This window comes from Homo sapiens, chromosome 1 (genome assembly GCF_000001405.40).
Source record: "Homo sapiens chromosome 1, GRCh38.p14 Primary Assembly".
Lineage (NCBI taxonomy): Eukaryota > Metazoa > Chordata > Mammalia > Primates > Hominidae > Homo > Homo sapiens.
In genome coordinates this window covers 17,370,089-17,476,299 of record NC_000001.11, presented here as the reverse complement: position 1 = coordinate 17,476,299, position 106,211 = coordinate 17,370,089, and the positions used below count along the sequence as shown (strand labels likewise).

Below are 106,211 nucleotides of genomic sequence, written 5' to 3'. Positions count from 1 at the left end.
ACAAGCCTATGACCCCCGAGTGGAGGGAAACTCACAAGGTGAGACTTCACCCTCTGCCCCTCTCCCTACCCTCTTCCTGGGGACAGTTTTGTAATCACTGCACGGTGAGCTGGAGTCCAGGCAGAACTTAGTGTCCTGCTGAGCTGAGAAGGTGGAGTTAGCATTTGGGGCAGTGGAAATGGCTAGAAATGGTGGGACATGGTGCCAGAGAGGAGGAGTCTGTGCAGAAGGAGGCCCCGAGGTCTGGCAGGGGAGAGGAGGAATGTCCACTAAAAGTCCTTGACTAAGGGCTGGCTGAACATGCATGGGGGAAGATGACGCCAGGCCTCCAGATAGCATCTTCTGCAGGGTATAAGTGAAACAGGCTGGGCATAGTGACTCACACCTGTAATCGCAGATTCTCTCTTGCTCTGTCACTCAAGCTAGAGTGCTGCAATTACACAATCACAGGCCTCTGCTGCCTCAACATCCTAGGCTCCAGTAGCCCTCCCACCTCAGCCTCCTGAGTAGTTGGGACTGCAGGCATGTGCCACCATGTCCAGCTACTGTATTAATTTTTTTGTGTGTTTGTAGAGATGGGGCCCCACTATGTTGGACAGCCTGGTTTTGAACTGTTTCTTTTATTTTTTTGGAGACAGATCTTTGCTCTTTTTGCCCAGGCTGGAGTGCAATGGTGCGATCTCGGCTCACTGCAACCTCCGCCTCCCAGGTTCAAGCGATTCTTCTGCCTCAGCCTCCCAAGTAGCTGGGATTACAGGCACATGCCACCATGCCCAGCTAATTTTTTCTATTTTTAGTAGAGACGGGTTTCACCATGTTGGCCAGGCTGGTCTTGAACTCCTGACCTCAGGTGATCCGCTTGCCTCGGCCTCCCAAAGTATTGGGATTACAGGCAAGAGCCACCACGCCCAGCCCTGAACTCTTAAACTCAAGTAATCCTCTCACCGCAGGCTCCCAAAGTGCTGGAATTAGAGGCATGAGCCGCCCCACCCAGCCTGGAAAATGTATAGCTTTCAATGGTTATAATAGCAAAGAATGGTTACATTGGAGATGGTTATATTAAGAATCTAAGAGAACAATAGAAAATTAAACCCAAAGTAAGTAGAAGAAAATATATAGCTTGCAATGGTTATAATAGCAAAGAATGGTTATATTGGAGATGGTTATATAAAGAACCTAAGAGAACAACAGAAAATTAAACCCAAAGTAAGTAGAAGAAAAGAAACAATAAGGCTGGGCGCGGTGGCTCATGCCTGTAATCCTAGCTCTTTGGGAGGCCGAGGTGGGCGGAGTTCAAGACCAGCCCGGCCAATATGGTGAAACTCCCTCTCTACTAAAAAATACAAAAATTAGCGGGGCTCCGTGATGCGCACCTGTAGTCCCAGCTACTCGGGAGGCTGAGGCGGGAGAATCGCTGGAACCCGGGAGGTGGAGGTTGCAGTGAGCCGAGATCACGCCACTACACTCCAGCCTGGGCAACAGAGCGACACTCCATCTCAAAAAAAAAAAAAGAAAGAAAGAAAGAATAAAGATCAGAAATCAATGAATTAGAAAAAAGAAGAAAATAGAAAAAAATTATCAAAAACAAAAGTTGGGCCAGGTGAGGTGGCTCATGCTTGTAATCCCAGCTACTTGGGAGGCTGAGGCAGGAGAACCACTTGAACCTAAGAGGCAGAGGTTGCAGTGAGCTGAGGTCCTGCCACTACATTCCAGCCTGGGTGACAGAGTGAGACTCTGTCTCAAAACAAACAAACCAACCAACCCACAAAAGTTGGTTATTTGAAAAGATTCACAAAATTGATAAACCTCAAGCAAGACTAATCAAGAATACAAAAGTGAATTAGCCAGGCGTGGTGACACATGCCTATAATTCCAGCTACTCAGAGACTGACGCTAGTGAATCGCTTGAACCTGGGAGGTGGAGGTTGCAGTGGGGCAAAATTGCACCATTGCACTACAGCCTGGGTGACAGAGCAACACTCTGTCTCAAAAAACAAAAATAAAAAAAATTAAAAGTAGGCCCGGCATGGTGGCACACGCCTGTAATCCCAGCACTTTAGGAGGCTGAGGCGGGTGGATCACAAGTCAGGAGTTCGAGACCAGCCTGGCCAATATGGTGAAATCCCGTCTGTACTGAAAATACAAAAATTAGCTGGGCATGGCGGCATGCACATGTAGTCCCAGCTGCTTGGGAAACTGAGGCAGGAGAATGGCTTGAACCCAGGAGGCGGGGGTTGCAGTGAGCCGAGATTGCGCCATTGCACTCCAGCCTGGGGGACAAGAGCGAGACTTCGCCTCAAAAATAAATAAATAAATAAATATAAAAAAATTAAAAAGTAAAAACACAAATTCCTAATATCAGGAATGAAGGGATATTGTTATAGATCCTAACATATAATAAAATTTGTGCCAGCAGACATGGTGGCTCACATCTGTAATCGCAACACTTCAGGTGGCCATGACAGCAGGAGGATCAGTTGAGGCCAGGAGTTCAAGACTGGCCTGGGCAACATCGCCAGACCCCATCTCTACAAAAAAAAAAAAAAAAATTAACAGGGCGTGTTGGTGTGTCCTACAATCCCAGAGACTGTAGTGACCACAGGCACACATGACCAGAGTTGGCTAATTTAAAAAAAATTTTTTTTTTTTTTAAGACGCAGTCTCGCTCTGTCGCCCAGGCTGGAGTGCGGTGGCATGATCTCGGCTCACTGCAAGCTCTGCCTCCCAGGTTCACGCCATTCTCCTGCCTCAGCCTCCTGAGTAGCTGGGATTACAGGCGCCCGCCACCATGCCTGGCTAATTTTTGTATATTTAGTAGAGATGAGGTTTCACCATGTTCACCAGGCTGGTCTTGAACTTCTGACCTCAGGTGATCCACCTGCCTCAGCCTCCCAAAGTGCTAGGATTACAGGCATGAGCCACCACGCCCGGCCTCAGAATAATATTTGACCAAAGTTCTTGTTACCAGAAAGGGGTCCTGATGCAGACCCCAAGTTCCTGGATCTCTCCCAAGAAAGAATTCAGGGCGAGTCCGTACAGTAAAATGAAAGCAAATTTATTAGAAAAGTAAAGGAACAAAGAATAGGTACTCCACAGGCAAAGCAGCCCTGAGGGTTGCTGGTTGCCCATTTTGATGGTTATTTATTAATTATGTGCTAAACAAGAGGTGGATTATTCATGTTTCTCCTTTTTAGACTTTATACAGTAACTGCCTGTCGTTGCCATGGCATTTGTAAACTGTCAGGTCACTGGTGGGAGTGTAGCAGTGAGGACGACCAGAGGTCATTCTTATCGCCATCTTGGTTTTGGTGGGTTTTAGCTGGCTTCTTTACTGCAAACCTGTTTTATCAGTAAGGTCTTTATGACCTGTATCTTGTGCCAATCTCCTATCTCATGCTGTGACTTAGAATGCCTTAAACGGGCCAAGTGCTGTGGCTCAGGCCTGTAATCCCAGCACTTCGGGAGGCCAAGGCCAGTGGATCCCTTGAGGTCAGGAGTTCAAGATCAGCCTGGCCAACCCCGTGAAACCCCCGTCTCTAGTGAAAATACAAAAATTAGCCAGGTGTAGTGATGTATGCCTGTAGTCCCAGCTACATGGGGGTGCTGAGGCAAAAGAATTGCTTGATCCCGGGACGTGGAGATCATGCCACTGCACTCCAGCCTGGGCAACAGAGAGAGACTCTGTCTCAAAGAAAAAAAAAATGCCTTGGCCGGGCGCGGTGGCTCACGCCTGTAATCCCAGCACTTTGAGAGGCCGAGGCAGGTGAATCACCTGAGGTCAGGAGTTCAACACCAGCTTGGCCATTGTGGGGAAACCCTGTCTCTACAAAAGATATAAAAATTAGCCAGGCGTGGTGGCAAGCGCCTGTAGTCCCAGCTACTCGGGAGGCTGAGGCAGGAGAATGGTGTGAACCCGGGAGGCGGAGCTTGCAGTGAGCTGAGATTGTGCCACTGCACTCCAGCCTGGGCGACAGAGCTAGACTCCGTCTCAAAATAATAATAATAATAATAATAATAATAAAGTAAAATAATTAACCTGGACTCTTATTTCACACCTTACACAAAAACAGAATTTTTTTTTTTTTTTTTGAGACGGAGTTTCCCTCTGTTGCCCAGGCTGGAGTGCAGTGGCACGATGTCGGCTCACTGCAACCTCTGCCTCTTGGGTTCCAGCAGTTCTTCTGCCTCAGCCTCCCAAGTAGCTGGAACTACAGGCATGCGCCACCATGCCTGGCTAGTTTTTGTATTTTTAGTAGAGACAGGGTTTCACCATCATGGTCAGGCTGGTCTGGGCTTGAACTCCTGACCTTGTGATCTGCCCATCTCGGCCTCCCAAAGTGCTGGGATTACAGGTGTGAGCCACCATGCCTGGCCGAATTCTCTTTTTAAAAAAATAGTGTCTCCACCAGGCACAGTGGCTCACACGTATAATCCCAGCACTTTGGGAAGGTGAGGATTGCTTGAGCCCAGGAGTTTGAGACCAGTGTGGGCAACATGCCAAAGTCACATCTTTATAAAAAATACAAAAATTAGCTGGGTGTGGTGGCACATGCCTGAAATCCCAGCTTCTAGGGAGGCTGTGGTGGGAGGTTTGCTTGAGCCCAGGAGGTCAAGGCCACAGTGAGCTATGATCATGTGACAGAGTGAGACTCCATGTCCGAAAAAAAGAAAAAAAGAAATGAGGGTCTTGCTCTGTTGCCCAGGCTAGACTACAGTGGTGCAATCATAGGTCACTGCAGCCTTGAGTTCCTGGGCTAAAACAATCCTATGAACTCAGCCTCTTGAGTAGCTGAGACTACAGACGACCACCACCATGCCTGGCTAATTTTTAAATGTTTTGCAGAGACTAGGTCTCACTATGTTGCCTAGGCTGGTCTGGAACTCCTGGTCTCAAGTGATCCTCCCTTCTTGGCATCCCAAAGTGCTGGGATTATAGGCATGAGCCACCACACCCAGCCCCATTTTTTTAAATGGGCAATACACTTGAACAGACATTTCACAAAACAAAGTAGATGAGTATGCCATAAGTACACGAAAAGATGTTCTATATCATTAGTTATCAAGGAAATGCAAATTAAATCACAATGATCAAATTAAAATCAAAATCACTTCTACTAGAATGGTTATAATTTAAAACATTTTGCCAAAACACCATGACTCACACCTGTAACCTCAGCCCTTTGGCAGGCCAAGGCCGGAGGATTGCTTGAGCCCAGGAGTTCAAGACCAGCCTAGGCAACACAGTGAGACTCTGTCTCTACAAAAAATTTAAAAATTAAAAAAAAACAAAATTAGCCAAGCATAGTGGTGCACACCTGTAGTCCCAGCTGCTCTGGAGGCTGTGGTGGGAGGATCACTTGAGCCCTGAAGGTTGAAGCTGCAGTGAGCCAAGACTGTGCCACTGTACTCCAGCCTAGGTGACAGTGGGAGATTCTGACTGAAAAACAAAAAACAAAAAACAGATTTACAGTATCAAGTGTTGTAGAGGATTAGGAGCAAATAGAACATTCATAATTTGCTGGTGAGTATGCAATATAGTACAACCTCTTTGGAAATAGTTTGTCAATTTCCAATACACACACTTACCGTAAGACTCACCAATCTCACTCCTAGATATTTATATGAGAATTGATACCATGTGGCTACACAGGACTTTTACCTGAATATTCATCACTGCTGTGTGCATAAGAGCCCCAAACTGGAAAGAATCCGGATGTCCATCAACAGGAGAATGGATAAACAAATCGTGGTTTATCTGTACAGCGTGGAAAACTTGCGGGAGGCCAGAAATACGCCACCCCAAAATAAGACTGCGGGAGACCAGAATATGCCACCCCAAAATATGCCTCATTGGCATAAGGATTATTTAGAGCTGATTATTTTGAGAAACTGCAGACACAAGAGGAGCTCTAAAAACAGAGTAGGAGTTACTCTTTTGTAAGGAAAATTTGCATCTCTAAAGGAAACCTCCATTTGAAAGAGTATCTCCCTCTCCATATCAGGAAGAGAAGAATGACTCTAAATTACTAGAAACTCTTATCAATGGAGAAAGCATCAGTTGCAATCTGCATAACAAACCCTTGTTTGCTGAGCTTTTTCTGGTCATCGCTCCATAGCTGCCCTCCACTTCCACACACCTTTCTTTCTTTTTTTTCTTTCTTTTTTTTTTTTTTTTTGAGAAGGAATCCTGCTCTGTCTCCCAAGCTAGAGTGCAGTGGCGTGATCTCGACTCACTGCAACCTCCGCCCCACCTCCCAGGTTCAAGCAATTCTCCTGCCTCAGCCTTCCGAGTAGCTGGGATTATAGGCGCCCACCACCACACCCGGCTAATTTTTGTATTTTTAGTAGAGACAGAGTTTCGCCATGTTGGCCAGGCTCCTGACCTCAGGTGATCCACCCGCCTCGGCCTCCCAAAGTGCTAGGATTACAGGCGTGAGCCACTGCGCCATGCCTCTTTTTTTTTTTTTTTTTTTTTTTTTGAGGAGTCCGTCTCTGTCGCCAGGCTGGAGTGCAGTGGCTTGATCTCGGCTCACTGTCTCTGCCTCCTGGGTTCAAGCAATTCTCCTGCCTCAGCCTCCCAAGTAACTGGGATTACAGGTGCCCGCCACCATGCCTGGCTAATTTTTGTATTTTTAGTAGTGACGGAGTTTCACCATGTTGGCCAAGCTGGTCTTGAACCCCTGACATCAGGTGATCTGCTCGCCTCCATCTCCCAAAGTGCAGGGACTAGGGGCCTGAGCCACCGCGCCCGGCCCCCCCCACCCCCACCCCCACCCCCTTCTTCATGTTAGTTGAAGATAGTATTTAAGCCAACAAAGCAAAGCCACTTCTTGGAGATTTCCCCTTTTCTCTGGGCTTCCCCCACGTATACATAAGGTAAACATCTTAATCAACTTGTGTTGTTTTTCCCTATTTAACCTGCCTCTTGTTACAGGAGAGGGCTCCAGCTTCCTTCCCTGTCCTGTACACTGTGAAAAACTTCTCATCAATAAAAAGGAGTGGATTCAGCCTAGTGCGGTGGCTCACGTCTGTAATCCCAGCACTTTGAGAGACCAAGGCGGGCGGATCACCTGAGGTCAGGAGTCCGAGACCAGGCTGGCCAACAGGGAGAAACCCCGTATCTACTAAAAATACAAAAATTAGCTGGGCGTGGTGGCACATGCCTGTAATCCCAACTATCCTGGAGGCTGAGGCATGAGAACGGCTTGAACCCGGGAGGCAGAGGTTGCAGTAAGTCGAGGTCATGCCACTGCACTCCAGCCTGGGCAGATAGTGAGACAGTGAGATCCTATCTCAAAAAAATAAATAAGGGCAGGCACAGTGGCTCATGCCTGTAATCCCAGCATTTTGAGAGGCCAAGGTGGGTGGGTCACTTGAGCTCAGGAGTTAGAGACCAGCATGGCCAACATGGTGAAACCCGGTCTCTACCAAAAGATACAAAAAATAGCTAGGCATTGTGACGCGTACCTGTAATCCCAGCTGCTCAGGAGGCTGAGGCAGGAGAATTGCTTGAACCTGGGAGGCGGAGGTTGCAGTGAGCTGAGATAGTGCCACTGCACTCCAGCCTAGGTGACAGAGTGAGACTCTGCCTCAAAATAAATAAATAAATAAATAAAGTTTTAGGACAGGCAAAACTGAGCCATAGTGATAGAAATCAGAACAGAGGTTGCCCAGGGGAAGAGGGTGGGAGAAGAGAGATAGCAAAGGAGCTGGAGGAAACACCCTTGGGTCCTGGACATGCTCCACATATGACAGTTAGATGAATGCTCATATTTCTCAAGAGTCATGGCAGAGCGTGGTGGCTTATGCCTGAGATCCCAGCACTGTGGGAGGCTGAGGCGGGCAGGTCATTTGCGGTCAGGAGTTCGAGACCAGAGTGGCCAACATGGTGAAACCCCATCTCTATTAAAAATACAGAAATTAGCTGAGCATGGTGGGGGCATGCCTGTAGTTCCAGCTACTGGGGAGGCTGAGGCAGAAGAATCGCTTGAACCTGGGAGGTGAAGGCTGTGGTGAGCGGAGATCACGCCACTGCACTCCAGCCTGGGCAGCAGAGAGAGACCCTGTGTCAAAAAAAAAAAAAAATGAATCATGAACTGTACACTTAAAATGTGTGCACGCATTTTATGAGTAAATCATGCCTCAACATTTAAAAGAATGAAGAAACAAGGCCGGGCATGGTGGCTCATGCCTGTAATCCCAGCCCTTGGGAGGCTGAGGCGGGTGGATCACCTGAAGTCAGGAGTTCGAGACCAGGATGGACAACCTGGTGAGACCCTGTCTCTACTAAAAATACAAAAAATTAGCCGGGCGTGGTGATGCACGCCTGTAATACCAGCTACTCGAGAGGCTGAGGCAGGAGAATCACTTGAACCTAGGAGGCAGAGATTGTAGTGAGCGGAGATTGTACCACTGCACTCCAGCCTGGGCAACAGAGTGTGAGTCCCTCTGTCTCAAAAAAAAAAAAAAAGAAGAAGAAGAAATGTCATATCAGTATGTAACATAGCAGAGGCATTCTGTTTTTGTTTTTTTACAATAAAGTGTGCTCACAAGATGCCAGGAAAACCCAACATATCTGCTTTGAGAGTACGGTTGGCAAGTTTTCTCACAGGTTGGAGGAGCTGGTTATGGAATTTACAAAGGGACACATGAATGGGTTCTTGTGTGCCAGGCAGGCTGCCTGAGAAGTGCATTACAGATATTACTTAATACTTAAAGCCAGGCATGGTGGCTGATGCCTGTAGTCTCATCAGTTTGGGAGGCTGAGGCGGGTGGATTGCTTGAGCTCAGGAGTTCGAGACTAGCCTGGGCAACATGAAGAAACCCCGTCTCTATTCTTGAAAAATTATTATTATTATTTACTATTATTATTATTATTATTATTTGAGATGGAGTCTCACTCTATTGCCCAGGCTGGAGTGCAGTGGCGGGATCTCAGCTCAGTGCAACCTCCACCTCCCGGGTTCAAGCAATTATCCTGCCTCAGCCTCCCAAGTAGCTGGGATTACAGGTGTGCACCACCACACCCAGCTAATTTTTGTATTTTTAGTAGAGACGGGATTTCACCATGTTGGCCAGGCTGATCTCGATCTTGCGTCTTCAGGTGATCCACCTGCCTCTGCCTCCCAAAGTGTTAGGATTACAGGCGTGAGCCACTGCACCTGGCAAAAATTTAAAAATAAAAAAAAAAATTATTTAATACTTAGAAGAAGACTGAGGTCAAGAATTTGTTATTCCCATTTTACAGAAGGGGAAAATAAGGCACAGAAGTTCAGTAGCTCAATGTAGCTCAGAAATGGGAGCCAGGGCCAGGTGCAGTGGCCCATGCCTATAATCCCAGCACTTTGGGAGGCCAAGGCAGGCAGATCATCTAAGGTCAGAAGTTCGAGACCAGCCTGGCCAACATGGCGAAACTCCATCTCTACTTAAAAATACAACAATTAGCTGGGCGTGGTGGTGCACACCTGTAGTCCCAGCTGCTTGGGAGGCTGAGGCATGAGAATTGCCTGAACCTTGGAGGCAGAGGTTGCAGTAAGTGGAGATCATGACACTGCACTCCAGGCTAAGTGACAGAGCAAGACTCTGTCCCAAAGAAAAAAAAAAAAAAGACTGGACTGGGCCCCTGAGTCAGGAACAGTGTGGGGAAGATTCCAGCAAGGCAGGGGATGACATCTTGAAGACGGGACAGCGCTCCCTACCCCTGTACCTGAGCAAATCCACTTTCCCTCCCGAATCCCACCCACCTGTTCTGGGCCCCGCCTCTCAGATTCCTCTGAAGGTTGACAGATACAATAGCCCAAAACATGCCACTTTGCAATGAGGATCCTGTTGAGCTGAAAGCAACTGAGAAGAAGCAGATAGAAGAAAAGCTCTCTCTGCCAGGGTCGGTGGCTCCCACCTGTAATCCCAGCACTTTGGGAGACCAAGGCGGGTGGATCACCTGAGGTCAGGAGTTTGAGACCAGCCTGACCAACATGGAGTAATCCCGTCTCTACTAAAAATACAAAATTAGCCGGGCGTGGTGGCACGTGCCTGTAATCCCAGCTACTCGAGAGGCTGAGGTAGGAGAATCGCTTGAACCCTGGAGGAGAAGGTTGCAGTGAGCCGAGATAGCACCATTGCACTCCAGCGTGGGCAACAAGAGCAAAACTCATCTCAAAAAAAAAAAAAAAAAGAAAGAAAGAAAGAAAAAGAAAGAAAAGCAGGCCAGGCGCAGTGGCTCATGATGTATGAGAGGCTTGGCCAGGGACAGTATAAGAACAGGCACAGGCCAGGTGTGGTGGCTCACGCCTGTAATCCCAGCACTTTGGGAGGCCGAGGCGGGTGGATCAGGAAGTCAGGAGTTAGAGACCCGCCTGGCCAACATGGTGAAAACCCATCTCTACTAAAAATACAAATATGTGCCGGGCGTGGTGGCACAGGTCTGTAATCCCAGCTACTCGGGAGGCTGAGGCAGGCGAACTGCTTGAACCCGAGAGGTGGAGGTTGCAGTGAGCTGAGATTGCACCATTGCACTCCAGCCTGGGCAACAAGAGCAAGATTCCGTCTCAAAAAAAAAAAAAAAAAAAAGAAGAAGAAAAGCTCTCTGCCCTTCCCGTAGCTGCCAAAAAGCAAGACATAAATTTATAAATGTGCCCACCCCGCAAAAAAAACCACCAGGAAGGACAAAAGTTGATCCCAGAGACACCTCCAGACCCTAAACTTCCTGGGGCCCAGAGGAGTAGACTTAACCGACTCCACTCCTAGCTCCCATCTTCCATTCATCCCCCATATATTGACCCTCTCACGATTTGCTGCCCTAGTGCTTTCCCTTCGTCTTTTCACTTCACTAAAATGTATTCTTCTTTTGTTAAGTTGCTACATAAACCCCAGTTCTAACCACCCTCTTGAGTCACTTACCTCTGAGTACTCCCATGTACAAGTGTCATAATCAACTTCTGTTTATTTTTCTCTTGCCAATCTGTCTTTTGTTAGTCTAATGAATAGGGTCCCAGCCAAAGAATCTAAGATGGGTACACGCCCTACCCACCTTCCTTCTCTCTTCCTCAAGATTCCGAGCGCTCACTGCTATTTAATCATCTCTACCTGTGCCTGTTCTCTTTTTTTTTTTTTTTTGAGATGGAGTTTTCTCTTGTTGCCCATTTTTGAGTGCAGTGTTGTGATCTCAGCTCACTGCAACCTCCACCTCCCAGGTTCAAGCGATTCTCCTGCCTCAGCCTCCCAAGTAGCTGGGATTACAGGTGCACACCACCATCCCCAGCTAATTTTTGTATTTTTAGTAGAGACAGGGTTTCACCATGTTGGCCAAGCTGGTCTTGAACTCCTGACCTCGGGTGATCCACCCACCTTGGCTTCCCAAAGTGCTGGGATGACAGGCGTGAGCCACCGCACCTGGCCTGTGCCTGTTCTTATACTGTCCCTGGCCAAGCCTCTCATACTCCACCATAGTTTCCTCATCTGTGAAACGGGGATTTCAGGAGTACCCACTTCCTGGGCACATATGTGAGGCATGAGGACTAAACTCTGATTTTTTGTTTTTGTTTTTTTTGAGACGTTGTCTGGCTCTGTCGCCCAGGCTGGAGTGCAGTGGCACAATCTCAGCTCACTGCAAGCTCCACCTCCTGGGTTCACACCATTCTCCTGCTTCAGCCTCCCGAGTAGCTGGGATTACAGGTGCCCGCCACCACGCCCGGCTAATTTTTTGTATTTTTAGTAGAGACGGGGTTTCACCATGTTAGCCAGGATGGTCTCGATCTCCTGACCTCGTGATCTGCTTGCCTCGGCCTCCCAAAGTGCTGGGATTACAGGCGTGAGCCACCGCGCCCGGCCTAAACTCTGATTTTTATCTTGCCCAAATTCCTATCTAAGGGGTCTGGGGAGCCATGCCCTACAAATCATAAATTCTCTTCAGATGGGTTTTATTTAACCCTAGGTATTGTGACTGACTTTCCAACCTGACTGACTCTGGCATAACATTATGAGACAAGGAAGAACATCAAAATATTTTACCCCAAAACATGTTTCTTTGTCATATTTTGAAATGTCCCTACAAAGCTGTTCCTTGCTAGGGAAAATTTGCATCTGTAAAGAATCTCTATTAACATAGCTAGATCTTTTTCTTCCAGAACCTCACAATCCTATAGAGATTAACTAAGATCTGAATAGGAAACATTTGCCATTTATTGTCTCTAAAAGCAGCCACTATAAGACTTCAAAAGAACTTTGGTGTCCACAATATTTATCTTTTTTTTTTTTTTTCCTGAGATGGAGGTTTGCTCTTGCTGCCCAGGCTGGAGTGCAATGGCATCATCTCGGCTCACCGCAACCTCCACCTCCCGAGTTCAAGCGATTCTCCTGCCTCAGCCTCCCGAGTAGCTGGGATTACAGGCATGTAACACCACACCCGGCTAATTTTGTATTTTTATAGAGACAGGGTTTCTCCATGTTGGCCAGGCTGGTCTCAAACTCCTGACCTCAGGTGATCTGCCTGCCTTGGCCTCCCAAAGTGCTGGGATTGGGCCACTGTGCCTGGGCTCACAGTATTTATCTTATCCTGAACATTCCCTTTCTATGAATCCCAGGTCTTTGGACAAATTCAACCAATTGTCAACCAGAAAGTGTTTAAATTCACCTATAGCCTGGAAGCAACCCCGCCCTGCTTCGAGTTGTCCTAACTTTCTAGACCAAGCCAATGTAGTTCTTAAGTGTATTTAATTGGTGTCTCATGTCTCTCAAAAATGTATAAAAACAACTTGCACTCCAGCCACCTTGGGCACACATCTCAGGACCTCCTGAGGGCTTTTGTCACGGGCCATGGTCACTCATATTTGGCTCAGAATAAATCTCTTCAAATATTTTACAGGGTCTGACTCTTTGTTGGCATGCATATATAAAGAAGTTTGTCGGGCGCTGTGGCTCACGCCTGTAATCCCAGCACTTTGAAAGGCCGAGGTGGGTAGATCACCTGAGGTCAGGAGTTTGAGACCAGCCTGGCCAACATGGTGAAACCCTATCTCTACTAAGAATACAAAAATTAGCCAGGTGTGGTGCCACGTACCCGTAATCCCAGCTACTCGGAGGCTGAGAGAGGAGACTGGCTTGAACCCAGGAGGCAGAGGTTGCCAGTGAGCCTAGATCACACCACTGTACTCCAGCCTGGGTGACAGAATGAAACTCCATCTCAAAACAAACAAACAAACAAAGTTAAAGTTAAGATATGCAAAAGGGGGCCTGGCATGGGGCTGACATCTGTATTCCTAGCACTTTGGGAAGCCAAGGTGCGAGAATTGCTTGAGCCCAGGAGTTCAAGACCAACCTGGGCAACAAGGTGAAACCTCGTCTCTACAAAAATGTGTAAAAATTAGGTGTGGTGGCGTGTGCCTGTGATTCCAACTACTGAGCCAGGAGGCCAGGAGGTCAAGGCTGCAGTAAGCCATGATTGCAACACTGTACTCCAGCCTGGGTGACAGAAGGAGACGCTGTCTCAAAAGAAAAATCACAACAAACCCTTCTTCCTTTCATGCGTTCAATAAAGATATGCTGAGTGTACTTATCTACAGGGTGGTTTGTGTTAGAAATTTTATTTATTTATTTATTTATTTAGAGCCTCACTCTGTAGCCCAGGCTGGAGTGCAGTGGTGCAATCTCGGCTCATTGCAACCTCTGCCTTCTGGGTTCAAGTGATTCTCCCACCTTAGCCTCCTGGGTAGTTGGAGTTGTAGGCGCCCGCTACCACGCCTGGCTAATTTTTTTTTTTTTTTTGAGACAGAGTGTCGCTCTGTTGCCCAGGCTAGAGTGCAGTGGCGCGATCTTGGCTCACTGCAACCTCCGCCTCCCGGGTTCACGCCATTCTCCTGCCTCAGCCTCCCGAGTAGCTGGGACTACAGGCACCCGCCACCACACCCAGCTAATTTTTGGTATTTTTAGTAGAGTCAGGGTTTCACCGTGTTAGCCAGGATGGTCTCGATCTCCTGACCTCGTGATCCGCCCACCTCGGCCTCCCAAAGTGCTGTGATTACAGGCGTGAGCCACTGCCCCCGGCCCACGCCTGGCTAATTTTTGTATTTTTAGTAGAGATGGGCTCTCACCATGTTGGCCAGACTGCTCTCGAACTCGTGACCTCAAGTGATCTGCTGCCTCGGCCTCCCAAAGTGCTGGAATTAAAAGCATGAACCACCGCACCTGGACAGGTGTTAGGAATTTTAAATGCAACACTGATGTCAGGACCTGAGAGGGTCCTGCTGTGCACTGCTTTAGACAGGTAGGAAGCACCACCTGCTCTTTGGGTGTGCAATTTGCATCAAGAGTCTTAAAAATAGTCATGTCCGTGGCCGAGCGTAGTGGCTCACACCTGTAATCCCACCACTTTGGGAGGCCGAGGTGGGCTGATCACGAGGTCAGGAGTTCGAGACCAGCCTGGCCAATATGGTGAAACCCCATCTCTACCAAAGATACAAAAAATTAGCCGAGCGTGGTGGTGTGCGCCTGTAATCCCAGCTACTCCGGAGGCTGAGGCAGGAGAATCGCTTGAACTTGGGAGGTGGAGGTTGCAGTGAGCCGAGATGGTGCCACTGAACTCCAGGCTGGGCGACAGGGCAAGACGCCATCTTAAAATAAATAAATAAATAAAATTTAAAAAGTCACGCCCTTTACCCCAGAAATTCTACTTTGGGGAATCTAGCCTGAAAAAAAAAATACTAACTACTGAAAAGTCCTGTGATTTGTTTAGTCATCGATTCAGACTTTTCTTTCTTTCATTTTTTTTTTTTTTTTGAGATGGAGTCTCACTCTGTCGCCCAGGCTGGAGTGCAGTGGCACGATCTTGGCTTGCTGCAAGCTCCATCTCCCAGGCTCACGCCATTCTCCTGCCTCAGCCTCCGGGGTAGCTGGGACTACAGGCGCCCGCCACCATGCCTGGAGAATTTTTTGTATTTTTAGTGGAGACGGGGTTTCACCGTGTTAGCCAGGATGGTCTCAATCTCCCGACCTCGTGATCCACCCGCCTCAGCCTCCCAAAGTGCTCGGATTACAGGCATGAGCCACTGCGCCTGGCCTTCTTTCTCTTTCTTTCTTTCTTTTTTTTTTTTTTTTTTTTGAGATGGAGTCTCACTCTGTTGTCACCCAGGCTGGAGTGCAGTGGCGCGATCTCGGCTCACTGCAATCTCCACCTCCAGGGTTCAAGCGACTCTCCTGCCTCAGCTTCCTGAGTAGCTGGGATTATAGGCACCTGCCACCACGCCCAGCTAATTTTTGTATTTTTAGTAGAGACGGGGTTTCACCATGCTGACCAGGCTGGTCTGGAACTCCCGACCTCAGGCGATCCGGCGTGAGCCACCGCGCCCCGCCCAGAAATGGTTTTTAACACACACATGAAATGGTTTGGAAAGGAGCCTTTCTCTAATGCAAGGTGTGGCAAGGATTCACGGCCAGGTTGAATGAGGTCTGTATTTCAGGTTGAGGTTTCTGCTTTGAGGCACTCCCGAGGACTTGAAGGTTTTTCTTTTTTCTCCGAACAGAGTTGCTTGGCTGAAGAGCTCCGATGTCCCCTCCCTAGCGTACATGCCTGTCACCTGCCACCCTGGAGGAGCCCTGGGAAGCCAGCATCTTGCATGTGGGGATTTTGCCTGAAGCATCCTCCTTGGCCCCTGGCATGGCCAGGCTGGCATCTGGAGAGTCCGGGCTGCCTAGCTGAGGGTCATGCCAGGAAAAGCAGGTTTGAACTTGGTGGATGATCAGAGGCTCCTCCTCCCACTCACTATCACGCCACTGCCTGCACATCCTTCAGATGCCAGGCGCCGGAGCACCCTGCACTGAGCTGGGCAGGAGGAAGGCGGTGGCTCTGAGGAATCCAATTGGGATGCAGAGAAGGAGGCAACTCCGGAACCCACCCTCTGGATGGCGGAGGACTCCAGGGAGTGAATCACACCCAGAGAACTTGGGTTTCACTGGGTCCTTAGAGGAAGATGTGACACAGCGAAGGGAAGGGCATAGGCTCTGGGATTCCACAAGCCTGGGTTGAATCCAGCTCTGCCGCTTTCCCGTGTGTCACTTCTGGGAACTTAGGTCATCTCTCTGAGCACGTATAAAATAGCAATGGTAAAAACAGGCCGGGCAGAGTGGCTCACACCTATCAGCCCAGCACTTTGGGAGGCCGAGGCGGGTGGATCACCTGAGGTCAGGAGTTCAAGACCAGCCTGGTCAACATGGTGAAACCCCATCTCTACTAAAAATACAAAAAGTAGCTGGGCGTGGTGGCGCACACCTGTGGTCCCAGCTACTGGGGAGGCTGAGGCAGGAGAATCTCTTGAACCTGGGAGGTGGAGGTTGCAGTGAGCTGAGATCGCACCATTGCACTCCAGCCTGGGCGACAGAGCGAGACTGTCTCGGAAAAATAAAAATTAGCCAGGCATGGTGACCCACGCCTGTAATCCCAGCAACTTGGGAGGCTGAGGCAGGAGAATAGTGTGAACCCGGGAGGCAGAGGTTGCCGTGAGCCGAGATTACGCCATTGCACTCCAGCCTCCAGCCTGGGAGACAAGAGTGAAACTCCACCTCAAAAAAAAAAAAAAAAGCTATGATAACAATAATAATACCTGCCCCAAGGTATTATACCCATTACCCAGACTTGGCTGTTATGAAGATTTCATGACATTGTAATTTATGAAGCATGTGATAGGGAATCAAAACTTTTTTTTTTCTTTCTGAGATGGAGTCTTGCTCAGTTGCCCAGGCTAGAGTGCAGCGGCGTGATCTCAGCTCACTGCAATCTCTTCCTCTCGGATTCAAGTGATTCTCCTACCTCAGCCTCCCGAATAGCTGGGAATACAGGCACAAGCCACCACTCCAGGCTAATTGTTGTATTTTTAGCAGGGACCGCGTTTCACCATGTTGTCCAGGCTGCTCTCGAACTCCTGACCTCAGTTGACCTGCCAGCCCCAGCCTCCCAAAGCGCTGGGATTACAGACATGAGCCACTGTGCCCGGCCAGATTCAAAACTTGGAACACAGATGTGTGAAAATATTCTTCTGTTATGGAAGCAGTAGTGTGTGTGGTTGAGATCGCTGACTCTGATATCAGGAGGACCTGCATTCAAACCCTACATTACCTCTGTTCTTAAAAAAAAAAAAAAAAAAAGTAGTTCAACCTTGGACTAGATACTTTACCTCTCTGGGCCTCAGTTTTCCATTCTGTGAACTGAGGTTTGTAACAATAATCCCTGCTCTATATCATCATCCCTATCCTCATTATTGGTAAGTCAGGGAAGGCTTCTGGGAAGCCTTGGAAAGGGCTTTGAAGGGTGAATAGGAGTCTGACAGATGGTGAGCATAGGTTCTAGACATGAAGCCTTGCCGTGGGATGGCATTCTTTCTGGGGTGTATGTTTGGTTGGTGTGGGGAAAGTTAACATTCAGGAGTGCCTGGATCCTAAGGTGGATGGCTGGGTGGTAGGAACATGGTGAAAGGTCTTGTGGAGGGTCTGAAGTAATAGACACTGCCCACTGGAATGAAAGCCCCTTAAGGGCAGAGGGCAGATTCTTTTTTTTTTTTTTAAGATGAAGTCTCTTGGGGAGAAGGGGGAGGGATAGCATTAGGAGATATACCTAATGCTAAATGATGAGTTAATGGGTGCAGCACACCATCATGGCACATGTATACATATGTAACAAACCTGCACGTTGTGCACATGTACCCTAAAACTTAAAGTAAAAAAAAAAAAACAAACAAAAAAAACAGACGAAGTCTCGGCCGGGCGCGGTAGCTCACGCTTGTAATCCCAGCACTTTGGGAGGCCAAGGGGGGTGGATCACCTGAGGTCAGGAGTTCGAGACGAGCCTGACCAACATGGTGGAACCCCATCTCTACTACATACAAAAAATTAGCCAGGCATGGTGGTGCATGCCTGTAGTCCCAGCTACTTGGGAGGCTGAGGCAGGAGAATCGCTTGAACCCGGGAGGCGGAGGTTGCAGTGAGCCGAGATTGCGCCATTGCACTCCAGCCTGGGCAACAAGAGCAAAAACTCTGTCTAAAAAAAAAAAAAAAAAAAGACGAAGTCTTGCTCTTGTCCCCCAGGCTGGAATGCAATGGCACAATCTCGGCTCACTGCAACCTCCGCCTCCCGGGTTCAAGCGATTCTCCTGCCTCAGCCTCCCAAGTAGCTGGGATTACAGGCACCTGCCACCATGCCCAGCTAATTTTTGTATTTTTAGTAGAGACGGGGTTTCACCATGTTGGCCAGGCTGGTCTTGAACTCCTGACCTCAGGTGATCCGCCGACCTCAGCCTCCCAAAGTGCTGGGATTACAGGTATGAGCCACCGCGCCCAGCCAGCAGAAGGCAGATTCTCTTTTTTTTTTTTAAATGTATTTTTGCTCTTGTTGCCCAGGCTGGAGTGCAATGGCGCCATCTCAGTTCACAGCAACCTCCGCCTCCCAGGTTCAAGTGATTCTCCTGCCTCAGCTTCCCGAGTAGCTGAGATTACAGGTATGCACCACCACACCCGGCTAATTTTGTATTTTTAGTAGAGACGGGGTTTCTCCATGTTGGTCAGGCTGGTCTTGAACTCCCGATCTCAGGTGATCTGCCTGCCTCAGCCTCCCAAAGTGCCGGGAATACAGGCATGAGCCACCGCACCCAGCCTCTTTTTTTTTTTTTTTTTTTTTTTTTTTAGATAGAGTCTCACTCTGTCGCCCAGCCTGGAGTGTAGCGGTGTGATCTCAGCTCATTGCAACGTCCGCCTCCTGGGTTCAAGGGATTCTCCCACCTCAGCCTCCTGAGTAGCTGCAATTACAGGCATGCACCACCATGCCTGGCTAATTTTTGTATTTTCAGTAGAGATGGGGTTTTGCCATGTTGCCCAGGCTGGTCTCGAACTCTTGGCTTCAAGCAATCCACCCACCTAAGCCTCCCAAAATGCTAGGATTACAGGCACACACCACTGAACCTGGCCTGTGTTAAACTTTTCACTGAGGTATAATATATGGATGGATGGATAGATAGGTAGGTAGATAGATAGATAGATAGATAGATAGATAGATAGATAGATAAAGCCCACATATCATACGTGTACAGCAGAATAAATTTTCACAAATTTAATACCCCATGTAACCAGCGCCCAGATCAAGAAACAAAACACAGACTGGGCAATACAGTGAGATCCTGTCTCTATAAAAAAATTTAAAAATTAGCTGGGCAGCCAGGCTTAGTGGCTCATGCCTGTAATCCCAGCACTTCGGGAGGCCAAAGCAGGCAGATCACTTGAGGTCAGGAGTTTGAGACCAGTCTGGTCAACATGCAAAACCCTGTCTCTACTAAAAATACAAAAATTTGCTGGGCATGGTGGCGCGTGCCTGTAATCCCAGCTATTCCTGAGGCAGGAGAATCCCTCGAACCCGGGAGGCAGAGGTTGCAGTGAGCTGAGATCGCGGCACTGCACTCTAGCCTGGGCGATAGAGTGAGACTCCATCTCTTAAATAAATAAATAAAAATTTGTGGGGCATGGTGGTGCATGCCTGTGGTCTCAGCTACCCAGGAGGCTGTGGCACGAGGATCTCTTGAGCACAGGATTTCAAGACTGCCGTGAGCCCTGATCACGCCACTGCACTACAGGCTGGGTGACAGAGTGAGACCCTACCTTAAAAAAAAAAAAAAAAAAAAAAAAAGAGTGGCTTGGCAGGCTTTTTCTGTAAAGGCCTAGAAAGGAAATATTTTAGCCTTTGTGAGCCAAGAGTCAAGCCCAAGGACATGGCTGTATGTGGGTACTCATATAATGAGAGAAAACAAATTTTTCACAAGTGCTTTATTGTTTTTTGCTTTTTCTAATTTTTTCTTTTTTTTTTGAGATGGAGTCTCGCTCAGTCGCCCAGGCTGGAGTGCAGTGGTGCGATCTCAGCTCACTGCAACCTCCGCCTCCCGGGTTCACGACATTCTTCTGCCTCAGCCTCCCAAGTAGCTGGGACTACAGGCGCCCGCCACCACACCCGGCTAATTTTTTCATATTTTTAGTAGAGACGGGGTTTCACTGTGTTAGCCAGGATGGTCTCGATCTCCTGACCTTGTGATCCACCCGTCTCGGCCTCCCAAAGTGCTGGGATTACAGGCGTGAGCCACCACGCCTGGCATTTTTTCGTATTTTTTTAGAGATGGGGTTTTGCCATGCTGCCCAGGCTGGAGTGCAATTGTGCGATCTCTGCTCATTGGAACCTCCGCTTCTTGGGTTCAAGTGTGATCTTCCCACCTTAGCCTCCCAAGTAACTGGGACTATAGGTGCGCACAACCACCTGGCCAATTTTTGTATTTCTAGTAAAGACAGGGTTTCACCACGTTGGCCAGGCTGGTCTTGAACTCCTGGGCTCAAGTGATCCACCCTCCTCGGCCTCCCAAAGTGTTGGGGTTATAAACATGAGCCACCACACCTGGCACAAATGCTTTATTGTTTTATAACGAATTCTAAAATAATAGTAGTAATTGAGTAGGATTTTTGTATCATCTGTCCACTGATGAGCAGAATGAAATTTGAATGGTTGGGAGATAACATTTTGCTTAACTGAGGTTCAAATGTAAAAACCATTCTTAACTCGAAGGTTGAATTTGGCCTCTCCTTTTCCTGAAGTTCTCAGAGCATTTATCACAAATTCCCTCCTATCATTTGTTGGTATTTGCTAGATCTTGTTCCAAGAAAAGAAGTGCCAGGGATGTTCACCCAAACTGTGCTACAGGTTAGTTTTATCATCTTGGGGATCACTGTAGCCATAACGGGTCCTTCGTCCAGTGCGTGGCAAGTTAAAACACTGAGACACCAGGTTGCAGCAGACAAAGAGGTTCAATCATAGGGCTGCTGAAGGAGGAGATGGGAGGAAATCTCAAATCCATCTCCTTGAGGAGTTTGGAGCTAGGGTTTTTTTTTTTTTTTTTTTTTTTTTTTTTGAGACAGAGTCTCGCTCTGTCACCCAGGCTGGAGTGCAGGGCCTGATCTTGGCTCACTGCAACCTCCGCCTTCTGGGTTCAAGCGATTCTCCTGCCTCAGCCTCCCGAGTAGCTGGGATTACAGGCATCCGCCACCGTGCCAGGCTAATTTTTGTATTTTTAGGAGAGACGGGGTTTCAGCATTTGGCCAGGCTGGTCTCGAACTCCTGACCTTGTGATCCACCCGCCTCAGTCTCTCAAAGTGCTGGGATTACAGGCGTGAGCCACCTCGCCCGACCTTTCGTTTTTGAGATGGAGTTTCGATCTTGTTGCCCAGGCTGGAGTACAATGGTGCAATCTCGGCTCGACGCAATCTCGGCTCACCGTGTTCTCGGCTCATCGCAGCCTCCGCCTCCCGAGTTTAAGCAATTCTCCTGCCTCAGCCTCCCGAGTAGCTGGGATTACAGGCATGCGCCACCACGCCAGGGTAATTTTGTATTTTTAATAGAGACGCGGTTTCTCCATGTTGGTCAGGCTGGTCGCTCACTCCCGACCTCAGGTGATCCACCTGCCTCGGCCTCCCAAAATGCTGGCAAGCCACTGTGCCTGGCCTATTTATTTTTGAGACGAAGCCTTCTGTCACCCAGGCTGGAGTGCAGTGGCGCAATCTCAGCTCACTGAAACCCCCGCCTCCCGGGTTCAAGTGATTCTCCTGCCTCAGCCTTCCAAGTAGCTGGGACTACAGGCACCCGCCACCACGCCCGGCTAATTTTTTTTTTGAGAGCGAGTCTTGCTCTGTTGCCCAGGCTGGAGTGCAGTGCAGTGGTAAAATCTCTGCTCACTGCAACTTCTGCCTCCTCGATTCAAGTGAATTTCCTGCCTCTGCCTCCCGAGTAGCTGGGACTGTAGGCGCCCGCCACCACGCCCAGCTAATTTTTTGTGTTTTTCGTAGAGACAGGGTTTCACTGTGTTAGCCAGGATAGTCTCGATCTCCTGACCTCGATCGACCCGCCTCACCCTCCTAAAGTGCTAGGATTACAGGCATGAGCCACCGAGCCCAGCCTTTTCTCTTTTTTTTTTTTTTTTTTTTGAGACAGAGTCTTGCTCTGTCGTCCAGGCTGGAGTGCAGTGGCACTATCTTGGCTCATTGCAACCTCCACCTCCCGGGGTCAAGTGATTCTCCTGCCTCAGCCTCCTGAGTAGCTGGAATTACAGGTGCCCATGACCACCCCCGGCTAATTGTTGTATTTTTAGTAGAGACAGGGATTCAGCATGTTGGTCAGTCTGGTCTCGAACTCCTGACCTTGTGATCCGCCCACCTTGGCCTCCCAAAGTGCTGGGATTACAGGCATGAGCCACAGCGCCCGGCCTATTTATTTATTTATTTATTTAGAGACGAAGTCTCTGTCGCCCAGGCTGGAGTGCAGTGGTGTGATCTTGGCTTACTGCAAGCTCCGCCTCCCAGGTTGACGCCATTCTCCTGCCTCAGCCTCCCGAGTAGCTGGGACTACAGGCACCTGCCACCACGCCTGGCTAATTTTTTTTTTGTATTTTTAGTAGAGACGGGGTTTCACCATGTTAGCCAGGATGGTCTCGATCTCCTGACCTTCATGATCCGCCTGCCTCGGCCTCCCAAAGTGCTGGGATTACAGGTGTGACCCACCGCGCCTGACCTCATTTTGTATTTTTAAATTTTGTGTACAGACAGGGTCTCGCTGTGTTGCCTAGGGTGGTCTCAAACTCCCGTTTTCAAGAGATGCTCCTGCCTTGGCCTTCCCAGGTTTTGGGATTACAAGAATGACCCACTGTGTCCCCCTGGCTGTAAACAATATTTAAACAAAATCCTTATGATTCTAATGTCAGAAATGCTATCTATAGAGGTCAGGTGTGGTGGCCCATGCCTCTAATCCCAGCACTTTGGGATGCCGAGGTGGGCGGATCACCTGAGGTCAGAAGTTCGACACCAGCCTGAGCAACATGGCAAAACTCCCATCTCTACTGAAAATAGAAAAATTAGCCAGGTGTGGTGGCATGTGCGTATAATCCCAACTACTCAGGAGGCTGAGGCACGAGGGTTGCTAGAACCCGGAAGGCAGAGGTTGCAGTGAGCTGAGATCATGCCACTGCACTCCAGCCTGGGCAACAGAGACTCCATCCAAAAAAAAAAAAAAATTCCTATCTATAGGAATAACGGGGATACAAATAGTCAATATCTAATGCTAGGTGACTTTTGGTTATAAGGAAGTGGGTCAAAGTGAAGCCTGATTAATGCTTAATTATAACATTCTTTCTGCCATGATTTCTTATTAACTTATGAGAACAGCTTCATTACTACACTCATCTGCAGAATATTTGCTGAACAAATACTATGTTCTGGAAGCTGTGCTTGAGCCTGTGGACACAGCAGGAAACAAGGTAAGTCTGAGCCCTCCCTCTCAAAGCTTCAAGTCTAATAAAGAGAGAGAGAAAAGTTAAAAGGTAAGACCCTTGACCTTTCTGAGTCTCAGTTTCCCATACTATAAAATGGGCATAATAATCTGTGACCCATGTCCTCACCAACTGGTCATGAGACCCAAGAGGGAAGATGAATGTGCTTTGTAAACTTGAAAGCATCTTACTGATGTGAGCCGGGACCTTCCTCATGTATTATTTTTAGCTGCTTTTTCTGGTCTAAAACAAGATTTTTTTTTCTGAGACGGAGTCTCGCTCTGTCGCCCAGGCTTTAGTGCAGTGGTGCGATCTTGGTTCACTGCAACCTCCGCCTCCCAGGTTCAAGCAATTCTCTGCCTCAGCCTCTGGAGTAGCTGGGATTACAGGCATCCGCAACCATGCCCAGTTAATTTTTGTATTTTTAGTAGAGACGGGGTTTCATCATCTTGGCCTAGGTGGTCTTGAACTCCTGACCTCGTGATCCACCCACCTCAGCTTCCCAAAGTGCTTGATTACAGGCGTGAGCTACTGAGCCCGGCCGATTTTTTTTTTTTTTTTTTTGAGACAGAGTCTCTGTCGCCCAGGCTGGGGTGCAATGGCGCCATCTCAGCTCACTGCAGTCTCTGCCTCCTAGGTTGAAGCGATTCTCCAGCTTCAGCCTCCCGAGTAGCTGGGACTACAGGCACAAGCCACCATGCCCAGCTAGTTTTGGTATTTTTTAGTAGAGACAGGGTTTCACCATGTTGACCAGGATGGTCTCAAATTCCTGACCTGAAGTGATTGTCCTGCTTCGGCTTCCCAAAGTGCTGGGATTACAGGCATGAGCCCCCACAACCAGCTAGAGCTGGGAATTGAACCCAAACAGTTCCAGAGCTATCTCTTGCTCTAGTCCACACTTTTCAGCTGCCCCAGAAGGGCCCTGCTTGAGACTGTGGGGTCACCTGTGCCCATCCCTGCTCTGTGAGTCATCTTGAAACCCCCTCTGTATCAGACAGGTTGCCCAGACATCCCGAACACCCTGTTTTGGACAGACAGCATCAGGTGGTGATGGTATGGGACGAAAATGCTTCTGTGTCAGCCAAATTCCCTCCTTCCCTCTGAAGCAAGGAAGGGGAACCAGCTCAAGTCTCGAGAAATTTAATGAGGTTTGGTAAGGAATGCACTCTTTTGAAAAATGCGTGCATAATAACAGTGATTTAAACCGCCGAGAAGATGAAAAATAATGAGTGGTTTCGTTGTCAGAGTGGCAGGGACTAAGCCACAGCCTCGAGGGCGTGGACACATGGTTCCCCTCCATTCGATTCAGACTTGGAGACAGCTCAGCTTCCCTGGGTCTTAGTTTTCTCATTCCTCAAAGGAAGGATTGGATTCCAGCTAAAAATGATACTTTGCAGGGCAACTAGTGGACACAGAAATGACTGTCTTGGCCCCATGCAGTGGCTCACACCTGTAATCCCAGCACTTTGGAAGGCCGAGGCCGGTGGATCACGAGGTCAGGAGTTCAAGACCAGTCTGGCCAAGATAGTGAAACCCCATCTCTACTAAAAATACAAAAATTAGCCAGGTGTGGTGGTGGGCACCTGTAGTCCCACCTACTCGGGAGGCTGAGGCAAAGAACTGCTTGAATCTGGAAGGTGGAGGTTGCAGTGGACCGAGATCACGCCACTGCACTCCAGCTTGGGCGACAGAGCGAGACTCCATCTCAAAAAAAAGACTCTTTCCTACATATAGGCCAAGATCAGGCTCCCACCAGCGAGGTACATCCTCCTTTGGTGCTGACTTCCTGCTTCCTGAGCCCCATAATCCTGCCACTGTCTGATGACGAGGTCGCACACTTGGCAACACTTTTTCTACTTTTTTTAAATTTTTTTGAGACAGGGTCTCATTCTGCCGCTCAGGCTGGAGTGCAGTGGCGCGAGCATAACTCATTCCACCTTCTGGGCTCCAGTGAGCCCCCTGCCTCAATCTCTTTAGTAGCTGGGGCTGCAGATGCACACCATTATGCCCAGCTAATTTTTTTTTTTTTTTTTTTTTTTTTTTTTTTTTTTTTTTTGAGACTGAGTCTTGCTCTGTAGCCCAGGCTGGAGTGCAATGGTGTGATCTCGGCTCACTGCAACCTCCGCCTCCCAGGTTCAAGCAATTCTCCTGCCTCAGCCTCCTGAGTAGCTGGGATTACAGGCACCTGCCACCATGCCCAGCTAATTTTTGTATTTTTAGTAGAGACGGGGTTTCACCATGTTGGCCAGGCTGGTCTCAAACTCCTGACCTCAGGTGATCCGCCCACCTCGGCCTCCCAAAGTGCTGGGATTACAGGCGTGAGCTACCGCGCCCAGCCTGCCCAGCTAATTTTTAAATTTTATGTAGAGACAGGATCTCCCTACGCTGCCCAGGCTGGTCTCAAACTCCCAGACTCAAGCAATCCTCCCACCTTGGTCTCCCAAAGTATTGGGATTACAGGCGTGAGCCCCAGTGCTCCGCCTGGTAACACTTTCAAAGGCAAAAGGCTTTCTGTGGATTGGGACCCAACCTGTGTAATTCAATGCATGCCTTCAAGCAGGCTTGCTTTCTTGTACACTACCCAACTTTCCTTCATCATGGATTTTTCTAGACAGTCAGACGCCATGGTCCATCGTAGACTGGAGAACATCAGAGTTGGGAGGAGCCAGAAGCATCAAATCCTATTCCTCAAGCCAAGGTGGTTTGTGGAACCATCTTCCTCATTTTTGCTAGAGCTATGCAACACCTGAGTAAATGTCTTTCTTTAAATAAAAACATTTTCTTTTTTTTTTTTTTTTTGTTGAGACAGAGTCTCACTCTGTCATCCAGGCTGGATTGCAGCGGTGACAACTCAGCTCACTGTAACTTCCACCTCCTGGATTCAAGTGATTCTCCTGCCTCAGCCTCCTGAGTAGCTGGGATTACAGGCATGTACCACCATGCCCAGCTAATTTTTGTTTATTTAGTAGAGACGGAGTTTCATCATGTTGGCCAGGCTGGTCTCAAACTCCTGACCTTAAGTGATCCACCCACCTTGGCCTCCCAAAGTGCTGGGATTACAGGTGTGAGCCACTGTTATCTGGCCCTCTTTTATTTTTTTCTAAGTTCACATCAAATGGGTAATGTGCTGATGACTTAACAAGGTTTGAGGGAGGCACATTCAACACATGAACATGAAAACTCAATCACTTTTATGAACCACATAAGTGTTCATGATCCAAACACTTATTTTATTTATTTATTTATTTATTTATTTATTTATTTATTTATTTATTTATTATTTTTGAGATGGAGTCTCACTCTGTCGCCCAGGCTGGAATGCAGTGGTGCGTTCTCAGCTCACTGCAACCTCCACCTCCCAGGTTCAAGCGACTCTCCTGCCTCAGCCTCCCCAGTAGCTGAGATTACAGGCATGCACCACCACACCCAGCTAATTTTTGTATTTTTAGTAGAGACGGGGTTTCACCATGTTGGCCAGGCTGGTCTCGAATTCCTGACCTAAGGTTATCCACCCACCTCGGCCTCCCAAAGTGCTGGGATTACAGGTATGAGCCACCTCGCCTGGCCGAGATTGTCTTTTAAGATGATGCCTCTGCGTGACACTCAAAGCCCACAGAACCATGTGTTATTCACTCCAGAGGCCCTTCTGTTTCCAGCCTCAGAACCAAGACCTCTGTAGAGATAGCAAGATAAGGAGCAAGCAGGAGTCCTAACAGGAGGGGGTGTTTAAGGAGAGGCCAGTGGGGACAGTGGAATAAGTGTAGGAATGGCTTGGGTGGAACCCTGAAGTTAGCGGCAATAAATCTCAGCCTCTGAAAATAGATGAGGTGGGCCAGGCATGGTGGCTTACGCCTGTAATCCAAGCACTTTGGGAGGCCAAGGTGGGCGGATCACCTGAGGTTGGGAGTTCAAGACCAGCCTGACCAACATGGAGAGACCCCCATCTCTACTAAAAATACAAAATTAGCCTAGCGTGGTGGCGCATGCCTGTGGTCCCTGCTGCTCGGGAGGCTGAGGCAGGAGAATCGCTTGAACCCGAGAGGCGGAGGTTGTGGTGAGCTGAGATCACGCCATTGCACTCCAGCCTCAGCGACAGAGTGAGACTCCCATCTCACACACACACACACACACAAATTAACAACAACAAAAAGAAAATAGACAAGGTGGCTCATGCTTGTAATTCCAGTACTTTGGGAGGCCGAGGTGGGAGGATCACTTAAGTTCAGGAGTTCAAGATCAGCCTGGGCAACACAGCAAGCCCTCATCTCTTACTAAAAATGAAAAAATTAGCCGGGCACGGTAGCACACGCATATAGTCCCACCTACTCCGGAGGTTGAGGCTGGAGAATTGCTTGAGCCCAGGAGACTGAGGCTGCAGTCCAGCCTGACAGACAGAGTGAGACACCATCTCTAAAAAAAAAAAAAGAAAAGAAAAGAAAAAGAAAGAATGGGTTTTCAGATTCTGACTTCACCACTTCCACCTGTGAGACCGTGAACAAGTTTCTTAACTTATGTCTTGGCTTCCAGATCTATAAAATGGACTGTTAGGGGATGAATACGTCCCCCCGAGTCCATATGCTGAAGTGCAAACCACCAGTATCTCAGAATGTGGCTGTACTGTATTTGGAAATAGGGTCTCAAAAGAGGTAATAAAGTTAAAAAGAGGTCATTACACTGGCCCTAATGCAATGTGACCGGTATCCTTGTAAGAAAAGATGAGGACACAGACACACTCAGAGGGAAGATCACGTGAAGACAAGAGAGAAGGTGGCATTTACAAGCTATGGAGAGAGGCCACAGAAGAAACCAACCCTGCTGACCCCTTGGTCTTAGACTTACAGCCTCCAGAGCTGTGAGAAAATAAGGTTCTGATTTTAAGCCACCCTGTCTGTGGTACTTTGTTATGGCAGCCCTAGCAAACTAATACGGGGACCCACAAAAGTATCCGTGTTGCATGGATGTTATGAAGATGAAACCAGCTTTTTACGGGGAGTGCCTGGCCCAATGTCTGGCGCAAGGTAAGAGCTCAGTGCACACCAGAGAGAGCATCTTGGTTCTATTTAAGAACTCCTCTGCTTCATCTAGCTGACTCAGGCCACTTAGTGAATGTGAAAATCAGACAGTCCAGATATTTGGCACTGCAGGGACTCCCCACGGGATCGATTTCTTCATTTTTCAAAAGGTTATTATGCTTTTGCATGACATGACGTGGCCTGAAATGCAATGATTCCCAGCCACCAGGGCCACCTGATACATTAAACAGGCGGCACTCCTTCTGGCCTTGTCATTAACCTTCCCGGCAAATGACACAGTTCTGCAGCTGGGCCCAAAGCCTTGGTTTTTCTCGTCCATTCCAACTCTCATGGTTCTTGACCTCACCCAAAAGTCGCCCACCCGCTAGGCTTCATTTCGCAATCGATGCTGGATGAACAGCTGTAGGACCTGCACTTTGTTTGTGCCTCTGTCTCTTTTTCTTTTTGAGACAGAGTCTCACTCTGTCACCCAGGCTGGAGTGCAGTGGCATGATCTTGGCTCACTGCAACCTCCACCTCCCAGGTTCAAGCGATACTCTTGCCTCAGCCTCCGGAGTAGCTGGGATTACAGGTGCCTGCCACCACGCCTGGTTAATTTCTATAGTTTTAGTAGAGACGGGGTTTCCCCATGTTGGTCAGGCTGGTCTCTAACTCCTGACCTCAGGTGATCTGCCTGCCTCAGCCTACCAAAGTGCTGGGATTATAGGCGTGAGCCATCGTGCCTGGCCAGCCTCTCTTTTTCTAATCTCATGACTATACATCCATATTGCCCACTGGCAGGGGAAGATGGAATCTCTGCAGAAGTTAGCTTTTATTTGCAAGCTTAGGTGAGGGATAGTCTTAGAAAATGACTGGAGAGCCTTTATTTATTTATTTTTTTGAGACTCAGTCTCGCTCTGTCACCCAGGCTGGAATGCAGTGGTACTCTTGGCTCACTGCAATCTCTGCCTCCCGAGTTCAAGCGATTCCCCTGCCTCAGCCTCCTGAGTAGCTGGGACTACAGGCACGTGCCACCACGCCCAGCTAATTTTTTGTATTTTAGTAGAGATGGGGTTTCACCATGTTGGCCAGGATGGTCTCAGTCTCCCGACCTCATGATCCACCCATCTTGACCTCCTGAAGTGCTGGGATTACAGGCGTGAGCCACCGCGCCCGGCCGACTGGAGAGCTATTGATTACAGACCAGCTTTACAAATTGTGGCTCTATCTCAAGCCAGGAACACAACATGAATGCAAACACTCCTGCAGATTGGGAGCGCCGGTGGTTACAAACTAACAGGCAGACATTGATGAAAGTGATTTCGATCCTGTTTTTCCTGAAAAATTAGATTTAACTCCCAAGGTGTGCTCATTTTCATTTCAAATTTCTCCTGTACTAAAGGAGGAAGAGCAGGCCCAGCTGATGGCAAAACTGTGAAGTGGTTGCTTACTCCTTCAGATGCAGGCAACAGGGGCTGCAAAAGCGTGAGCTCCTCCAACCCTCAGGAAGAGAAGTGGGTGCACCAGCTGCCAGGCCCGGGGCAGTGTAGAGGGTCAGTAAATATCTGTTGAATTTCCTTAAGTCTTCATTAGGCCAGTGTATTAGTCCGATTTCACACTGCTATAAAAATACTACCCAAGACTGGGTAATTTATAAACAAGGGAGGTTTAATTGACTCACAGTTCAGCATGGCTGGGGAGGCTTCAGGAAACTTACAATCATGGCAGAAGGGCAAGCAGGCACCTTCTTCAAAAGGCAGCAGGAGGCCGGGCGTGGTGGCTCACTTGAGGTCAGGAATTTGAGACCAGCCTGGCCAACATGGTGAAACCCCATCTCTACTAAAAACACAAAAATTAGCCAGGTGTGCTGGTGTGTGCCTGTAATCCTAGCTACTTGGGAGGCTGAGACAGGAGAATTGCTTGAACCAGGAGGCAGAGGCTGCAGTGAGCCAAGATCACTGCACTCCAGCCTGGGCAACAGAGTGAGACTCCATCTCAAAAAAATAAAATAAAATAAAAATAAATAAATAAATAGCTGGGCGCAGTGGCTCACGCCTGTAATCCCAGCACTTTGGGAGGCTGAGGTGGGCTGATCACGAGGTCAGGAGATCGAGACCATCCTGGCTAACACGGTGAAACCCCGTCTCTACTAAAAATACAAAAAATCAGCCACGCGAAGTGGTGGGCGCCTGTAGTCCCAGGTACTCGGGAGGCTGAGGCAGGAGAATGGCGTGAACCCAGGGGACGTAGCCTGCAGTGAGCCAAGATCGCGCCACTGCACTCCAGCCTGGGCAACAGAGCAAGGCTCCGTCTCAAAAAATAAAAAAATAAATAATAAATAAATTAATAAATAAATAAAAACATGACATTTGGGTGGGGACACAAAGCCTAACCACATCAGCCAGCTTGGTGAGTCTTGGTATTCTGCATCCTGGACCTCCTCACCCTGGACTAGATGCATCTTTTTTTTTTTTTTTTTTTTTGAGACGGAGTCTTGCTCTGTCGCCCAGGCTGGAGTGCAGCGGCGCGATCTCTGCTCACTGCAAGCTCCACCTCCCGGGTTCATGCCATTCTCCTGCCTCAGCCTCCCGAGTAGCTGGGACTACAGGCACCCGCCACCATGCCTGGCTAATTTTTTGTATTTTTAGTAGAGACGGGGTTTCACCGTGTTAGCCAGGATGGTCTCGATCTCTTGACCTCGTGATCCACCCTCCTCGGCCTCCCAAAATGTTGGGATTACAGGCGTGAGCCACTGCGCCCAGCTAGATGCATCTTAAAGTATGAGAAACCACCTTTTGAATGGCTTCCACAGGGTATGGAAAAGTGGTATGATTTCAGTAGCACTTCTCATACTTTTTTTTTTTTTGAGATGGAGTTTCGCTCTTGTTGCCCAGGCTGGAGTGCAATGGCGCAATCTCCGCTCACCACGCCCGGCTAATTTTTAGTAGAGACGGGGTTTCTCCATGTTGGTCAGGCTGGTCTCGAACTCCTGACCTCAGGTGATCTGCCCGCCTCAGCCTCCCAAAGTGCTGGGATTATAGGTGTGAGCTACCATGCCTGGCTGCACCTCTCATACTTTAAGATGCATAAAAATCACCTGTTAAAAATGCACATTCTGGGCCGGGTGTGATGGCTCACGCCTGTAATTCCAGCACTTTGGGAGGTCGAGGTGGGTGGATCACCTGAGGTCAGGAGTTCGAGACCAGCCTGGCCAACATGGCAAAACCCCGTCTCTACTAAAAATACAAAAAATTAGCTGGGTGTGGTGGCAGGTGCCTGTAATCCCAGCTATTTGTGAGGATGAGGCAGGAGAATCGCTTGAACTGGGAGGTGGAGGTTGCAGTGAGCCCAAATTGCGCTACTGCACTCCAGCCTGGGCAACAAGAGGGAAACTCCAACTCAAAAAAAAAAAAAAAAAAAAAAAACACATTCTGATTCAGTAGGTCTGGGGGCTGAACCTGAGATTCAGTGTTTATTTTTATTTTTTTGAGACAGGGTCTCACTCTGTCACCTAAGCTGGAGTGCAATGGCATGATCATGGCTCACAGCAGCCTGGACTTCCCAGGCTCTGGCGATTTTCCCACCTCAGCCTCCAAAGTAGCTGGGACTACAGGTTTGCGTCACCACACCTGACTAATTTTTTTCTTTTCTTTTCTTTTATTTGAGAGAAGTCTCACTCTTATCCCCCAGGTTTGAGTGCAATGGCTCGATCTTGGCTCACTGCAACCTCCGCCTCCCGGGTTCAAACGATTCTCCTGCCTCTGCCTCCCAAGTAACTGGGATTAAGTTGCCTGCCACCACGCCCGGCTAATTTTTGTATATTTTAGCAGAGACGGGAGTTTCACCATGTTGGCCAGGCTGGTTTCGAACTCCTGACCTCAAGTGATCTGCCCGCCTCGGCCTCCCAAAGTGCTGGGATTACAGGCGTGAGCCACTGCGCCTGGCCGCGGCTGGCTAATTTTTTTCTAATTTTTGTAGAGATGGGGTCTCACCATGTTGTCCAGGCTGGTCTCCAACTCCTGGGCTCAAGCAATCGTCCTGCCTCAGCCTCCCAAAGTGCTGGGATTACAGGCGTGTACCACCACGCCTGGCCAGATTCTGTGTTTCTGACAATCCTCCTACTGATGCAGATGCCTGTACACTTCCTGGCTATCCTATCTGCCAGCTGTGTGGCCTCAGGAGGCCTCAGCATCTCCCTGGGCTTCAGTTCTTCCGCTGGATATTATTTAGATGAACAAACATATATTGACAGCTTACTACACGCCGGGCTGCTCTGGGTGCTTGCTAGAAAAACAAAGATGAAGAAGCCACAAGCCAAGCCCAGGCATGCCTCACAGACAGAGAACTTAAAGGTCCAACTACAATATTTAAAGACTCTGCGTTTGAAAATTTCATGACTCATTGGCAGAAATAGGACGACCGGATCTGCATCTCCCAGAAAACATCTCTCCAAACACTATGACAGGGATTCCCCGCTGACTACTGTCCTCAGAATCAGGGAATACGAAATCCAGAAGTAACCTCAAGAGAAATTTAGCCCAAACTCTATCTTGCCATTTTACAGAGAGGAGAAACTAGAGAACAGATGCAGAAAGAGTGGGGTCTGGAGGAAATTACTGGTTTTCCAGCTATGCTTTCGAAGGCTGTGATGTCCAACAGGAATAACATATGAGCTACAAAAAACTTAATATGTAATATTAAATTTTGTGGTAGTCACATTGAAAAGAGTAAAAAGAAGCCAGGCACAGTGACACATGCCTATAATCCTAGCACTGTGGGAGGCCAAGGCAAAAGGATTGCTTGAGGTCAGGAGTTTGAGACCAGCCTGGGGAACATAGTGAGACCTTGTCTCCACAAAAAAATTTTAAAAATTAGCTGGGCGTGGAGGTGCACGTCTACAGTCTCAGCTACTAGGGTGGCTGAGGCAGGAGAACTGTTTGACCCCAGGAGGTCGAGGCTGTAGTGAGCCAAGATGGCGCCACTACAGTCCAGCCTAGGTGACAGAGTGAGACCCAGTTTCCAAAAAAAAAAAAAGAGAAAGAATCGTTTCCATTGGTTAGCGCATCACTCCCAGGATCACTGGTTTCATTTTTATAGACACTGGATCAGAAAATTAATCTTTCAAGTACAGGTGTAGCTTTCTGTAGCCAAGTTGAATAGAATTACACTTCTGAGGCTGGGCACAGTGGCTCACGCCTGTAATCCTAGCACTTTGGGAGGCGAAGGCGGGCAAATCACGAGGTCAGAAGTTCAAGACCAGCCTGGCCAACATGGTGAAACCCCGTCTCTACTAAAAATACAAAATTAGCTAGGCGTGGTGGTATGCGCCTGTAATCCCAGCTACTTGGGAGGCTGAGGCAGGAGACTGCTTGAACCTGGGAGGTGGAGGTTGCCACCACTGCACTCCAGCCCGGGTGACAGTGCGAGACCCCACCTCAAAAGAAAAAAAAAAATGAATTATACTTCTGAGGCTGTGCACAGTGGCTCACCCCTATAATCCCGCAACTTTGGGAGGCTGAGGTGGGAGGACCACTCGAGACCAGCCTGGGCAACAGAGAGAGACCTTGTCTCTACAAAACATTAAAAAAGAAAAAAAATTTAGCCAAGTGTAGCTGTCCATGCCTGTGGTCTCAGCTACTTGGGAGGCTGAAGCGAGAGGATCGCTTGAGCAAGGAAGGTAGAGGCTGCAGTAAGCTGGGATCATACCATCACCCTTCAGCCTGGGTGCTGGAGGAGCAAGATTCTATCTAAAAAAATAAAAAAAAAAAAAAAAAAAAGAAAGAAAAAATCACACCTCACCCCTGGAAAAGAACTTAAGCGTAGCTGAATCTAACTTGCAATATGATTTTGCTGAAGATGAGGTTAAAGAGTGACGGCAGGCTGGCACTTGCAGCCACATTTCCAAAATTCTGGGTGTAAAATGCTCAGCACAGTGCCAGACACCTGTGCCTCAAAGTGTCAGAGAAATCTCAGCCACCTTCTTTCCCTTCCCCTCTCCCGGTTTTGCACCAAACCATCCTGTCCCTGGAGAATTTGCTCAATTAGAAGCGAGGTGAAATTCCAAGCACAGTTTGAAGGAGGAAGTGTCATTTTCAGCTTGCCTGTAGGTGCACCTCACTATGTAACATTTGTTACATAAGTGGCAGCATGACACGCCTAACTGATGAATGTCTGTTGCACACCCAATTCCAGCCGGGAGAGTCACGCAGGCTTTCCCTGGGAGAATAGTGGTGTGGAATTGAGGCATGGAGTTGCAAAAATTACTTTTGTCTTCTGACAAGTAGGGCCAGTTCCAGGGTGTTATACCCAAAGTGCTTTTCTACTGCAGCATAACCTCAAGAAAAACCAGTTTCAGGAGCACCACACCTAGGATCAGATGATGCAATATGATATTAGCGTCTCATTGCATCAGTGTGTCTGAGGCATGAGTCTTTTAAGCTGGCAAAAAGCATTATAAAGGGGCAGGAGAAAAAAGGAAAAGACTTGCAGACTGAAATCTAAAGGTACTGTCAGTGGTGTTCCTAATTGGCCACACAGGGTGTTTAGAGGATAAACACCCAGCCACCCGCCTCGGCTGACAAGCATCAGCATGCCATTTCCTGAAGGGGACTTGATGGCATATTTAGGCGAAATTCTTTTCTGGTTGGTTCTACTTATGCTTTATATCAAAGCGTCAAAGTTTAACCTCTAAAAAATCTTTTTAAATGCAGGTCTATTAAGAATAGGCTTTCAAAGGGTGCTTCTATTCCATCTTGACTTTTCTGAAAATCTCTGAAACGTACCAGTTGATTTCTCATTTCCAAAGTTCTTTTACATAAGCACTCTCAGCTCTCTTGACACACAGACTTTTGACTTTGATCAAATACCTTAGATTTGGGCCTCTTGGTTTCTCTGTCTTCCTTTACAGGACACTTGATGCTTCCCAGTCCTGTTTCTTGCACTAACAATGAATGAATGAATCACAAAAATCCTAGAACTTTATGCGTTTTCAAGAAGTTGCCTGAAGAAGGAACTTCCTTGTGCGGTACGCCTCAGGAAAAAAGAAGCAGGAGAAAAGCTTTGAGAGGAGAGCAAGTGACGGTGAGATCGTAATGGAAGTGGGGTGGAGAGGTGGAGGGTGGAGACCGGTAGGAAGCAAGCAAGGCTTTTTTCACCCGTCCCAGGACACGCGAACGAGATCAAGCCTCACTGCGGTTCACTAGGGTCTATGCAGGCCCTCGCACCCCTGCCTACCTCCTCAGAACCCAGCCTCTTGGCTCTTCTCACCCCAGCCCCACCAGACAGCTTCCCTCCCAGGAGGTGTCTCTCAAGATCTCGAAATGTGGAGCGTCCCGTTCACTCCACCTGGCCTGGAATACTTTTCCTGCCCCCTTTCATCGGGTCTTATTCATCCTTTAAGTTGTTCAGCATAACTTTCCACCTGAATGCCTTCCCTGGCCCTGGACTAGGATAAATCCCCTCGCCATAATGTTCCTACACAGGCATCACTTTGTAAAGCTTACCACTGTTGTAATTACTTGTTTACTGATCTGTCTTTCCGTTAGGCTGTGCGTTCCACTGGGGTGGAAACCTTGTTCACTGGCTCTGCAGCCCCGGGCACTGTGGGTCTTGCATGTACCGGGGGCTCAGTAAATATTTGGCAAAAAATGAAAAAGTTCCCCTCAAAGCCAGCTTCCAGTGCCTCCACGGCCCTCAAATTAATTATGAATTAATTCACTAATACAGCAAACCTTTATGTGATTCTTCCGTGTCACAGCACCTTGTTACATACTGAGGACACATCCACAGGCAAATAAAACTCAGCTTCTCTCTGCACAGGAAAAAATTATTCAAATTGTATTCATCTTTCATTCCAATCACTCAATTAGGGCACGTCCCTTGTTGGCTGCTGCGTGAGCGAAGTAACTATTTTCCAGCGAGTGTCCTCATGTGACCTGTCTAGACGTGCCCAGGAAAAACAATCCAACATCCTCCTAAGCCGCAAAGAAGTCCCTGACGCGCAGGCCGCACTGCGTGGAAGGCCCAAAGCGCGCTCGCGGGCCCGCGAAAGGCGCAGGAGCAGCGGAGCCGAGGCGGGCGGCGAGGCGCGCGGCGCGCGGCGCAGGCTCGGGTGGGCAGGGCAGGGCCAGGCCGGGCGGGGCGGGGGCGCCGGCAACGGGTCCGCCGGCCGGCAGGGGGCGCGCGCGCCCCGCGCCCCGCGCCTCCCGCCCCGCCGCGCGCTCGCTTGCCGCGCGGCCGCACATGTGTTTCTGTTTTGTGTTGTAGCATTTGTTCTGGAAGCTCGTATTTACATTTTAAGTGTATCTGGTGAGTGGGCTGGAGCCCTCGTCTGGGCCGGAAAAAAAAAAGCCCTCCGATCCGTCTTTTAGTTGCTTCTCTTCCTTTTTTCTCTCCGGTTTCTCATCACTCCAACCAGGTAGGGTCTGAAAATCGACAGTGATCAGTTTGTGGGGTCTGGGAAAGTTTTTTTTTTTTTCCTTTTTTTAAAGAGAAAAGGTTAAAAAAAAACCTGGGGGAGGGGGGCTGGGTGATTGAAGGAATAAAAAGAGGAAGGAAGGCGGATCCACGTGGTTTAATCGGAGACAGACAGAGATCCCATTGTTCAAAATCAATTAAAAAAAAAAAAAAAAGCAGACAGGGGAGAGCGCAGGGACGCCGGGGAGCTGGCGGCGGCCCTGGACACTTTGCAGTCGAATCGGAGACCGGCCGGGCCGCACGGCCGGCAAGGGGGCTGGGAGAGAGTTGGGCACCATTAAAGTTTTTATTTTTCGTGTCTGTGCGAGCAGGTGTTTGGGGCTGGGGTCCAGCTTTCTTCGGGCTCTTCCCCCGTCGCCGGGGGCAGTCCGCCGTAGGGATTCGGCTAACTAGAGCCCGAGGTCGGCACCCCTGAGCTGGGGCCGAACGGGGGTCCAGGGCTGATGCGGGGTGGGGGAGAGCGTTGCATTAAATGCCATGAGTGGGTTTGGGGGGAGACTGCGGAGACAAAAGCAGCAGGTGGGGTAGCCGGGGAGCAGGGGCTCCCTTACCACCCAGGTGCCAAGGGGGAATCCTGGAAGTGTCCCGAAGCCTTCTTTAATGAAAATCTAGGGGACTGGAGGCTGGTTTTACTTTCCCTTTACTTTTGGGGGGCGAGGTTGCAACTGTGATGCTTTGTGGGCAAACCTAACTTACGGATAGGCCGGGGGTCTCAATTCTCCCTCCAGGGGATTGCCTCTGGGGCTCCCGGCTGCCCTGCGGGATTCCCCGAAGGAGCCGCGCCGGGGCCAGGGAGGGGCGCGATTTCCTCTCCCAACTCGCCCCCTCTCCGCCCACCCTGCGGCCGCCACTTTGGGGAGGGCAGAGGAGGAAGTGGAGGCCGGGTGGCTCGTCTCCGCTCCCCTCCCCCCGCGCAGTTTATAACCCGTCCATTGTGCGCCGCTGCCCCGTGTCTCCCTCCAGCCGCGACCATGCCCAGGAAGAAGGCGGCGGCGGCGGCCTGGGAGGAGCCGAGCTCGGGCAACGGCACTGCCCGCGCCGGGCCCAGGAAACGCGGCGGCCCGGCGGGCAGGAAGCGCGAGCGGCCCGAGCGCTGCAGTAGCAGCAGCGGCGGCGGCAGCAGCGGCGACGAGGACGGCCTGGAGCTCGACGGGGCCCCCGGCGGGGGCAAGCGCGCGGCGCGGCCGGCGACAGCAGGCAAGGCGGGCGGCGCGGCCGTGGTCATCACCGAACCCGAGCACACCAAGGAGCGCGTCGTGAGTGAGGGTCAGGGTAGACGGGTGGGCGCAGGGCCGGGGCCGGCGGGCTCAGCGACGCGGCACGGCGCGCGTTCCAGCCGGGGGCCGCCTCGCGTCACGCTCCCTCCCGGCGGCCGGGCCGGCGCAGGCCGCGGGCTGAATCATTGCCTCCGCCTCCGCGCAACAAAAGGGCTCGGTACGGGGCGCGCGGCCCGCGGCCTACCCGACCCCGGGCACCGCGCGGGCGGTTGGCGGTTGGGGCGCGCGCCCGGGCCCGCGGCGGGGGAGGGGCGGCCGAAGCCCGCACGAGGGGGTCATGGCCCCGCCCCCACAGCTCCCTCTGCGCCCCTCCCCCCCCGCCCCGGGAAAGGGGACCTCGGTAAGTTCGCCCGGCCTGGAAGAGGGGGCGGCCAGCGGGCCCCACACGTCCGTGGCCGCCGCTGCGCCCGGGCGCCGCGGGGAGGGGGCGGCCGGCGCTCTGCGGGGAGCGGCCGTTTGCGCCGGGGCTTTGAGGTTCCCGCCGCCTCGGCTCCGGCGCCCGGGGGGGGCGGGGCCTGACGGCCGCCGCGCATGCTCCGCAGAGCCCTCCCCCGAGGTCGGGGAAGCCCCCCGGCTGAGCGGTGCTCGGGCTTTGTTTGCCGCCGGTGGTCCGAAGCTGCAGGATGCTCGCGAGGGCTCTGTTGTAGCCCCCCCAAGTGAAGAAGCATCTCCTAGGGTCCTGGGCGGGCTTCTGTTTTCTCAAATCTTAATTAAGGTCGTGGCTGACTCAAGTTAACGTTCCCGAAAAAGCCTGCAGAGCCGGAGATCTGAACCCGGCATCTGCCGCCACAGCATCTCCCCACCCCCACAGAACTTTCTTTAAGTTTGGTGTGGTGTGGGATATGTTTTTCAGAAGAGGGTCTAAGTTTTCACCAGATTCTCAGATAACCCCCAGAGAGCAAGAACTTCCACCTGGGGTGTAGAGCCTGACACCCGGAGAGGTTTTTTTCCTTCCATAAGTGCCCATCTCCTAAGGGTGTTTAAGGGTTAACAGCAGAGTGCTTTCCTCCAGAGAAGCGCAGGCAGTGTCTAATAACACATTTTCTACGTCCGTTTTATAGATAGGGAAACTGGGGCACAGAATTCGAGGGCCTTGTCCAAAGTCATGGATGGAACTGGATCTCCAAATGCTGTAACTCCTGATGTCCCTGCAAATTGCACATGGGAATATGCTTTGTAAAAGTGCCTTCTGGGTGAAAGGGTTAACATGTTAGGCAGTGGAGGAGAGCCCGTCAAAAGCTGTCAAAAGGTCTTGCCCGGGGTCTTGGATCAGGCTAGACTAGACAATGGCCAAAGTATTGAGAAACTGGAACACAGGAACTGTTTTCCTTTGACGTCTAGTCTGCTGTGCCAGACTCCAGACATTTGCCCTCCGAACACAGTATGTTAGGATGAAACTAAAAAGAAAGGCCAGGTGAGCTTCCGCGTCTCCTGTATCCTATTTTGAGTGAGTTTCCAAAAGCAAGATTGTGTTTAGACATCCAAGACTGCAGTTATCAGCTGTACAGCTCCAGACTGTTGGAACGCTGAATTTTGCCATCAGAGCAAAAGATCCTTACCCCATGCTGAGATTGACCCAAGGAGGTAGAGACAGGGAGTGTGTGAGGGACACTGGCTCTCCCTGGCCCACCTCTGTCTCCAGCTGTGCTGCTTGAAGCTGCTTTGTCAATGGAAATGGCACATTTGTTAGTCTTTTTTTTTTGAGGCAGAGTCTCCCTCTATGGCCAGGCTGGAGTGCAGTGGCACGATCTCAGCTCACTGCAACCTCCGCCTCTCAGGTTCAAGTGATTTTTGTGTGCTGATCAGCCTCTCGAGCAGCTGGGATTACAAGTGTGTTCCACCACACCCGAATAATTTTTGTACTTTTTGTAGAGGCTGGGTTTTACCATGTTGGCCAGGCTGGTCTCAAACTGCTGGCCTCAAGTGATCTGCCTGCCTCAGCCTCCTTCCAAAGTGCTGGGATGACAGGCGCGAGCCCTGTGTTGGGTTGCATGTTTGTAAGTCTTAATGTGAGTAAACAGCAGTCCATTGCAGCTTTTAAGTTCCTGTTTATACACATAAATACGTTATTATTTTACATATGTGTATAAGCAGGACTCTAAAAGCTACATCTTCCTTTCTCTATCCACTTAAAACCAACAGGGGCCCATGATGCCCATCCTTTGGGCTGTCGGTGCTGTTCTAGAATCAGAGCACCTGGGAGGCTGAGGGTTCAGCATATGATGCCCCTTTATGCCTCATGGAAAGTGCACACCCTACATTTAAGTTTTGCTTTTTTTTTTTTTTTTTTGAGCTGGAGTTTAGCTGTTGTTGCCCAGGTTGGAGTGCAATGTTGCGATCTCAGCTCACTGCAATCTCCGCCTCCCGGGTTCAAGCAATTCTTCTGCCTCAGCCTCCCGAGTAGCTGGGATTATAGACGCCCACCACCACACCTGGCTAATTTTTTGTATTTTTAGTAGAGACGGGGTTTCACCACGTTGGCCAGGCTGGTCTCGAACTCCTGATCTCAGGTGGTCCACCCACCTTGGCCTCCCAAAGTGCCCCACGTTTAAGTTTTGTTAGCATCTACTGAGTTTGGTCCATGTTCGGGGCTGGGTCCATGCAGCCCCATTGCCTTTCCATAGGCCTAGGGCAGCCCTCTGCCCCTTGTCCTGGGTTGGCCTCCTGCCCAGTCTCCCTGGCCCCAGGTTTCTGGTCTCTGTTTCTCTGTTGAGCAGTCCTAGGGACCCTGTGTGCTGCCACAGGCAGACAGCAGTCCTTGTTGCAGAAAGAACCTTTTTTACTGAGCATTTTGCATGCCTTGCCCCGCTCAGGGTTGCTAGGAGGAGGTCTGTGTGAAAGCAGCCGCCCAGGAAATGTCCAAAACCATATTGCCTTCAGTGACCCCAAAGCTGCAGGTGTCGGGCTTGTAGAAGATGAGCCAAATACTTACATTGTTGAGGGGCAGAATTGCCTTGAGTAAAAGATGTGCATTTTATAGAACATTCTTATGGCAGATGAGCGTTGTCATTGCCTAGGTGTTAAGAAAAAATTCAAATTCTTTTTTCCTCCGCTCTCACGGCCACACTCAACAACCAACACCAGACTTCTTCCGCACCCCCCACCCCAGATGGAGTCTTGCTCTGTCTCCCAGGCTGGAGTGCAGTGGTGTGATCTCAGCTCACTGCAGCCTCCACCTCCTGGGTTCAAGCAACTCTCCTGCCTCAGCCTCCTGAGTAGCTGAGATGACAGGCACCTGTCACTGTGCTCGGTAATTTTTGTATTTTCAGTAGAGATGGGGTTTCACCATGTTGGCCAGGCTGTCTTGAACTCCTGACCTCGTGATTTGCCCGCCTCCCAAAGTGCTGCGATTACAGGCGTGAGCCACCACGCCCCGCCTCCCAACACAAGACTTCTGTGACTAGACGTAAAGGGAGGTCTCCCCCTGCTATCAAGCAAGCAATCAGTTCTGCAGCACACACCGGCTGGGTGTCCTCCAGTTCATCTCTTGACACTATCCACCTGGAGGTAGATTTCCTCATCTTGAGGGCTCAGTCCCCAAGACTGTCCTTCCACCCCAGACACCAGTTGCAAGTCCAGTCCCTGGTAGCTTCTGACCAACTAGCCTCTAGTTGGGGTTCTCATGACCCCCTCTTTGGGGTCGATTAATTTATTGGAATGGCTCACAGAACTCAGGGAAACACCAGTTTATTATAAAGGATATTACAAAGGCTATGGATAAAGAGACCTGTAAGGCTAGATGTGGCAGAAGGGGCACTGTGTTTCCGTGCCCTCTGCAGACCACCCACCTGGTACATGTTCAGCTCTCCACAAGCTCTGTGACCTGGTCCTTACAGGTTTTTAACGGAGGCTTCATTATGTAGGCATGGTAGATTAAGCCATTGATCATCACTTTAACCTTCAGTCATCTCCCTCCTGAGGTTGGAGGATGGGGCTGAAAGTCCCTAGGCTCCCACTGCCCCATCCGGAAGCTGCCTGGGGGCTGCCAGTGTCAGTCATTAGCATACAAAAAGACATTGCTTTGGAGATTCCAAGGATTTGGGAAGTTGCATGCCAGGAACTCCAAATATTGATGGCAGTGTCACACTAGGGTAGATTCAGTCCTAATTCTTTGCGCACTTCATAACCTCCTAAAGCAAGTAAAGGCAGCAGCCTTGGCCAGATCCTACAAAACAGGTGAGTGTTGCAAGCTGCCCAGGTCTTTGTAGTTTTTCCAGTCTTGGGTTGCCAAGGTTTTGTGGACCCTGAGACAGATGTGTTGAATCTGAAAGGAGCAAATAAATAAAACTGAAAGCCAACCCGGAAGTCTGTTTCAGTTGATGGCCCTTAGGTAATTGGTCGATGCCGGCATTGTTCCCGGGGGTCTTACCTCCCCGGAGCAGCGGTCTTCTACATGGACCTATGTTAAAAGGTTGACTCTGGGCCCCGTAAACGCGCACCTTGCATTTGGATCATAATTCAAAAATTGCTTTAGACTAGAAATCCCATTTTGTTGATTGAAGAAGCTCAGTGCCTTTTCTGTCCATTTCTGTGTGTCTCTGCCCAGGTTATGTGACCAAGTTGCTGGAGGCAGCCAGGTGAAATGACATGAAAATCACTCATCTCATTGGGCAGACTGTTTGCCAGGCTGTCTGCTGCGTGGCCTTTATACACAAGCAGGGTCGCAGACACTGAGTTCGTCCAAAAAAACAATCCGTAGGCCCATCAGGGAAGGCTGGATTCCGCCTGGGAGGGCACACTGAGCTTCAGACACCCACACACCCACTGGCACCCCCGCCCTGCCCCGCCGCCCCGGGTGGAGCCCGCAAGCGCGGGAGTCTCTCCCACGATTGGCTGTTTCTGGTCTCTGAGGAAGAGGAGCACCCCTTAAGTGAGAAGGGGTGCTGGGAGTTCTCTGTTACTCTATTTAAATGTTAATTCCACATAAGGCAGAGGAAAGAAGTTATAGAGAAATAAAAGAAAGCAGCTTAGAGCAAACAATTATGTAAATAATAACGAAATACACTAACCTCCATCTAATGTGTGAGGAAATAGGATCCATGACGTAAAAACTTGAATAACAGTTAATGTCCTTCATAGGAATCTGACCACCGTCACTGGAGTAGACTCAGTTTACCGGGGTTTTTCACACATACACACGTATATATGTATATGTATACACACGTATGTATATGTGTGTGTGTGTGTATATATATGTGTGTGTGAGTGTATATATATATTTTTTTCTTTTTCTTTTTCTTTTTCTTTTTTTAAGATGGAGTCTCGCTCTTTCGCCCAGTCTGGAGTGCAGTGGCGCGATCTCGGCTCACTGCAAGCCCCGCCTCCCGGGTTCATGCCCTTCTCCTGTCTCAGCCTCCCGAGTAGCCGGGACTACAGGCGTGAGCCACCATGCCCGGCCCACAAATACATTTTTATTGGCGTGGTTGGGTTTGCCTATAAATGCTTAGCTAGCTTGATGGATCAGTCTTCATGAGCCCTTGACCAAATGTCCAGGTCACCCAGGAAACTCCCTCCCCAAGGCCAAGGCCACTGCGGTTAAGCTCTGGCTGTCTGAACTTGCCCCTGAACCATGCCCTCTGGCCTGATGGAGCTGAGGCTTCTGGTGTGGCCTCAGCACTGTGAAGTTTTGCTGCAGTGGTTGCATCTCAGTGTAGGGTGGTTTGACTTCAATGGTTCATACTGAGCACAGGTGCCCATGAACCTCCGCCTGCCTGGTCTGCAGTTGCTGGCATTCCAGGGCTCTTTTCTAGGCTTGCCCTCTGGCCTGGGAGCTTGGTCTCCAGTGCCTTAGCACCCTTCCTGGGTCTCTACTGCCCCCTCCATGCCAACTTGGTAGGCTTGGGCAGAGGACCCAGAGGCCTCTCCTTCCACAGGGACTTCAACAGAAGCCATTGAATATAGACCTGTAGCATATTCCAGCCAGGCCTGCCAGTTAAACAAAGAAGGGCAGATAACCAGGGGAAGCTAGGCTCCAATTCAAGTAACCTGAGTTGTGGGTGCTGCAGGGGCTGGGCCACCCTCTGATTAAGGTCATTTTCTAAATAATTTAAATGAACCAAAGTTGTTCTCCCTTTCCGTGTTGTTTCACTTCCCTCCCCCCAACTTTTTTTTTCTCTTTTTGAGACAGAGTTTCGCTCTTGTTGCCCAGGCTGGAGTGCAATGGTGTGATCTCGGCTCGCTGCAACCTCTGCCTCCTGGGTTCAAGCGATTCTCTTGCCTCAGCTTCCCAAGTAGCTGGGATTACAGACACCCGGCTAATTTTTTGTATTTTTAGTAGAGACAGGGTTTCACCATGTTGGCCAGGCTGGTCTCAAACTCCTGACCGCAGGTGATCCACCCACTTTGGCCTCCCAAAGTGCTGGGATGACGGGCCATGAGCTACCGCGGCTGGCCTCACTTCCCCTTTTCATGAGGACTGCAGGATGCATTCCTGTAGATTGACCATCTTTTTCCTGTTACATAATGTGGTGGAGTGGGCAAGCGTGACGGAACCTATATCTTGGGGGACGCCCTAATCAGGTTTGGGTCGTGTAAAGGTTCCTATTGAAGTGGAAATCATCCGTCATGAAGATGTGTAATCTTAGAAATGCGTGAGCCGTACTGCCAAAGCATACCCATGGGGTGATCACACTGTAGAGGTTAGAATGATTGGGCCTGGAGCTGCCCTTTTTTCTTTTTCTTTCTTTCTTTTTTTTTTTTTTTTTTTTTTGAGACAGGGCTGGCTTTGTCACCATGGTTGGTCTTGAACTCCTGACCTCAGGTGATCCGCCTGCTTCAGCCTCCCAAAGTGCTGAGATGACAGGCGTGAGCCACCACACCCAGCCCACATATATATATATATATATATATTTTTTTTTTTTTTTTTTTTTTTTTTTGAGATGGAGTCTTGCTCAGTCGCCCAGGCTGGAGTGCAGTGGTGCGATCTTGGCTCACTGCAAGCTCCGCCTCCTGGGTTCACACCAATCTCCTGCCTCAGCCTCCCGAGTAGCTGGGACTACAGGTGCCGGTCACCATGCCCGGCTAATTTTTTTTGTATTTTTAGTAGAGATGGGGTTTCACCGTGCTAGCCAGGATGGTCTCTATCTCCTGACCTCGTGATCTGCTTGCCTCAGCGTCCCAAAGTGCTGGGATTACAGGTGTGAGCCACCGCGCCTGGCCAACAAATACATTTTTATTGGCATGGTTGGGAACTTTCATCGGCGTTATTTTATTGGCATTTTATCGGCACTTTGGGAGGCCAAGGTGGGTGGATCACCTGCGGTCAGGAATTTGAGACCAGCCTGGCCAACATAGTGAAACCCTGTCTCTACTAAAAACACACAAAATTAGCTGAGTGTCTGTAATCCCAGCTACTTGGGAGGCTGAGGCAAGAGAATCGTTTGAACCCGGGAGGCAGAGGTTGCAGCAAGCCGAGATCACGCCACTGCACTCCAGCCTGGGCAGCAACACTGGGAGTGCAATGGTGCAATCTCAGCTTACTGCAACCTCCGCCTCCCGGGTTCAAGGGATTCTTCTACCTCAGCCTCTGGAGTAGCTGGGACGACAGGCGGATGCCACCACGCCTGGCTAATTTTTTTGTATTTTTAGTAGAGACGGGGTTTTACCATATTGGCCAGGCTGGTCTTGAACTCCTGACCTCGTGATTCACCCGCCTCAGCCTCCCAAAGTGCTGGGATTACAGGCGTGAGCCACTGTGCCTGGCCCCCTTTTTTTTTTTTTTGAGACAAGGCCTGGCTATGTCACCTAAGCTGGAGAGCAGGTGTGATCTTGGCTCACTGCAGTCTCCAGCTCCTCAGCTCAAGCAATCCTCCCACCTCAGCCTCCCAAGTAACTGGGACCACAGGCTCATTTTTCTATTTTCTGTAGAGACAAGGTTTTGCCATGTTGCCCAGCCTGGTCTCCAAGCTCAAGCAATCTGCCCGCCTCGGCCTTCCAAAGTGCTGGGATTACAGGCGTGAGCCATTGCGCCTTGCCAGACTTTTTTCCTGAAGCCTTCCAAGAACAATTCTGTAAACTGAAGGAAACCCCTTTCCTTTTCACGTCCAGGAAAGATGTGTAAGAGCGGAAAGTGATAGCAGTGAATGCTTCCCTTGCCAGTGTGGACTGAGTGAGGAGTTCAGAATTGAGTCTTCCACTAACAACCTACTTGAAAAAGTATATTTTGACATTTAAGGAAGCAAAGTGCTGAGAATATTATGAGTGCCACCCAGAATTGAACAATGGCCTTTTTAAATGGCGTAGATTTTCGTTGACAGTATGAGAGTTGGTGGCCCTGATGACTTTGTGTTGAGAGACTGAGGATGAACACTGAAGTATGCTGGCTGCTGTGACAGCTTGTTCCTTGAGAGCCGGGCCCCTGGGAGGTCCTGTTTCACTCACCATTGGCTCCCGGGCTCATGGACAGCGGCATGAGGGTGCCATCAAAGGCCGCCTGATTCAGACCCCTGCATACCCACCAAAGCTGTGTTCTGCCTGGTCTCCCTTCAGTGGAGAAATCGAACCTTGTTCTCTACTGTTTTCTTCCTGAGTCCCCATGGAAAGGCTCTCGGCAGAGTGGGCAGCAGAAGTGATGTGAGGCTCCTAAGGTTTGAGGTCGCAGGCCGTGCTTGCCATGTGAAATAGAGACTTGGCCCTAGGATGAGCTGGATTTAACGCCCCTGAGTGTCCGGCAGGCTTCCTGCAAATACCTCTGTACATCAGTTTGCGAAGGAGGCATGTATTTGGGTTTTTTTTTTAGTGTTTTGCAAAAGCTATTTTAAAGGGAAGTCAAAGGATAAAAATGAGCCTGGGCTTAGCAAGTGAGCGGCTGTGGGCAGGTTTGGGGTTGCCCGCATTGCCACTTGCCGATGAGGGAGGGGAGTGTGGGGAGACTCTGTTCGTGTGGAGGTCACAGGTGACATAAGGGCTAACTGAATGATTTTCTTTCGTTTCGTGCTGTCATTGGACAGCCTTGGAAAGCTAGGTGCAGACTTACACACTAATTCTTTTTTCCTTTCTCTGTCTCTGCAGAAACTTGAAGGGTCAAAGTGCAAAGGGCAGCTTTTGATTTTTGGGGCAACCAACTGGGACTTGATTGGTCGAAAAGAAGTGCCTAAACAGCAAGGTATGAGAATGGTGCCTCAAAAACCCATTGAGTGCTTCTTAAGTGCTAGGTTCTGTTGACCACCTGCCTGGTAGGTATTCCCTTCATTTACAAATGCATTTTCACAGAGGCCAAGTGACTTGCCTGAGGCCACACAGCCACTGTAGTGATGAGCTGGATTTGAACCCTAATCTTAGTCTTTTAAAGGCACAATTTTGAAGTGACTCACTAATTCCGTTAAGATTAATCAGGAAAATACAAGTAGTATCCTCAAATGAACATTGCCACCTTTTCCATCTTCCCTCTCACCTCACTTGTTTTCATTAAAATGAAGAGACCAGGTCTGTGAGATGGTGTCAGAATGTCCTAGACATTTGTCAAATGTCAGGTGTCAAAATTTCAGGCATTGCAGAAGAGTCCACGTTTCTTTGCAAGCTGCCAAATTGTTGCAGGAACTGGTTTGACAGAACAGTCTGGAGCGGGGGAAAGCAGAGAGGTCCTTAAGAAGTAATGTTTTGTCCCCAGTTACCTTTGGAAAACTGGTGTCTTAAGGGAAAAGGCCCATCCAGGAGAAGGAAGGCTGGCATGTAGCCAACTTTTATGGCTTCTTGATTTCATCTGGAAAGACTCCCAAAGTGCTTTCCAGCATTGCTTTGCCCCATGAACAAATATTTGCACGCTGGCTCGTCTTGGCACCTTAAAACAGGGGCGTTGGAAATCACCTTGTTCCATGAAAACACCTGGGGGCCAGCTGAATTAGAAATGGGTTTAAGTTGCAGGTAGCAGCAGCGCGTTGTTTGGAAAATGCCCAGCCTTCAGGCCCAAGCCAGAGGGGGCCACGTCCACATGGTGGCTTTTGTCCCAGGGAAGCACCTCCTGGTCTACAGTAACGTAAGCCCAGGTGCTGATGGCGCCTTGTTGCCAGTCCTGTGCCCGTGTTGCATCATTTCTCAAAGCCGTTCTTCAACTGAGCAGCCCAGTTGACATTGAAGATACAGAAGCCCAGGGAAGGGCAGTAAATACCAAAGGAAGCGAGTGGCAGGGCCAGGGTTGGAGTCCCACTCTCTAGTTAACTCTGTTGCCTCCCGCGCATGTATGTTGCTGTAGATCTGGTGAAAACCAGCAGCCTGGATGTCTTGGTTTTTGCAAGATAGCACCACAGCAAGCCACACAGTAGCTCTGTGATTGGGACCAGACCCCAGGGATCCGGAGGCCGTGGGAATTGACTTCTCAGTCTGACCGCAGAGCCTGGGACTGCTGCAGGGCGTTTAATTTGACTTGCTCCCCCTCCCCCACCCCTGCCCGGTCCCTCCAGTCCCTCCAGCCCTTCCTTGGGAGGCCGGAAGAAACCCAACCCGGCTCCTCAGGAGCCAGTGGCATCCTGGGCACTGCAGGGAAAGATGCTTTGGTAAGTCCAGGAGCATCTGACCACCTGAGACTCCCCTTGGCCAAGCAAGTTCAAGTGTGGCACCGCACCCTTGCCTGGCGTCCCGTGGCCTCCTGTGTTGCGGCACAGGGTCGTGATGATACTCGTCAATCATGCCATCATTTTGTCTTCATGGCAAAGAGACCTTGGGTTTCTCTTTATCCCTTCCGAGTTTTGTTTAATACAGTTCCTGAATCTTAATTTAGGTGCCACCTCCTTGAGTTTTTCTTAAGTTTTAATATAGACCATGAGGCTTTTATTTTTGGTTTGCTCTTTCCCCAGGAAATTGTTGATGTTCCTCTTCCTCCTTTCAGGGGAGGTGTCTGCAGGTGTGCTGCTTCAGGTGCCATGCGGGATCGGCTGGCCCCTGCCCGCCTGCGGCCAGGAGTCTTGCCCACTTGCCCCCACACCTGAATGAGGGAGCATGTGGTGCCCTCTGCTGAGGGCGGAGGGTGGGGCTGGAACGTACTTCACAGATACTTTCTAGGCAGCCAGGCGCTTGATAGAGACATTGTAGCCTTTTTATCAGTTCCTACATTGGATCAGTCTTACACACTCGATTTGGCAGTGGCTAGCATTTCAGGATAATCACCACAATCCTGGAAATACTCTTGAGCATCTCAATTTCAAAAATTAAGATTGCTGGGCATGGTGGCTCACGCCTGTAATCCCAGCAGTTTGGAAGGCTGAGTCGAGTGGATCACTTGAGCTCAGGAGTTAAAGACCAGCCTGGCCAATATGGTGAAACCCTCTCTACTAAATATACAAAAATTAGCTGGGTGTGATGGCACACGCCTGTAATCCCAGTTACTCGTGAGGCTGAGGCAGGAGAATCAATTGAACCTGGGAGGCAGAGGTTGCAGTGAACCGAGATTGTGCCACTGCTCTCCAGCCTGGGCAACAGTGAAACTGTCTCAAAAAAAAAAAAAAAAAAAAAAAAAGAAAAGTAAGAAATTGGCCCTGCCCCATCCTCTAATAGGGTGTGAAGGGGGGTTTGTGAGGAAGATGCTGTGGTTTTCTTTCCCATTGAGTGCTCGCTGCGTGCCAGGCATTTGTGAGGGTCTAGGCTGGAGGGAGCCTACAGCTTTAGCCCTGGGTGGCTTCTCATGGAGTGGGAGGGCTGGGGGGCTCAGGAAGAGAGCTGTGGTGGGCTGAGCAGGGCTGAGCAGAGCTGGGGCAGGGGAGCCCTGGGGGAAGGAGATTTCTCAGTGGATGTTGCCCTGGAGGGCTTCCCCAAGGAGGCGAACTGGTGCTTGACTTGAGCTTTCAGGAAGAAGTAGGAGGTGGGAAGGACATTCTAGGGGAAGCGAATATATGGGTGGGTGTCAGGGGAGTCATGAAGTGGCTGTCACACTGGACGGGTGAGAAGGGAGCAGGAGGTGGGGTGATACTGTGTGAGCAGTGCCCCTCCTCAAGGGGCCTGATGGAGCTGCTGGGAACATGAAGACAGGACACTCGGGTCACCCCTCAGAAAGAGCCTTCTGGCCCAGGGTGAAGGCCGGAGATGGAGGGCAGGAGAGCCTGGGAAAGGAGGGGCAGGCGGCAGGGAGTGAGGAGGAGGGGTAGGTTACTGTCAGGGTGAGCGGGGTTTCCTGGGTCAGCCTCTTCCTCAGCTGACGGCTGTGGAAAGCCAGCACTCCTGCCTCCTGGACAGACCTCGCACCAGGTCCCGGGCACTTGCGGGTGGGCGTGCTCAATGGCAGAACACGTGGGGCTGAGCCCTGTGAGAGGTGGGACCCAGAGAGGGGGCTGGGGCCGAATGGGTGTAAAGGTGGCAGGTGACGCCAGGCCTGTGCCAGCTTCTGGGTATTTTGATTTTTGGGCCTTCAGAGGCATCGCAGAGATTCGAAGTGAAAACCCGATCCTTGTGCAGCCTCCCAACAGCCAAGGCAGGGTGGCACCCGAGGAACACCTGTCCCTGGTACCCTCGGGAAGTGGCTGCTTGGTGGCCAGTGACATTTTGGAGGTCACCCCACCACCCCAGGTGTCTGATCTGCATTCTCATTCTCTCTGCAGCTGCTTACCGCAATCTCGGTCAGAATTTGTGGGGGCCCCACAGATATGGGTGCCTGGCGGGGGTCCGGGTGCGGACAGTGGTCTCGGGCTCGTGTGCTGCACACAGCCTCCTCATCACCACGGAAGGGAAGCTGTGGAGCTGGGGTGAGTACCGTGCGGGTGCTGGGCACTGGGGACCACTGTCACCAGCTGTCCCCACACAGCACGTTCTTCTGTTTGCCTGGAAAAGAGACTCGCGTCTTATAAGGCTGGGCTCCTTCGTTCACAGCCCATGTCTTTTTTCCTAATTCCCAGCTCGTCTCTTGTCTACACGCTACATGCAGATCCCCTTCCCCCCTGACATTTTTTGCCCATACGCAGCCCCTACTTCTTTGATTCCTTGTGTTTACACAAGGAACATTTTCCTGAATCTTCTGCCCGAAGCTTGATCTTTTCTGATACTGAGGTGTGTGAGTGTGTTAGGCAGGCTGTCCTTCCAGCAGACAGTTTCCTTCCTCTTTGAGGCACGATATGACATGAGACCTCTGTTGCTGCCACTTGAAATGCCACTGGCTTTTCTACCTCCCGCCTCATGTCATAGGATGCTGCGTCCCTGCCGCCATGGCCCTCGTGTCTGAGGTCTGCCCAAGTCTGGTCTGCAGGCTTGGCAGCTCACTGTCCGTGTTGTCTGCTTCTTAGGATATTTCCCCAGATACTTCAGTTTGCTTTTTTGGAGTTGTTCGGCTTTCCCTTCTGTTTTTCCTCACCTGGGCACTCGGGATGGGTTCCAGTTCTTCTGTTAGCCTCTGTCCACGGCACTGTCCTCTGCAGCCGGCCGGCCCATTCCTGCCCGTGTCCTCTTCCAGATCATTCCAATCATAGGGTATGGGCTAAGGCTCATTTTATCCCCAGCCCTTTTGGTGACTCCCGGCCTCTGCCTCCAGCGGGGCATATTGGCGTTTGTCCCCACCCTTTGTCGCTGGTCCTCTGGCTAGCTTTTAGTCCATATGACTGCATTTTTATTTTGGGCTGTTTGAACCGTTTTTTGTGATTTCATGAGCTGCTGTACCAAAGTCCAAATATATTAACATCTGTTGTCTTCCCTGCACATGGCTAATTTTGTAATTCTGTTGAAAAAAGCTAAAGTGTGTCTGGCCCAAATTTATACTTTATAGTCTCTTGATGACATGCTGACATTGCCACAGTTTTTGTTTTCTCCCGGTTGGCATAGATGTGTGTCCCTTCCCCCAGAGCACCCCTCCTACTTTGTGTTCCAACACTGAACACAGCCTTTTATGTCAGTGTTCCAAACTTAAAATACCTCAGTTCTGATCTCTCGCTGAGCTTCACTTGCGTGGTGGCTCTGAAAGCGCCCTCAGTTCTGACCCTGTGGGCAGGGACAATGTATGTCCCGCCATCAAGACGTGTGATCCCCGAGCAGACAGTGCAGTTGGTGAGGACAGGGTTGGAAGGTGTCACAGGCCCACTGCTCGCCACTCTAGAAGGCAGGGGGCGGCGTCTGGTGTGAGTAGAGTACCACGGGAGGGTGGCTGACGCATTGCTCATGTGGGGTCTCCATCTGTGGCCCGCTCACCCTGTCCTGCCGCATCTCAGTCCACTGAGACTTGCACTTGTTGCTCTGTATTCACATGCCTTTCACATGAACTTGGGCAGCTCCCATTGGAAGCTGGTGTATCTGCCTCTCCTGCTCGAGTGCCAGTGCTGGCCCTTCAGCCCGCCGTTCTTTAATTAGAGCGAGTCAGAGGCTGGTTTCCCTTCGTCGCAATTCCTTCTGTAGTCAGAGGCTGCTCCTGCAAGCCTTCTCCAGGACAGCTGGAACTCATCTTAATGGCTCTGCTGTCTGCCTTTATCACAACCTAAGGGTGAAAAGTTCATTGCTGGAGAAGGTTGCAAAACCCCCTAGAATTGCCCTGACTTCTCACCACTGTAAGATCTCCGTCAGTTTCCCCACGTCAGGTTACATGTGTGGTTTTTCTCTTATCGGGAGGGATCCGAGAGTGGCCGGTTGAATTTTTGTTTTGGAACTTGGTAGTTTGTGTTGAAACCTAGATGCGGTGTAGGGGCTCCCAGCCCTCCTTTTGGCCCACCCAACTTCCACGTCTGTTTGGAGTTGAATTTGGTTCTGCAGAGGACTTGGGGGTAGGGGTTGGCCCTCAGGCCTGCCTTCCGCTGGAATTCACAGATACAGGGCCTTGGTCGCACCTGCAGCAGTCCTGGAGGTGGGGCTGGGCGTGTTGTGTTGAGGGTGGATCTGTGCTTTGTCACCAGGGTTCCTGTGGCTGAGAGTCCTTGAGGGGCGATCCCTAGGGGTGGGATTGGCACTGTTATGTGAGCACCATTTACAGGGTAGAAAAAGGAAGAGAAATATTGGGCAGACACCAAATGGTCCTCAGTGGATGCCCAGAGCACCAAAGTGATTAAACTCTGGTGAGCCAGGTGTCAAAATGGGGTGCTGTCTTAAAATACATCTCAGAGGGTAGGGACGGGGTGGTTGTCTTGCAGGCACTCTAAGTGGGAACGGCGTGTTTCTGCGAGCATGCCCGCCTGTGCATGGTGTCCCTACCACACTGAGCCTCTCATTTCCCTTTGTAGCAGAGACGTGGGAGGTGTGCACGGGTGGTCCCGCTGCTGCCCCAGGGAAGGAGGTCCGGGGAGCTGCAGCAGGCGCCATTCCAGCGGGCAGAGGGCCGGGGCGTTCTTTGCTCTGGATCTTGGCTGTTGGGAATTTGGAGGGTACCTTCCAGAGACAGATGGGCATCATTTGAGAGTGTGTTTGTACTCGCCTTCTCCTGGTGGTGCCGCCTGGACCACCCTCTCTCTTTTCTACTTTCTCTCATGTGATCTGCAGGTCGAAATGAGAAGGGGCAGCTGGGACATGGTGACACCAAGAGAGTAGAAGCCCCTAGACTCATCGAGGGTCTTAGCCACGAAGTGATTGTGTCTGCAGCATGTGGGCGGAACCACACCTTGGCCTTGACGGGTAAGGAGGTGGCTGCTGGTGTCTCCTCTCAGTTTGGCAAGAGGCCAGGTGGTCTGCCTTGGGGATGGGGCGTGGGGTGGTGGAGTTCCCCTTGTGACTCTTGGTCAGGATCAGAAAGAGGCCCTGAGAACCTTGGCATGGAGTGGCTTCTTGAGGGCATTGGGAGCCTCCCCAGTGGCCATAGGAGGCCCATCTGGGAGTAGGAGACGCTGCCCTCTGTTTCTCTGCACACCCAGTTTCTGATGTGAAATGGCTTTGCTGTGAAGCGTCTGCACTGCCAGCTTTTGGGCAGTCTCACTTGCCTTCTGCCTGGCAAATGAGCTGTTTTTATTATTTTGATGCCTTTGATTCTAAATCTAGTTCAAAACATTCACCATTATCTTCCCTTTTGTGATATTTTTCCTTTCTTCCAGAAACGGGCTCCGTGTTTGCGTTTGGGGAAAACAAGATGGGGCAGCTGGGCCTTGGCAACCAGACAGACGCTGTTCCCAGCCCCGCGCAGGTGACCCCTCCTCAGCTCCGGCTCCATGGCTTTTTGTTTCTCTTTACTTTTGTGTTTGATTTTCTAAGGTGGGGTCTCCGTTTGAGTTAATTTACCCCTTGTAAAAACAGGGTCTGGATGTTTAGTTACATGCTGTAGAGTTTTTTTGTTTGTTTTTTTGTTTTTTGTTTTTTTTTGAGAACGGAGTTTCACTCTTTTTGCCCAGGCTGGAGTGCAATGGCGCAATCTCGGCTCACTGCAACCTCCGCCTCCCGGGTTCAAGTGATTCCCCGGCCTCAGCCTCTGGAGTAGCTGGGATTACAGGCATGTGCCACCACACCTGGCTAATTTTGTATTTTTAGTAGAGACGGGGTTTCTCCATGTTGGTCAGGCTGGTCTGGAACTCCTGACCTCAGGTGATCCACCCACCTCGGCCTCCCAAAGTACTGGGATTACAGGTGTGAGCCACTGCACACAGCCTTGCTATAGTTTTTAAAACAGGCTTAGTTTGTGGTCGGGTTGAAAACCATCCTGAAAACATTTTGTTTCCAAATGGAGAAATCTGTTAGAAATGCCTTGTCGTAAGCCTGTTCTGTTCCAAAGAAAGTGAGTGATGTTATATGGATGTAATTGTACTTCCCCCAAATACTTTGTTTTGACCTTGTATAAAGTCACCAGCCAGATGCTTAGAATACAAATACGAGATAGGCAGTCTTTTTTTTTTGGAGGGGAGACAGAGTCTCGCTCTGTTGCCAGGCTAGAGTGCAGTGGCGCGATCTCAGCTCACTGCAACCTCTGCCTCCCGGATTCAAGCGATTCTCCTGCCTCAGCCTCCCGAGTAGCTGGGACTACAGGCATGCTCCACCACGCCTGGCTAATTTTTGTATTTTTAGTAGAGATGGGGTTTCACCATGTTGGCCAGGATGGTCTCCATCTCTTGACTTCCTGATCTGCCTGCCTCGGCCTCCCAAAGTGCTGGGTGTGAGCCACCGCGCCCAGGAGATAGGCAGTCTTTTTTTTTCTAAGAAACTTGAGTTGGAGGGGTGAGATTTATACCTTAAAAACAAACTACTACTAAAGGCAGAAGAATGCTAAGTGCCTAATTAGTGGTCTAGGTGATGAAGGAAGGGAGGGACTTGGTTTTATTGATCTTAAAGAGACAGTGGCTAGGCTTTGAACTGCTCTGTGCTGGGAGGGTGGGGGTCTGAGGGTGCTTCTTTACATATCTTCTAAGCTTTGTGTTCTAGAAATGCCTTCAGCTTTTGCCTTCAGAATTACTGAGTTTATTAAACTTCCGTTTGTAACCTAGTAATTGTTTCCCACCAACATGCAGAGAGGTAGAGGCTTTTTATCAGTCTTTAAAAAAAATGAAAGTCTCCTTTCTTGTCTTTTCAGATAATGTACAACGGCCAGCCAATTACCAAAATGGCCTGTGGGGCTGAATTCAGTATGATAATGGACTGCAAAGGAAACCTCTATTCCTTTGGGTGCCCTGAATATGGTCAGCTGGGTATGGAAGTACATTTTTTAAAAGCTCTGTAATCTAACTGTATATATTCAGAACTAGAGATCAGTGTGGGGCTGCACACACGTGTTAGAAATGTGGGTAATTGATCTCAGATAATAGCCTTTGTCCGTTAAGTGGATCTCACGTTCAGCAGAACAGCGCGTCCTCATTCACAGGATTATGGAGTATTGCAACACTGCCTCAATGGAAAAGTTGGGACTGGAGTCCTACAAAAGATTTCTTTTTTTCTGATTTGGGAATTCATTTATATAAAGGGATTTCAAAGTTAAAAAAAAATCAGACCACCTTCATTCAATTTCACATTTAAAGATTATGCCTTTATTGAAAATGAGAAAATTACGGAAAATGAACGTTGTTCTGGAAACCCTGGCCTGGGCGATTATTTCGGGTTGCCACGTGAGGAGCCCTGGTGGACCCCCTCCCCGTGCGTCATCCCTAGCCAGAATCTAGTTGTCCAGAAACTTGTTTCTTCGATCTCATTGGTGGAAAAGGAGAATTCAGGCATCAGTTCTCAGTTAGTGGGGGGAGTGTCTTCCGACCTGATGGTCTCCATTCTCCTTCCCATCGGACCCTAAGTGCGGTTCCCTGAAGTGCGCTTCCCGGTTGTGGCTCTGCCTCCACTCCAGCCCCTCTGGGGAGGCCTCCGCGAGGTGTGGCGCGGGCGCCCTCTGCTGGCCGCGCGCGCTCCTGCAGCCGCAGCGCCTGGCAGATGGAAAAGGTAAAAATAGCGCCGAGCCCGCTGGCCTTAGCCTCGGGGAACAGTGACTTTGTGAAACTAAATATACTTCAAGTCAGAAGTGAATAAGAGAGAACAGCCCCTTACGCACATTTCACATTTCGCGTTGGTTGCCGTGGTGGAGCCCGAGACAGTTGGAGAGCGGTTTCCATGGCCACAGCCCTGCTGCGGTGCCCAGCAGCGGTCCGCTTCCTGCCACGTGCGCGCTCCTGCTGCCTTGGCCTCCCCTCTGCACCCCGGCAAGTCGATTTTCCGTCAGGAAGCATGACATGCTGTTGGTGATAAAAACGGCTCACTTTCATGGAGCAGTGACTGTGTGTGCCAGGCACCATGTAAGCACTTTGTACAAATTCGCAGGTGCTCAGTTACACTCAACTTGCAGGTAGTTTGGAAATCGGCTTGATTTGTAGCTACAGAATCGCTTATTCTCAGCGTATTACTTGCTTTAAGGCAGGTGTTTGTTTCGTTGTCCAAATCCAGATAGATCACTTTTAGAATGAACCTAAATCCGACTATGGCCGTGTCTCATCCACACACACTCATGCCTTGTGCCCCCTTTTTTGCAGTGCACTGAACTGGGCTGGGCAACGCCAAGATAAGAAAGACGGAGTCTCCCTCTGTCACCCGGGATGGAGTGCAGTGGTGTGATCTCAGTTCACTGCAACCTCCACCTCCTTGGTTCAAGCAATTCTCCTGCCTCGGTCTCCCAAGTAGTTGGGACTACAGGCGCCCGCTGCCACACCCAGCTAACTTTTTTTTGTATTTTTAGTAGAGACGGGGTTTCACCATGTTGACCAGGCTGGTCTCAAACGCTTGATCTCAAGTGATCTACCCGCCTCGGCCTCCCAAAGTGTTGGGATTACAGGCATGAGCCACCGTGCCCAGCCATGCCATTTAACTTTATTTTAAAGAGCTGTCACCCCTCTAGAGGGACAGGGAAGCCCGCTGTTCGATGTTTTCTGGAGTAGCTTCTGTCCTGTACTTCTGGAGAAAGCAGATGTGTGCAGCTCTTTAAAGGAGGTGGAAAAAGCAGTCACCAAATGTGCCTCCTCTCCTGTCTGGGAGTTGTGTCTGTTCAGTATCCACTGTGTCGATAGCAAATAAAAGGACTCTAATCATTTGTTGACTGCCTTGCTGAAACCTTGTCCGGAAGAGTGCAAGTGTTTAAAAATACCATTTTTGTGAGAAAAGTAGCGACATATCCGGAAATGCATTCTATTTACTGTGATGCTCTTACATTCATCGTAGCCTAGAAGGTGGGGGAATTTCTTAGTGGGGACCCTCAGACTTTTATTGTTTTTTTTGATACGGAGTCTTGCTCTGTCACCAGGCTGGAGTGCAGTGGCGCGATCTCGGGTCACTGCACCCTCCGCCTCCCGGGTTCAAGCGATTCTCCTGCCTCAGCCTCCTGAGTAGCTGGGACTACAGGCGTGCGCCACCACACCTGGCTAATTTTTGTATTTTTGGTAGAGACGGGGTTTCACCATGTTGGCCAGGATGGTCTCAATCTCTTGACCTCGTGATCCGCCGACCTCAGCCTCCCAAAGTGCTGGGATTACAGGCGCGAGCCACCGCGCCCGGCCAAGACCCTCAGACTTTTAAACGGACAGATGTTCCACTGGAAGGGATTATGTCAACAGTAGAGAACTGCTGTCATAAGACAGTGATAGTGAGCAGAGATCATGCCACCGCACTCCAGCCTGGGCGACAGAGCGAGACTCTGTCTCAAAAAAAAAAAAAAAAAAATAGAACCTGCTTATGAGATGAGTGTTATAAGGCGCCCTGTAAACAAGCCCAGGAGTTTTATTGTGTGTAGCGTAGTTGTGATTCCAGGGTGCAGTTGCTCCTTGGTAACCTGGGGGATTGCTTCCAGTACCCCCTGTGGATACCAAGATCTTAAGATGCTCAAGTACCTTATATAAAATGGCATAGTATTTGCATGTAACCTGTACACTTAAAATCATCTCTAGATTACTTCAGTACCTAATGTGATGTAAATGTTATGTAAGTAGTTCTACTGTATGGTCTTACTTGTATTGTTTGTATTATCTTTTTTTTTTCCTTGTTTCCTCCTCCCCCCAGATATTTTTGGACCACTGTTGGTTGAACCTGTGGCCATGGAGGGCTGACTGTATTTAAATAGCACAGTGCTCAAAAACACACATACCAATAAGGGCTGAGGTGCACACCAGCGTGCCGTATGGAGGGGGATTAGCCACAAGCCGGGGGCTAGTTTACAAACTGATAACAACAAGTTTTTTTGTTTGTTTTTTTTTGGAGACAGAAACTTGTTCTGTCGCCCAGGCTGGAGTGCAGTGGCATGATCTCTGCTCACTGCAACCTCCACCTCCCAGGTTCAAGCGATTCTTCTGCCTCAGCCTTCCCAAGTAGCTGGACTATAGGCACCCACCACCACGCCCAGCTAATCTTTGTTTGTTTGTTTTTGTTTTTTAAAGTAGAGACAGGCCTTCACTGTGTTGGCCAGGCTGGTCTCAAACACCTCACTTCAGGTGATCCACCCACTTCGGCCTCCCAACGTGCTGGGATTCCAGGCGTGGCCCACCGTGCCCAACCAAACTGATGATCACAGTGTGGGAACAGGAGCAGTTTAAAACTATAAACTACTTAGCAGCCCTGCTGCTGCAGGTGGCTGCAGGAGCTTGGGTGTCTGGCGTGTTCTCAGGACTGGAGCAGCCGGGCTTCTGGTGTGTGGTGTGCTGAGCTGGGTCTTTGCGAACCAGTCCCTGGGTCATTCGGAGTGTGGGAATTGCAGGCTTTAGCCACCCGTAACCATACGTTTAGGTTACTGGTAATTCATAAAAACAGAGGCCTGGGATTGTGTATGGAGCTTTTCTGTCTATTCTTGGTCTTTTAGGGGCTCCTTGTGGTCCCTCCAGTGGGGTAGAGATCTTACTTGATAGACCATTCCTTGATCAGCAGCTTCAACTTTTTTGACTGCAACCCATTGTAAGAAATAAGTTTTCTTTTGCAACCCAATCTGAACGTATAATACCTTACCTGGAATTGTTGTAACATGGTGCCATTATTATGTGTAGAGTATTCTTTGTCATTCTGTTCTATTCGTTTTTAAAAAATAACTGGTCTTAGCTCACAAAATTGATTTCACTGACCCACTCACTGTGCTGTGCCTAAGATTGGAAATGCTGCCTTTGTTGACCAACGTGTGCTGGTCTAAGGCCCAGAAGGGCCAGATTGGGGTGCTGCCGGGGCTCACTACAGAGTCCGTGTGAGCACACTGACACGTCCCTTGTGCTTGTGCTGCTGCTGATGGCCGGCTCTGTGGTCTCTACAGGACACAACTCAGATGGGAAGTTCATCGCCCGGGCACAGCGGATAGAGTACGACTGTGAACTAGTTCCCCGGCGAGTGGCCATCTTCATTGAGAAGACGAAAGATGGACAGATTCTGCCTGTACCAAACGTGGTTGTACGAGACGTGGCCTGTGGCGCTAACCACACGGTGAGGCTCGGCTTTTCTCACTTCCTGAGAGTCGCACCAGGATGGAAGGGGTGTTTATGCTCAAGTTTCCTGACGCTTGGCTTTGGCTAGGAACTGATCCCAGGTAGACATCTGCTTGCTTCTTCAAGAGGGCTTTGCACCTTGGCCAAAGGGTCCTTGGTCCCAGGGCAGGGTTCCCTGTCACTGCCTCCTATGTTAACTTCTCCCGTGATTTAAATAGACACATCTTAAACACGTAGATGTTTTGCCGCCCTCACCTGCACCTTAAGGTAAGCACTTTCTGCTTTTGGCTTTTATCTAACATAACATCACAGACATCTTTCCAGGTCAGTAGATGGTGCCCCATACTGGGGATGTGAGTCGTTTTTAATCAGTAGGTTGTCCCCCCCGCCCCCCCCCCCTTTTTTTTTTGGAGACAGTTTCACTCTTGTTGCCCAGGCTGGAGTGCAATGGCGTGATCTCGGCTCACCACAGCTTCCACCTCCCAGGTTCAAGCAATTCTCCTGCCTCAGCCTCCCGAGTAGCTGGGATTACAGGCATGCGCCACCATGCCCCGGCTAGTTTTGTATTTTCAGTAGAGACAGGGTTTCTCCATGTTGGTCAGGCTGGTCTCAAACTCCTGACCTCAGGTGATCTGCCCACCTCGGCCTCTCAAAGTGCTGGGATTACAGGTGTGAGCCACCACGCCTGGCCTAGGTTGTTTCTTTAAAGGTCACTTTAGATAAACTGCAGTGCAATCTTTTGTTTGTGTATCTTTTTTTTTTTTATTTGAGGCGGAGTTTCACTTTTTCACCCAGGCTGGAATGCAGTGGTGGGATCTCAACTCACTGCAACCTCTGTCTTCCTGTTTCAAGCTATTCTCCTGCCTCAGCCTCCTGAGTAGCTGGGATTAGAGGCACCTGCCACCATTCCTGGCTAATTTTGTATTTTTAGTAGAGATGGGGTTTCACCATGTTGGCCAGGCTGGTCTCAAACTCCTGACCTCGTGATCCACCTGCCTCGGCCTCCCAAAGTGCTGGGATTATAGGTGTGAGCCACCGCGCCCGGCTGTTAGTGTATCTTTTAATTTTAATGGCCTTCCTGTGGTTCTTCTGTCTGAGAATGCCTAGGAGTCTCTTTGTTCTATGCTTTGTTGAAAAAGCCTGGGCTAGGATTCCAGAGATCAAGTTGGTCCTCCCCACTGAGTGGTCTCAGCTCACCACCTCCTTCCCTTGGAATCTTCTTGCCGATGAAGAATGCCCAGGGAATTGGGCTAGGACTAGGGTAGGAGATTTCAGTTTGTGCAAGTCCAAAAACTGATTTGTTTTGTCTGATGTAGTCAGGGGAAATAAAGTTGGCTCTTGTTTAGGGCCTTATAGGCCAAGTTTTTTAGTAAGTTGTAGATTCCCATGGTTTAGACATGAAACATCAAAGAACTGAATTGGCATGTCAGAAGATGGGAAAACGAGACTGAAGAAGATAAATCTTAAACACTTGAAGTGTCTCTGAGTTCATTTCATCAGTGACCAGGTACAGGTTACCTCTGTACCTGTGGGTGAGGGAAGTCTAAAGAAAAATCCAGGCCGGGCGCAGTGGTTCATGTTTGTAATCAGAGGACTTTGGGAGGCCAAGGTGGGCAGATCATTTGAGACCAGCCTGAGCAACATGGTGAGACCCCCATCTCTACAAAAAAACCACAAAAATCAGCTGGGCATGGTGGTGCACACCCAAGTCCTAGCGACTTGGGAGGCTGAGGTAGGAGAATCGCTTGAGCCCAGGAGGTGGAGGTTGTGGTGAGCCGTGATCGTGCCATTGCATTCCAGCCTAGGTAACAGAGCACGAGACCCTCTCGAGGGGGGGAAAAGAAACGAAAAATCCAGGAACAGGTAGGCCTTTTCTGTTCTTTCTGCAATTGAATCTGTTTTTTTTTTGTTGTGTTTTTTTTTTTGTTTCGTTTTGTTTTTTTTTTTTGAGATGGAGTCTCATTCCGTCACCCAGGCTGGAGTGCAGTGACGCTATCTCGGCTCACTGCAGCCTCCGCCTCCCAGGTTCAAGAGATTCTCCTGTCTCAGCCTCCTGAGTAGCTGGGATTACAGGTGCACACCACTGTGCCCAGCTAATTTTTTTGTATTTTAGTAGAGATGGGTTTCACCATGTTGCCCAGGCTGGTCTTGAATTCCTGAGTTCAGGCAATCCACCTGCCTCAGCCTCCCAACGTGCTAGGATTACAGGCATGAGCCACTGCATCTGGCCGAATCTCTGTTGTAGTGGGAATCAAATGATTGCCCAACTCTCAGGAGACATAGCCCTGTTGCTTCTGATTAAGGAAAGGGTTAAGACTTGTAACTTAAATAAATAAACAGAACAAAAAAGGATTGGAAAATGGAGTCCCTGGCAGAGAAAATAGCAAACTGGGCTTATTGAATGCATGCCATTTTGCTACACTTGCTCCTGTTGCCTCCTCCCCCACTGCTGGAGGCGGGAGGTAGAGGATCTTTCTGCTGGAGGCAGGCAAAGGATATTTCTTTGGTTTTTGGAGACAGGGTTTCACCATGTTGGCCAGGCTGGTCTCAAACTCCTGACCTCAAGTGATCCACCCACCTTGGCCTCCCAAAGTGTTGGGATTAGATGTGAACCACCGTGCCCGGCTGGTAGGGGATCTTGAATGTTGCTGTTCCTTTGCCCTTAGCATTTGCACCAGGTTGTCTGCACAGAAACGATGACCCCTCTTGTTGCCTGTTGGAAGTCTGTTTGTTCCAACCCTGTGTTTTCTTTCCTTGCAGCTGGTCCTGGACTCCCAGAAGCGAGTCTTCTCCTGGGGCTTTGGTGGCTATGGCCGGCTGGGCCACGCAGAGCAGAAGGATGAGATGGTCCCCCGCCTGGTGAAGCTGTTTGACTTCCCTGGGCGTGGGGCTTCCCAGATCTATGCTGGTTACACCTGCTCCTTTGCTGTCAGTGAAGTGGGTTAGTGATTTCTGCCCCCTGGCTTATCAGTGCTCTGGTGCGGAACCGTGTAGCCATTGTCCTGTCCCTAGACCACGAACCCCAATTCTCTTTACCTCCCAGTGTTCTTTATTTTTTTGAGACAGGAACTCGTTGTGTTGTCCAGGCCGGTGTCGAACTCCTGGGCTCAAGCAGTCCTACCACCACAGCGTCCTGAGTAGCTAGGACTGCACAGGCACGCCACCACGCCTGGCTCCAGTTATCTTTTAGACAGAACACTTGTTTGCCATCCCGTCCTCTTTTCACCCTGATAATACTGAAGATGAGACTCAGCTCTCGATGTCTGGTCACGCTGGGAACATGTTTTGTCTTCCCTTAGGTGGTCTGTTTTTCTGGGGGGCCACCAACACCTCCCGTGAATCTACCATGTACCCAAAAGCAGTGCAGGACCTCTGCGGCTGGAGAATCCGGAGCCTGGCTTGTGGGTAGGTGGCAGCATCTCCTGTGGGTATGAGGTCTCTTCCTTTCATGGGGGTGTCAGACACACCCATGGGGTGCCCCTCCCTGATGGGGCTCTGTTTCTGCTGCCTGTTGGGCTGTCCTCAGCAGGCCATCTGACACACTGAATCCCAGAGTCCGGGGGTACAGGAGGGGAGAGGGCCCATTTGCTGCTAGAACAGATGGCTGTTCCCTGTCTTGTGGGAAGAAAGTCATTTTGAAGGTTTCTGTTCAAAGAAATAAACAAGCAGAGCTTGATGTATTCCTACGCTGCAGGTTGAAAATTATACGTAGTTGGAAACGTAGCAGGACTTGAGTTGCTGTGACACTGGGAAGACGACATTGTCTTGGCAGCAGTGGTTTGTAGTTCATTTCAGGACACCTGTTGAGTTAGCTAGCACTTCTTGCTGAGGAGTTGGATTTATCAGCTGGCAGGTGTGGGTGGAACAGTATGAGGGGCCTCTGTCGGCGTGGCTTTAATCTGTTGAAGGCTCTAGCCCTGCCCAAATCATTATGCATGAAGGCTGCTCCCTCTGGAACAGGCTTTCACTTTATCCTGATCTGGTCTCCTCTTCCCAAAGCGACCTCCCACTGAGAGAGAGCTGTGCAGGATGCACAGCAAGGTCCCCTGCCTTTGGCCCCTAGGCCTGTCTAAGGGCTTTGTTGTTTTGTTGAAGCGTTGAGTGGCCTGCACGGAACAATCTTAGGATTGAGGAGAAACCTGTTGGCCCTGTTATTGTGTTTGCTACTTGGAATGAGTACGCCAAGGGAAAAGTGGCAGCTCACACTCATGCCCTTGAGCCATAGCTGCGTGGGTGCAGGTCTGGGGCTGCTGGCCCTGCAGTGACAGCCTGCCTGTTTGCAGGAAGAGCAGCATCATTGTGGCCGCCGATGAGAGCACCATCAGCTGGGGTCCGTCACCGACCTTTGGGGAACTGGTAAGCTGTCACCTGTGCGGGTCAGGGGAAGTGGAAGCCAGTCAGGGTGGCTCATGGCCTTTGGGTTCTCTCCACCTGTCTCCCAAAACACACAGAAGAAAAACATTTGGGATTCCCCCCTTATTGTATTAAGGTTTGCAACACGATTGAGTCCCATGAGTTTTCAAGGACAATTCTGTGCTAGTCAGATAATTCTGAGTCATCTCTGCACATTTGTAAACTCTGAAAATTGGGACTTTTCAGATCCGGTTTCCCCTCACATTTTGTAAACCACAGTTGGGTTATGGTAGGAAAAGGGCCTGTTTGTTCCCTCTCCCCTGGAGGCCTAAGTCAGTGGGAAACTCACAGTTGTGGGTGATTTGAGGACATTCTTCATTTTTCCAAATTGAGTTTAAACCTGTGTTTCTGTTGTTAATACCAGTTACTTGAGTGATGAGGTTAGAACTCATGACCCTCAATTTCACACACGTGGCCTTCCGCAAACAAATGTCTTTCATTCTTAGATCCTGGTGCTAGGTGAGTCTTTTTTTTTTTTTTTTTTGAGATGGAGTTTCTCTGTCACCCAGGCTGGAGTGCAGTGGCGCGATCTTGGCTCACTGCACCCTCTGTCTCCCAGGTTCAAATGATTCTCAGTTCTCCTGCTTCAGCCTCCTGAGTAGCTGGGACTCTAGGCGTTTGCCACCACGCCCAGCTAATTTTTGTATTTTTGGTAGAGATGGGGTTTCACCATGTTGGCCAGGCTGTCTTGAACTCCTGACCTTAGGTGATCCACCCGCCTCAACCTCCCAAAGTGCTGGGATTACAGGCGTGAGCCACTGCACCTGGCCAAGGCGGGTCTTTGAGTTTTTGTTAGGAAGACTAGCTTGGCTGTGGAGTGCATCCTGATCTGCCTACACTAGTCATGGTTTGATTCTCCGCTTAACTCTTGGTGGTCTTAGTTTTAGTCCCTTATTTCTTGTTAGAAGCACAGTCTGTCTCCCTCTCCTGCACTCTTGTGGTTGCAAGGTACTCTTGTGGTTGATGGAGAGGAGGGGAAGGAAGGGCGTTCCTTGGTCCCTTGAGCTGTGGCTGGGATGGATGGTGAATGCACCTTTTTCTCGGGGCTCTGCACACCCTTGGAGTCTGGCTCAGATGCTCTGGTGGCCCGATTTGAAACATTGACAGGAAAGAGACAGAGCCTGGCCCAGTTTCTACAGATAGTTCTTAGAGGAGGAAGGATGTTTTCTGGGGCCTATCAGAAATAGACTTTGACCTTCTAAATATAAATTTTGAAACTAGAGGGGAGCAAGGGAGACTTTTTGGGGAGCTTCTCAAGGGTGAGAAGTTGGCCTGGCACCTTGGAGGGAACATCTACTGTGTGGGAAGGCCCGAGGTGGGGCCTGGCAGGAGATGAAACCAGGGACATGTGGGCAGGCCTGGGCTGGGGAGGGAGGGTCCTCCTCTCCCGCCCTGTGGGACCCTCTGTTTCACCTGAGCCAGGGCCTTCAGTCTTTCAATTGCCCAGCTCCACACCTTTGCACAAGACTCCCCCTTAGCTGCGCCAATTCATCCAGTTCCTTCTACCTCTGGGAGGGAAACTGGTTCTCTGGTGCCATTGCTAATAGTCTCCCTGTCACGCTTAAGCCCTTTTATTTTGTTTTGTTTTGGATGGTGATTATTCCACTCTGGATGGTGGAGGCATCAAGGGCATTTGGTCAGCCCGTGTTCTTGGTCGCTTTGGTCCTGAAGGGCCGCAGTTGCCATTCTTCCTGCACTCGTGGTGTCATCTCTTGTCACCAGTGCCATACTCCCCAGAAGGGACTTGTGCACACAGAAGTCCTGCAGGCTAGAGTTGGGCACCTTGGTCTTCCTTAGGTTAAGCGCTAGTCGCCTGCTGGTGGCACCTTTTGTGGATAAACTTGGATGATTCCACCTGGCCCTTGTGTGCAAGGGTGGCCGGGCTTGTCATGGGCCAGAGGGCATCATCACTGGCTTCTGGTTAGTGGGGGCCAGGAAATGTTGCCGTGATTCCCCACTTGTGGACTGAGCCACATGGATCCTCGATTGCGAACATCTTGTTTGCTTCGCCAGGGCTACGGGGACCACAAGCCCAAGTCTTCCACTGCAGCCCAGGAGGTAAAGACTCTGGATGGCATTTTCTCAGAGCAGGTGAGTGGGGGCAGCTGTGCCAGCTCGGGGACGTGTCCGTACCCAGTGGTATGTCACTCCTCATGATTTTGATCATCGCAGTCTGTTTGGGTTGTCTTGTTTACCATCTCAGCTGGCTTTCCTGGTGTCTCACGCTAAGATTTGTTTGAGAGGTAACAATCATTCTGCAGGAGAGAGTGCACAGGGTTGCTGGCCAGGCTGGGTGGCTGTCCTCACCCTTGATGACAGATGGCACCAACTGGCCGCAGCAGATCCACTCTCGGGCGAGCACATCGCTCGCGTCTCCATCACACCCAGGACTCAGATCCACTGGGCTGGAGGCAGGTCCGCAGGTCCACAGAGTAGAGGCTGCGTGGCTGCAGGAGTCAGATGGCGGGGTGAGGCCCCTGCGGCTCAGTCAGCCAGCCTGCTGGCCCTGTCTGCCAAGACACAGAGAGGGGTGGTGCACCTCACCCAGGCAGGATTGTGAGCCAGAGAGGGGGGGGATGGAAGTGGAGCTGGAGCCATGTCCCCACCTGTCCCTGCTGATAAGAGGTGGCCCAGTGGGCTTCCTTCCAGCTGGGTCTCCCAGGGCAGCCTGGAAGGCTCTGATTGGCAGAGCGTTGGTGGCAGTCACATGGAAACTAGCTGTCTTGGGCAGAGGGGCTTTTTGCAGTTTTCAAGGGCACTCTGTTTTTCTCCATGCTGACCCGCTTTAGCAGCCCAGTTTCCAGAGTCTCTTCAACGCATTGATTAGTCCAGGCGCCTCAGGCACACCCAACGCTGATTTGTCCCCCCAGGTCGCCATGGGCTACTCACACTCCTTGGTGATAGCAAGAGATGAAAGTGAGACTGAGAAAGAGAAGATCAAGAAACTGCCAGAATACAACCCCCGAACCCTCTGATGCTCCCGGAGACTCCTCCGACTCCACACCTCTCGCGGCAGCTGTCATTTCCATGTGCACTGGGACGGGAAGTCAAACGAGGAATTTAAAAAAGCAAAAGTTGACCGAAGGTGCATTTTTGTTTAGACTCCCTGAGGTTCCGTTTTACACATGATCCAACGTTAACTACCTTTTTTTCTGTATGCTTTCCAAAGTCCTTTTTTTTCCCTTAATGTTGAATTAAAATACTTGCTCATAGTTGATTTACCATTCCTACAAAAGAGGCAGAAACTTTGAGCAATCTAGGTTTTTTTTTTTTTTAAGTTTTTTCTTTCTTCCTCTCCTGAATACACTCCCCAAAACACCCCTTTCCAGTTACAATTAGCATCGTGATCCAAGCAGATGCCACATGGAAGAGGAATCGCCATTTACTCAGAAAAAATGTCCCTTACAGGAACCGGCAGCAGCTAGGCAGTCACCGGCCCGCCTCCATCCAAAATCACGCTCGCGTGCTTCGGAAGCATCCGGGTCACTCCTTCTCCGCTTTTTCTTGCAGATGGGCCTAGGCCGGTGTCGGTTCTGTTTCTCCCCTTGGCTGCCTGTACGCCCACAGCCTTCTGGCTGCGACATTATAGAATCGGCCGTGTCCCCCCTGGTGGGGGATTGGGGATCTGTGTTTAGCCATTTATATCTACTTTAGCTGTTAAAGAGGTCCAAATGAAAATCAGGTGATTGTGGAACCATGGGGACTTGGGGGTGGGGCAGAGGTGGGAACATTTGTATCAGTTGAGTCAGCTTGGTGGCTCCCTGTGGAGCCAGGGCTGAGCCTTGTCACGCGCACTCGCCAATTAAGAGATGGACCAGCCAGCAGTCAAGTGCATTCTCCAGTCCTTGCAAGAAGGATCAGCCCTTTCTGTGCCAGCCTCGATCGCCTTGTGCTTTGGTCTCTTTTTCTCCCCCCCGCCTGGATCCTGCCTCGCGCGGGCCGTCCTGTTGCTGAGACTCGGGGTACCGTTCTGCTGACCCAGCTCCCTTTAGTCACGTTTGCTTGGCTCTGGTACCAAATAGTTGGGATTACCGAAGAGTCCCCTTCCTTGCGTGTCAGCACGGATGCTGTGACTGCCACCTGCGTCCTCGTCAAGTGCCCGAGCTCGCCGCCGTGTGTGCTGCGCTGAGTGAGTTATGAGGTGCCTTTCCCGGAACCCTCCTCTCGCCTGGACCCAAGAGAGGCGACAGCTGTGGCTGGGGCTCTTGGTTTCCAGAGGGTCTGGACTGGTTTGGGTGCTTTAAAATAGATATTTAGTTCAGTGGTGCTTATGGGGGAGATGGGACTAGAACTTAAGTGTGAGACTTGGGTGGATGGGAAAGTTAAATATTGGTCTCTTCAAGTTTTTTTTTTCTTTTGCTTTGTTACCACTTGTCACTGTCTCCATGTTAAAATGCCAAAAATGATGTAGTTGTTGTTGCTTTTTTCCCTATTTTCCACCCCAGTCGCTCCTTACCGTGACTCCTGCCCTTGGAGGGCATGTAGCAGTGTCTGTCCTGCCAGTCCCAAGGCCCTGTGGGAGGAGACTGGCCTGCATCTCTCTAAGACTTAGTCTGACGCCACGCGCATCTCTTGTTCTGTGTTCAATCAGTAGTCCAGGGGAGAAGCTTCTGCTACTTCAGAGCTTTGCTAAACTAACCTAATTTGTCCAAATCACCCCAAAACCACCATCTCTGACGTAAGCTTCCATGCGACAGCCTGATCCGTTTCCCTGGACAGGTCTCTTTCCTGGAATGCAGCCCAGGCACCTGTGCTCCTGGCACCCTTGAGGTCTCTCCTTTGAGCCGTGGTCACCGAGAGGGTTGAGGACGCAGCACCCGAGGTCCCAGCCTTTGCAGGAGCCTCCCTGGGCTTAGCTGGACTTAGATCTTCGGTGGCCTCATGTAAACGTGGCAGCCAGCCTCTTCTAGAACCCTAGCCCAGGGACTGGAGCAGGAAAGGGACCTTCAAAGTGAAGACTGCCTTGTCCCGCAGCTCCTTCTGGCTTAGATTGAAAAATGGGCTTCCTAATGGGTTAAATCCTTTAAAACAAGGAGTTGTGGGGGAAGGGTGTCGTGCACTCCTAGAGAAAGGTACACAGTTGCCCGGTTGGGAATGTGCTTGGCGCTGACCCTGCGGGCATCTGACTGGTCTTCCAGCTCAGGAAAAAGAATTTGAAAGAGGCTTAGCGTGAAGGGGAATCAAAGAGGAGGTTGTGATTTGGTCGAAGGTGCCTGGTTTAGTGCTGTAATTGTCTTATTATTTTTTTTATATATATATTTCTTGGAGTAAACATTTTAAATAAACAACAACATTGTCTACTGTCTTGGATTTTGCATTTCTTTTTCGGTTGGAACGGAGCTCTGTTTTTCTTAACTCCTTATATGTGTACCTCCTAAGCCCTGGCACCCACAGAAGGTGGTGCCAGGAGACATGTGGCCCCAGGGGAGCTTCCAGGTTTAAACTGCACTGGTTGAAGTGAGTGGATCCCCCAACTCTGCCCCATGAAATGCTAGGGGAGTGGGACAGAGTCAGTACCTCAGTTGTCCAATTCAGAAGTGGAGTTCTTTGCATTTTCACTGGGGCTTTGAGAGGAAAAAAATAAGTCATGGGAGGCATCCAGCGCGGTGACTGCATGTGCACCCACTCCCCAGACTTCAGCAGGGGGCTCTGGTCAGGCCCCGGCTGTGGCTTCAGGCCAGTGCTGCTCTGTGCAGGCATTGTGGCCAACTGCCCACCAGAGGGCACCAGGAGGCTGGTCGTAGGTTCAGAGATCACGGACACTCTCCCTTCTAGGCTGCTGCTGAGTCTATACCGGGCAGAGTCCTAGACCAGACCCTTGCACAGGACACCGGCTCCCTGCAGCCGCAAAGATGCCTGGGATCCCTGGAACCTCGAGTGCAGGCCACCTTGTGTTGACTGGCTGAATAGTGTCCAGACCAGCCCCTCCTGGCAGGCATTGGCCCAGTTTGGGAGAGGAGGAAACGGTCTCCCATGGCCTGTTAGCTGCAGAAGGAGCATGTGCACTGTTGCAGGACAGTCCAAATGTAAAACACGGTGTTTCCCCATCTCCCCCCTTGGCAGCTTGGAGCTTCCCATCAGATGCTCCTGCCCTGGAAGAGCCCCCGTGGGCAGGGAAGCCACTGCTGGGGGCAGCGTCCCTGCTGACACACTGGCTGTTGTGTATTGGGCACATGCTGCAAATTGAGTGTCGTGTGTCTCGCCCCTGACTCCTGCAGTCCACTCCGACAGTCTTTTTGGAGACTGAGTTTCTTTCACCCAGGCTGGAGTGCAGTGGCATAATCGCAGCTCACTGCAACCTCTGCCTCCTGGGTTCAAGCGATTCTCCTGCCTCAGCCTCCTGAGTAGCTGGGATTACAGGTGTCCACCACATGCCTGGCTAATTTTTGTATTTTTAGTAGAGATGGGGTTTCACCATGTTGTCCAGGCTGGTCCCGAACTCCTGACCTCGTGATCCTCCCACCTTGGCCGCCTCCCAAAGTGCTGGGATTACAGGCATGAGCCACCGCGCTCGGTCTTGTATTTTTGAGATGGAGCTTTGCTCTGTCGCCCAGGCTGGAGTGCAGTGGTGTGATCTCTGCTTACTGCAACCTCTGCCTCCTGGGTTCAAGCAATTCTGCCTCGGCCTCCTGAGTAGCTGGGATTACAGGCAAGTGCCACCACGCCCTGCTAATTTTTGTATTTTTAGTAGAGACGGGGTTTCACCATGTTGGCCAGGCTGGTCTCAAACTGACCTCAAGTGATCTGCCCGCTTCAGCCTCCCAAAGTGCTAGGATTACAGGCGTGAGCCACCACGCCCGGCCACACAGGCAGTCTTGAAGGGAAGGCTGTTTGTTTTTTATTCCTGTGTTATAGAGGGAAGTGGGGTGCAGAGAGAAAATGGCTTTGGCTGAGGGACACAGTGGGGCGGGTAGGAAGACCTGTGCCTGGAACCACAAAGATCCTAGTAACAAAGATGGCCTCCCCTGCTCCCCCAGCCTGCCCCTGGCTGAGGACAGGGAGCCCATGTGACCTGTGGCCACCCTGGAGGGGCTGTCTTGAGAGCTTCGAGAACATCCAGGAGACCTTCACCTGCCCTTCCAGGGGCAGTGTAGGTGGCCAATACAGAGCAGCCGGGGCCTGCCAGGCCTGTGGCTGGGGGATGGGAGAAGCCTCCTGAAGTCGGGGGGGCAGAGAAGGCAGGCTCCCCACGGGCGGCTCTGGAGGTTTTTTTTTTTTAATGTCCCCCAGGCTGGAGTGCAGTGTCACAATCTTGGCTCCCCGCAACCTCCTCCTCCCAGGTTCAAGTAATTCTCCTGCCTCAGCCTCCTGAATAGCTAAGATTACAGGCACAGGCCACCACACCCGGCTAATTTCTTTGTATTTTTAGTAGAGATGAGGTTTCACCATGTTGACCAGACTGGTCTTGAACTCTTGAACTCAGGTGATTCCTCCCACTACCTCAGCCTCCCGAAGTGCTAGGATTACAGGCATGAGCCACCGTGCCCGGCCTTTGGCTCTGGGGTTTTCTCACCTGCAAAGCTGCTGCCTCCTGCTATTGTCCTGCCCCGTCAAGCCAGCAGCCTTTCTGGCCAATGTCCTCCACACTAAGCGGCTCCTTAAGCTCCCAGGGAAGAGTGAAAAGGGCTGGAAGGATGGCGAATGGGGAAGGGGACTTGCCGGTTCCTACCCAGCCCTGCTTTGCCCCGAACACCTGCCCCAGCCCCACATTGAAGGGCGGGGACCTGCGGAAGCGCCACGCGGGATGGTCAAGCTGGAGGGTCTCAGGATCCAGCTTAGCTGGTGTTCACACCAGACAATAGCAATGGAGCCCACTCTCCAGACTGGGAGGACTCAGTAGGCAGGGATGCAGGGAGGAGGGAAGGGGAGACAGGAACAGCCCCTTCAAGGCTTTGGAAGGGAAATGGGGGTCGCCCCCTGCTAAAAGCATTCTGGGCACTGAAGCAGCCTGGAGGGGAGAGGACTCGGTGCCTCTAGAGAACTAAAAGATGGCCTGTTGCAGGTTGGGAGGCACATGGGAGGGCTGGAATCTCCAAAACCCTCAGCTGCCCCCACACTGGGTCCCCAGCACTCTCCCACCCACCCCCCACCCCGCCAGCATTTCCTGTGATTTTTGTTCTTTTTTTTTTTGAGACGAAGTCTCACTCTGTTGCCCAGGCTGGAGTGCGGTGGCATGATCTTGGAGCCTCTGCCTCCTGGGTTCAAGTGATTCTCTCAACTCAGCCACTCAGCCTCCCAAGTAGCTGGGATTACAGGTGCATGCCACAATGCCCCGACTAATTTTTGCATTTTTAGTAGAGACGGGGTTTCCCCATGTTGGCCTGGCTGGCCTTGAAGCCCTGGCCTCAAATGATCCACCTGCCTCAGCCTCCCAAAGTGCTGGGATTGCAGGCATGAGCCACTGCGCCTGGCCCCGTGTCTGCTATGCAGGCAATGGAGGGTTTTGTTTACTTCTACAGAGATGTGGTCTCCCAGCCTTCAGGAATGAGAGGTGCCACGTGTCTTTCTAGGGCTTTATGTAAATAACTCCAGTCCTCAGAACAACCTCGAGACAGGCACAACTCTTACCCACTTGCGCTGGTGAGGAAACTGAGGCACAGAGCCCACTTACCTTGTTTTCTTGCCTTTGGCCAGTACAGGGAGCATTTCCTCTCCTTCCCTACAGCAGTAGTGCAAGCATGGCGCCAAATGACCACTGACCTTTGCAGGGGAACACAGTGGGGAGGGATGGGGACTGGGGCCTGTTGGAGCACATCTTTGTCTAGAGGGTGTGGCCAGTGAGTCTTCAGCCTCGGGCCCAGTGTGGTCAGGTCTAAAGACTTGGCAGCAGGAGCTGGAAATCCAGACTTTGAGTAAATTGTCAGTGCCTAACTTAGAGACGTTTATAACACTGTGCAAGCCAAGTACACCCAGCTCTCTGCTGCAGGTGTCTGCTAACAGCCAGGGCTGGGGGGGTGCTTCTCCAGGTGCTATCAGGATGGTGCTGCCTGGGAGGTAACAGGAGAGAAGGGTGTCAAGCTGCCAAGATTTCCTGCAGGACCCTTAGGCAGGTGGGGCGGGAGGGGCCCAGGGCTGACCTGAAAAGCTCTGGGTGAGGGTCTAGTTAGGGTCAGAGGAGGGACCAATTCATCCACCCTAAGGCAGCCCTTGGTAGAGGTGGGCAAGTTCCCTGGGAAAAGCCCATGGGGGTGGAAGAGTGAACCTTTTGTCCCCCTTCTGGCCCTAGGGCTTTCCTCTCCCCTTTTTCCCTAGAGATGGAGCCCCAAGCCCTTGGGGTCCAGAGTCCTCTATTTCTTTTGGCTTTTCTAGACTATCTGAAAATGCAGATGAGCTCATCCATCCCTCCCCATATTTGAAGGCCTGGTCTGTGTCAGTCCCAGGCTGGTATAGGGGTCAGAGCCATGAATACAACAAGAGGTCTCTAGTGTAGTCCATAAACTCTGCACCACCATGGGCAGGTTAACGAGATGTCGTAAGATGTCCTGGGGTAGCTGGCACACCAGGGCACAGCTCTTGGATAAAAACCCACATCTGATCCAGAGACCAGCCCTGCTGCCCCAACCCTGGCTTCTGCCTCGCTTCCTTAGGATGACCCTCCTCCACTGCCCCAGCAGCTGGCAGAGGCTGGCCAGGTCCTGCCTGCTGCCCACAGAGCCCCAGGTGTTAGGAAGGGGGCTAGTTTGAGGCCCAGCTCTGCCTTCAACTCCCTGTGGGACATGGACACAGGGCTCCCTTCTCAGGTTCTACCCTGAGGATTAGAGTGTCCTAGAGTCATCATCATCCAGGAGGAGCAGGGTGGGAGCCACAGCGCCAGTTAAAGCTTAACAGCATCCCTGTACCATTAACACAGGGGTGGTCAGATGGGAATATGTGGCTTTGGGCCCTGGAGGGGACATTTCAGGCTGAGGGTCAGCCCAGGTCCACCCCTGCTGTGCCTTCTCAAAGAGGCCACACCTACAGACCCAAGGAGACCAGAGCCTCCACTTGCTGAGGCCAGCTGCCTGCCGTGCATGGCACCACCCCCACCGTGGGCCTGCCCCCTCCAGGTCCTACCAGTCCCAAGGGGGAGGCCCTCGACCTTCCTCTAGCCTGGGCCCTGGACTCTAGACCCAGCTTGTCCCAGTTGCTTAAACCAGAGCAGCATTTGGATAATCTTAAATCCATTTGGATAATCTAAGTCCATTTGGATAAGTCCAACCACTTCCTGCCACGACATAATTTAGAGATGAGGGGAAGGACAGCAACTGATGTAGCCAAGTCTCTCCCCCCACACAAGCAGGCCAGCATGGCCATAGGTATCTCAGCTCAGCCTTGTCCTCAGTTGTCACTTATCCCCTCCCCAAACAAGGAGGTCACTGCCAAGATGCATTCACACCCACCAGCCCTTTATTGGCTATTTAGTAAACGTCACTTGGCTGAACACTTTTGCATCTTTTCCCCATAGGGGTTCAAGCTGGCGGCATTTGCCATCCTACTGGGTCCGAGGGTCGGTCGGGGCAGACAGGGAAGAAAGGGTTCTGTTGCCTGGACTCTCCAGCCTCCTCTACTGGGCAAAGAATCATGCTGTTGCATGGTGACAGTGGGCCATCCACGCTGGGGCAGAGCTGGCAGCTCCAGGGCCTGGGTCTAAGGTACCATCTTCCACCATTTGAAGGCAAAGGGCACCCGGCGGATGTTGGCACAGGCACAGATGTCTCCGACCTCTGTCAGGTAACAGTCAAAGTCATTGATGAAGGTGCACTTGAAGCCCAGGGGCTCCAGCAAGCAGCAAATCTTTTCTTCCAGGCAGCAGGTCCCCTTGATTTGGGGCCCAAAAGGCTTGGGGATCCCCAGGTTCTTGCCCATCACAATCATCCGCAACTGTTAGAAAGACAGGGTGGGTGAGGCCTGGACAGGGATCAGAGGCCTGAAAGCCAGCCGCCCACCTGCCTCTCTGCGGTCAGACCAGGCGTAGCAGGCAGGCAGCCGCCTCCTCCAGGTCAGTGAAACCCAGCTCACTTTTGCTTAGCCCTACAATGGCTGTTTCTCAACAGCCAGATAAAATCCTGCCTGGCCAAGGTCTGGGATTGTCAACTTCTCTAGTTTCTACGTTTCGATTATTCTGGCCTCTTGTCACCTGGATACAACACATGGCTGCTGCCTCCACTGAAACACTCTCCCCACCCCCGCTTTGTCAGTTGACTGCTGCGCATCTTTTGTATCTCAACTCCTCCTCAAAGCAGCTTCTTACCGTTACTCACCCCTGCCGGACCACACTGAGCTGATCAAGTTAGAAGACACCCATGTACAATTGGAGCATGCAGGGCCTGTGTCCCTAGGACCCAGGGAAGAGGTCAGCAGGTGTTTAGAGAATTGGGGCACTCAAATGCCTCAGTTCATTTTACACACCTATATAAGGGGTCAGTTGTTACATGAGAAAGTTCAGATGTGAGCCACAGTCGGCATAGGCTTGGTGAAGCCAGGACCTCTTGTACTCACAGCCCCACTCTTGACTATAACTTCTGGTTTAGAATAAGTAGGAACAGAATTTAAAAAACAAAAACAAACAAACAAAAAAACAAAACAGTTTTGCTCTTGTTGCCCAGGCTGGAGTGCAACAGGGTGATCTCCGCTCACTGCAACCTCCACCTCCCAGGTTCAAGCGATTCTCCTGCCTCAGCCTCCTGAGTAGCTGGGATGACAGGCATGCACCACTACACCTGGCTAATTTTGTATTTTTGGTAAAGACAGTTTCTCCATGTAAGGCTGGTCTCGCAGTCCTGACCTCAAGTGATCTGCCTGCCTGGGCCTCCCAAAGTGCTGGGATTACAGGTGTAAGACACCACGCCCAGCCCCAGAATGTTTTTTTTTTTTTTTGGTTTGGTTTATCAGACAAGGTCTTGGTTTGTTACCCAGGCTAGAGTGCAGTGGCTCATTGTAGCCTCCACCTCCGGGGCTCAAGAAATTGTCCTGCCTCAGCCTCCTGAGTGGCTGAGACTACAGGCATGTGGCACCACACCCAGCATTTTTTGTTTTGTTTTGTTTGTTTTTTTGGGAGACAGTCTTGCTGTTGCCCAGGCTGGAGTCCAGTGGTGCAATCTTGGCTCACTGCAACCTCTGCCTCCTGGGTTCAAGGGATCCTCCTGCTTCAGCCTCTGATTAGCTGGGATTATAGGCATGCACCACCACACCCAGCTAGTTTTTTGTATTCTTACTAGAGAGTTTCAACCATGTTTGCAGGGCTGATCTCGAACTTCAGACTTCAAGTGATCCACCCACCTCAGCCTCCCAAAGTGCTGAGATTACGGGCATGAGCCACTGCACCCTGGCCCCAGCATTTTTTTTTTCTTTTTTTTAAAGTTGCAGGGTCTCACTATGTTGCCCTAGCTGCTCTCCAACTCCTGAGTTCAAGTGATCTTCCCACCTCAGCCTCCCAACGTACTAGAACTACAGGTGAGCCACCACGACCAGCCAAGCAGAATAAATATTAGAGACGGAGTTTCAGTCTTGTTGCCCAGGCTGGAGTGCAATGGAGTGATCTAGGCTCAATGCAACCTCTGTCTCCGGGGTTCAAGCAATTCTCCTGTCTCTGCCTCCTGAGTAGCTGGGATTACAGGCATGTGCTACCACACCCAACTAATTTTGTATTTTTAGAGACAGGGTTTCTTCATGTTGGTCAGGCTGGTCTCAAACTCCTGACCTCAGGTGATCCACCTGCCTCGGCCTCCCAAAGTGTTGGGATTACAGGCATGAGCCACTGCGCCTGGCCTAGAATGTTATTTTAAGGGCTGATGTACCTCTATGTATCAGACACTGCTGCCCTGGACCCTGGAGATAGCGGACAGGAAGACCCACCCTGAGGTAGGTTGCTCAAGGCCTCGCTGCTGGCAGATGCGCGGCAACCTCGACTCTGGGTTGCATAGCACCCCATCCGAAGTGGGCCTCACAGGTTCACCCTTTTAGACTGGGGGCGCAGCTCACTGAGGCTCCTAAAGCACCTGGCCCAGGGCCTGGCCCATAGTAACTGCCTGGGGAACCTCCAAGCCTTCAGGCCCTGTACACTTGCTCTCTGGGTGGGGCGTCCCTAACCGAGATGGGGGAGAAGGGGTCTCCCTCCCATTTCCTCATAGGTACCGTTATCTGCTGTCCACCATATCTGCAGTCCAGCACAGTGAGGTGGCAGCCAGTGTTGCCTGGACAGGCCCTCCCCCACCCAGGGATGCGCAGTCGCCCCTCACCAGGTCAGGGAAGTATGGCCTCGCAAAGGACCTCTTGGGCTGCTGGTCAGAGGGGATGTTAGTCAGCTTCTCCAAGCAGAACAGCTGGGGAATCTCGATGATGTCCTGTTCCACCAGGCCCAGCTCCGTCTTCAGGATGTCACGGTTCAGGTGAATGCACTTCTGTGGGTGGGTGGGTGGGTGGGGGGGGGGGCGGGGGAGCAAGGAGAGCTCATCAGGAATTAAAACCAGTTTCCTTCCATACTGAAGGTAGGTGATGGCCTGACACCACTACCATCCCCATCACTTGCTGTGTGCCAGGAGCCTCACACTTCATACCAGCCTTACGAAATAGGCAGTTCCCTTTTCACATGGGGAAGTAGGGGCTCAGGAATGGCCTAGTCTTTAGTCCAGGATCCCATGGCTAGACAGCGTCTGGCACTTCTCAACCCAGACCAGCTGAGCCCAATACCCAGGCATCTCCCTAGGTCTTGAAATAGGCTTCAGACATAACCCAACACACCTGTCTCCCTAGGTCTTGAAATAGGCTTCAGACACATACCCAACACACCTAAGCTGTCGCCAGGGGCTGGGAGATGCTGTCTCAGCCCCATGCCTGGCTGGCACCCACCCTGCTATGCCAGGGGGGCTGTTCTTGCAAAACAGGGTACCCATGCACTGTGCGGGGCATAGAACATTCCTTGGGAACATTCCTGGGAATGTTAAGGACCCAGTGAGAGAAGCAGTTTTGCTGACCATGCAACCTCAGCCAAGAAATTACCCTTCTCTGGGCCTAAGCTTCTCCTTCTACAAGTTGGGGAGACTCTGCTTCTTATAGCCAATGATTCACTTCTAAGATCTCTGAAGTTTGGTGACCCTGAACACCATCCTCGGGACTGCTGTGATGGGCCACTTCATCCAGAAAGCATTGAGTAGTCCCTCGTCTATTTGAGTCTGATACTCAGCTTCTCGGAAGTGAGGAGCCGGCTTCTTCAAGGAGGCTGCGGAGCTATGTCATTTTCCGGGAAATGGACCCCAGGCAGCTTGAGTATAATGAGCAACACATGAACTTGGGAGTTCAGACTCATTTTCCCAAATGATTGTCCTGGGCTAGCGGTTTTACTGTGTGCCTCACTACCCTCATATGTAAGAGGTGTTTTACTTTATAGGGCTATCTGCAGGGTTTGTAGTTTTATAGGGCTATCTGCAGGGTTTGTAGTGAGGTATCTCGCAAAATGCTTGGGCCATCATTGGCTCTCAGCTAGGAACCTGGATAATCAGGGCTTTCCCAGCTTGGGGGAAAAGATCCAGCTGCATAGTCATAGCAAAGTAAACTCCCTCTGACAGTATCTGCAAGTAATATCTGTCAACGGTCCCGACATGCCATGGCGCTCCTCCCTGCCCCTGTCCCACCCTGGGTCCTCAGCCATCTGACACCATAGAAAGCTGTGTTACCCACTTCCAGCCCTCTTCCAAGCATAAAGGTACATCGTGCTGTGTTTGACTCCAGAGACCTAACTCCTTACTCCTCTAGTCTCCCTACATTGGCATATGGCCAGCTCTAGCCCCAGACCTGGGCCTGTATCAAGACCTGGAAGAAAGGGTGGCAGGCAGCTGCCCCCCGCCGCCCAACACTTCACCCCTCAGGAGGGGTGGGTGGAAACCTTCCTGCAAGACCTGCGGCACCAGCTCTTTCTTGGGGATGGCCCCCTTCACACTGGTCCTACCTCCACGTATTCATTCTGCTTCTTCAGGCTTTCATCAGCCAGAAGTTGGTCGATGGTTTTGGCTTCCCTTCCTGTAGGAAGAAGCGGGCAGCAGGCCTGCTGGTCAGGGAATGGCAGCACTGCCCAGAGCTGGGCACACTCGGGCCAGGCCCAGCCACCTGGGTGCATTCCTGGGCCAGTGACCATGGCGAGAGGACTGGCCTATCTCCAGGGATCACACCCTCAGGTCCAATATCTTCCTTCTGGGGACTGACCAGGGTCTACACCAGAACTCCCAGGCAGGACTTACTGCCACTGGCCACTCTGTCCCCAGCATGAGGGGGAATAGCCTGTGCCAGGCTGAGGGACACAGCCTAGAGCTTGTTAGGATGACTTCAGCCCCTACTCCCCTTATGCCAATACAACCTGGCACTTTCTGCCTGTGACCCTCTCCAGGTTACATTACCTTTGTTCCTCAATTGCCTGATCTTTGGGACAGGGATGCCCAATTTATTTGCCAGCTCTGAGGTGATAGTCTTTGTCATGTGGTTCATGCTCAGCAGATGTCACCTTCCATGGTGCTTCTATGACCAGGAGTTCCCGGGCCCCAACCCCAAAGGCTGAGTATCCAGGAGGTGTGGAGCAGGGTGGAAATTCTACATTTTTAACAAGCTCCCAGGTGCGCTGGCCCTCAGATAACACTTTGAGTATTGAGGGTCTAGAAAAACCTAATACCCCCAGCCCCTTTCTGGGTTCCTACAGCCTTTATTATTTTTTGAGATGGAGTCTTGCTCTGTGGCCCAGGCTGGAGTGCAATGGCACGATCTTAGCTCACCGCAACCTCCACCTCCCAGGTTAAAGCGATTCCCCTGCCTCAGCCTCCCGAGTAGCTGAGATTACAGGCATGCACCACCATGCCCGGCTAATTTTCGTATCTTTAGTAGAGATGGGCTTTCGTCATGTTGGCCAGGCTGGCCTCGAACTTTTGGCCTCAGGTGATCTGCCCGCCTCAGCCTCCCAAAGTGCTGGGGTTACAGGTGTGAGCCACCATGCCCAGCCCACTCCCACAGCCTTTAGATCAGAAGTGCAATGGCACCAGCCACACCACCTCTGCTTGTCCACCTGTGTGTTTCCTTAATGTAACCAGGAGACCCACAAAGTCCCAGTCCCTAGATACTTAATCCAACATGCCCTGAATAAATCCAGGCACTAGCATTGTTAACACCCGTTTTCCCCCCACTTGGGGCCACCTATGTACTAAGTGAGTCCCCCTTCAAATACATCCAAACAGCCTCCAGGCCATCCCAGAACATCTGGTCTACTTGTGTTGTAGTACCACTAGAGCAGCCCAGAAATAAGACGTTCTAATATGGCAATTCCAACAGCTTCTGTGCTTCCCTGGCATCCTTTACGCCAAGCGTGACAGAATGGCTATGTAGAAAGGACCCCTGGAAAAAGGAAGACCCCAGTTCTGTTCTGTGGAAAGGGAGTTCCCTTACCATTAGACAGGAGCTGATCTGCTCTAAGCTCATCAAACAGAAGAGCGTCGCCATAGCCTTCCTTCTGTTTCTCTCGGAACAGTTTATAGCAGGCACTGGGGCTGGCCAGGAGCAGCAGGAAGCCCTGGGAAACAGAACTTGGGTCAGAAGCCAGCTTTCTCAGCTGGACATGGTGGCTCATATCTGTAATCCCAGCACTTTGGAGGCCGAGGCAGGCAGATCCTCTGAGGTCAGAAGTTCGAGACCAGCCTGGCCAACATGGTGAAATTCCATCTCTACTAAAAATACAAAAATGAGCCAGGTGTGGTGGCATGTTTCTGTAATTCCAGCTACTCAGGAGGCTGAGGCAGGAGAATTGCTTGAGTCCGGGAGGCAGTGGTTGCAGTGAGCGGAGATCACGCCACTGCACTCCAGCCTGGGTGACAGAGCAAGACTCTCAAAAAACAAACAAAAAAAAAAAAAAACAAGAAAAAGCCAGTTTTCTCTCCAGAATCTTCCAAGATTCCCCAACAGAAGGCAAGGGTCAGATGTCCCTTCTCCAGACCCCAAAGCAGACCTTTTTGCCCTCATTCTTGTCATCTGTGGGGATGAAGCACATGAACTCATCCACGTGGCCAGTCATTAGCCAATCTGAGTAGAGCTCCACCGGCGCTTGGACCTGCTGGGCATAGAGGAAGTCTCGGAGGGTCTTACTCATGGCCCGGCCCTCTGCGCTAGAAGGAAGATGGAAAGAACAGCTCTTGAGCCAGTGTGGCCCAGGGCTGGTCACCCGCCACTTGGTGTCATGCTGCCTCCAGGGAGCTGGCCTCTGACCGTTGTGTGAAAGAGGCCGGTCCATAGCGGATGTGTTGGTTACGAATCCCTTACTCTGACCCCACTCAGAACAGAGCCTAGTGTTTCTAGACAGACAAGCCCGGGCACAAGTATCATTTTGGATTTATGGCCACCAAGAAATCCAACCACATATCTCTTGGAAATGACATCCTGGTGGACCAAATTTCACTTGTTTCAGTTTAAACCCTGGAATCAAAGAATAAATGGTTTATTCTCATCTTTAGTCTCCCACGTGAATCAAAAGCTCAAATGTCTTCAGTTTAAGAAATGGTCCAGTGTGTGTGACCTGCTGAGGTGCTATGGGAAGCAGGCGGGGCCAGGGGAACGACCATGGTCCCTTCCTTTCATTTGGAGGCGTCTGGCTTTGTGGCTCACCTGGGGTAAAAGCTGCTGCCAATGAGGACTCTGCCCAGCGGGTACTCTTTCCCTTGGACCTTGACAGGTGGGGACACCATCAGGTTCCCAATGGAATCCATGCTGGCCACTTTATGGTCCTCAGTGTCCTGGATCATGTAGCCAATACCAGGGCTCTGGGGGAGAGACCGAGCCAGGGAAGGGGTGTTAGTAGGGGATGGCTTTAGGCCCCAGTCTTATCCCTAAATCCAGGCTCTCAGGTAGACTTCCACGTCCCCTCCCCCCTCAGAGGCCACCTGGGCCCTCTCCCCACTTGGTGCCCCATTATTTCTAGGCAGGCCCCAGGCCTGAGAGATTGGACTGAGCTCAGATTAGCCAAACCAAGTTCCACACCAGTGAGTACTTCATGGGGAACTCATCGAGATCGGCGGCCTGAGGTGTGTCGAGGATCAAGGACGTTGTCTTGTGGGGAGCCTGGGTGTAGCAGAAGGCCATCTCATCCTGGAATGGAGAGGAAGACAGATTGTTTGCCAGTCACACATCTCCCCGGACCCCATTTACGGAAAAGGTACGGTAAGAACCCCCTTCCTTCCTGCCAACTCCTGCTCAACCCTCAACACCCAGCTCAGATATCACCCCTTCTTGAAGGCTCTCCGATCCCTCTCTCCCCTACTCTTCAGGTTTAAGACTTGAGCATCCATGGCCAGGTGTGGTGGCTCACGCCTGCAATCCCAGCACTTTGGGTGGCCAAGGTGGGTGGATCACTTGAGCCTAGGAATTCAAGACCAGCCTGGGAAACATGGTGAGACAGTCTACTTAAAACAAAACCAAAAAGTTAGCCAGGCATGGTGGCTCATGCCTGTAATCCCAGCTACTCAGGAGGAGGCAGAGGCTGCAGTGGAGCTGAGATCGCGCCACTGCACTCCAGTCTGGGCGAAAAAGACTTGAGCATCCAGATTCTTCCTTTCTTCTTTCGTAAAGAATCCATTAACAAGCCTTACTGGCTTACATTCTGAGTCAGCTCTGCGCTGGTGCCACTCAGGAAGCCACCGTGTCTCCACCCTATGCCACTGTGATGCCTTCCAGTTTCGCTTCTATTCTTGCCTACTCTTAAGATCTGTTCCCTACATCTTAGCCAGAGGGGTCTTTTGAAAACCTGAACTATAACCTTTCATTCCCGATTCATGCTTTGAGTGTCTCTTGTTTGTCCTTAGCTTAAAAGGTACCTTAACCAGGAGGTAGCCCTGCCTTTCACCTTTGTTCACTGTGATCTGTCTGCATCAGCCTTCTTCAAGACCTCCAAGCACAACCCCAGATTTTTTTTTTTCTTTTGAGACAGTCTCGCTCTGTCATCCAGGCTGGAGTGTAGTGGCGTGATCTAGGTGCACTGCAACCTCCGCCTCCTGGGTTCAAGCGATTCTTCTGCCTCAGTGACCAGAGTAGGTGGGACTACAGGCGCGCGCCACCATGCCCGGCTGATTTTTGTATTTTTTTAGTAGAGACAGTATTTTGCCATGTTTTCCAGGCTGTTTTAAAACTCCTGACCTCAAGTGATCAGCCTCCCAATGTGTTGGGATTACAGGCTTGAGCCACTGCACCCGGCCAGGAACTCCTTTTAATCCTGGCCACCCCTGCCCCAAATCTCTGCATGGCCAGCTCCTTGTTTCCTTAAGTTTCATTTGCAGATTTTCCCAACTATTCTTAAACTGCCTCATTTGGTCTAATGAATCACTGTATCATCTCATTGTCTAAATTTCATAGCACTTAAAAGTTCTATCCTTGCTAACATGGGACAGCATATGTTCCAGTTTATCTCTGGTGCTCAGGATGGCGTGCCTAGCATGTGATGATCACTCATCTGCAGAGGACAGAGCTCTAGAACCGAAGGCTGACCGGGGCTCTAGACTTGGTGCTGTGCCAGAGTCAGGCGGGACCCCAGGGCAGTGGCCCAGCTCTCACAGCCTTAGCCAAAGGTATCAGAGCCTTCCGGGGCCTGGGGGTTAGGGTTCTGTGGTCTTGAACACGTGTCCATTCTGGAATGGGAAGGAGGCTGGACTCTAACTATTCCTTAGTGGCCATGACTCAGGCAAATCCTCATCTGAGCCTCCACTGAAGTCCTAAGAACAGGGCCGCCCCTATCAAGGCTTCGGTCTTTAAGGTTAACCAGAAGCCTGTGAAGTTCCTCTTAGGTGGCACATGCTGAGTCTCCCCACCCCTCCCCGACAGGTGGGTTCCCAGGTGGGGTGTTACCTGGAGCCACCTGCCCAGGCGGTTGGGGTCCTCATAGACAGATGCCACCTGGCTGTTGCTCTTCTCACTCAGCTTCGTCACTGTGTCCACAAAACCCTGCAGCTGCAGCTCCCTGCCATGGGAGAGAAGCCAGTTCTGGGAAGGCTTTCGAAGGTCCCTTACTGGTTATGACCTCCTTGTGCCAAGAGAGGAAGAACACATCCTTCTCACCAGGAGAGGTTACATCCCTGCCCGTGAGGTCGACAGAGCAACCATCCCTGACCTCGGCACAAGCCAGAAGCTCAGAGCCCATCTTGTCTGACACTACTCAGCTTTGCCCATGGCAGAGCCAGGTTGGGAAGTGCCAGTGGCGGCCCCTTCCCTGGTAGCCAAGGCCTGCTCTGTTTATACCCTTCGGTCACATTCTGCAAGTACCCTTCCTTTCGTTCTGTCACCCAGGCTGGAGTGCAGTGGCATGATCTGACTCACCGCAACCTCCACCTCCTGGGTTCAAGTGAGTCTCCTGCCTCGGCCCCCCACAGTAGCTGGGACTATACGCCTGCCACCATGCATGGTTGTCATTTTTATATGTGTGGCGTTGGGTGGGTCTTGAGCCCTGGGGTCTTCAAGCCGTTGTGCACAGCATCAGGCTCACAGATCTACAGTGGCCATCCCTTCCTTGAAGGGAAACAGCAGTGTGTGAGGCTGATGTTAAGACCACTCATCTGGCCGGACGCAGTGGCGCACGCCTGTAATCCCAGCACTTTGGGAGGCTGAGGCGGGCGGATCACCTAAGACTGGGAGTTTGAGACCATCCTGGCCAACATGGTGAAACCCCATCTCTACTAGAAATACAGAAATTAGCTGGGCGTGGCAGTACATGCCTGTAATCCCAGCTTCTCGGGAGGCTGAGGCAGGAGAATTGCTGGAACCCTGGAGGTGGAGGCTGCAGTGAGCCAAGATCACACCACTACACTCCAGTCTGGGCAACGGAGCGAGACTCCATCTCAAAAAGAAAAAATAATAAATTATCTTAAACAAACGGAACAAACAGGTCCTCAAAAGTTGGAGGTCAGCAAGGCCCTAATATTGGGAGATATTGAAATTGGGACTGTAGTCCGGCTTCAGGTCCAAAGCTCATGTTGCTACTAATAGAATACAGCAATGTAACTACTGGCATAGCACATTCATAGTATCTATGCTACTGCTCCAAAGAACCTATTTCTTGGGTCTATGCAAAGCCACAGGGAGCTACCAGCCTGACAAGGTCTAGAACAGTCTGACGCTTACTGGGGGAAGGGTGTGTCGGCTCAGTCTTGCAGGTCATATGCAGCTATATGGGGTCAAACCATGCCTGAATATCACACTGTATGGAAGACTTGGGTTTCTTTGAAGAACAAGTAGATGCCTCCTGTGAGTGAGAAACCCGTCTTCAAATACTCGAGATACCACATCTCTCTGCTTTATGTCTTTTGTATCTGCCATCAGCAGAATCCCATCAGACTTTCTGAGATTTTACCTTCTCATCCTGAAGCCTGCTATTCCTCTGAGGACCACACTCCCCAGGAGCCCTGCCCTGGAAAAGCTGTCTGGCTTCTACACCCACGGAGCCTGGAAGAGGGGTAGAAGTCTTTTTTTTTTTTTGAGATGGAATCTTATCTGTCACCCAGGCTGGAGTACAGTGGTGCAATCTTGGCTCACTGCAACCTCCGCCTTCTGGGTTCAAGAGATTCTCCTGCCTCAGCCTCCCGAGTAGCTGGGATTACTGGGGTGCACCACCATGCCTGGCTAATTGTTTTTTGTATTTTTAGTAGAGACGGGGTTTTACCATGTTGGCCAGGCTGGTCTTGAACTCCTGACCTCAGGTGATCCGCCCGCCTCAGCCTCCCAAAGTGCTGGGATTACAGGCATGAGCCACCACACCCAGCAATTTTATTTTTTGTTTTTGAGACAGTTTCGCTCTTGTTTCCCAGGCTGCAGTGCAGTGGGGCTATTTCAGCTCACTGCAACCTCTGTCTCCTGGGTTCAAGTGATTCTCCTGCCTCAGCTTCACTGAGTAGCTGGGACTACAGGCATGCACTACCACATCTGGCTAATTTTTGTATTTTTAGTGGAGACGGGGTTTTACCATGTTGGCCAGGCTGGTCTCGAACTTCCGACCCTCAGGTGATCCTCCTGCCTCGGCCTCCCAAAGTGCTGGGATTATAGGTGTGAGCCACCACACTGGCCACCTTTTCCTATTAGTGTTTCCCATCCCTGCTAGAGCATTCCATCAGCATTATCCTTTGCCTCCTACCTTAAAAAAACAAAAAAGCCTTCACCTAAGGAATTTGCAATAAAGGGCAACGTGGTGGTAGTAATCTGGAGGCGGCCGGTGTGGAGCGAGTGGGGCGGGGGTGTCCTACCTGCGGACCAATCCCAACTAAAGGCTGCTCCTGCCACCCTGGCTTGAGCCATGCTGTGTCTAGACTGGTCTTCCACCTTTTATCTGTACCTGACTTTCCATGTGGCCAGAGTGATCATGCAGACAGAACCCTTGGCTTCCCACTGGTTCTGCCTTCAGGATCCTATCTCCTTTTCTCCCTAGGCATGTGGCTACATAGCTAGAGACTGCTCCTGGATTCCCTGAAGCCGGACGTGGCCCCGTGCGTGTTCAGGATTTTGGCATGTGAGAAGTGGTTCAGGAGACTTCCAGACCACTAGCAGCAACCATAGGTTGCAGTGTCCAAATCTTGGCTCTTTCTCCCTCCTGGGGCCCGGGCCTGGACCTAGGATGTGTGCACTCAGCCTCCAGAGAGGAGGCAGCCACCCCAGGGGAAAGCATAACAAGACTGAAAGGAACCAGGGCCCCTAAGTGGCAGTGGGCGAGCAGTACCATCTTCCTGCAGGCATCCAGGTGACAGAAAGCTTTCACCACTGTATTTAGAGTAGGTATGGCCCCAGCTACCTCACCGTAACACCCAGGGCCCACAGGGCTCTGCTCTTTTCACCCATCCCCACACCGCCCCTTCCTGGGCTCACACCTGTTCTCTGGCTCCGTAGGAGCTTCATCGTCCCTGGGACAGGTTCTCATCCTGACCTCTCCATCTTCACCCTGCTTTAGAGCACTTGGTACTGTTTAAAACCATGCCGTTTGGCCCTCACATAATGGGGGGACTGTCTCATTCACTGTTCCATGCCCATCTTTGGGAATATTCAGGCATGTATTGGACTGTCTTGGGGCAGGTCCAGACAGCTCAGACAGAAGGGTTTCAACTCTCCTGGTGAGAGGTCCTAGTCATCTTCACCCACCCTGCCCTGCATATAGAAAGAAGAGGGTGCCAGTTATGAGAACCGCCTGGCACAGTCAGCCTGATGGTCTCTCACCTGCACAGGTAAACCTCCAGAGGCACCTGGGTACAGGGAATGAAGACACAGGGAGCCACCCGGAACACCACCGTGTCTTTGTACAGCACAGTCTCTGGAATTGACTGCAACAAGACAAGGTCCTGTTAGCAACCTGCTTCCACATTTACTCGCTCCCCTCTTACCCCAGGGTTCCGGCCGTTCAGTCCGGCCCCCAGCTGGGCCCCACTTGCCTTCTGCAGCTCTCCCCCAGCAAACCTCAAGCTCTGCCCAACTGTGGGAGATGGCTTTTCCCCCACCGGAGCATCCTAGTCTGAGGACCCATCTATTATGGGGACATACCGGGTCTTGAGACTCCTCCACCAGGGACACAGAGTAGGAGATGAGGCCTGAGAATTCGGCAGATGGGAATGCTATAGCTTCAACGTAGAAAGTCTCCTTCAAGTGGTTCCCGAGGAGGGCCAAGGTATAGGCGTGCTGGTCGGGCCCCAGCACCAACTCAAAGGTACTGGAGTTGTCTTCTAGGAGAGAAAGAAGGGATGGACCAGCCACTGAAGTAACCTGGTGCCGGTCACATTTGATGGTCAAGGTACCAGCTCATTCCTCATATCAGATGCAAGGCTGTGAGTTCCAGGAGGGCTGGAGCTGAAATGGCTCAGCCATCCCCGTTTCTAGCATTCAGGTCTTGGTAGACAACCAGATGTTCATACACAAGCAATGGCCAGTTATTCACCAGTATTCCTTGAAGACCTATTACATGCCAGGAGTTGGAGCTCAGGTGATGATGCCTTCAAGGCTCCTGACTGGTGTGAAGCCTCAGGGTAGGTGGTTCTACATTTTGGCCCATGAATCCAACTCCTGCGATAATATCAGAGTCCTAAAGGTGAGAAACTGTCCCAGGCTGGGCTCAGCAGCCTCATCTGAAAAAAATCACTTACTGATGCTAGAAAGGTCAGTGAGAACCATTTATTGGATGGATTATGCCTCCATCAAGTTTTCTGAAGAAACCAAGTGTTCTTATGATTATACATGTTAAGCCTGTCTCCTAGTTTTAGGTCATTAAATACAAAACCATGCACAGAAGAGATCAGAAGGAAGTTGACCACACGTGGTGGTTGTCCGTTTGCTAATTAGATCCTAAAGGTGTTTTTGAGAGGGAGTCTTGCTCTGTCGCCCAGGCTGGAGTGTAGTGGCGTGATCTCAGCTCACTGTAAGCTTTGCCTCCTGGATTCTGGCCATTCTGCCTCAGCTTCCTGAGTAGCTGGAACTGCAGGCACCTACCACCACACGCCTGGCTAATTTTTTGTATTTTTAGTAGAGACGGGATTTCACCGTCTCGTTAGACAGGATGGTCTTGATCTCCTGACCTCGTGATCTGCCTACCTCGGACCTCCCAAAGTGCTGGGATTACAGGTGTGAGCTACCACGCCTGGCCCCCCCCCCTCCTTTTCTTTTTTGAGGTGGAGTCCTGCTCTGTTGAGCAGGCTAGAGTGTAGCGGCACTATCTCGGCTCACTTCAACCTCCATCTCCTGGGTTCAAGCAATTCTTGTACCTCAGCTTCCTGAGTAGCTAGGACTATAGGTGTGCACCACCATGCCCGGCTAGTTTTTTGTATTTTTAGTAGAGATGGGGTTTTACCACATTGCCCAGGCCAGTCTCCAACTCCTGAGCTCAGGCAATCCATCTGCCTCAGCCTCCCAAAGTGCTAGGATTACAGTCGTGAGCCACTGTGCCCAGCCCAAGTCCATTCATTTTCTAGGTCAGAAATGACCCTGACTTCTCCCACCTGGGTCACTCGAACTTCCTCTTTCCTGGCCTGTCCTCTATCTGTGCCCGATGTGGCAGCTGTAGGCCTGATGGCTGTTCCTGCTCAAGATTCCAGGTGACTTATTTCAGGGGATCCTAAGCTAGATTTACCTTGGCCACTAGAACCCCAAGAGATCCAGGAACTGTAGCATCCTCAGACCTTCTGCACGGCACTGCCAGCTGCCTCCATCTCCAGCTCCTCCAACGTGCCAGCAGATGGCTGCAGCTGCGGCCGTGGCTGCCCCTGGTTAGGCACTGCCCTGGGTCCTCGGCCTCTTGCTCTGGGTTAGAGCCCCAGCAGCCCTCCCGATGGACTCTGCAGTTCTGCAGCAGCCCCTCCTTGGAGGCCCTGGGGATGCTGGTTACAGGCCCAGCCTCAGTCCTGCTGCTGGCTGTGAGGGAACTGGGCCCACCGGGACCACTCCTGTGCTAGTTCCTGCTTCTCATCTACCTAGATGCTTCACCAGCCCTGAGCCAGGCCTCATGGGGCAAGACCAGACAAGGCAGTCTTCCCCCAGGAACCCCTGCAACTTCCCAGTGCAGACACAGCCCTCTTGACCTGCGATAGCATCAGCAGGCCCACGGCATGCAGCCCAAGAGGTGCCACACACCTAGGGCCTGCTCCTGTTCTGGGGACCTGGGCTCCCTGTGGCCATTCCACCCAAGGGTGATTCACCACCAGGCAGTGAGGGCGAGAGGGTCACAGTCTGTTTGCCACAATCCCCTACTGGCTGGCTCTCCTGTGGTTGACCTTCTGGGGGCCCCTCTCACAGATAGTTTGTTGTGAAGCATAGCTAACATTTCACTGTGGGCTATCTTTGCTAGGAGCTGTGGTAGGTGTTTCAGGCTCATGGGCTCACATCCTCAGGACCCTTTGAAGCAGGCATTTGTTGTCCCCATTAAACAGAAGCATGGGGGAGGCCAGAAGCCCTGCGACCCAAGTACACACAATAGCTGCCTCTACCTGGAAGGCCCTCCCTGCCCTCAGTCCTCACAGAGCTGCCCAGGAGGCCTTAGCTACCTCAAACTCTCCCTACCCACCCTGGGGGCATATTAAAGGGCTCCCTCCAGCCTCTGCTGGGTCCTCGACTGTCTGTCCATCTGTCGTAGCAGGCTCTGAGAGCAGGTAACATGGTTTATTCTTCCAGAGCTGGATCCTCAGGGCACAGAGCAAATACTGATGATTTGAGCTGAGCTTTTTCCTACCTGCCATGTACTGCTGGACTTACAGGAAGGTGGGTACCCTTCTTGGTTCTTCACTGGCACTTCTCGGCCATTTCTCTATTCCTCAAGAATCCCAGTTCCTGTGAAGTGCTGGCCATCAGATAATGCCAGCTACCCCTTTCTTTTGGGGACGACGATGTCATCCTCTCCATCCTTCGTGGATTGTTCTAGCATACTTGCCCTCCACTGCTGTTGTGTCACTGGTATCTGACAATAGACTAGAACATCTAGACATTTTGATCTCTCTTCGACGACCTTATTTCAATGAACCTGGGTTCTATACCACCTTAGACATCCATTACAATGATCATAACCCAGACTAGATGCCACCTCCAAGGCAGACAATGCCTTCCGATCTGTTTCGCTCACCTATGCTCCCACCCCAGCGAGTCCCCAACCTCAGTCCCAGATCCTCCTACCGATCCCCACCCTCCATCCTCACACTTCCCTTTGACCCTTCTCAGAGCCCAAAAACCCATCACTACATCCTCTCTTATACACACTGTCCACTCCCACACCTTTTTCTAGTTTGCTTTCCTGGAAAACCTCCATTCTGGTCACACCAGGTCTTTAAAGCTCACTCTTGCACCTGAGATGCTGGAGAAAACCATCACACCAAAAGGCCTCATTTCAGGCTACGACCAGACCTCAGAGCAAGCCACCAACACTACTCAAACACTATCGTCTCATTCCTGTCCACAGACTCACCTGTATTCCATAGTCCTAAAGGTGATCCTCCTGCCTTGGCCTCCCAAAGTGCTGGGATTACAGGTGTGAGCCACCACGCCCAGCCTGTTTAGAACCTTGTCTTCTGGCTTTCTATTCCTCTGCAAACTTCTCAGATCTTCCTCTAGGATCCATTTCCCCACCCCTGTTGGATCAGTTCCATCTATACATCTGCCCGTGTACTACCAGCTTCAGACACGCTCGACTGCGTGCTGGCCCCTGTAATTACCACCACACATCTCCCTTTACGGAGAGAGAATTCTTTCTGTGGCCTAGATTTACTGTGCCTCCCCATTTCAACCTGGCTTTTCACTGTTATTATCAGGGTCACTGATGACTGCCATTCTGAGGATTGTGACTTTACTATGGGCTTGGGCATCTTAGTCTATCCCACAGCATTTGCCAGGGTTGGCCACTGCCTTACTTTGCCCAGACTGGAGTGCAGTGGTGCAATGTCGGCTCACTGCAGCCTCTGCCTCCCGGGTTCACATGATCCTCCCGCCTCAGTCTCCTGAGTAGCTAGGATTACAAGCTAAAGCCACCACACCTAGCTAATTTTGGTATTTTTAGCAGATGGTTTTAACCATGTTGGCCAGGCTGGTCTCAAACTCCTGACCTCAAAAGTGATCCACCAGTCTTGGTCTACTCAAAGTGCTGGGATTAAGGCATGAACCACCACGCCTGGCCAGGCTTCTTTATAAAAATAATCTTATCTCAGAGTCAAGGTCTCACTGTGTTGCCAAGGCTGGTCTTGAACTCCTGTGCCCAAGTAAGCCTCCTGCCTTGGCCTCCCAAAGTGCTGGGATTACAGGTGTGAGCCAACACACCCAGCCTGTTTCTAGAACCCTGTATTCTGGCTTTCTATTCCTCTGTAAACTTTTCAGACTCTTTTGCTGTATCTTTTTGTGGTTCAAGCTTTAGCATGTTTCAGAGTCACCTGGAAGGCTTGTTAAAACATAACATGCTGTGTTGCCCTACCCTGATTTTTAAGTTTTTTTTTTTGAGACAGAGTCCCACTCTGTCACCTAGGCTGGAGTGCAGTGGTGCAACGTCGGCTCACTGCAGCCTCTGCCTCCCAGGTTCACTCCTGCCTTGGTCTCCTGAGTAGTTGGGATTATAGGTATATGCCACAAAGCCCAGCTAGCTTTTGTATTTTTTAGTAGAGATGTGGTTTTGCCATGTTGGCCGGGCTGGTCTCGAACTCCTGACCTCAGGTGATCCGCCTGCCTTGGCCTCCCGAAGTGTTGGGATTATAGGCATAAGCCCCGTGCTCAGCCCCTAGATTGTTGAATAAGTTTTTTTAAAAAAATTATTTTTTTGAGTCTCACTCAGGCTGGAGTACAGTGGCATGATCTCGGCTCACTGCAACCTCTGCCTTTCGGGTTCAAGCAATTCTCCTGCCTCAGCCTCCTGAGTAGCTGGCGGGCATGCCCGCCACCATGCCAATTTTTGTATTTTTAGTAGAGACAGGGTTTCGCCATGTTGGCCAGGCTGTTCTCGAACTCCTGACCTCAGGTGATCCATCTGCCTCAGCCTCCCAAAATGTTGGGATTAGAGGCATGAGCCACCACGCCCAGCCTGAATAAGCTTTTTCAATAAAGAAACCGGTAGTTCGCTATGATCCACATGATGAAGTATGGCATCCTTAGCAAGCTACATGAACCGGCGGACTCCAAGGCCTGCCTGGCCTAATCCACCTACTTCAGCACTGGTAGCCTCCCAGGGCCAGAGTAGCCCTTGTGGCCTGAACCAGACCTAGACCCCTGGGTTTCTTCGGCTCACTCTAGCTCATGTGTAAGATGGCCACGTCCAAGCTGGGCTACCTTTTCTGGCTAATCCCAGGCTACTTTGAAATCCAGCTGAGATCTATGGTCTGCAGAAGAGATGGAGTAGGAGACTGAGCCAAGGCCCCAGAGTGTAGACCAGGAAGTGGCAGGGGCACACTCTCCAATGCTGGCAACAAAGATGGTGCCCTCTGAGAAGAGGCACAGTATAGACCACAGAGCTCCCTGCGTTGCGTAGCTGAAGCTAAGCATGGTTTACAAGACAAGGTGGCAGGTTGGGCCGGGTGCAGTAGCTCACACCTGTAATCCCAGCACTTTGGGAAGCCAAGGCAGGAGGATTGTTTGCATCCGGGAGTTTGAAACCAGTCTGGGCAAAGTGAGACCCCGTCTCTACAAGAAAAGCAAATTAGCCAGTTGTGGCACACACCTGTCATACCAGCTCCTTGGGAGTGTGAGGTAGGAGGACTGCTTGAGTCCAGGAAGCTGAGTCTAGTCTACAGTGAGCTGTGATCACACTACTGCACTCCAGCCTGGGTGACAGAGCTAGACCTTGACTCAAAGGGGAAAAACAAAACAAAACCCAAAGAAAGCATGCTGGCATGTCCGTCCAGAAGCAGAGCTAGCTCTCAATGAGAGATTTAGAGGTACGCCAAGTCCTGAGCCAGTTCAGGGAAGTCAAAAGATGTGCAAGGCTGTTTTGCTGGAGTTGGGCATGTGTACCTCCTAACCAGCCCTCCATCTATAGAATAGAGTATGCTACCTGCCTCCCAGGAGAGGAGGGCTGAAGATGGGTGGTGGATGGCGTGGTGGCTGGGATGCAGGTGCTACCGTGGCTGCCGCTCTAGAGGTTTTGGCCTCAGATTTCTGGAAATTTAACATAGTGGATCATTGGTTTAGAGTGAAGATGGATTCTCCTGAGAGGAGTCACTGGGAGATGTGATCTACTCTGTGTAAGGCAATAGCTACTGTTTCAGTGGATATGTCTCTCTTCTCTTCTAGCCTGCAGGGAAGGCACAGCTACCCCCATTTTACAAGTGGAGAAAGTGGCTTAGAGGTGCAATAACTCACCCATGTGTACAGATTTAGCCTATGGGGAAGGTGGCAGCCAGAGAATCCTGGAAACACAAGTACAGCCACAACAGCCTCTCATCTGCAGCTCTAGGTCTCCAGCAGGCTTCTGCTGGGGACCTTGCTGGGAGGAGGTGTGGGCACAACTTGCCTGGCACGTCGAGAGCAGGCAAAGCTGGAGCTGGCACAAGAACACTCACTTTGGGGCCAGTAGACTCTCGCCTTCTTCGACTCTTCCTTGGAGGTATGGAGGACTAGCCGATATTTCTTTAAGATACAGCTGGGGCCTTGGACATTCAGAGTCATCTGGGACAGATTCGTTATTTCTGGGCAAAAGACAAAGCAAAGGTTAAGGAATGTCTGGAGGCCAGCACTCTGGGGGTGGAGGGAAGAGCAGTAGAGAGGGGCCGGGAGTTTGAACAGAGCACCAAGGACCCCCTGCCTTTTGCTAGGGCCCAGGCCCGAAGAATTACCATTTCACTGCTTGTTCTAGGTGGCTACAGGCAAGCTGCAAACCTCAGGGCCTCCTTTTGAGGGAGGATGGGATTTATCCCATGGTCCCCCACAAACAGAACAGGGCCTACCTCGATCAGTTCAGTGAAGGTTCACCTTGTTTCCAGTCTTGTTTCCAGTCTCAGTAGGAAACAAGACATTCCATTCTACTGCTAAGACCCAGAACCCTGGTCCCAACCGCAAGTCAGGATCCAAGGCGAATTTTACCCAAGACAGTCCAAGGTTCCTGGCCCAGACTATGAGAGGCTTTTTAGAAAGCAGCGCATATACCCCTATTGTCTTCATTTAGTCTTGTCAACCAACTGATATAGTTGGGAGGCCAACTGCATCATCCCCATTTTACAAATAGGGAAACAAGATCAGGGAAGTTAGTGTGCTCAAGTTCACAGCTAGGAAACAAGTAACCACCCATGCTCTTTGCATGGGGCTATGTGACTTCTCTTACCCAATTATACATCTACAACTCAGGACAAAAGGTTTGATCAGCCCAGGCATGGGGACTGGGGAAGAGGGTGTCGGGGGTGGGGTGGAGAAAATTAGTCTGGAATCCATTTGCTGAGAAGCAGGGCAGCAAAGAGACCAAGAAGGAAAGGCAGAGACAGTCTGAGGTCCTACCCTCTGAAAAGATCACTTTCTTGGTTTTCTTGTCCTCAAGTTGCTGGCCCACATCAGCAGGGTTGCAATTCACAAGCAGGATGGCACCCCAACCGCTGGGACCCCAGATCCATTTTTTCTGCAAATGAGATGGGAACATTGGCTCAGGAAGGAGCCAAATAAATCTTCTGTTTCTCGGATGCACCTCATAGCAGAGGGGCCCAGCCAAGCCTTTCTCCAGGGTACAGGGACCCATGGAACAGGACTGGTGAGGTCAAGAATCTGTAGGCACAGGAAGGTCATGTCAGGTAAGGAGGCTAAGAGGAAGGGAAAGAAGCTAGGTTCGGGGTTACCAGTTACTTACCTCATATTTCAGAGTCAGAGAATCAGGGACCGAGGCAAATTGGAAAAGAGACGTGCCACCTGGCAGCAGCGGCTAATCCTCTCATCTAGGAGACTCCACAACCAGGGTAGGACATGAGCCTAGAGTTGCCAGACATTCTGGTTTTTTTTTTAGTGAGCTAGAAATTTAATCAGTTCTGATCCCAGTACTTCGGGAGGCCGAGGCAGGTGGACCACTGGAGATCAGGATTTCGAGACCATCCTGGCTAACACAGTGAAACCTCGTCTCTACTAAAAATACAAAAAAAACTAGCCAGGCATGGTGGCAGGCACCTAGAGTCCCAGCTACTCGGCAGGCTGAGGCAGGAGAATGGCGTGAACCTGGGAGATGGAGCTTGCAGTGAGCTGAGATCGTGCCACTGCACTCCAGCCTGGGCAACAGAGCGAGACTCCGTCTCAAAAAAAAATTAGCCAGGTGTGGTGGCACACGCTTGTAACCCCAGCTGCTCAGGAGGCTGAGGCAGGAGAATTACTTGAACCTGGGAGGTGGAGATTACAGTGAGCTAAGATCATGCCACTGCACTCCAGCCTGGGTAACAGAGGGAAACTCCATCAAAAACAACATCAAAAACAAACAAACAAAAAAAAACAAAAAAATACCCCACAAAAGAAAAGGAATTTAATCAGCTCTGACTTGTACCGTGACAGTTTGGTTTACCCCTCCCCTCCACGTATCTAATCCTTCAGCAATGTCACAGCAATTGGGCTAGACACGAGGAAGGTCAGATCAAGTGAGCCTGTGGGCAGATTTGGCTTATAGGGCCCCTTCCCTGCCCCCTTTTGCTGGCAGACTCACCTTAGCCTGTTTGTCACTTGACATCTCAACTTGCCCATTGCGGTAGATGTCTACCTCTAGAGAGACCTCTGAAACAGAAGAAAAGGGTGTCCCAGCCACCTTGACCTGCCAGATGGAACCTCAAAGTTATAGGTTATCTCCTGTGGGGCTGCCCAAGGCTGGCATCAGGGCATCTAGCCTTTCTGGCATGCTATCAGCTTAGAAGCAGAAACCATTCTCAAAGGTGACAGCTTCATATCAGCAAGCCTGGAGAGGCCCAAGTAGTCAAATGTCTACCCCAAACCTCCCAGGAACTCACAAAACAAGCCCATCATGGTCCTCTCATGCCATCTCATGCCTTTCAGCCTCTACCCAAGTGATTCTTACTTGCAAAGTCTACCTCTCTAGTCTTCTGGAAAGCTTTATGCTCCAAGACATAGGAAAGGCTTAATATGGCCGGGCACAGTGGCTCACTCCTATAATCCCAACACTGGGAGACTGAGGTGGATGGATCACTTAAGGTCAGGAGTTGGAGACTAGCCTGGGCAACATGGTGAAATCGCATCTCTACTAAAGATACAAAAATTAACTGGGCGGCCGGGCGCGATGGCTCACGCCTGTAATCCCAGCACTTTGGGAGGCCGAGGCGGGCGGATCACGAGGTCAGGAGATCGAGACCATCCTGGCTAACACGGTGAAACCCCGTCTCTACTAAAAATACAAAAAAATTAGCCGGGCGAGGTGGCGGGCGCCTGTAGTCCCAGCTTCTCGGGAGGCTGAGGCAGGAGAATGGCGTGAACCCCAGGGGGCGGAGCCTGCAGTGAGCCGAGATTGCGCCACTGCACTCCAGCCTGGGCGACAGCGAGACTCCGTCTTAAAAAAAAAAAAAAAAAAAAATTAACTGGGCATGGTGGAGGGTACCTGTAGTCCCAGCCTCTTGGGAAGCCAAGGCAGGAGTGTCACTTGAGCTGGGAAGGTGGAGGTTGCAGTGAGCTGAGATCAGACCACTGCACTCTAGCCTGGGTGACAGAGCAAGATTCTGTCCCCCCCCCCAAAAAAAATTCAATACATGACAATTCTAAGCCCCTTTAAAACTTAAGGATTAGCTGGGCATGGTGGCTCATGCCTGTAACCCCAGCACTTTGGGAGGCTGAGGCAGGCAGATCACCTGAGGTCAGGAGTTCAAGACCAGACTGAGCAACATGGCAAAACCTTGTCTCTATGAAAAATACAAAAATTAGCCCGGTGTGGTGGCAGGTGCTTGTAGTTCCAGCTACTCAGGAGGCTAAGGCAGGAGAATCACTTGAACCCAGGAGGTGGAGATTGCAGTGAGCAGAGATCGCACCACTCCACTCCAGCCTGGGTGACAGAGTAATGCTCCATCTCAAAAAACAAAAACAAACAAAAAAACACACTTAAGGATCTAGGCTTTTGCCCAGGTACTGTCATAGGGACTGTCCCGCCTCCTTAGCATACCACCTCCCATCCCTTCCACCACACAAGGGACAACCACGTCGCTCCAGTGTGGTCTTTTGTTCACAGCTCATTATTTGACATGCTGATTCCCAACTGGAATATCAGGGCCACGAACGCAGGACTTGTTTGCTGTTACATCATCAGCACCTGACCAGCAGATGCTCAGGGACCAGATGCCCACTGCGAACTGGGCTGCCCCAGGTCCTAGGGATCTAGCAGCGTGCAAGACGGAGACCTCATCTCCTTAGAGCTTACATGAGCACATATGTGTACACCAGGGGTGGGGCAAGCAGGTACATCATGTTTGATAGCAATAAGCACTGAGGGATATGGGAGAAGGAATGGAGCGAGGGTATTTCAGTTTTAGATGATCAAGGGAGCCCAAGTTTACATTTGAAAAGAGACCTAAAGGAGGCAAGAAAATCTGGGTTAACATCTAGGGTAAGAGCCATTAGGGGAAATAGGAAGCCCAAGGCAGCAAGGCCAAGGGTTAGAGTGGCCAACAGGACCCACAGCAGAAGCAGCAGGATGACCCAGGGGGAAGATTCACAAGCGGTAAAGACAGAGGCAGTGCAGGGTTACTCGTGTAGTTTCGTGGGCAGCGACTTTGGCTTTAATCCAAGCAACGTGGAAGCAGTTGGAAGGCGTTATTCCAATATTCCACTTAAAGATGTACCACTCTGGCTGCTGGATCAAGGCTAGAGGTCTTAGTCAGAAGGGCAAGAGTGCCAGCATGAACCCCACTGGGAGGTCTGGGCTGTGACCCAGGTGAGAGGATGGGGGCTCGAGCCGGAGTGAACACACTGGGAGTGCGAGTTGCTGGATTCTGGCGAAACGTCAGGTAACACAAGATTCAGACTGCTGTGGGGTAAGAAGAATCAGGTGATGCCAAGGTTTACACTAGAAGGATGGAGCTACCGCCTACTGTGATGGAGGGACTACTAGAAAAACAGGTTTTCAGGAGTAGAGAGAATCCATTTGCATTTCAGACATCTGTCAGACACCGAAGCGATCATGCTGGGTAGGCAATATCCAAGTCGGGTTTGTGGGAGCAGCCTGCCCATAGGTGACATTAGAGTCACGTGACCTGCCTCCTGAGCCTGAGACACTTCACTGACTGGAAGCAGCGGGACAAAGGACTGAGAAGAGCTCCTCTGAGCTCCAAAGGGTTCTGAGAAGGAACAGGCAGGAGGAAAAATAAGTTGAACATCCCTGAAGCGTTCAAGTGTGTTAAGAGGGGATTGACCAGCAGGTACGTGGCTCATGCCTGTAACTCCAGCACTTTGGGAGGCTGAGGCGGGAGGATCACTTGAGGCCAGGAGTTTGAGACCAGGCTGGGCAATATGGTAAAACCCTCTCTATGGGGGAAAAAATAAAATAAAAAAATAAAGTCAGCTGGGCATGGTGGTGCGTGCCTGTAGTCCCAGCCACTCTGGAGATTGAGGTGGGAGGAGCCTGGGCAACATAGGGATACCTATGTCTGTATAAAAAATTAACCAAGTATGGTGGTATAACACCTATGGTCCAAGCTACTGGAGAGGCTGAGGTGAGAGGATCGTTTGAGGCTGCAATGAGCCATGATCGTGTCTCTTCACTCCAGTTCAGCTTAGGCTACAGAGTGAGACTGTCTCAAAAACAAAAAACAAGACAAAACAAAACAAAACAAAAACACAAAAGAACCCACACAAACCAAAAACTTAGTGTTGTAGATGTTAGAGTTCTAAAAGAACTCCGTTGGTGGTAGGTGTCTAATTTGAGAAGATTCTAGAGAAATTGAGGACACAGATGGCTCCTCAGGAAGAGAGGTGGGAGAATAGACTTTAAAAGACAACCTAGGCCCAGCACAGTGGCTCACGCCTGTAATCCCAACACTCTGGGAGGCTGAGGTGGGCGGATCACGAGGTCAGGAGATTGAGACCAGCCTGGCCAACACAGTGAAATCCCGTCTCCACTAAAAATACAAAAAAATTAGCCCACTAAAAATACAAAAAAAATAGCCCACTAAAAATAAAAAAAATTAGCCCACTAAAAATAAAAAAAATTAGCCCACTAAAAATAAAAAAAAATTAGCCGGGCATGGTGGCGGGTACCTATAGTCCCAGCTACTCGGGAGGCTGAGGCAGGAGAATGGTGTGAACCTGGGAGGTGGAATGGGCAGTGAGCCAAGATCGCGCCACTGCACTCCAGCCTGGGCAACAGAGCAAGACTCCATCTCAAACAAAAACAAACACCCTAGAATCAGGTTTAAGAGAGATGATATGGCCAGGCACAGTGGCTCACGCTTGTAATCCCAGCACTTGGGGAGGCCGAGGCAGGTGGATCGCGAGGTCAGGAGTTCGAGACCAGCCTGGCCAACATGGTGAAAACCTGTCTCTACTAAAAATATAAAAATTAGCCAGGCATGGTGGCACACACCTATAGTCCCAGCTAATCTGGAGGCTGAGGTAGGAGAATCACTTGAACCTGGGAGGCAGAGGTTACAGTGAGCCGAGATCATGCCACTGTACTCCAGCCTGAGTGACAGTAAGACTCATCTCAGAAAAAAAAGAAAAAAAAAGTAGATGTTATAGAGCTTGTTCCTGAGCTGATGGGGGTGATCTAGAGGGCGGGGAAGGGTGGCGGCTTCTTACATTGGTAAGAATTGACAAAGGAATGTTCTTGAATAAGAAAGGATCTAGTGAGACAAGAAAGACTAACTTTGGACCAGATGCGTCAATTAGTAACAAAGGAAGAAGGTAGGCACTAGACAGGCGTAGGTGGGTAGATGGCAGCGACACGGAAGTTCTGGCTGTTTCTATTCTCAGAATTAGGTTGGCAGTGCACGAAGATGGAGAAGTGACTGAGCGTCGAGGAGGGAGTGTGTGAGTGGGTATCTCAAATGAATCCATTTAGGAGTTTGTTCAGGAGTTCCTGGGGCCCACAGGAGGCATCTTGTTACCTGGAGAATCTTTTTTGGCTCCTCCTACAATCCCACCCCTTCCCCAACCCCAGCGGTGAGTTGGGCCCCAGGCTCCCAGTTGGAGCAACACTCACCAATGCCAGTGAGGTACAGCACAGCTGTGCCCACGGGGGCATCCTCGTTGGGCCCATAGTATGTGACCGAGACCTGTGGAGACAGCATCCCGAAACCATAGGCAGTGTTGGACGGGAGGTGCCAGGAACAGAGCCCCAGGCCATGTGCCGAGTCTAGGCGTGGGATCTTGGTCTTGTGTTATGGCTTCTGAAGTCTCACCTATGAGCTGGTATGGGGCCACAGCCCTGCGCTTAGGGCTGAGTCAGTCCCCTAAGGACTTAGAACCTGCCATGACCCCCAACCCTAACCTTGTCGAGAGCCAGGCTTGAAACCACCTGTCCACGTGAGAGCTGTATCCCTGATGGCGGGGTGATCAAGGGACTTATCCCAAAGGGATTTAAGAAACAGGCTGCCTGGCTCTAGAGCCCAAGCTTGAAACCACACTATACATCCTCCCTGCTAAACCCACTCTCCTGGGGTCCCATGTCCTACTCCATAAGGTGCACGGTGGGGAAACAGGCCTCTGGTGGCTTAAGCTGCTCACTAAGAAGGACACCCAGGTGAAGAAGCAGCGTTGGGACTCAGTCCCAACTGTGGGACTGTGTCCCACACCAGCCTCTACTTTATGCTTTTAGAAAGAGACCTGCCCTCCAGCCACTGACCCTGACCACAAGGTCTTGGTCATGAACCAGAGACCCAACCATTGGCCAGAGCATGTGACAGATCCACCCCATCCTTAAATAGAAGCTTTAGTCCTCTAAGTTCAAGGTTCTTTGTTGGCCACTCCTGAGGGTCCTGGAGGCCGAGCCCTGGGCAGAGAATGGTTCTCAGGTAGTCTGGAGTTCCACTGGCACCCACCGTGGCCTCCATTCTTATCTGAGATACCTTTTTTTGCGATGGAGTTTTGTTCTTGTTGCCCAGGCTGTAATGCAGTGGGACAATCTCAGCTTACTACAACCTCCACCTCCTGGGTTCAAGCGATTCTCCAGCCTCAGCCTCCTGAGAACCTGAGATTACAGGCACCTGCCACCACACCTGGCTAATTTTTGTATTTTTAGTAGAGACAGCGTTTCACCATGTTGGCCAGGCTGGTCTCAAACTCCCGACCTCAGGTGATCTGCCCATCTCAGCCTTCCAAAGTGCTGGGATTACAGGCATGAGCCACCACACCTGGCCAGAGACACTCAGTTCCTACCTAAGTCCACTACTTGCCTCTCAGGGAGTTGCCTGCCCTGGGCACACAGCGCAGGTGGGTGTGTGTACCTACCCCTCTGCAGCAGACATCTCCAGTAGGTCCTGTAGGGTGTGGGGGGAGGGAGGGAGAGCTCTCCCAGTCCTGAACTGCTCCATCATGGTTCTCACCCCCAGCCCCGCACTGGGTGCACCTGGAGAGCTTTAAACCAGCGGCCAGGATCCTAGCCCTGAGGTTCCATTGGTACCTCAGGTTTAATTGGTAGAGGGGGTGTGGCCTGGGTATTGATGTTATTAGCTCCCCAGTGGTTCTCACCTGCAACCAAGGTTGAACACTCCTGCCCTGAATGAGCCACCTGCTTCTACCACAGGAGAACCTCCCCAACATAGGCACCCCATTAGGGAGACAGCTTACCCAGGGGAGAATACACCCTTGGGCTCAAGCTCAAATCCTGGGTCTATCCCACTCTAGGTAGGCTACTTAGGTTTAGACACAGCACTCTGTGCCTTAGTTTCCTCATATGTAAAGTGATGGTAGGCCAGGTGTGGTGGCTCATGCCTGTAATCCCAGCACTTTGGGAGGTGGAGGCAGGTAGATCACTTGAAGTCAGGAGTTTGAGACCAGCCTGGCCAACATAGTGAAACCCTGTCTCATACTAAAAATACAAAATTAGCCGGGCATGGTGGTGGGTGCCTGTAGTCCCAGCTACTCGGGAAGCTGAGGCAGGAGAATTGCTTGAACCCGGGAAGTGGAGGTTGCAGTGAGCTGAGATTGTGCCATTGCACCCCAGTCTGGGCAATGAGCGTGAGACTCAAAAAAAAAAATAATAATAAATAAATGAAAATAAAAAATAAATCCCAGTCCTGCTGGTTGCTGACTTGGCAGGGCACCTTCGCTAGGTGCCTCTGTTTCTTTGTAAAATGGGGTCATGGAGTGCCCACACCACTGGTCTGTTGCAGACACTGGATGAGATCAGACGTGCAAAACAACGTGTTTCCCAGGCTCGAGTCACGTCTGCAGCCAGGAGGAAGCCCCAGTGGCTGTGCTAGGTCCCACCCCGGGAGATGCCCCTCACCTCTTCCCCTGAGGCTTACCTTATCCGCATCCACGGAAGGGCTGGGCGATGTCATCTTCACTGTGGCGTACGTGGGATCAGACAGGGGCCACCAGATGGTGGCGTCCTCCTTCTCAGAAATCACCGTGTTGGCCACATCGATCAAGACCCTCCCAGAGCCATGGATGGTGAAGCACTGGCACTTCTGGGGGGCACACCTGGTTTGCCCGGTAAGAGACACGCGTCAGGGCACAAACACCTTCTCAGCCTAGGAGATGACTGGCATGGGGGAGGGGACGGCTCCCGAATCCTCATTCTCCTTAGGGTGTTGAGGCAGAGTGGTCTGGGGTCCTTATTCCTACCCACCCCCTCCCAAAGGACCCCTGTGTTTGCTCTCCGACGGGCTCCAGCCCAAACCCCATCCCGCTACCGACACTGCAGAAGTTACCACAGCTACATCTTAGTAATAAGCACCCAATTCCCAAGAAGGGGGGAGCCACAAAGGATCCCCATAAAGAAAAAGATCAGGGCAAGCGACTCAGGAAGTTGTACTGTGACCCTGCTGAGTCACCTCCACCTGCAGGCTCCAGCATCTAGCAGTCTCCCTGGCCTGCTCCTCACAGCCCCCCGAGGCCAGCGTCCCCATGGTTTCACAGATAGGGGAACAGAGAGGCCAAGGCCCTTGCCTCACTAAGAGTCCATGGCAGCTGCTACAGGGCAGAGGCAGGATTTAAGTCAGAATTCTGCGTGGTTGGAACTGGGAGGCCCCCCACTAGAGACCCAAGGCTTCCCAAGATGGGGCAGGATAGTGAGGCTAGAGAAGTAACCCCCAACTCCCAGATCAAGGGGACTGGGTCCCAGGCCTGCCTGCCTGTCTGCCTGCCACCTCTGGCAGAGCTCCCAGCATCTCACCCGCTGAGATCCAAGCAGATTTCTGTGCCCAACACACAAACGGCATGGACAGGGCTGTCCAGGGACAGGTGGATGATACTCTGGAAGGACATGGCTCGGCCCTCCACGCTGACCATCCTCAGGCCTGCACCGCAGCCCTCACTCAGCACAGCAGCCTCAGACGCCCCAGGGCTCACCCTGCCCTTCCCTGTTATACAGTCCAGGCCTGTGCAGGCCACCCCCTTGTTAAGAAGGGGAGGGGTCAGCAGCTGCCCAGGTGTCACTGATTTTCCCTCTAAGAGCTTCCTGGTGGCTGATAGTCTGGGGAGCAGGTGGCATCAGAACCCCTTCATCACCAATTTATCAGGCACCTCGTGCCTGCAGAGCTGCAGGCCAGGGGAGTCTGAGGCCGGTTGCTTAGGCATCTGTGGCCTTCAGCTGGGAAGAGGAGGGGCTCTGGGAAGTCGGTGCCTTGGAGTGATCAACTTGGCCATGTTGCTGGAGGACTCAGCTGGAAGCTGTCGGGGCAAATACCTGCAGAGGGCAGTTGGGAGGAGTTGATGGTAGCAGTCAGGATGGCAATGTGTGGCAGCATGCCCAGGCTCTGGGGTCTCAGTTCTAGGGTGTGTGTCTCCTGGAAATTGACGAAGGAGCTCGGCAAAGTGCTGGACTGGTGGTTTGGTTTTGTTTTTGAGACAGGGTCTCTACCCATGCTAGAGTGCAGTGGCGCAATCATAGCTCACTGCAGCCTCAACCTACCTGGCTCCAGTGATCCATCTCAGCCTCCCAAGTAGCTGGGACTACAGGTGTGCACCACCATGTCCAGCTGATTTTTGTATTTTTTGTAGAGACCGGGTTTTGCCATGTTGCCCAGGCTAGTCTCGAACTTCTTGATCCCAGAAATCCTCCTATCTCGACCTGCCAAAGTGCTGGGATTACAGGCGTGAGCCACAGCGCCTGCCTAGACTAGGTGGTTATTAACCCTCTGGTGGTTTCAAAAATTATCAAGGGTGCTTGTTAACATTGCAAATTCCTGGGCCCAGAAGGTCTAGGGTGTGGTCCAGGAACCTGCATCCCAACCCCCAGTGATTAAGGTGAGCTCTTTGCTTACAGCTGTGTCGGTGGGGGTGGGGGCACAGCAAGTGTTAGTGGAATGAATACATCAAGCCAGGGTCATCAGCTGCTACTCATCTCAGCGGAGCCCACAGAGCAAAGAAATAGGAACCCTTCTCTGGCACAAGGAACTTACATAACTGACTTTAAAATTGTGTTCATTTCATGTCTTAAGCTTGGGTTGAGTTTTTTTTTGTTGTTGTTTTTGAGACAGGGTCTCACTCCGTTACCCAGGCTGGAGTGAAGTGGCGTGATCATGGTTCACAGCCTTGACCTCCCAGGCTCAAGTGGTCTTCCCACCTCAGCCTCCTGAGCAGCTGGGACTACAGATGTGCACCACCATGCCCAGCTAATGGTTTTACATTTTTCCGCAGAGATGGGGTCTTGTTATGTTGCCCAGGCTGGGTCATGCTTACTCCTGAATAGGTACCACAGTCACATGATTCCAAGTTCAGAGTCTCCCTCCTGCCCTGTGCCTTACCCACCTGCAGGTGGAGGTAGTGACAGTGTTACCCGTTTCTTATATGTCTTTCCAAATAAATGTTATGCATGACCAAGTAAATATGTGTGTGTATCCTTTTCTTCTTCTCTTCCTCCTCCAATACTAGCATACAGTTAGATAAATTTGAAGGGGCTTTATGGTGAGAAAGGGAAGGACGTGGAGTCTATTTTAAGGTTAAGGGAAAAAGGCTTCTGCAGGTTCCTTCGAGGTTACATCTCGAGACTAAAGAGAAAAGTTGTAAAATGTGCTCAAAGTTAAGCTGCTTGGTTACAATTACAAACTTTTCAGTTCAGTGGAGATGCCCCTGGAAGCCCATTGGGTTATCTTTTTTGAGGAAGGACAAGGAGGTCATTTAGTCATTTGCTCCACTAGAATTGCTGAACACCTACTATGTCCGGGGCGCTTTTGCTCTTTTCTTCTCTCCTCCTACTACTGTCTTCTTATATAAACGGTAGTATGTGCCACCCAGTATTCCATACCTTGCCTCTTTCACTTCATAGTTATACTGGAGAGAAGTTCTTTGTATCAGTACGTAAAAAGCAGCCTTACCCCTTTGTACAGCTGTGTATTTTACATAGGGTTGTACTGTAATATAAACATTTGTTTTCAGCCTTTGCTCTAATATGCACCCAGGTGTACCCAGCATAGGAGGTGGAGATGAGGTACTGAGTGAAGCCTG

General features: G+C 50.9%; 2 protein-coding genes, 1 long non-coding RNA gene and 2 other non-coding genes across 6 annotated transcripts, besides 17 other annotated features; 2 read left to right on the top strand and 3 right to left on the bottom strand.

Annotated features, from left to right (window-relative positions):
* Positions 5,730–6,383: an enhancer, noted in NCBI's record as "OCT4-NANOG-H3K27ac-H3K4me1 hESC enhancer chr1:17796413-17797066 (GRCh37/hg19 assembly coordinates)". NCBI's record gives its function as "activates a minimal SCP1, AML or CMV promoter by ChIP-STARR-seq in naive and primed H9 embryonic stem cells {active_cell/tissue: H9 hESC(naive and primed)}" and the evidence as "EXISTENCE:reporter gene assay evidence [ECO:0000049][PMID:30033119]".
* Positions 6,384–7,037: an enhancer, noted in NCBI's record as "NANOG-H3K27ac-H3K4me1 hESC enhancer chr1:17795759-17796412 (GRCh37/hg19 assembly coordinates)". NCBI's record gives its function as "activates a minimal SCP1, AML or CMV promoter by ChIP-STARR-seq in primed H9 embryonic stem cells {active_cell/tissue: H9 hESC(primed)}" and the evidence as "EXISTENCE:reporter gene assay evidence [ECO:0000049][PMID:30033119]".
* Positions 7,038–7,691: an enhancer, noted in NCBI's record as "H3K27ac-H3K4me1 hESC enhancer chr1:17795105-17795758 (GRCh37/hg19 assembly coordinates)". NCBI's record gives its function as "activates a minimal SCP1, AML or CMV promoter by ChIP-STARR-seq in naive H9 embryonic stem cells {active_cell/tissue: H9 hESC(naive)}" and the evidence as "EXISTENCE:reporter gene assay evidence [ECO:0000049][PMID:30033119]".
* Positions 7,692–8,347: an enhancer, noted in NCBI's record as "H3K27ac-H3K4me1 hESC enhancer chr1:17794449-17795104 (GRCh37/hg19 assembly coordinates)". NCBI's record gives its function as "activates a minimal SCP1, AML or CMV promoter by ChIP-STARR-seq in primed H9 embryonic stem cells {active_cell/tissue: H9 hESC(primed)}" and the evidence as "EXISTENCE:reporter gene assay evidence [ECO:0000049][PMID:30033119]".
* Positions 15,376–16,183: an enhancer, noted in NCBI's record as "H3K4me1 hESC enhancer chr1:17786613-17787420 (GRCh37/hg19 assembly coordinates)". NCBI's record gives its function as "activates a minimal SCP1, AML or CMV promoter by ChIP-STARR-seq in naive H9 embryonic stem cells {active_cell/tissue: H9 hESC(naive)}" and the evidence as "EXISTENCE:reporter gene assay evidence [ECO:0000049][PMID:30033119]".
* Positions 26,437–26,537, bottom strand: LOC124904837 (small nucleolar RNA U13). Its single transcript, XR_007067433.1, has one exon. It is a non-coding gene; the product is annotated as a small nucleolar RNA U13 (small nucleolar RNA).
* Positions 34,757–36,164, top strand: LOC124903862 (uncharacterized). The gene is made up of 2 exons (XR_007065508.1): positions 34,757–34,842; positions 35,247–36,164. It is a non-coding gene; the product is annotated as an uncharacterized LOC124903862 (long non-coding RNA).
* Positions 36,384–36,523: a silencer, noted in NCBI's record as "silent region_343". NCBI's record gives its function as "represses an Ori minimal core promoter by ATAC-STARR-seq in GM12878 lymphoblastoid cells {active_cell/tissue: GM12878}" and the evidence as "EXISTENCE:reporter gene assay evidence [ECO:0000049][PMID:35858748]".
* RCC2 (regulator of chromosome condensation 2) lies at positions 36,623–69,540 on the top strand. Of its 2 annotated transcripts, NM_018715.4 has the most exons (13): positions 36,623–36,755; positions 37,778–38,070; positions 47,101–47,194; positions 50,616–50,759; positions 53,464–53,595; positions 54,009–54,097; positions 55,472–55,586; positions 59,654–59,820; positions 62,583–62,763; positions 63,122–63,227; positions 64,106–64,178; positions 66,249–66,326; positions 67,106–69,540. In NM_018715.4, the coding sequence occupies exons 2-13, from the start codon at positions 37,786–37,788 to the stop codon at positions 67,208–67,210; spliced, it is 1,569 nt and encodes a 522-aa protein (NP_061185.1). In that variant the 5' UTR covers positions 36,623–36,755; positions 37,778–37,785; the 3' UTR covers positions 67,211–69,540. The 2 variants fall into 2 exon arrangements, with proteins under 2 accessions (NP_061185.1, NP_001129676.1); NM_001136204.3 differs by lacking the exon at positions 36,623–36,755 and having other exon boundaries at positions 37,764–38,070.
* Positions 37,843–37,942: a silencer, noted in NCBI's record as "silent region_342". NCBI's record gives its function as "represses an Ori minimal core promoter by ATAC-STARR-seq in GM12878 lymphoblastoid cells {active_cell/tissue: GM12878}" and the evidence as "EXISTENCE:reporter gene assay evidence [ECO:0000049][PMID:35858748]".
* Positions 46,877–47,491: an enhancer, noted in NCBI's record as "NANOG-H3K4me1 hESC enhancer chr1:17755305-17755919 (GRCh37/hg19 assembly coordinates)". NCBI's record gives its function as "activates a minimal SCP1, AML or CMV promoter by ChIP-STARR-seq in naive H9 embryonic stem cells {active_cell/tissue: H9 hESC(naive)}" and the evidence as "EXISTENCE:reporter gene assay evidence [ECO:0000049][PMID:30033119]".
* Positions 47,537–48,175: an enhancer, noted in NCBI's record as "H3K27ac-H3K4me1 hESC enhancer chr1:17754621-17755259 (GRCh37/hg19 assembly coordinates)". NCBI's record gives its function as "activates a minimal SCP1, AML or CMV promoter by ChIP-STARR-seq in primed H9 embryonic stem cells {active_cell/tissue: H9 hESC(primed)}" and the evidence as "EXISTENCE:reporter gene assay evidence [ECO:0000049][PMID:30033119]".
* Positions 50,095–50,733: an enhancer, noted in NCBI's record as "H3K27ac-H3K4me1 hESC enhancer chr1:17752063-17752701 (GRCh37/hg19 assembly coordinates)". NCBI's record gives its function as "activates a minimal SCP1, AML or CMV promoter by ChIP-STARR-seq in naive H9 embryonic stem cells {active_cell/tissue: H9 hESC(naive)}" and the evidence as "EXISTENCE:reporter gene assay evidence [ECO:0000049][PMID:30033119]".
* Positions 53,495–54,249: an enhancer, noted in NCBI's record as "H3K4me1 hESC enhancer chr1:17748547-17749301 (GRCh37/hg19 assembly coordinates)". NCBI's record gives its function as "activates a minimal SCP1, AML or CMV promoter by ChIP-STARR-seq in primed H9 embryonic stem cells {active_cell/tissue: H9 hESC(primed)}" and the evidence as "EXISTENCE:reporter gene assay evidence [ECO:0000049][PMID:30033119]".
* Positions 55,979–56,513: an enhancer, noted in NCBI's record as "H3K27ac-H3K4me1 hESC enhancer chr1:17746283-17746817 (GRCh37/hg19 assembly coordinates)". NCBI's record gives its function as "activates a minimal SCP1, AML or CMV promoter by ChIP-STARR-seq in primed H9 embryonic stem cells {active_cell/tissue: H9 hESC(primed)}" and the evidence as "EXISTENCE:reporter gene assay evidence [ECO:0000049][PMID:30033119]".
* Positions 58,453–59,323: an enhancer, noted in NCBI's record as "H3K4me1 hESC enhancer chr1:17743473-17744343 (GRCh37/hg19 assembly coordinates)". NCBI's record gives its function as "activates a minimal SCP1, AML or CMV promoter by ChIP-STARR-seq in primed H9 embryonic stem cells {active_cell/tissue: H9 hESC(primed)}" and the evidence as "EXISTENCE:reporter gene assay evidence [ECO:0000049][PMID:30033119]".
* Positions 68,918–69,539, bottom strand: RCC2-AS1 (RCC2 antisense RNA 1). The gene is made up of 2 exons (NR_170323.1): positions 69,296–69,539; positions 68,918–68,983 (listed from the first exon to the last, which is right to left on the bottom strand).
* Positions 74,529–75,465: an enhancer, noted in NCBI's record as "H3K4me1 hESC enhancer chr1:17727331-17728267 (GRCh37/hg19 assembly coordinates)". NCBI's record gives its function as "activates a minimal SCP1, AML or CMV promoter by ChIP-STARR-seq in primed H9 embryonic stem cells {active_cell/tissue: H9 hESC(primed)}" and the evidence as "EXISTENCE:reporter gene assay evidence [ECO:0000049][PMID:30033119]".
* PADI6 (peptidyl arginine deiminase 6) lies at positions 74,601–104,104 on the bottom strand. The gene is made up of 16 exons (NM_207421.4): positions 103,939–104,104; positions 103,067–103,244; positions 100,801–100,873; positions 96,313–96,380; positions 95,136–95,253; positions 94,208–94,333; positions 87,741–87,919; positions 87,420–87,523; positions 84,075–84,186; positions 82,218–82,325; positions 81,846–82,000; positions 81,193–81,349; positions 80,637–80,760; positions 79,159–79,229; positions 77,453–77,614; positions 74,601–75,095 (listed from the first exon to the last, which is right to left on the bottom strand). The coding sequence occupies exons 1-16, from the start codon at positions 104,052–104,054 to the stop codon at positions 74,862–74,864; spliced, it is 2,085 nt and encodes a 694-aa protein (NP_997304.3). The 5' UTR covers positions 104,055–104,104; the 3' UTR covers positions 74,601–74,861.
* Positions 81,380–82,579: an enhancer, noted in NCBI's record as "BRD4-independent group 4 enhancer chr1:17720217-17721416 (GRCh37/hg19 assembly coordinates)". NCBI's record gives its function as "activates an origin of replication core promoter dependent on BRD2, P300/CBP, MED14 and CDK7 cofactors, and independent of BRD4, by STARR-seq in HCT116 cells {active_cell/tissue: HCT116}" and the evidence as "EXISTENCE:reporter gene assay evidence [ECO:0000049][PMID:35650434]".
* Positions 93,835–95,034: an enhancer, noted in NCBI's record as "CDK7 strongly-dependent group 2 enhancer chr1:17707761-17708960 (GRCh37/hg19 assembly coordinates)". NCBI's record gives its function as "activates an origin of replication core promoter dependent on BRD2, BRD4, P300/CBP, MED14 and CDK7 cofactors, with strong dependence on CDK7, by STARR-seq in HCT116 cells {active_cell/tissue: HCT116}" and the evidence as "EXISTENCE:reporter gene assay evidence [ECO:0000049][PMID:35650434]".
* Positions 98,609–99,110: an enhancer, noted in NCBI's record as "H3K4me1 hESC enhancer chr1:17703685-17704186 (GRCh37/hg19 assembly coordinates)". NCBI's record gives its function as "activates a minimal SCP1, AML or CMV promoter by ChIP-STARR-seq in primed H9 embryonic stem cells {active_cell/tissue: H9 hESC(primed)}" and the evidence as "EXISTENCE:reporter gene assay evidence [ECO:0000049][PMID:30033119]".

Bases quoted from the DNA above. Each gene is read 5' to 3' on its own strand.
- RCC2 (NM_018715.4), top strand. From the start codon at position 37,786: ATGCCCAGGAAGAAGGCGGCGGCGGCGGCCTGGGAGGAGCCGAGCTCG. The intron at 47,195-50,615 runs GTATGAGAATGG...TTCTCTCTGCAG, and splicing joins AGAAGTGCCTAAACAGCAAG to CTGCTTACCGCAATCTCGGT. The intron at 50,760-53,463 runs GTGAGTACCGTG...TGTGATCTGCAG, and splicing joins AGGGAAGCTGTGGAGCTGGG to GTCGAAATGAGAAGGGGCAG.
- PADI6 (NM_207421.4), bottom strand. From the start codon at position 104,054: ATGGTCAGCGTGGAGGGCCGAGCCATGTCCTTCCAGAGTATCATCCAC. The intron at 82,001-82,217 runs GTGTGGAACTTG...TCTCTCCCCCAG, and splicing joins TCCCCATGAAGTACTCACTG to AGCCCTGGTATTGGCTACAT. The intron at 81,350-81,845 runs GTGAGCCACAAA...TCTTCCTTCTAG, and splicing joins GGCAGCAGCTTTTACCCCAG to CGCAGAGGGCCGGGCCATGA.